The sequence below is a fragment of the Manacus vitellinus genome, unplaced genomic scaffold (genome assembly GCF_001715985.3).
Source record: "Manacus vitellinus isolate BGI_N305 unplaced genomic scaffold, ASM171598v3 scaffold_45_pilon, whole genome shotgun sequence".
Taxonomy (NCBI): Eukaryota; Metazoa; Chordata; class Aves; order Passeriformes; family Pipridae; genus Manacus; species Manacus vitellinus.
The window spans coordinates 4,363,389-4,489,776 of NW_021940571.1; the positions used below are offsets into that span (position 1 = coordinate 4,363,389).

General features: G+C 41.7%; 6 protein-coding genes across 10 annotated transcripts in view; 4 read left to right on the forward strand and 2 right to left on the reverse strand.

The window, feature by feature from the left end:
* LRRC31 (leucine rich repeat containing 31) overlaps positions 1 to 445 on the reverse strand; it is an 11,603-nt gene extending 11,158 nt beyond the window's left edge. The window contains exon 1 of the mRNA XM_008930005.3: positions 74 to 445. Coding sequence (XP_008928253.2) covers positions 74 to 353 — 280 coding nt within the window. The 5' untranslated portion in view covers positions 354 to 445. The remainder of the gene's footprint in view (positions 1 to 73) is intronic.
* Positions 446 to 17,259: 16,814 nt separating this feature from the next.
* SAMD7 (sterile alpha motif domain containing 7) lies at positions 17,260 to 24,800 on the forward strand. Its single transcript, XM_008930041.1, has 8 exons — positions 17,260 to 17,362; positions 18,093 to 18,219; positions 18,357 to 18,493; positions 19,592 to 19,670; positions 22,014 to 22,693; positions 23,354 to 23,475; positions 23,741 to 23,851; positions 24,528 to 24,800. The coding sequence occupies exons 1-8, from the start codon at positions 17,260 to 17,262 to the stop codon at positions 24,798 to 24,800; spliced, it is 1,632 nt and encodes a 543-aa protein (XP_008928289.1).
* Positions 24,801 to 33,520: 8,720 nt separating this feature from the next.
* On the forward strand, positions 33,521 to 50,171 carry SEC62 (SEC62 homolog, preprotein translocation factor). The gene is made up of 8 exons (XM_029962329.1): positions 33,521 to 33,616; positions 41,290 to 41,398; positions 41,781 to 41,886; positions 42,794 to 43,004; positions 44,645 to 44,737; positions 46,786 to 46,846; positions 47,464 to 47,583; positions 48,131 to 50,171. The coding sequence occupies exons 2-8, from the start codon at positions 41,368 to 41,370 to the stop codon at positions 48,595 to 48,597; spliced, it is 1,089 nt and encodes a 362-aa protein (XP_029818189.1). The 5' UTR covers positions 33,521 to 33,616; positions 41,290 to 41,367; the 3' UTR covers positions 48,598 to 50,171.
* A 7,626-nt stretch (positions 50,172 to 57,797) lies between these two features.
* GPR160 (G protein-coupled receptor 160) lies at positions 57,798 to 59,211 on the forward strand. The gene is made up of 2 exons (XM_008930006.2): positions 57,798 to 57,921; positions 58,063 to 59,211. The coding sequence occupies exon 2, from the start codon at positions 58,114 to 58,116 to the stop codon at positions 59,128 to 59,130; it is 1,017 nt and encodes a 338-aa protein (XP_008928254.1). The 5' UTR covers positions 57,798 to 57,921; positions 58,063 to 58,113; the 3' UTR covers positions 59,131 to 59,211.
* Positions 59,212 to 61,510: 2,299 nt separating this feature from the next.
* Positions 61,511 to 90,285, reverse strand: PHC3 (polyhomeotic homolog 3). Of its 5 annotated transcripts, XR_003916055.1 has the most exons (16): positions 90,231 to 90,285; positions 87,273 to 87,420; positions 86,385 to 86,543; positions 84,890 to 84,967; positions 83,199 to 83,357; positions 82,646 to 82,744; positions 81,282 to 81,522; positions 78,879 to 79,756; positions 77,363 to 77,513; positions 76,810 to 77,063; positions 75,968 to 76,124; positions 73,170 to 73,284; positions 72,284 to 72,434; positions 71,961 to 72,192; positions 66,312 to 68,187; positions 61,511 to 65,483 (listed from the first exon to the last, which is right to left on the reverse strand). XR_003916055.1 is itself a non-coding variant. In XM_029962333.1 (15 exons), exons 2-15 carry the CDS (start codon positions 87,396 to 87,398, stop codon positions 68,033 to 68,035), a joined length of 2,922 nt encoding a protein of 973 aa, XP_029818193.1. In that variant the 5' UTR covers positions 87,399 to 87,420; positions 90,231 to 90,285; the 3' UTR covers positions 61,511 to 68,032. The 5 variants fall into 5 exon arrangements, 4 of the variants coding, with proteins under 4 accessions (XP_029818193.1, XP_029818192.1, XP_029818195.1 ...); XM_029962333.1 differs by having other exon boundaries at positions 61,511 to 68,187; positions 83,199 to 83,324; XM_029962332.1 differs by having other exon boundaries at positions 61,511 to 68,187.
* Positions 90,286 to 95,501: 5,216 nt separating this feature from the next.
* On the forward strand, positions 95,502 to 121,507 carry PRKCI (protein kinase C iota). Its single transcript, XM_018079235.3, is given in 19 exon segments — positions 95,502 to 95,588; positions 95,590 to 95,633; positions 101,247 to 101,368; positions 105,730 to 105,819; positions 107,170 to 107,220; positions 108,387 to 108,472; positions 109,518 to 109,658; positions 110,476 to 110,530; positions 111,004 to 111,062; positions 111,522 to 111,698; positions 112,661 to 112,758; positions 113,721 to 113,807; positions 114,380 to 114,515; positions 115,032 to 115,119; positions 116,034 to 116,159; positions 116,269 to 116,348; positions 117,351 to 117,440; positions 117,734 to 117,849; positions 118,960 to 121,507. Coding segments are annotated over 19 exon segments (1,806 nt in total). The 5' UTR covers positions 95,502 to 95,516; the 3' UTR covers positions 119,048 to 121,507.
* Positions 121,508 to 126,388: the final 4,881 nt, after the last annotated feature.

The following is a 126,388-nucleotide window of genomic DNA, read 5'->3' on the forward strand; positions in this document are numbered from 1 at the left end:
AAAAGCAAGTGATTTTCTGTGAAATTAAAATATATACACATGCACATATATTTCATTATTGTACCAGCATTACCTTCTACAGAGAGATCTTCCTTCTCACTCTGATCATCAGCTCCAGAGTTGTTTATTTCTTTTTCTTCAATTTCCCTTCTGTCCTTGCCTTCAGATTTCCCAAAGTCAAAGCCCCTGAAGAATTTTTTGATGGCTGAAGGCTGCTCTTTCCTTTTTTCAGGAGCACAGCTCTTTCCTTGGAACTGTTTTATAACAAAGTCAAACGGGGAACTGTTTGGGGTGTCCTCTTCCTGCTTATCCTGGCAGTTCAACATGTCATCTTTCAGGGGATCAGCAGACATAGAATTAGCTTTTGTAAAGTTCACTCTTGCTTACCTTCTTTCAAAATGGCACTGAGAATTCACCACCATTGCCTTCATGCTGATAACAGAACACATATACTTTGTGTGTGTGTATTTAAAAATGTGAGTATATATATACAGATGTGTATATATGTATGTACATTTTCTCATTGTTTTGGAAGTTTTCTGCCATAATACAAGTTTTCAAGGGCAGAGCACTTACAGTTACAAAAAGCTGGTGCACTGTTTAAAGTCTGACTCTTAATATGTTGACACAGTTGTATTTTTTATAAATACAGAGCTGATACAAACCAATATACCAAGATGTACATGCACAGCTCCTGAGCTGCAGAGCAATCCTGCTTACCCTGGCTGTGATTTCATGCTGTAGAGTGGTATTATTTTAGACAAAGAACATACCTGTCTTCTCCATTGGTTCTCCTGAGGATCCCTTTCACGTTTCACAGCACTTTCAGGGCTTGCAGGAGAGGTGAGCCATGACATGCAAACAAAACCCCACTCCTCTCCTTAAGAGGAACTTTCCACGTAGTTTTCTCTCACAAGTTTCTGCCTTCATCAGTTTGACAGCAGCAGCTCTGCATAAGCCGTGTGTGGGCTCTTCCCCAATGCCTCTATTCCTTTGCACTGTATCCCAAAGTCAGCCTGCTGTCCCTGGCCTCTCTTTTCTGGGGAGGGTTGAGAAGTCCATGCAAATTCTCTGATCATGTCCCAGCTGAGATCACTCTCAAGGCAGAAATCAGGAAGTGGCAGCACAGCCCTCGATGCTGCACCCAAAGCACTGTACCTCCCTGAGACAGCTGTTGTTCGAAGAGGCTGAGTCACCCTATAGATCAGGTTACAAGACTACCTGAAGAAAAGCTCTTTGTTTTCCCACCCCTTTTGTCCATACTGGTCAGGAATAGTGCTGGAGGCTGAGCAGACCCCTGCCATCAGCAGGATGTTGCACAGTTCAGTAAGGAAAAGGGATACAGAGGACCAGGCACTCCTGTTCATTTTGGGGCAACAGGAGACACGGGAGGAGGTCACACTGCATCATCCACTGCAATCTGCTTGTGGGCAACATGATGACACAACATTACAATGCAATCATTGGACACACCCTATATTGCCTTAAATTTCATTATATCTTTTTTTTGTCTGTCTGCCCTGAAGTCTAATTTCCACAATGGAGAACCTTACAATTCCTGTCTTAACCATATAATGGTCATTTATGCTGAATCTCTTTAGCCTTGATAATCCTTTTCAATCTGTGAGGTCTTCCCTTTTGTGGGCTAAACCAGCCAAACTCTTCTTGTCTCCCCTCATGTGGCAAACTCTCAACTTCCCTTATCATTTCCTGCTCACCTTTGTCTGCACCTGTTGCAATATAATTTATACTTCCTTAAACACAAGAGGTCATCCATGGATATGTGCACACTAAAGACATATGGGAACTGGAGTGGTTTTGGTGGGGAATGATAAAGCTGGTAAACAAAACTAATGATTCCATTGCAGGCAGCTGAGCAGACACCAGCCCTGAGGACAGGCCTGACTCAGTGTGTCAATGCACTAATGATTCCCACAGGGTGGAATAAGGCACGAGGACCCAAAGGATAAGATTAAGAACAGAAAAACTTAAGAGGGAACATCATACCCATGAGAAGTGTCACACCAGGGAACATTTACACCAGGGAAAAATGCACAAACCCACTGTGATCAACCATCTTTCCCTGCAGGACTGGAGGGCACATTTCTATTCCTGAACAGAAAGGATCTCCAAGCTGGTTTTAGGGTTTTCTGACACCAGCAGTGGCTGTCCTGTCCCAGTTTCTGAAACTAGCATCTCATTACAGACCTGTATCCACTGGGAAGGATCACTCTCTGTGTGCTATTTAACTTCACAAGTTCAGGTGTCTTAGCTACAAAAACTATGGAAAATCCCAATCACTTGTGTCAGTAAAGGACTTGTTGGATTTGGCAGCTCTTTACTTGTGCTTAACAACAGAGTGACCAGGGATGAAGCAGGGACAAAGCAACCTGTATTTTTGAACACGTGCCAGGTTCTTCTGGCCCAAGACATTCAGTGCCCACTGCAATTCAATGAGAATGTGGAATGGGAATATTTCATAACCTCTATCCCCTGAAACTGGGGAAATCCTTAAGCAAGTTAAGCACCAATTACAGTGGTTGGGCTGGGCTAACTTGCACAGTCTGACATCAGTGTTTCAGGTGATGTGCTGCCCATGCACAAACTCTTTCATCACTGGAGGCTGTTGAGTGACAGTGACAATACCTCACAGACTGCCTGTAATTCAGTGAGAAGGGAAATGCAGTTTCACAGGGTCTCCTCTTCGTAGAAAGCAAATCTTTACCTTTTTTACATCAGCTGTGAGGGAAGAGGGGACAACAGGGTTATCCCAAAACAAAGCAGTTAATGAGAGTGAGGTGGCTGCACTGGGCTGCAAACACGAGCAGTGCTTTGCCACAGGCTGTGCTGTAACACAGGATCTATCATGACAGCCAGGCCCTGTTATCTGCTGTGTCTGTCTCCTCTGTGACACACTCCTGAGCAGGTGTCCTGCTCCTGCCTCCCAGACCTGTGTCTGCTTCCTGCAGCACGTCACGGGCAGCGTGGGGCAGGCTGAGCTTTTGGAGTTTAAAAATAATAAATGCCTTCCCCTCTCTATCCAGTTAAATGTCTGTGACCATCTGCCGGGTGCTCAGTGTCACACTTGTTTATGTCCACTCTGCCCTCTGTCTAGGCCTAGGGCAAGGTTAGGAACAGAACCAATTTTGGAACAAAATAGTTAAAGTTGCATCCCACACAGCATCCATCAGTGAGAGATTAATGTGGATTTTTGTACTTTGCCTCATTGTGACTCCTTAATCCGGCATATATTCCAAAGAAATAATGCCATTAGAGGATTAGTGCCACAAGTTCATTTGAAAAAAAGGATTTGCAAACACTGAAATCCTATATTCTATGTGCTTAATCACCAAGTATCATTTTGGGGATTTCCTCTCCCTTTAGTAGTGTCTCTTTCAATGAAACCCAAACAAAGTAACAACTCTGTTTGGGATGACCCTTATTATCCATTAAGGAAAACAAAACCCCAAGCATCTGGTATAAATAATGAAGAATCTAAACACACTGGACTAAACCCATCCTTGCTGCCTTACAAATGCTGCACTTATACCAGGGAGGCACTTGGCCCAGTATATATACAGAAATTAATGATTTTGGGTATTTATCTGCTAGGGATTTTTGATATTTTGAGTCCTTTAGCACATAGTAACACTGTGACCTTTGTTTGCTTCCATGCCAATTCCCTTCCCCAGCTTTGCCTCCATGGGCTTCTCTTGTGTGGCCCAGTTTGCTGCCCCAGTGAAGTGGGGGCAGTTTCATGGACCAGGAAATTGGTGGGGATGGAAAAATGTTTATTGCTCCATGGTTGACTTGGCCAGTGCCAGGGGATTCACCCTTGGGCTGTGGTGACTCAGAACACACATGCCAGGAGCTGCTGCCAAATGGAGGTAGGGGAAGAGTGGCCTGATCCAGCACCACATTCACTGCCCTCATCTTTCCCAGCCATGTACATCAAACCACGCTCTCCACAGCTGTCTCCATCCTTTTTTTTTTAATTGGTTTAATTGTTTTTAATTGTTTTTATTGTTTTATTGTTTTTATTGTTTTATTGGTTTTAGGGTTTTTATTGGTTTTTTATTGTTTTTCTTGTTTTTTTTTCTTGTTTTTATTTTTTTTAGCTCTGACTTTGACCCCTCATAAGTTCAGCCTTGCCTACACAGCTGGGAATCCTTCAGCTGGCAGCGATGCTGTGCCACAACATCTGTGTCATCCACTAATTTGATGCTGACTTTCTTCACACCCAGGCAATCCCCAGAGCAGCAGGGATCAGCTTTAGGGCCAGATAAAATCCTTCAGAAGAGACTGCAAACAGGATGGGGTGGAAAGACCATTCCCCAAGGAAGAACGGACACAGCTGCACTCACTGGGAAGTGCTCTGCAGAACCAAGGTTAGGAAACACAGCTCAGGCTTCCAGGTACAGATCAGCACTGTGCTACCCTCTGGATAAACACTTTATTTTCATCTATTCCTGCACTCTCAGAAATATTTTACAACATTGACACTTCCCTGGAGCAAACTCATTCCAGACTTCCCAGATCAGTGTGCATGCCTGAGGATTCAATTTGATCCAAAGTGTTTGAGTATCCTCATCTTTTCCCTTAAAATAAATATTCAACCTTCTGATTTTAATGGCCCAGAAGCCTCAGTAGTTCCTCAGGTAGCCATTTAAAATACATTTCACTGAGTGAAATGAAATGAAAACCAAATCCAACCACCTCATTCCATATTTATGGATAACCATAGTGCTCACAGGAGGAGTTTGAGGAGGCACTGAGAAAATACAAAGCCAGATAAAACCTTGGGTTCACAAATGTGCATTGAGTAACCTTAAACAGCCCCCTAAACTCTGTTAGACTTCGTGGGTGGAAAGGTTGAGGAAGATTTTGATATTTCGCTGTACTTTAATACTTTAAAACATAACAAAAAGTAAAGTTATGCAACTCTGGTGCCAGCACGCAAAAGTGAGCTCTGCCTGACCTGAGGGGGCTGCACACTTGGCAGGACAGGGCCAGGTTCAAGGCCAGGTTGGACCAGGCTTGGAGCTACCTGGTCTAGTGGAAGGATGGAATGAGGTGGTCTTTAGGGTCCTGTCCAACCCCAACCTTTCTGGGATTCTATGGCAGTGACATGTGCTGGATGGACTCGCTGTGAGCAGAGGTGTGTGACAGCCCCTGTTGCCACTGATTTATTACAGCTGTAAGAATTTCAACCTTGCATATACCAACACAGCTGCTAAATATGAACTGTAGAATTCTAAAACATATTCTTTTTTTCAAAGCCAGAATTTACCCTATGAACTATTTAATATTAGCAATGATAATTAGATTTTTCCAACTACTCATTCGTATTGAATATGCATTTTGAATTCCATAAAATTAAAGACTAAAAGATCTATAGCAGTAAATGTATATTTATATCCCCAATGCAGACATTTTTTACACTCTGATATCAAGTTACTCCTTTTTAAATGGAACTACACAAGTAGAAACTTAATGTTTCATTCTCTCTTACAATATACGAGACTAATGGAGAAGATTTTCAGTCTGGAAAATTCTTTTTAGTCGAACTTATGCCAGGATTAATCCCCTTTCAGTTAATCATTTACATGAATGGGCAATCTGCAGAGTTCACACAAGGCCTGCAAACTATATTAATTACTAGAAACCTAATTACAAATCAACAGAGTCAAAGGATCAGTGGTACTTCCATACGGTACCATCTGGTACAATGGGGCTGGAGAGTTCACCAAAACTCCCCATTGCATTGTGTGCAGCTTCAGCCTGAATGTGTGTTGACAGAGAGAGCAAGTTTAGGCAGATACAGGAGCTGGTTGTAAAGCATTTTTAGGGTAATCCTAAAAGATGGTACCTGATCCCTGTATTCTGGCTGTTAGTTCAAAATAAACCCTAAATCCATACTCGAGGTAATGGAAAAAAAATGGCTAAATAGGCAAACAGGAAAATGTCTGCCATGAAATGGTTTGATTAGAGTTATAAAGTATGTGTATTGTCAGGTTTTGCTTTGTTAGTTATTATTCCAAAATAAAAAGGCATGTACAGGGTGAAATTCTGTAAATGACATGAATATGGCACAGTGCAGTTTCCATTACGTCTGGTGTGCATGTATGGAAATGGTAATGTAATTTTATCAACTGATTTGCTCTTTCAACATGTGGCAAGTTTAAAAGTTTTGACCAAAACACATTAGTCTTGTCTTACATCATGTTAGCCAAACAAAAAATCAGGTCTTTGAAACCTCAGCTTGTATGGTTTCCAACCATTTTGATTGAGGGACACATAAAATCCAGTCTTCTTTCCACATAGAACATTTGGTCAATTTAATTTCCAAAGGATCTTAATGGTTTGCCATATTTCATCACTGAGATTCACTCACTGGCTTTTGGAATTGAGATCAGCCACGCTAAACAAAATTTAGTGGCTTCATTTTTTGTCTAAAGTTTGGCTCCAGTTCTCTCTGATTAATTCCTGAATTTCCATTGGGAATGAGGCAGCTGTGTAATCCAACTGGCTTCTCCAAATTTCTCTCAAGAGCTGTGGTAAATGTAATGCTCTTCCACTGAACAAGCAATCGTGTTGCAACCTGTTGCCTTTGCAGTGAGTATCTGCTGGCCCTGTCAGTATGAATTTAGTACAGGGCACGCCAAAGCTGGGCAGTTATTGAGTGTCTGCAACTCAATAAGGAGCTACCCCACAACCAAGTGAAGGGCTGAGAATTGGGGAAAAGATTAACTACCAAGGAATGCTCTAGCTTGAAGGACATTATGCACAGCCAGGACATCAGATGATTACAGTGACTCTGGCACACAGCTTTGCCTGTTCCCTTCCCTAGTTATTTTTCAATTTCTTGTGAAGCAAGATCCCACCTCTTTCTAAGTCTCTGTGTCACTGTAAAGTCTGGTGTTTGTTCCTAATCCCAGGATTCTAGGACACAGCTTCTTGTTCAAACTTATTCTTGCAATTCCCAGCCTACAGGTCCTAAACTTCCCAGACCTTCCTCCTTTCTTTACTTATGCTTGTGGAAACTGTGCTCTTCTAGATTAGACCTTTTGGGGAAAACATGGAAGATAAAGATATAGATAAAAAACGTGATGTGTCTGAACACCAACTTCATTTTGGGAAAAGACAGGTTGATCTGTGATAAATAAGCCATTTACCAGGTTCTGTATCAGTCCAGTTAATTTCATTATACAGAAATATGTCTCCACTGAAGTGGAGATAAGTAGATTTTTATCTTGCTTCAGTAGATTTGATAAGGAGAAGAAAGAGGGATTATCACTCTTTCACAGATTCCTCACTTATGTCAGGCAGTGTTTAGAAACAGTGGATTAAAACCTGCTTAGATTCTAGTTTAGCAGGTTCTCTGCTTAGACAAATCCATTCCAGCACTGCATTTTGACAACCAGCATAATTCTTGAACTAGTAATAAAATTATCTAATACAATTGCCTTCCATTTTTGAAGACTGATACATTCCATCAGCTGACCCAGGTCTGTCACTGACTTTGTCAAAAGGGAACAAAGAAAAGTTCTGGCCCAAATCAGTGCTGATAAAATGTCAAGTGACAATGATAAGACTATATCTACTTTAGTGCAAGGAGCTCATTCCACACTGATAGCCCACTCTGGTACTCCAGGAATTGTGAAAGATGTGAAATAGTTGACATTTCTTTTGAAATTAATGGAGAGTCTCCTTGTTCTTAATTCAGCTTTGGAATAGTACCTAAACTGCCCAGAACTCCACATTACTTTGTCCCATTCACAACTCATCTCCTACATCCCTTTCTCTCCCTCCTTTGCTGCTTTGCCATTTTTCGTGCTGGTGAAGACCACCAGCAGGAACAGGAATGCTGAGAGACACACAGACCACTGCATACTCAGAAACACATCTCTGCCTGATGCCTGCAAAATCTCATCAAGAACAACTTGGTCTTCTCTGGACAGGGACCACTGAAGCATCTTTGTGCACTGTGTTTGTCACAGGTCACTGCAGCCCACAGCAATCCTGCCTCTGTGCCAGAAACCAAGGGCTCAATGCCAGGGATCTTGTGAAGCAGTTTGTTCTCTCTCCAAACTTCCCTCATTAGGTAAAACAGGAAAAAATAAATATATATCCTTATTATATTCCTGGTTTGTTTCTACCTCAGGAAGTAATTTTTCCTGGTATTAAAATTTTTGTGGTTTTTCTGTAATGCCATTCACATGGATTAAAATATCTGATGAAAAATGGATGCTGATGCAAGACTTTGTTTTTAATTTTTTTGGGCAACCCCACATCTTACACAGCATTTGCTTCAACTTCACCCAGAAAATCTCAAAAAATTCCAGCAGAGGAACTTATTTCAAGACTGCATCTACTCATTACATATCAAGTCACAGGTTTCTGTAGGTAGCTACAGACCGAGTGGAGTGGACTGAACACAAGCTGAAAATTATCTTTAAGCCTGGAATGCTCCTTTGCTTCCTTGCCTGCCTTTACATGCAAAGATCTTGACAACAACATGAAAATTATTCTCAGGTTATTTTAGCTGGTCTCTGATTTTTTTTGTAAAGGAAGTCCTAAAATAATATTTAAAATCTACTATTGGATTTTTTTAAGCAATGTTTCTGATTTTCTTCTTTGTAAACAAGGTCCAGAGAGCAACAAAAGAGCCACGATGGCATTTGCAACAAAAATATTTAGAGAACCACAGTCACTTGAAAAAAATCCCATATTAGATACTGCATATGTATTTTGTGTTATGTTATAAACAATTAGTTTGTTTTCTGTGAGGATTTGCTGAACTATAGCAGAATCACATCACTTTGCTAACAATAAAACTTCCCTGAGAGTGATTTTCAGTAGGAATGAGCCCATTTTCTACAGATTTAGGCATTGGTTTAGTGTTTGAGAGAGGATAAGGGACAATTTTTAGTTGTTGCAGTGAGCACCTGATGAACTTGAGGCAGATGTCCAAGGATTAACAAACATCAACACTGCTGTACCATCAGCTGACATGGATATTGGAAGAAACTAAGCACTCCCTGGCATTTCAAAACCTGCCATTTCTAGGAATTGGTTCTGGGAGCCAACTCCTGGCCAGTGAGAATTAAAGAGTAACTTGCCGGCTTGAGCAGTATAACCATCTGATCCCTGTGTTAGCCTCACAATATGCTTAACAGGATTTCCACCTTGCAGTTCCCCCCAATCCAATCGGATACGCAGTTCTGGGATATCACAGTTCTGGGATAACTGCTTGACAATGGTCAGAACTGCACCCTTTCTAAAAATCACGAGGAATAGGTGACACAACAGTGAGAGCCGGGCAACTGCAAACCTTCTCTTGTATTTCTTGTTGGAACAGGAAGATTTTAAGTGAATGCATCAAGCATCTTAAAAGCTAACAACGGCTTAGCAGGTTAAATGTGAAATAGGTTTATCAGCTCAGTGTAGTGCTCTTCATGTAATTATGTTTTTACAGCCTGGTTAGGGGATGGTATTGGAGAAGAGCTTGTGATGTCAGAGTGGGGAGGGCTTAGGAGCAGGGATGAGGGCTAATCAAGACAAGTTCAGTTTGTATTTAAAGTCAAGTCAGCGTTAGTTAAGGCAGTTTTTGACATGTTAATCTTGATGTGTTTTAAAAGCTGCCAAACACATTACTGAGGCAGCCTCAAAGGAAGACTTATAGCAGAGTCACACACTGTTGGATGTTCATGGTGTCTTCATTTTACCCAAAACTAAGGTCTGCACAATAGATGTAAGTATACATAAAACAAAAAGTGCTGGTTTTTAGTGTAAATGGTGATGCAACACCTGTTAAGCAATACCAAGAGGTGTATGATTTTTCAGATTTTGTTAGGAAAGTCTTGTCTAGTGACAGAAACGGAGCAGATCAAAGCAAACTTGTTCATGGTGATTTTACGTAAGAGCAGCACTGGAGTGCAGAGACTAAAGTTATGAATAGGCAGAGGTGACGCAGAAAAAGTAAAGTATGTGATTAGCTATGTTCTGATTTCTCAGCAATCTGCTATACGTATGAGTAAATAATTCTGCATATTTGGGTGCAAACACCGTATTTTTTATTATATAAACTTGATCATTTTAGAAGTACTTAAAGATCTATTTTGCAAATGGAGGATTTTACTTTGGGAAGGATTGTCATTGCATGTTAAGTATTTTATTAGAAAATTTTGCATACAGATTGTGTTGCTTAATATATATGCACCAATGTTTCCCTGTCTTGTCTAACTGTAACACAATATTCTTAAAAGGTAGCTGGTTGTTAACATATATATATATCTTAATCTTTATGATAATTTATATTTTTTAAGTACAGTAGAAAAACCTCAGCATTTTACAGATACTTCCTGGAGCAGTGGATTTTCTAAATCAGTGTGCTATCAGAATTAATCAAGGCCATCATCACACAGATATATTTGGCTCATTTAGTCTGATAAACCCACATTAGATTTACCCAATGAAAATTTTACCTGTGTGTAGCCATTGTAACAAACCCCAGTGCTGGCAGCTTGTGGAACACCAGCGTATGTAGTAGGATATATTTTTGAAAAATAATATCATAATGTAATAAGGGTTCTTTACAGTTTGTTATTATCTGATTCTGTGCATGGAATTAGCTGTAGGCTGAGAAAGGTTTGGGCACTAATATATTGCCTTCAGAGCTAAAAATTCAAGTTCCTTAGTTACACAACACGCGAATTTCCAGATCTCCGCAGTGCCCCAGAGATATGGAAGGAGTGGGAGAGGGAGGCAATCCTAACTCAAGGAATTTCATCATGGTCTGATCCTTCAAACTGGAGCTGAAAATGTTCAGTCTGTTTGAGTTGCTGATTTCACTGTCTGTTTACAGGATCAGGTGTGCAATTCCACATGTTAATCTCATAGGGGGGAAAATTTTGTATTAAACTTGTGACTTTATACATGAATTCATAAAACAATAGTGGTTTTAGTATCTGACACATGTGACTTACATATATTTTAATATACCTGCAAGTATTTTTTTTCATATGAATATACACTGTCTTGCTTTGTAATAAAGCAAGCTGACCTGGAATTATTAATGATGAAAACTCACACCATCTTGATTTACCTTAGTGGTCTAAGACACATCAAATGCAGTTCTCTGTTTTATTGGAGGATTTGGGGAAATCCAAGGGATCCTGCTGAAGTATTTAATATCCTGACTAAAGGGTCAGATACTGAGGATTCAGTATAAGTTTTCTAGATTCAAATTCTTAGATAGCCAGTGAATTTGAAGAGTTGCCAAATGGAAAGAGTTTTTAATAGCCTTCCTAAAACTCTTTCCTCTTTCCACTATCTGGTTTCTTTTGGCACTGGAAGAGTTGTCATTTGCACCAGTATTTCATGTTAAAGCAAGACATAAATCCCACTGAAATTCAACTGCATTTCACTTGGAAGTACCAACCTTGCCCTCCAATAATTAGAAAGCTTTCTACCCCAAGACTTACATTTCCAGTATTAGTAAATAAATAAATAAATAGATAGATAAAACCCTACTTATTTTTTTATGCTTTAAAATTAAAATTATTAAAAAGGGTTTAGTTTCCTTTTAACTGACCCCACTTAAGCCATATTTTGCAATCTTTGGGCTTCTAAAAAAGTCAAAGACAAGAGGATAATGTTTCAAATGCCATCCCTAATTATGAAATAAACCCACTGGGAAAACAAATGACATCATGATTTTATCTCTGTGTATATAACTGATGTAATAGAAAGACTCATGCCTTGTAAACACCTTCTCCCTGTGCCAGTTTGCCAGGATACAGGGTGGGTGTGCAATGTCATATCCATGTGCACACACACACTTTCTCCTCTACAACCACTATTTTTACTAGTTCTTGCTTGGTTATTGTACTTAGATTTTTAAAAGGCATAATTCAAGCCCTCAGTGTGACCCCAGCTGGAGCCTTTGGGTGCTGCTACGAGCACAAATAAATAACATCAGCCCTGTGGTTCTGCAGAGCCCAGTCCTGTGGTTACAGTGCTGAGCTGAGAGGGAGAAGAGCTGAGCACAATTCCCACCTCAGCTGCTGACTGTCCTGGATCCATATGCCTCCAGTGCCATATCAAACAACAGGACTGCTCCTTTTTCCTCCACCATCTGTCTCTCTCACCTCATAGGCTTTGTGGGATCTCAGTGTGTGTTTGTGCTCAGCACAAGCCACCTCCACCTCTGGTTTTAGTCAATGCATCACTTGCCTTAGTAGCATGCAGGAATAAGTTTCCCTTTGCCTCCAGCCATTCCAGGGGGAACAAGATGAACTTCTATTATGAACCCAGCTTAGTTCCTGAAGGATTGAGTTTGCCAGTACTAAGCCTTGACTACTTCCTGAGACCAGTGTGTTTAAAAACCAGAAAGAGTGACTTGCTGCTTGCAATCTTACCAAATAGCTGGGTCAGAAATGGGGAAACATTTGTGTCTCCAAATCCGTGTGAATGCAATGCAAACTCTTCTGGCTGTTACATACAGTATAAATATAGTTATTTTCCTTTCTTTAGGGAATGTATCGTTCTCAATCCAGTTTTAGGATTACACTCTAATCTCAGTCTCTGAGCAGTCTGTGCCCACGTATCTAGGATTAGAATTTAGCCCCACAGCCTCTCCAATGGCACCTTACCCCAATTAAGAAGACATATTTTGTGTTCCTCTATGATATAATGTTAATATAATTGCTTTTTTGCTTTCCAAAAGTCATTTAATTTGTTGGCTGCAGACTCCAGAATAATTACAGTCTCTAGTTTTGTGACTTTTAGCCTGAGTTTAGAGCAAGAACCCTTGATCCTACAGTTAATGACATTAGGAGTATTAGTAATATTGGAATATTTATCTATTTCTTTAAACAGCACTTGATTTCTCAGGTAATCAGGAGAGGTTTTTCTAAAAAGGAAGCCAGTGGAAACACAAATGAGACCATGTATGATTTCAGTCATAAGCAGGGATACAAGTTTATATGTTTGACTGATGTCTCTGACACAGATTAACTGAGCATTTTAAATAATACTCAGCTTCTTCCAGACAGTCTGTGGAGCCACTACTGAGGTACACCAAACATTGACTTTAAAAAATGCTGATTCCATGTGCTTGATATAAATAAATGCAATATTGGTTAATGAAACCTTAATGCATTTAACCATAAAAACAAGTCTTCCACCAGGCCTATATTATACATAAGACTAAACTGTATCTTGCCAGTGTAACTAATAACATGGACACACAGCCTGGTACAGACATTTTGAAACTGCATGGGAGCATGATTAGATTTGCAAATGCTTCTGGTTCATGAAGTTCGTGTCTTGCCACTTCTCATCTAATAAATTGAGACAGAATTAGTCCTGGGTGAGTGGTTCTGCCTGCTGCCAAGAAGGGTTTGCTAAGGGTAAAACTCTAAAAGTAGAGATTAACTTGTCTTCATCCCCGTAATGTGCTGTACAGCCAGGATTTGTGCAATAGGATCAGAGCAGAGCCATATATGAATCTAACGCTGGACAGCTGGTGTGTATGAATTTATATGAACCCCGATGCCAGATTTTGAGCTACCCTCAAATCCCAGCTAATAAATGTATCAGAACTATACTTTCCCTGTTCCCTCACAGAGGCTTTGCTGATGTGGTTTCTAATATGCCCATTCTTATGAAAATAGTCTGAACCGTGAGTACCCTAAATTTGACCTGCCAGGCAGAACCACAGCTAAGTAACCAAAAGAGGTGCTTTTCCAAATGGAATAACATAGATTAGTCAAGTTCAGTGCCACCTCCAGACACAGAGTTACATACAAGTCTTTACAGGATGTTAGTAAGCTATTTATCTTACTTGATCAATTTAATACTTCCCTGAGCAGGAAATTCAGGGATATTAAGTTAATATAGATAACATATACATACAAAACATGTTCTTTGTGTTAAATTTGAACCAAACTGATACTCTGCCATTCAACTTGGAGAAGTAGATTATAATTTTGGTAGAAATAACATCTCATTTTTTATCACAAATGCCGGAGTTATTTTTATGTATCTGAGACAAAAATCCAAGTTAAGTTAAAAAGAATTGATTATCACACCAATGATGTCATGAAGCAACTCCAGTGAAAACCTCATTAAGGAATCAAACCCTCCTTTTGGCTCATGATGATTCAAAAACTGGGTCAATGGAAGCAGTATGCTAGAGCTTGAGTGGAAGAAGGTATCAATGAATTTTCAATACTATTTTTCAGTAGTATATCTTTTCCCTGTCAAACCAACACACCACACAGTCTACCTTTGCAGGGCTGGGTTGTTTATGTGATGCACATTGCCTGAAGCAATGGATGCTGCCTGAAGTGATGTTCTGTGAATCTTGGTCCTCTAATCTATCAGTAAACATGGATCAACTCCACTGTGGGTGCTGCTGCATTCAATACCCCTCATTCAGGGAAAACCTCACTTTTGAAAAAAAAAAGTTTTAAAGCAAATTCTTTAATAGTTTCTGCTTCAGCTCTGAAAGGAGGTGCTGTGAGAGACTGCCTGTCAACAGACACTGTATCACATCCAACACAAAATCCAGATTTGTTTTAGGGACTGCACAGACAGCACAGAGAACACCACAGCTATACTGGTGCTACTGGTTTCTAACCACAGTTACTGCTGTGGATAGATATCTGTCACAACAGACAGGGTATATGGGATCCCACGTGGGGGATCTGGGTCAGAAAAGATGGGTCTTTTCCCACTAGGTTTTCCATGATTCTACACTTTAGAGCTGAACAACCTAATTTTAGTCACAGGTGGGATTTTAGGGGCAAGTGTAGAAGTTCTAGGTAGGCCTGATGAAGGAAGTGTCTTTTATCTGTGTGTCTTTTTCCCACACAGGGACATATTCCCCAGAATACAGCACATTCACAGCTGTGACTAAAACAGGGGATTGATGCATTCCAGCAGTTCCTAAAAAGCAAAAGTGGTACAACTTGTCAGTCATCTGACAGATGAAACTTTGTCAGTGGTAATACTAATTTTTAAGGGGTTTTTTTCTGATTTACTAGAATAAAAAGTTTAAAACCTGGATTTTTTTCCTATAATGTCTATCCGGAACTCTGCTGGTTTCTTTGCATCTTCATATCACAAAATCATAGAACAGTTTGGGTTATAATGGGCCTTTAAGTCCATCTATTTCAATCCCCCTGCAATAAGCACTGACATCTTTAGGTGGATCAGGTTGCTCTGGTCAGATGCACCAGGCAAAGGCCAAAGATCAGGCTGTAAGGAGGTCAGCATGAAGTTTAAAATTGAAATTTGTTTTGCAGAACATTTAATGCAGTCATTTACCCATGACAAGAAACCACCTAAATGGCTCACTGGACAATATGGTGTGGCAAATACCATCATCCCAGTTGCCACCTATTTTTTGAGCCGCTGAAAAGTTTAGTTCAGCACTAAATCGCTTTAGTACTGAGCTTTAAAATGCTTTAGCAGCTCAGAGGCACTTTGGCAGCTCAAATGCTCTTCATGAAGCACCAGCATCCTAAATCGCTTTAAGTCTAAAGTATCCTAAAAAAAAAAGGCAAATGGAAATATATCCAGCAGCACATGTTTGGGTAATACATATGTCAAGAACAAAGAACATGGTGCTAGTCTTGGATTTGACAGGATGTCTGCTGCCAGGAAGACCTGAATCTTGGCCAACACAGAATCCAGCATCTACATTTACAAATGTAAAGAATTTTTTATTTTGAGGGAGCACCAGTGGGGTAGTCCAAGTGTAGCCTCTACTCTCAGTCTGAGTGGCTGAAATTACTCACTTGTCCACTTTTTGGAAAACTCATTTTGAGGTTCAGACCAAGTATCTTCACCATACCAAGGAAATGGTAAATTCCTGAGAAATGTGAATTAGATTGAGAGCTTTCCCGTAATTCTTTTTCAACTCATCAACAGGGCAAAGGCAACAAAAGAACTTATAATGATTAAGTTATAAATGGCTTGGGTGACAAAATACAGGATTTGGGTTCCAGTTGATTTTTGGATAATGAACAGTGCCCCTGTCTTTGCATTTCCCTCACTGTTTCCTCTACCAAATGCTGGCTGAACTCATGGAGCTATGACTCTCCATCTACAGGATGAGAACACTTAGGCATTACATCTTCCTTCTTTCAGAAGACAGAAAGAGTCCATTTAATCAGAGCTAAATGGAGATAGAAATTCAAGCCCCTACTTTCAACATACTTTAAAAAAAAGAAATTAAAAACCAATCATTTGCTGTGCAACTCTGGTTTGAAATGAGTGTTCAGATGCCCCTGCTGCTGCTTTTGGAGCTGGCCTGCTCCCTCTGCCAACTCCTCAGCTTAAAGCATTCCACACAGGATAACTTTTTAACATCCAGGCTCTGGGTTACAGGACTTGCTTTCTTTATGACCTGTCTGCACAAATAATCCTGCTATAGATTATTCACCCAAAATCCTGAGCAGGGCATATTGTGTTTATTCATTCCACTGGTATCAGGATCATTTTTAATCTGGTCACCTTCCTCTTTGGACAGACTTGGAAATGCTCTCACAACCCACCTCAGTGACAGTGCAGCTAGTCAGCCATGCATTCGCAGTGTATTAGGTTTTAGTCTGGATTTCTACTCTTCGCCTGGTTTTATTCACCTGTACATATATGGGTAATTAATCTGAGTCTCACTTGTTCTATCAGTGTTTTCATCACTACAAAGCATGTTATTTTACCTTTTCTACTGCATTTGGCAGCCTTAAGGGGTTGATGTCTTTTAGAACAGCTCATTTCTACCCTTTCTCTCCATCTGTTTCACTTAGTTTGCAGTAAAGAGGGCTCCAAACTATTACAATTCCCAAAGGAACCCAAAGATACCTGCCTTCCTAAATATGAGCACGTGACTAATCTCAGGGCTGTTGTGAAACTGCAGGCAAAGGCTTTGGCTTAATTACATCCTTTTGAGCTGCTGTTTCCCAGCATCCTGGCTTTCCTTGCATTGTAAGATCCAAGGACACTGATCAACGTGGTGTAAACACAGGCAACATTTGCATTGTCCTGAAACCTGAAAGTTTCTGTATGGAAAACAGTACAACCCACAAACACTAAAGGGTCCAGCTGTGACTGGCAGGACTAGCTGCTTCTCTGAGAAATAACTGGCATAACCTGCTCTGTTCCCCACATTGTTGAATGTCTTTCTTCTCTTTGGCCCTGCTGATTCAGATCCTTACCCCAGCAAAGCTGGTGCTGTCTCCCTGCAGCATGACTCCTCGGGAGCACATGAGGAAGATGTCTATCCTGGGGGAACAAGGAGCACTGGAAGAGAAGCACCTGTACCGATTAGCAAGTGGAATGGCAGCAGGAGGTGAGCAGGGAGAACCCCAAACTACATCTGTTAATAGGATTGCTAATTCCTCTACAATATACAAAAACCAGCCAGCAACAGGTTGGATGTCTTAAAAAGGCATTTCAAATTTATCTTAGGAGTAACTGCAGAAATCTTTCTCTAAGATGATTTAAAGTTAACACAGGGGGCTCTTGGAATTCTGAATTTGATTAAGAGATGCTGAGCATCTGAAAGACAAGTCAAGGTCACAAAAGAACTTAGCAACAAAAGCCATAGCTGGACATTATGATGTTCTGGCTCACCATTGTAGGCTCTTCTTTCTGGGGTTGATGTTTCATGACAAGGTAGGTTCTAGGTAGTATGATTTTTCTAAAAATGAAACTATATTAGAAATAAAAGCTGTCTCAAGCAGAGAACTTAACATCCATGGCTATCTTCTTCTATTTCATAATGTCATGTGAATTACTATTCATTGTAAATTGTCCTTTTGTACACTTGACTGTGCACATCCTTGTTTAGTTTTAATGCAGTTTGATTGTATAAATTTGCATTATTTAAACAAAGCAGTTATGGTGGCAGCAGAAACATATTTTTTAGTTGCTGCTATTAAAAAAAAAAAAAAAGTGTGACTTACTAACTCGTACTTGAGAGGAAAAAACAATCATTTTTTCTGGTGAAGTTGTATTGCAGACAGAATGACTTTCTAAGCTAGTACACTGACCCCAGAGCTGTGTCTGCTTTGTGCCAGAGCTGCGGCAGCGGCAGGAGATGCTCATGAGGAATCAGCTGATGGCAGTGAACCCCCAGCTGATGGCGCCGGGCCAGCAGAGGGTGCAGGCGATCCCCGCCCAGTTTGAGCCGCGCCTGGTCGACAGGTACGGGCACCATTTCCCTGTCACAGCACTGCAGTTAATAACAACTGTGCTGTCCCTGAGCATGTACGGACCTTTGATTATTCTCAACTAAGCAGTGTCCTCTGCATATCTGAATGTTGGGGTTTTTTCCCTCTCAGAGACCTGTTACCTTCCACTGAAATGATGGCCTCGGCTGATCCCAGACAAATCCACATATCCTCCCACCTTGGACCCACAGTCCCGCAGCACCCAAACGTGCCAAACATATTGGCCAACCGAGTTTACCCAGGCCCAGGTAACGAAGCAGCGTCTGCATCCTGAAAAGTGAGAGTGTGTAAATGAGAGAGCAAACTGCACCTACTGGTTTGCCGTTGGTTTGTTGGTAGTGTCAGCAACAGTTTCTTTTCTTTAGAAAAACAGTCTCACTGAATGGAAACAGCCTGTCCACCAGAGAATCTAAACTGCACCAGTTTAGGTCTAAATGCATCCATTTTAGCTCTTGTTAAATACACTGTTTTCAAAGTCATTTGCATGTTTTTCTACTCTTTTTCTTTTTGTATTTTCCAAGCATTTTCACATCTGAAAAGAAGGCTGTAGCTAAACAAATGAGCCAAATCAACAGCACTTTCACGCTACATTTAACTCTTGCTCTTGTATGAGTATTGGCTGCTTTATACTGATCATATTCTATAATGATAATATCACATGCCACCTTATTCATGTAGAGCAACTGCAAGTCCTTTTAATAAATGTTTAAAATTACAGGACATAGCTCCCAGGGGAAGGCTGGATATCACAGCTGTGGCACTCGTGTCATGCTGCACATAAATTTACATATCACTTCATACAAAGTGATCTCATGGTTCCTTTCTTGAGATGAGTGAATGAATTCTCAATGTCACATTGATTTATAAAGAAGTATTTCTGGCTTCAGCTTTTTTTCCCACCTAATGCAGATCTCAAATAAGACATTGCCTCAAGAGGAAATGTAATTTAAAATTACATGGGCTCCAGGCTGAAAACAGTCTGGAAGGATCAGGTTTGCTTTGCTCAGTTGATGGTTATTATTTTCTGAGCAGTTATATGTGCTTCAAAGACTCCAGCTAAAACTACCCTGCTGTCTCCTTTCTTTATCGATAACAGCAGATATTCCTAACTACAGATCTGATCCTGCAGACACCTAATGCTGGACTTCATGTTTCTTCTACTCATTCCCACCAAAGCAATGACCACAAATAGGATTTGACTTAAAGTCATATCTGCTTCCTGGTGGACTCCATAGTCAAAGCCTTAAAAAGCTTTTTAAAGTGTCTCTGCATTGCTTTGGGGTTTGTGCACTTGCTTGAGGAAACAAGTGAATTTTAAAGACTTATTTTTTCTCCTTTCCTTTAAGGATACAGCTTTCTACAACCAGAATCCATGGAAGCTGTGGCCAGAAGACAGGAACTGGCTCAAAAGCAAAACATTGCCAGGTAATCCATAGCAAGCTTTGCTCTGAGGTGCCTGCCAGGATTAGGGCAGTTGGCAATTACTAAAGCACACATTTACTGTTTACAGTGGTTGAGATATTTTTTCAAGTCATCCAGAGAAGCAGAGGGCCCTTGATTATCTATTAAGATCTGAAGATACAGAACATTCTGCTTGCCTCTATTCTGCTTTTAGTCTTAAAATTATGTAAGTAAAGAAACAAACCCTTTAGCTTGGTTAAGGAAACAAAGAAACTCCAGCCTCAGCCCTTGAACTCTCGATTCAAACACCTTGAAGTTACAAAAATTCAGAAACGAATTCAAACCTTCCAGCTGTGTGCTGTCACACACAACATTTTAAGCCTCTACAGCTGGGCCCCTGGGATAATTAGCTATGTATCCACCCTACCAGGGTGGGCAGCTTTCTTAAGCTATCAAATAGTTGGAATATCAGGGTGATTATAGAGAAGTCCACTAATTTGTTCCAGTGTGAGTGTAATCAGTAGCTGGTTAAGTAACCAGCAGTGCCCTCTCTCACAGCTACACCATTTCCATAGCAGAACTCTAAACTCAACCACTCCTGCCCTGGGCTGCAGCACAGCACTCAGTGGTAGCATCCCTCACACAGTGAGACTAAGAGCAAAGAACAGATAAATTGTGAGTAGGCATCTGAAGAGAATTATGACAGAAGTGTTTCAGGCTCTTCAGTCAACAAAGCTTGATTATTAGCTTGATTATTGCTCAAGATGTGCATCAGCAATGCACTTCACTTAGCTGTTACCACATGGAAAAGCCCTGAGAAAAACAAGTAAAATAACCAGCAGCAAGCATGACCATCACATCCAGTCTCAGCCACATCAGAGCTGGCCCTACCTGTTCAGGCTCTTCCCTCAGCCCACAAAACCCAGAAAAACCCCAACATAAAAAAACCCAGCCTAAATCCATGAGATAATCTTTTACCTCAATTTTTTTCCACTCTGGCAATTTCCACTTTTTTCACACTGCTTTGTGCAGCACACATCACCTATAGAGCTGCCTGCAGTTGTGCTACTGAGCACCTGGGCCCAAATCCTTGTTCTCCAAGGGACTCTGCCTCATGTCAAAGCTCAGTGATTCCCCATCTGCTGGTCCTCAGAGGAACAAACCATCTTATCTGGAGGAGTAGCAGGAATGTAATTCTTTCTGTTGCTTATCTCCGCTTCAAGAGCTGTGTGGAGGTAATGGCAGTGGGGCAAGACATACAAGGACATGGTACACAGACAAAACACTTCCCTTGGATCTCTGAAAGCAGAAAATCAATAATTCAGAGGCTGTTGCAAAGATGAAAAGAGGGCAGAGAAAAATCCCTGAATGGAGTGATCAACTAATTCCTGCTCAAACCAAAAATCTGAATAGATAGCTTTTGCCCAGACTGTTTCTCTGACAATTTTCCACTCTTCTAGAAGTCAGACTCTCTCTGACCTGTTATCCTCATTGCAGTGTTAAGAAAGCTATCTTGGTGAACTTCACAGGTCCTTTTCCAAAGAAAGATGCAGAAATACCACTGAAAGCTCCTCAAAGCTCCTCTAGGAGCTCTAGTTTTCTGTTTGGTCACTGGCTTGGCTCCAGAGAAAGCTGATGCCAGCAAAGGTTGGTACAGCAGAGACAAATACTACTCCGTGTAGTCTCCGTATCCCACTAGTAAGCCCTCCTACCCACTATTCCAGGGGCAGGAAGCTGGCACAGACTCTGGAGCATTGGCTTTATCCACAAGGAAGGAGATCAGCTGAACACTTACCACCCGGATCTAATCTTTTCACACTCTCAGAGCCGTGCTCCAGTGCCAGGCACTATGGAGAGTTACCCAAGGGACTTTGCATTAGCTCTGAATGTCACGTTCCAGAGATAATACAATTCTAGTTCTTTATCATTTGCAATATCAGTGGAATTTTGCAGTTTTCAGTACAGTTTTCTGATTAGTAATGTAATTCACTTATTTTCTTTAGTCTCCAACCCTTAGGACCCTGGAGACAATTTTTCAAACCCCAAGTGAGCATAATCACCTCATAATGCCTGGATTGCCAATACACAAATGACACTTTTTTGTCTGAAATATTATCTAGGGGCATCCCAAGGAAGATATATTTTCCCTTCCTTTTAGCTTACTCTATGTGTGTGACAGCACATTAAATACAGCCAGTTTGCCATTCCATCTGCAGTTTGTGCCCTCTCACACACAGCACTGTAGGGGAGAGACAAGACAAGCAGTTCTCTTGCCTATTCAATTATCTGAGTTTTCATTTGTGCTGAAAAAAAAGGTGATGAAGGAACTGAGCTGCCCTAACTGCCCCTGCTCTGTGTGTCTCTTAGAATGGAGATGGAGATGAGTGCTATTTTTCAGCAAAAGGAAATGGAGAAAGCCCATCGGAAAGGACTGCTGGGCCTGGAAGCACCTTTCCTTTACCATGGGATGCCAGCAAGTCCCATTGCTTTCCGTGGCAGGCACAGGCTGCCTGAGGGCCACCTTCCCAGTGACTTGTACGTTCATCGCCCCACCCTGGATGAAATCCATGGGAACACCATGCTCATGGCAACCAGCCCGTACCCGCCAGTGGCCACGCTCCAAAGGGAGAGGGGACGTCGGCCAGGGAGAAGAGCTGGAAACCACAAAACTGCCGATTGCAGTGCCAATGGCACGAAGAGCCAGGCTGAGGACAAACCCACGGACTCTGCCTCAGCTGCAGTGGATGATGAGAAAGAAGACAAGAAAGAAATAGAGGTGGAGGCACCAAACAAACATGAGCAAAGCAAAAACCAGACTGAGCCATCTGCAGTTGCCAAAAACTGTAAAGAGTTTGAGCAAGGCTTGAGAAAGAACTGTGCTACTCATGAAATTTCTACTGAAACCAACAGCTGCAGCAACACAAATGAGAAGGAAGCCAATAGCTCCTGTGCTGCTTTTGATGACAAATACATGTACCCTTCTGCAATCCCATTCTCAGCATTACCATATGGATTTCCAGTACCCAACAACCCATTGCTACCTTCAGGTTTGTCAGATCTCCAGATTACAGTTATATGTTGATATCATTTGTCTTTATTGATATGGTTTCTTATTTCTTCTCCCTGATTTAAGTAGTTTTTTGTTAAGGTAGAGTCATTGCAACCAAATGTAGAATTCACATGCTGCAAACAGTAATAACTGAATTCAATTCCTGCTTTAAAAATGAATATCAATTAAAATAAACAAAATTGCTGACTGAAATTGTGAGTTCGTCTCTCCCTTCTGCCCATAACTTTTTTATGTGTCCTAACTCTCAGTAGGCACTATGGGTTAGCAAAGGCTTGGATCTGTTCTACTGACATATTAGTAAAATTAAAGTAACACTAACATCTAAGGAATCAAAAATATTGGATAATGTACTCATTAGAGGAAATACTGCAGCATCATTTGTATGTGTAGTGACTGGTAGGTACAGTGCCAGCAGTAAACAAGAAAAAACCCACCAAAAAATCCCCTCCAGATCCAGGTGTTACTGACTATGTGGAGATTTTTTGTCCAAGACTCCTGTAATATCTGTCTGTGACTACACACTGCTATTAATTTATTGGGTTCTGGAGAAGTGTAAAAATTTTCATGTTAACAACCACTTCCTCCTGATTTGCCAGCAAAATTCTAGGACCATAACTTCTGTGTTTCCTCCTCCAAGGAGCACATGGCCTGATCCTGAATGGAGAAGACATTTCCTCCATCGAAGACATTCGCAAGTGGACTGTTGATGACGTGCACAACTTCATCGTCAGCCTCCCAGGCTGCTCAGATTATGCCCAGGTGATTATAAACATTCATCACGTTCTCAGGTCTTTAGGACCATCTAGATTTAAAGGTCACCAAATAAATGTCAATGTGAGAGGGTAGCTGGTTGTCACAAAGTCACAAATATAATAGTAGTTTTCATTGTGCCATTAGGAGATGAATACGAAGATAAATCAATAAAATTATTATTTCCTCCTTTTATTCTTTGTGTCTTGGGATTAAGCATAAAAAACAATCAGTCTGTTTTAGCACACTATGATGTGTTTTATCATTTCATCAGATATTTAAAGACCATGCTATTGATGGAGAAACCCTCCCACTGCTAACAGAGGAACATCTCCTGGATACAATGGGATTAAAACTCGGACCAGCATTAAAAATCCGCTCTCAGGTATGATCATTAAATGTATGCCCAAGTCACAGGCACATGAATGAGCCAGAAGCTCACAGGATGAAATTTTTCCAAACTAAACCACTTTTTTTTTTTTCACTGATAAGGTAACTACCATAATATTGGGAGAAAAGAAATTACTCCAGCATAGTTTGCTTTTGCTTCTCTGCATGTTACCACAGCACACAGAGACCCTAAGGAATGTGATCAAACATTTTTCAGGGACAGTTAGTCTCTCTGTGTTTACAGTTTTCTGCCCTTAATTTCATCCACTAATACCAACTCTCTGTGTGTTTCTGTTGTTGTCTGGTTCTTTTCTTTTCTCTCACTCTTCTGCCCTTAAAACCACCTTCCCCACTCCTGGCTGGCAGTTTGCCTTCCCTCTCTCCCGGGGGTGTTGCTGCTCTCAGGGAGCAGGAGGATCCTGCAGTCAGGCCCCACAGTCCCAAACTGAGTATTGACAAGCTCCTTCCACAACCCGGGCTTAGAAAAATATGAGAGAGGGAAAATGCAAGAGATTTTTTTTTTCGCTTTTGCTAACCACTGATAACCCTTGGAGATGGCTGGGATCCTCTGGATGTCCCTGGCGTTGCTACACGAGAGTCAACCCTGATGTCTAATGGCGTTAACAGTGTCTCGAGAAGCGATTGCTGCGATTGTGCCTTTGTCTTTAAAGGTGTCCCGACGCCTGGGAAACGTGTTCTACATGATGAATCTCCCTCTGCCGGTGCCCCTGCCCCCTGCTGCCGGGAAACCCTCGGAGCAGCCCTCTGACATGGCCTCCCCTCTGCACTGCAACAGCAGCGGGGACACGCTGGACAGTCCCTGCTCTCAGGACCCAGAAACTTCCCAAGCAGTGGAGCAGATCGTTTCAGAAAGCAGGGAAAATCCCTGTGACACAGCTGGGTCTCAGGCTGACTTCCAGATGATCGCTTTCCAGAAAAGTTGAGCTAAGTCCAGGACACAACATGTTTTAATAATACAGGAACCTCTAGTTACAAAGCGTTTGAGAAGAAGCTACAGCCTGAAACCTCTGTGTGGCTGAAGGAAATAAGCTGCCAGTGCAGCATGAGGAAGTGTAGTATCTCAGAGGTGTTAAAAATGCAACTACATGTTAGTGCAATTACTTTCAAGTGCAATTCATTGAAAAGAATACCACTATAGTTAGCAGGGAAATTTATTTTTTCATTAAGGTCCAGTGGCATCACTGAAAGCTGTCAGAGACTCAGAGTGCACTGTCTGTCTTACATCTGTCTTACACTGTGTTGCTGTGGGCTGCTGAGAAACTACTTGGGAAAGTCACAGCTTCCACACACAGCTGACTCCTCCTTCTACTGAACAAAATTTATATTTATATGGAATTCATTGGGAGAGTATGGAATTACCTTCAGAATATGGAGAAATTTGAGTTAATCCCATTGCTATTCCAGAACTAAACCTTTCTAAGTGCCTGGGAAGGGTATACAGGGTATAAAGAAGATACACGGATTAAACGCTGGACATGAAAATACCATGTGTGACAGTAATTTTAATTTTATTAATTTTAATTATTCCAAGGCATTCTTATCACCAGGGCTGGAATCTGCTTCGTGTGACTGCACAGCTTAGATGAGTTTAGGGGGAAGCACCAGCAGACTCTGCCATGAAGACCAGTCGCTAGAGGACAGTAATGTTCCTGCAGGCACCAGGCTCAAACCCACCTGGTTCCTGCCAACCTCTGCCAGAACAACCTTCCCCTTGGCTTGCCTGGGAAAGCCATGGAAAGCTGTTCACTCAGCAGCATGCTCAGTGTTCTTCTTTTTGGAAAAAGACATCCATTTTAGCCTGAAAACTCCCTTTTCTCTGCAAAACTATGGTTTCCCCTCACTTGTGCTACTGATGAGTCATTATCTCACAACAAACAAGAACAAGAGAACAAGAAATAGAGCTTTTGGCTAAGGATAAACCCTCAGCATTTATTGTGATTTCTGTGTGACTTATCTTTGTTCCCTCTGGAGGGGCTTGTTCATACACTGGTTTTCCACTGAGACTTTGGAAGTCAGTATATTTCCACTCCTCTCCTTGCAAGAACACTTCTTTACTCCAAAGGACACACAAATATTTTTGATAATTGAAGTTCTGTGAATTGAAGTTTGACAAACTGTGGATCTGCTGTATGTTGCTACTTTAGATTCGCTCCCCTTAGTTTAGTTTGTGTGGCCTCAAGTACTTAAAGCCCAAGAGGTATAAAGCTGTTTAGACGGTGAGAGGCTAAACACATGAGGAGGGAGAGTATTTTCATATTCTGTTCTTTTACTTTAGCTTAAGATAACTTATTTTATGTCTTTGCTATATTTGTGCACTCAATAATGTGTAATTAGATGTTTGCAACAGTGACTTCAGATGTTCATTTTATTATACTGTCCAAACTTTGCACCCTTTGGAAGAAGGGCAAATACCTATGTTCTTTTTAGCATGTGCAACAATTTCTAACTTATTTTTGTACGACTGACAATCATGTTGACAGTGTCACTTACCTAATTAAACACACTTAATGACGTGGTTTTCAAACGGCATCCTACCTCCTCACTGTACGAAATATTCGACTCAATCCACACGAGGCTTTCTCCACCCTGGAGGAGGAATCCCTGACACGGCTCCAGGTGAGTCAGGCCACGAGATGTCGCTGCAAAGCCGCGCGAGGTCACCTGCTGCCCTCCCGAGGGAAACGCAGCACACCTGAGGGACAGGTAAAAGGGCGAGGATGTGAAGAAACTGAACCTGTTTTTCTAAAGTAGCAGCAGAGAAGCTTGACTTGCAATCCCATGTGCCAGGGAGGAAAGATTGAAATGTGGTTCTGAAGAGTGTGATTATTTCTGTAAACGGTTCAGACATGAACGATGCCAAAAGCTGAGAAAGTTGGGATGAAAACTCTGTGGTCTCGTACTACTTCTGCAAGTGAAAAACACCCCAAACACCTGATCCTTTACACACACTGGGCACTTCTTCCCAAAATGACAAAAAAAATGACTTCATGGCTTCCTGTACTCAGGGGAGATGTGCTGGAGCAGCCAAAATGCAATAAGGCTTGGACTGCAAACAGCTGTGGAGTGAAATAGGAAGGAAAGGGATTTAGCTAAACAGACATAGTTGATTCTATTTCTAATGAAGGAAATACCACTGGTAATGAATGTTTCCTCTGCTACAAACACTTCAAAGAAAATGAAGGAAAAAAAAGTTAAAAATAAATTAAAAAAAACCATAGAATCAGTAGACAGACCAATATTTCCAGGCTTTGATGTGCTTTCATGAATTATGTTCATATGTAAACGTTGAGGCCTTACTGATTCTTATGTTTTTTGACTTTTTGTGCTTATTCCAGCTGCAAAGGGGTTCAGGTAGCAATCACAAGTAACTAAAAAAGCTGGCAGAACTCTGCCACTTAATGACTTCCTGGTGTCTGTGCCACCACTGCATTCATTTTTTCTGCTATGGCACTAAAATCCCAAGGGGATGCAGACGACTTATTTTGAGTGGCATCATTAGAAATGTTTCACTTAACATCTGTTGCTGTGTTAGTTCATAGCAGTGATGCAGTTAATGAAGAAGAGAATGTTTTTTGCAAGAGGTAGATGTATCTGATTTTGTATCTACACTAAATGTGTGGGCTACCAGGGACAGAGACTTCCCTTTTTTTTTTTTAATAGGGCTGAGGTTAAAGACAAGATTAATAAAAAGGTCCAATAAACGTATAACAAAATGGTTCTGTACTATAAATAACACATCTAGGAAAGTCCTGAAAAAGAAGAAATGGCTTATCCTTCCTATGACAACCTGGGTTTCTGACCTTATGATTGCTGCATATGGTGATGATGTGGAATATATACTCACACAGAGCCAAACAGATAATTCTCTGCTCAATTCCACAGGTGAAAAATCTCTAAAAAATGCTATGAATATACAAGTGAGGAGAATTCCCACCTGGTCCAAGTCAGGTATTCATTCTAATCCAGCACACCAACACAAGAGCAGGCAGCCATATCCACAGGGCAGTGGTATTTCAAACTGACCCATACCCATGCCACCAGCTATTTTATAAAAATTTAAATTTTAAAACTTCATATTATTGTGAATCTGCCACAAAATAATTTTCAGAATGTTAAATTATCCTTAAGTGTGAACCACAAAAAAAAAAAATCACCTCTAGTTTTTAAAATTGCCTCTATTTTTTAAACTAAGAAGAAACTTGTCATATTTTTGACTTTACCCTCACAGAATGTTGATTGGTTGTGCAGTGTTTTGAGTCACCTTCAGCATCAGAAATTTTACAGGAAAGCACCCCAAACTAGACACAGCTCATTTTGGTACCTTGCTCTGGTAATGTTCTATCTAAGCCCTCTATCATTCACTGGAAAATAACAAGTCTACTCTATCACAGAATGGTTTGGGCTGGAAGTGACCTCACAGATCATCCAGTTCCAGCCCACTGTGTTCATCAGGGTTCTGTTACCTGCAGTGGTTGGTTTTGATTAGCCCCTCATGCTATAATAAAGAGCTGTAGCTATATTGCTATGGCAATTGCAGTATAAAAGTACTTGTTGTAGTAAGAGAAAACCTGACCTCTCCTTTCTCACTTGTTTAGGGTTTGGGGTTCTTTTGCAGTTGCAAGGCTCCTTTCCTTTCTTTGGGAAGGCTTTGCTCCTACTCTCACCTATACTGAGGTCACAAGAATTACTCTGTTAGCTTGGACTTTATGCAGTCCCTTCCTTTGACTCATTGCCAAGTTTGCCCAAGCCTGTTTTCTCCCAGACAGACATTAATTCTGTACTACCCACATGTTCTTCTTGAACCACCAATTTCCCTGTTAGTGAGGCTGCAAAGCCCTTAACCCAGCCCACAGAAAACCTATCAAGACCTATTGTCTGTGTTGTATAGAGAATGATGCAGTATTTTTTCCTACAGTACAGCAAAGACATGAATAGATGTTCTGATTTATCAAAATTTAAAAGCACATGTGGCATCTGTGTGTGTGAATTGCTGACATAAATATCAATCAAACAAAACAGCAAAGCAGAAAAAGCACTGCTGACCATGGGGGAAAAAAAGAAAGCATCAAGCCAACCTGGTTCTCCTCTTTGCTGATTAGCTTCCAGTCCCAGGGTTCAAACAGCTCTGCACAGCTGGGATTCTTGGGACTCCAGCAGTTCCTAAATGGTTTGCATTGAAGGATGGTCTGTAAAGCTCTCACTGGCTTCTGGCTCAGTCTGTTAAATGGAGGGAAGTAAACTCAAGACTCACATTTTTATATAACAAATATTTTTAACTCAACCACTTGTAGTCATAACAACAAATCTATGATTTTTATAAAACAATAACAAATACTTTCTCCTAATGCTATATCCTTAAATATTACCATTCTTATCCTCCCCTCCTGCCACTGCCAAAAATACAGAGATACTAGCGAGCCCATTTCATGTATTTTTTTTCTCTGAATCTCAGCTGGTTCTTAAAAAAATGTATTGATGTGTTTTCCATTTATGTGTGCAGGTACATCCCCACTGACTCCAGCACAGTCTGACTGACAGTGGTCTTTAGGAAGATCTGATGTGCCACCCCACACCAGGAGAGATATGCCCTTAATGTCCTTATTAGGGTTCAGCAGTTATTACTAAAATGAGAATATACTCTTGCAGTGAACAAAGCTGGTATTTGAAATAGATGCAATTAATTGCAGAAGGAACAGAATCAGGAGAAATGATTTCTTAGCTCACCTGTGACTTTTGTCGATTATATGTATCAAATAATTCTGAGTTGTATAGAAATGAAAAGGAACTTCAATGAGAGGAATTATTTAAGAAGCTTCTTAGTGAAAGATAATTCTGGAGATTTGTCTGATGAATCTTTGTTGTTCTGCTAAATTAAAAGCTAAGTGGCTAACTAAATATTTATAAGTTCCAGAGATGAAAGTGACTCAGGATATGTCTACAGTGGAACGTGTTTCTTAGTTATGACTCATGTATTTGTGGGTGGATTTTAGCTGAACCTGCCTTGACAGTATGTGATGCTGTACAGCACAAGGCCCCTATTCCTTATGTTTTGAACCCATAATCGGTGCTGAAGCTGACTGGATGAAAAGGGAGGTCAGTCCAGAGCCTGCATCCAGATATCACCTGCAGATGATCTAGGAGATGTCTCCTAACATATTGCCAGAGAATTTGTCTTCCTCCCTCCCTCCCTCCCTCTCCTCCTTCCCTTCCTGCCCCTCAACAGAATAGGTGAGGTAATTGTGATTTGTGTTTTCCCCTCTCTTCCCCCAAAGCCAGAAGGATTATCCATGGATCCAGTGGATAAGCTTCTTGCAAGTGAATGGTTTGTTCAGCAAACACTTGCTCTCACTTCTAGTGTGACTTCAGCTTCTGTTTTGCAGAAGGCTGCATGACTCCAGAGAGGATTAGAGACATGGTTGTAATTCAATTGCCAACATGCAGCCTTGTCCTTCTGATGTGTATGCTACAGTGGTAAGTCCACTGATCTTATGGATCCAGGATGACTGAGCCCAAAGCAATCAGACAACAGAGAGCACGAATGCCAATAAATTGACAGGAACAAGTGAATTTAAGGGTATAAGAAAATATGTACCAGAAAGAGTAGAACACCACCTATCTTAGTGTCCTGCCTCAGGGGCCAAGAGAGGACACCTAAAGGAGAGCAGAAGAAGAAAGCAAACCTTTCAGAATAATTTCTTTATCTCCAGGGACCTATTTCACAAACAGAGGTGATTTCTGTATTTAACAGTAGCTCATGATGCATTTTCGTTCCATTGATGTATCCAGCTGGTTTTTTGACTAAGTTTCCAGCATCCTTACTGCTGTGTTAGATCACACAGCTGGGGTGAAGAAGAGGGAAAGTAAGCTAATGAAATGCTGTTGGTTTGGCTTCAGTTGAAAGAGGAAACCACCCCTCTTGTATGCAATATCCTTCCCAACAGCAATTCTGAATCTACCCTAATCACAAGGGCAGTTGGCCCTTTAGGGGCTGTGACTTCACTGGAAGGTTCTGAAATGCTGCTTTTTGCAGCCTTCCCCTCAGCTGACAGACACTGACCTTAAACACAAGCAGTTTGAACCTTCACTTCCACTCCCTGGTTGTTTTTGGGATTCAGCCATTTGCTTCTCTCCTGTTTGCATCATACTGATGACTGCAAATAAACTTGCTCCAGGTACACTTCAGTCTTGCTCTGCTCTGTGCTCCATAGTGGTAGGTCCATCCAGTGCATTACACAGGAGGACACATTCCCTGGCCCAGTTTCCATCCCTCAGTCCTTTCTTAGAGATCTGCTTGAAGTGATGGGTTTGCTCCCTGTGCTGCTCCATGCCCAGCTGTCCTAGGAAGAGCTCCTGCAACTCAGTGTTTCTCAAAGTTCAGATGAATTAAAATTTCTGGAGGGGAGGGAGGGAAAGCAAAATAGAGATTAACCAGATAGTCAAGGTGCTTTTCTGGCAGCAAACAGCTTGATGTTCTGCAGATAACATACCATGCCAAAAAAAAACCCTGCAAAATGAAGAGCTAAGTATTAAAAATGGGTTTATGAATCAGCAGTAGATTCAAAGACACAGGGGACATAGGGAAGTAAGATCTTAAAAGAGCCCAAAAGTAGAGGTATGAGGGATGATGACCCATCCCAAGGTGATTGCATCCTTCAAGAGGAGGGCAGTGTGACTAGGCAGGAGTGTGGTTCCAAACTGCGTCTTCCATGGAGCAGGGAGAGCTTCACAGCTGAAATTCAGCTTGTGCCTGTGCAGGTAGAGCAGAGGGTCTGAGCTATGCAGTGCTAAAATCCTTACTGCAGGCATCATGTATTATTAGCAATCTGTAAGTTACAAGTGGCTGAAACAACTTCTGCAAGAAAGCCTCCATGTCAGATGGGCTTTTATGTTACTGTAAGTCAAGCAGATGAAATAACTGCTTGAATTATTGCCAGCTTAAAACATACATTTTTTAATAAATGCAGTTTGCCTACTTTTTACAAGGCATTGTTTTATTGTAACCATAAAAACTTCAATTCCCTTTCCCTAGTTTATCTTTTGAATTACACTTTTCTGGTTGACTCGCTCTGCAGTCAGTCAGCTTAATTTGTAACTCGTATAGATTTTCTGCCCAGCAACAGCAAAAGGAAAACATTCAACAGAAAAAGATGTCGTACCAGCAAGAGCACAAAACCTGGCACAGTGACTGAGGGGCAAATACGCTGCTGGAAATGTTTTTAGGTTCTTAATTGCCCGGTTTTCAACCTGAGAGGTTCCAAAATTGTAGGCACAAGAAGGGGCAACAAGATCTGAGAGGACTGAACAAGACGACACAGCACTGCACATACTTTTCCATCCCAAAGTGCCAGGGTGTGGTTTGGAAACATGGAGCCAGGATAAACGATTATACGCTTTGCTAACTTCAGTGACCTCACAGCGCAAGTATGTGGGACAACCTCAGGCAAAGGGCCCTTCTGCTTTATATAGGTTGCTTTCTGACTCTAATTCTATAAGTAAATGAGGAGGTCTGAGCAGTGAATCTGTTTAAATAGGTATCAGCTAACAAAGGCCTGCTGCATAGAGCATCTTTACGGCCTAACATATTATGGAGGAGTATCAGAACTAAATGTATAGATTTTTACAGCCAAAGAGCTGGAGAACTGCTGGGTTACTGGTCTGAGGGGAGACAATGAGAGGCTGAGTGGGGACGGTGAGGGACTGATGAGGGACAATGAGGGGCAGAGGCACTGAGGGGCTCTTTTCAGTGGTGCTCAGCCACAGGACAAGGAGCAATGGCCATAAACTAAAACACAAGAAGTTCCGCCTCAACATGAGGATGAATTTCTTCACATTGAGGGTGGCAGAGCACTGCAACAGCTGTCCAGGGAGGTCATGGAGTTTCCCTCTCTTGGAGACATTGCAAACCCACCTGGACGCGTTCCTCTGTCACCTGCTTCAGGTGACCCTGCCTGGGCAGGGGGGATGAACTGGATGATTGCCAGAGGTCTCTTCCAACCCTAACAGCTCTGGGGTTCTGTAGCGGGACTGTGAAGGGAAGGCGGTGAGAGGCTGCGGGGCAGAGGTGTGGTGGTGAGGAGCTGAGGGGGAGCAGTGAGGGACCGAGACCGCTGAGACGGGACGGCGACGGGAGGGCGCTGAGGGCTTGAGGCGGGATGAGGGGCTGAGGCGGGATGAGGGGCTGAGAGGAGGCGGTGAGGGGCTGAGGCAGAATGAACTGAGGGACCGAGACGCGGTGCTGAGGCGGGGCGTGGCCGGAGGGCACTTAGGGTCGGCGAAAGATCCGCGAAGGGACTGAGGGACTGAGGCGCTGAAGGGCTGATAGGGAGGCACTGGAGGACCGAGGCGGACTGAGGGGTTCAGGGGCTGAGTCGGGATGAGGGACGGTGAGGGGCTAAGGCAGAATGACCCGCCGAGGGACTGAGGTAAACTCATGGACCGAGGTCGGGCACTGAGGGACCGAGGCTGGTCGATGAGGCGCTGAGGGACCGATGCGGGGCACCGAGGGACCGCAGCCGGCCGCTGAGGCGCCGGGGCACCGATGGACCGAGGCGGGTCGATGCGGCGCTGAGGGCCGCGCGGGGGACGCGCTGGGCGGAGGCGCTGAGGGCGCGGCCCCTCCCCCCCCTCGCCCGCTCCCGCCGCCTCTCGCGAGGCCGCCCCCCCTCCTGCCCGCGCGTCACCGGCGGAGCGGACGGGGACAACATGGCGGAGCGGCGGCGGCACAGGAAGCGCCGTCCAGGTACCCGGGGCTCCCCCTTCTCTCCATCCCTCCACCCCCGCCGGGCCCCGCGCGGCGCCTCTCGCTCCCCGTCCTCAGGGCGGCCTCCCCCGCTCCTCCGCGGCCTCCCCGTTTGCCAGACGGCGGCTGCAGGCGGCCCGCGGTGAGGGAGGGGAGCGCCCCGGTCTCGGGGCACCGGGGGCGCCTCAGGCCGCGGGGAGAGTCCGGGATGGCACAGAACGAGCGGGTTTTCCTCAGAATTTTCTGGCAGATCGGTAAACTGTGCAAATAGAGCGCAGGTCGGAGCGTGTCGAGGGGCTGATGGGCGGCCGGCGGGCCCCCCCGGCACATCCGAGGCGCCTCCGCTTCATCCCCGTGGGGTCTGAGCCCTCAGAAGTTCTTCGTCTCTCGATGACCAAAGAGAGAGATTTCAGGCTGTTCCCTGTTTATAATCGCCGTGGTACTCTCAGGATCGCACCCGTTACCGGTGTGAACAATAGCTTAGTGCGGGTTACACCAAAACACCCGGGAGCTGCACCTTCACCCGGCGTGTCCGGCCCGGGGATCGTAAGCAAAAGTCGTGGGACAGATGGTAAAAGCATCTTAAAAGCAAACGTGCCCCAGCCAGGAAATGATGCGGTAAGGAAAGGAAATTAGCGTCTGGAAAACATAAACAAACAGCCGCATCTAAAAATAGACCTAATCAGCTTTGAGATCGTGTTAAAATGTAGTGATAATTGTGCGGTGGCACTGAGAGGCGAAGTGAAGGCTGCCGTGGTGCTTTCGCTTACCTGGAAGTCTGGTGTGTCAGCAGGGAGTTTTACAGAGTTTTTAATGCATGTGTTGGGCACAGTTGCAGTATCAGTGACTATAATGCTTATTACTGTTGTGTATTATCAACACTAAGCCTAAACAGTGTTTGTTTGGGATTTATTGCTCTGCTGTAAGAGCAGATAATATCGACAGAGATCAGAGAGCCATTCAACACTGTGCACTTCATATGTCACCCTTCTGCTTGGTTGCCCTCTCTCCTTTCTCATCTTTCCCCTTCCCAGCCCACTTTGCCTTCCCCCAAGAGGATGGACATCTGCCCGTACTTGCAGTGGTTCCTTTTTTCCTTTTAATTCCAATTATGGGGACAGGGGGAGAATTACAAGGAGTAATTAATCAAAATCTTGTTAAACAAGCCTTATCCATCACAGCATTCAATGAATTATTGTAAAACATTACAGAATTATTCTCTTTTCATGATTGTTATAGACCGTCCCTTGACGGCTCAATAAAGCATCCATCCAACCCAATTTAAATGCAGTTTAATGTTTTGTGTAGCACCCAGGGCTGTGGTCTTGCAGGCAGTTAAGCACATACTTAATTTCCAGCCTGTTAGCAGTAAAAGTATTTCCCAGATTGTTAGTAATTAAATCGATGCCTGGGTGTTAACGCTTAAGGTCGTGGCCTAAATTTGTGATATAATTATGGACATAAATGTGGATTTTGGTAGGTTCCCAGTGTATGTCAGCAACAATGGGAAGACAAGACCCTGAACAAAGAATACTGGTGAATGCCCAAGGGGTGTTCTTAATTGGTCAGTGAGTAAAACAACACATGTTTTTCTTGGTAGTTGGGTTTGGGTTTGGGGTTTTTTAAGCTTTTTGAACTTTATTGGTATACTTGCAGCATAAGTATCATGTTTTCTGGCTAATGCTGGAAGTTTCTTCTTTTAAAATGAAGCATGGGATTTGTAGGTGCTTCAGTTGTTTTAGCAGGGTGTACTTAATTTAGTGTGATGTGTGCTCCTTAATGAAGAGATTATTTATCACACTGCAAGCATGTCTGACACCTGAACACCCCACTGTCACTAAGCAGAGCTGTATTTCTCGACAGGAGTGAGGCTTTTGGGGGCAGGTGGTGTATTTAGCTGTGCTAGAGGCTGATGTAATGGAGCTCAATTACAATACCATGTGCACAGAACCTGTGTTTGGAATAATTTTCATAGGATTTTATGCCTACCATCAAGATTGGAATCATGGCAATTGGGTCAGAGAGCTAGACCTGAAAACAGTCTGAAAAGATAATTCTGTCCAGTCCACTCTGTGTGCTTCCCATCGGAAGTGGTCACAGGAAGGATGTGTTGTATTTTCATCGAAAGACAACGTTGCCCAATCTGTGTTGCACAGTTTAGACTCTTCCTCTGAAAGTTGCGAAACTTGCAAAAATTTTAACTTCAAGTATTTGAACAAAGATATTTTAGAGGTAAAATTTTCCAAGTGTCATTCCTGGTGGTAATTTAACTGTAATTAACACAGAGATGAATTCGGATGCAGTAGTGAAAGGAGGCTGGTCTGTAAGATGCAGATCACTCCCCCAGTGGCTCCCACAGGATTCAAAAGTCTGAAATCAAGAATGTTTGCTGTGTTTAAAGGACCGACTGAAAGAACAACAGCATATGTTGTCTAATGGCTGGTTTAATATTTTTATTTTAGCCACATACATGTCAAAAAGATGGGAGGTGGCTTTGAATGCCTGTTACTCCAGCAACCTGAACAAAGCTGTTTCATGTCTTGGAAAAAAACCCAGTTCCATCCATGTCCTGAAATATTCCCTTCAGCACAAAACCTTCGGCGCTGGTTCCTGTGCCCGGCGCTGGGCCGGGTAACACGTGGCACTGTGTTGGCAGCTCTGCAGTGTGACTGTTAAGCAGGCATTAAGTTTTCATTTCCTTGGCTGGGTTCCACCGTGCACAGTTTTAGTCTCCCCGCGTCCAGTTTGGGTTTGATCTTTGCGCTGTGATCGACAGCGTTTGCCTCGCACCTTGTGCCGTGTCCTGCGCTCCGGAAATGTTCGTGCGCACAAACACCACCCCTGGGGACACAGCAAACAGCCCTTGGGCAGCTCTTGGGGCAGTGTCTCACTGCAGATTGGTGGCTGAGGTGGCATCAGTGACAGGTACTTTCCTTGTTGACTTTTTTCCCTTGACTGAAGCTGTGAGATTCTCCTGATGAAGGACATCTACTAATCATTAACTGTTGTGTCCTGTCAGGATTTGGGCTCTGCTGGAAGGAAAATGCAACAGCTGCATTGCTGCTCCTTTGCTACACCTTTGTGTGAATGACTCTGGAAAGGATTTGCAGAAAGGACAATGCAATGGCTTTCTAGTAATGCAGATTTTCATCCAGCTTGCCTGTTTGTCCTTATTTTCTCATAAATTCTGGTAAAGTTGAATGGGACGATAGCAAAGGAGAAAGGCTAAATAACTTCTTTGAAAGCTAAGTGGCATCAGGTGATAGAGGAGGAAAAAACAAAGATCAAGGGGGCAAAAAAAGTAGAAAAATAGGAATTAAAAGTAGCAGCCTGACTTGTCATTAAAACCAGAATCAGTTTTTTGGAAATTTTGAGTTACATTTTTGGAGGTGGGAAGGGAAAAAGTCGAAACAGCTGGCCTGGGGCTAGAAGGGGACTGAAGCTGGTGTGTTTTGGCTTCAGAGTACCTTACATTACTCCTTGGATGTGTTTGACAACTCTGGACGTTTACAGCTTTTGCTAAAAAAATTAGCAATGGTTGAAAAGAAAGAATGAAGAAAACCAGTACTTCTATTTTTATAGGATATGAACCAGACTGAAAAACATCTGCTAATCTTTTTCTGTAAAGCAAAGTTAATGTTTTGTGGCCAGCACACAGCCATGGTAATCCAGAAGAACTGGTTTCTCTGCATGGCTCTGCCACAGTGTCTTTTAAGAGACCTGGGGCAGTCCTTGTACTGGTCATCAGTGCAGGAGTCCAGCAGTTTTAGGTTTACTAGTCACTGAAGAAAACACAGATGGAGTCCTTAGAGCAAGTCCTAAGATCCTGATGTGTTTGTTTCCCCCCTACCCACTCCCACCCAGCAATCCAGTCATGCCAGTTCTGTGCTGCTTCTCTGTCCTGCTGCACCTTGGTTTATTTTACACAAAGTATGAATGTCTCAGCAGAATGGATGAGCAGAACCCACTCCCCTGCCCAGAACATCCAGTCTAAGGTCCTGACAGTCAACAGGGAAGGGGAAAAGATAATCCTGCAGTTCAGCCCAAGCTGTGATGTGCTCAGCCCATCTCCAGAGAAGAGCACCCTGTTGCAGCTGCAGTGTCCCTGCAGTATGAGGAGGGAGAGGTGTGTGGAATGGAACCTGGGTTGGCACACTGTCGTTTTTGATGTTGCCTTTCATCTTGAAAAACAGGCTGCACTTGATAAATGTGCTTCAGATTTCTTCTTTTCCTTATCTGAAAACTGTATAAACTATTAGGCTTGAGCACTCTGCTGTGAGGGATGGTGTTCTGAAAATCTAAGAGCAAAGAAATAAGCTAGATATTCATTTTATTGAAATAAAAGAATTTTGATGACCCCTTTAAAACAGAGGAGCATAAATCCTTGTAGTGCATTTGTCTGCACATGAAATAACTTATCTTGTTAGTGACACTCATTATTTACTCTCTTCTGATTTTCCAGAAACCTTGTTTACATTACAGACCTGTGGAAGGAAATTATCTTGTCTTTGGTCATAGCTGTCTTCTCACAACTGTGATGCAAAAGGGGAATGAGTGAAATTTCCAAACCAGAAATGTCCTCTGGCCTTTTGTATTCCGTTGAGTGTTCCAGGAGTAAGAAAGCCTGAACAACTCCTGCTTAGGTAGAGTTGAAGGGGAGAAGGAAGCTCGTGGGCACACCAGTTTCAGTAGCTCAGTTCAGATGTTATTTGTGATGTGTACAGGCTGCAGTCCCAGCTGGGGGTTGAATTAACTGGGAACTACATCAGTGTATTGAAGGCAGTTCAGAATGCACTGTGCTGTACTTTGATGTGGGAGATAGTGGTAAATAGTTCCATTAGGGTTTTCCCTTTGGTGGGTCTGGAACATCCCTGGGCTTGAAAATCTCAACGTTTTATGAATTCATATAGAGCAGAATTGTGATTGAGAATTATTCTTTAAAATGTCAGTGCATTTCTAGTAAGTCACTAGGCTGAGCACTCACTGCTTTTCCTCTCTGTAGGTGGAGTTCTTCTGTCTAGACAAATAAGAAGTTTGGGTTGATTTTATTTTTAATGGCATTCTCCCAGAGTTTGTAAGTTATCAGTAAATCTTTAAATTTCACATGCTGTCTAGTGACAACATGCATTTTTCAATATGTAAAACTAGAGTAGATCCAATAGTTTAAACAAAATCTAAGAGTAGAAGTATTCGAAAGTTTGACATTATTTTTTATTACTTTAAAACAGTTTAATCATAGAATTTTAATTAAGACATCTTCAACATTCTAGAAATAGATTGAGATGTTTCCTGAATCTTTGTCTTTCCTACGGAAGCAAATTTTAAATAGCAGGAAGTTTTCATATTCCTTTTTAAGACTGTGTTACCTGGTTTAAAGCTTTATAATTTTTTCAGAACTACCCCTTGATTAATTTGTTTAATCTTTTCCTAAATGCCTAAAGAGGCTTAAAGTGCCTGGATCTGGGCGGTTTTTACAACTGAACACAAAGTTTGATTGAACTGCAACTTTGAAAAGTTGTGGCCAGGATTCTGAACTGTGGTTGATTTCACTTTATGAGGAAATATAATATTATTTTCTGTCAATCATATGTTTTAATATTTTAGCAGAAACCTGGCTCTGCAAACAAAGAGATGAAAATAGGATGAAAAATGGGGATTAAATTGCAGGAGATACTTTCTCAGTTAAACTGTGGCAGTGTCTCTCACTGGGAAGCTTTTCTTGTTATGAAACCATCCCAGAGAAAGGACAAAGCAATAGATAGAAAGGAGGAAGAAAATCTCCTGGTGCCAGCCCCGGCCTGTGTAGTGCATCACATGACCCAGCAGAATCATAAATATTTTAGGAAGAAGGAGAAAAACCACCTTATCAGGGGAATTAACACTGAGGTGAATATCTGCAGCTTCTCTGACTGTTTTACTCTCTGTGCCATGAAGAACAGTTGCCCTGTGAATTGTTTCAAATTTAATTGATACCAAACTTGGTGCCATCATCGGTGATCTACAGTTACTGGGACAACTGTACCGTGTAAGAGGACATCAAACCACACAATATAAATTATGTGCAAACATGCATGGTCAGGGATTAGTTTTTTATGAGTTATCTGATGTCTGATACACATTTTAAAAATGTAAAATTAAAAAAAAGGATTGAACACAGAGAAGGAGATAATATAATCCCTTTGAGGACTGTTAGGATCATCTGGCTTAATTTGGGCACATGTTTGTTAAACTAACTGTGGAATGTGAGAGCATGTTTCTGCTTACATATAGAGGATTTAGACTTTTAAAAATCTCAGCTGACAAACCACAGTGTCTTTTGGTCATTTGGATACCTTATGTCTGGATTATTCTCTCTAAAAATTGTCCTCAGACAGGAAAGGCAACAATCTCCTCTAGGAGGATATTCATTAACCAGTTGATTTTGAAAGTTAGCTGTGCAAACTGTTGAAAATTAACAACTCTTACCATCTGAAGCTTTTATTCTGGTGTAACAACATCTATTTGACCTTGCATTTCCACTTCACATGCTGGTTGTGATATTATGATTATACATCTTAAAAGCGGTAATGGAGGTTTGTATGTGTTTATTGGCCTTTAGGAACATTATGTCTTTAAATAAACTGATTTTTTTTTTAAAAATTCCTGTAAATGACCAATCTGGTTTGTGGCTTATATAATCTATTTCCTTGGGCAGCAGGAGAAGAACAGGTACAGAAGAGGTGCTGCAGTCTGGAAAGATGTCCCTGTTACTGATCCACAACTAGCAGAAGGGGCTGGAGCATTAAACCGTACAGATTAAAAGAACTCTTATGGGAAGGAATTTTGAGGAAGTTTGCCTGAGTCACTTTAATATCGCAATTTATTTTTTTTCAGATGTGTTTTTGTGAAGCAGGAACATTAGAAAGTTCTTCCATTCCTACTTGCAAATATTAGATCTTAATTTTACATAATTGAACGTGCCCATCTCCGTCCTTCTGCCCTACGCATCTCTAAGTTCTGCTACCTCTGCAAGGTGGTAACAGCACAGAATTCATGAATGTGTGCAGACTGAGGGCTCCTTTTTCATATGGCATCTGTTCAGATGTTCCTGTGCTTCATCCTGCTGTGCCTCCTACTCTGTAGGTTGGAAGAATCTCCTCAAGCGTGCTCTGAAGTTTAAGTCATTTTGTACTCGTGCAGTCGCACATACATTTTCTATCAGATCTTTCAGCTTCTTTTCAACATGGTTTTCTCCTTTCTCATGTGAAATTCAGGCTGCTCTGTGTTCTGTCAGTCTGCCTACATTGCTGTCATTTCATACATGCTCATTCCTCCCTGTTTCCTTTGTTCCCAGCTTCACAACTGTTTCCATCCCAGTTGTGTGCCTTAAGCAGCTTCCCATGTGCCCGCTGCTTTCCTCTTAGGTCCTCCTTTAGTTTGCTCTTCTTACAGAGCTGTTAAAGAGTTCTTACTTTTACCTTCAGATCCTCTAACTTAAAAATTCCTGCTTTATGTAGACAGAAAGTTCTCAGGAAAAAATGCCTTGACCTATTTTCACATCCTTTATATTTTATTTATTATTTATATATCACCATGAAATAATGAGGACTTTGCAACATCAGATTTTTGAGCCCAAATGAATGATAATCCCATGTGTTTAAAACTGTACTAATTTCTGACTGTTCCCACTGTAGGAAGTTGGGGAGCCATTCAAGGAGGAGAAGGCTGTTGCTAAATACTTGCGCTTCAACTGTCCAACAAAATCCACCAACATGATGGGTCACCGAGTTGATTATTTTATTGGTAGGCTCACTTTTAACCAGATAATTAACATTTCTTCTAAGGCTGCACTTGGAGGGCGGGAGAGGCTGCTTTGATTTTATTATTGGTGCTTTATCTAATAATTACTGATCTTACGGTTTGGGTTTGAAAACTTATCAAGGCATTAGGAAGCCATAAAATTAATCTCATCAGCCTGGAGTAAACACAATAACCTTTTCACTCTGTGATTTAAAGGTGTGTAGTTGTCAAGAGTGATGCATTTCAGAGTAGGGACCAGTCTTACTTTAAAGATTTGAAAGGATGTGGAACATCACCACAACTGAGTGGTCAGTGTGGTTCAAGGCACGTAGACTAAATGTTAAAATAAATGTTAATGCATTTTTAATTCCATTTTTTCCTCTAGCCTCAAAAGCTGTGGATTGCCTCCTGGATTCTAAATGGGCAAAGGCAAAGAAAGGAGAAGAGGCTCTATTTACAACCCGAGAGTCTGTAGTTGATTACTGCAACAGGTATGACCCAGACTAACTCCTCAGTGTCATTAATTACTGTAGTTGAGAAGATATTGTAGTTATTTGGGAACTAATGTAAGCTGGACTTTGTGCATCCTAAAACTTGTGTGGTTATGTGCAAAAATAATGCTATATTTTTATTGCAGTGTTTGAGGGTGGAAATGATGTAGTTTCATCATCTTTTCTCTCAAAGCTCTCAGGCTTTCATTACACTGCTTGGGGCAGCAAGGTAAACTGAAGGATTTTCCTGAATATTGTCAATATTGGAAGTTAGTGGGGTCAGAGCTCTCAAATCTCTCTGTCCTTGCTGCCTGAGGAGCTGGATTCTGTACTGCTCTTCCTGTTTGGAATGTGGCTGTGATCCTTTCAAGGATGTTACTGGTTGGTGACGACCTTGAGACATCCTGGTGCCCCACTGGCCATACACAGACACACACACAGATATATATATATATATACACTTGCAATAAGGTCTGTCTGTAGCTGACATGGGTGGAATACTTGCACATGTACCACAGGTTCCACAGAGCAGTTCTGTTTATTGTACATCACTTACCAAGGAACTCAGTAAGCCCTGAGAGATAATTAAATGGACCTGGTGGCTTTCTGTCTCCTACATCTTATGTATTCATCTATAACTGCAAAATGCTGCCACGGAAAAGTACATTTCTTACCCAGTTTTGAACAGATGAACCAAAAAAAGCAAAGCAACAGGCAAGACATGGGATAATTAGGTCTGGTGTGTGTAGTAAATAGAGCAGATGATGGTGACCTCTGCCTTCCAGTCATGCTATTCGTGATTATGTTAGAGAAAGAATCTAGGTTGGTGTCTAATAACATAATTGAGTGTAAATGTTGTTATCACAGCTGCACTTAAATGTATCATTTAACTCTTTTTCATTTTAAGACTCCTGAAAAAACAGTTCTTTCATCGAGCATTGAAGGTGATGAAAATGAAGCCTGACAAGGATACAAAGAAAGAAAAGGAAAAAGGAAAGGCTGAGAGCGGGAAGGAAGAGGAGAAAAAGAGCAAGAAGGAAAGTGGCAAAGATGAAAAAACCAAGAAGGAGAAAGAAAAGGAAAAGAAAAAGGATGGGGAAAAAGAGGAGTGCAAAAAGGTAAGAACTGTCTGTAAGAGAAGAGTCAAACCTGTAACAAATACATTAACCAATTGTTAAGATCACATTGGCTGAAAAATGCAGTTGGTTATTCTAAAATATGACTTATCTTTTTTTCCTGTTTTCATCTCTAAAATATACTGCTTTTTTTTGTTACCTTTTGAATTGTTCTTATTTAGATCTAGATCAAAAAAGAGACTTCAGTTGACCTTTGTGCACCTCGTCATCTTCTAGTGTGGGCTGAGTTAATCCAAACCTGCTCCTCTCCAGGGAGGCTTTGTGCCTCAGTTAGCATGGAATGACACATGTGCATGTGACCAAACATCTAAAACCAGCACAGCTGCACAAGTGAAACACAAACAATTTTGCAGTGTTTGGTAACAAGAATGTTTGGAACGTAATATTTGGTATGTGGTGCCTGTAACTGGCTGTGTAGTAGCTGCCCTGTTGTGTGACAGCTCCTTACTGAACTGCATCCTGCCTCATCTTACTTGATGTTTCAGGTTCAAACTATTGTTACTGAACAAGTTTTCATGTGTGTTTTTTCATGTTTTCATTCCTGATTTATTTTGTTACTTATTTTATTATAAGCAGAACAGAATTCCTAAATTAAACTGTTAGGGACCTGCAGGAGAAACTGGATGATTGAGGTGGTTTTTCTTCTATGTACAGTGGTCTGAATCAGTGAGAGTTAGTACGACAGTGCTCCAAAGTTATTCCCATTGAGACACTCCTCTCACATTTAGTGAGAGTATAGTCTGTCTACAAAGGTTTGGATTTCAGAAAGAACCTACATGGCTAAGAAAGAATTAGAACAGTCTGGCTGCAGTGTCAGCATAGAAGGCAGTGTAAGATAACCCAGCTGCTGAGGTGCTGCAAAATGCTGATTATGAAAGTTATGAGCTCGTCCAATCTGCTGTCATGAGGGGAGGTACATTATTAAATGTAATGTTAATTTTTAAACTAGTCATTATTTATTGAGCAGATATGTAGTGGATTATATAAGGTAGAGAGTAGGAACTTCAACAACAACTCAAGACCAAAATCAGAAAATTAATTTAGCACAATGAAATAAGCAAAGAGAAGGAAATGGGAGACAAGGGAGCAGGAAGCACAAGGTCCAGAAAGAGATTGAAGAGGACAGAGAATAAACAGGCAGAAACTGATTTTGCCAGGATGCTCTTGTGGTAAATATGGCACCAAAGTACCAAATAACTTTAATGAGGTCAGTGATGGTGAAGTGTTGTTCTCTGCTCTTGATCTCTGTGCAGACTTCCTGGTAATGCCAGCCCAGCTTTGCTATGCATTTGAAAAGACAATGTAATCCTGAAGTCATAGTCTGCTCTTTAGATACTAATTAAAAATAAAATTTCTCTTTCCTTACAATTTTCCTTTATTTTTGAGGTACCCAGATAGTAATAAATAAGAACAGGAGGAAATGAAGCATCTTTACTTTTAAAAAAAATTGTGAATGTGATCTTAAATTTGTGAAAAGTTATCAGACTACATTAACATAGTAGCAATTAAAACCTCTTAATTTTTGTAATTTTTATATATATAATGATTCATATATAATGTATATATCATAATTTATACACATGATTTTATAGATGTAAGTAAAAATATTTGTTTGTCCTCAGGATGAGACTCCAGGAACACCCAAGAAAAAGGAAACTAAGAGGAAATTTAAACTTGAGCCACACGAAGACCAAGTTTTCTTGGATGGAAATGAGGTAAAATTTGTGGGTACTTTCCAACTTTGAATGTCACTGTGCTATTGTCAGAAAATAGCTTCATTTACTGGATTTCTGCAAACTCCTTCTTGACATGCTGAAAGAAAAATTGATGGCAATGCAATGGCTGATCTTGAAACCAGATTTTTAGATATTTGCCAGGAGGGTAGAGACATATACATGTAGGACAGTAGCTTGAAGAAATCTAAAAGAAAATTTAATTTACCAGTAATTCAGTGTTGGTGGCCATGAGGTGAGACGTTTGTCCCAGGGGTGTTGGAGCTGCCCTGGGTGGTGTCTCAGCCTCTGTGCCCGGAGCTGACCCTGCCTGGGGCAGGAGGGTGGGCCAGAGACTCCCGAGGCCCCTCCAACCCAAGTTATCCCCCAGCCACTGCCATGCCAGGATAGTTCCAACCCAAACACGAGCCTTTCAGAGCATAAAGTTCAATTGCAGGAGGGGAAATAAAAAATACCTGCCTGATCTTGTGATCTGAGCAGGCAGGTATTGGGCATTCCCGAATTCTCATCCTGGCTTTACAACTGAAATGGTGGCCTTAAATACTTCTCTGTGCTTTGCTTTTCTGGAAGACAAAAGAACTTAATTGTTTACCAGCTCTGTAATGTACAGAGTCACATTTCTCCTTCTATAGTTTTGGATGAGTGGTAAGTTTTACTGTGCTGTGTGTGGCTGTACTGGAATTTCCCCTTGGATTCTTGTATTCCTTTGGTTATAAAACACAGCAGCAAATTCCATAAGTAAATCACTTGTGTGAAAAAATGTACTTCCCTTATGTATCTTGTTTTTACTCTTCTCAGTCAGTTCTTTTACACTGCCTTGCTGTTTCATCCTGTCTCCTGTGGAATCACACCTAACTCTGATCCTCTCTGTTGTCTTTACATGGAGTGCCTGGGATAGTTTGGCATTCCAAATGGGGCTGCACCACAGCATTTGCAGTATCACAGTATTTACTGCTTAACATCAGTTCCTATTTTGTTTTATTAACGAGCTATATTTTTTTAAGAACTGCAACTCCCAAGAGGTTTTTTTTAAGTAATTTTTTTTTAGCTAATTTAGAGCCAGTTCTTGTGTATTTGCATTAGAGCTGTTTTTTCCCTTTTCTTCATTATTTTGCACTTACAAACACAGGATATCACACACTCTCTTACTGCCCAGTCACAATCCTCAGCTTGTTTGGGCTCACAGAACAGCTGACTGGCAGCAGCTACACCGAGTGCAGTCAACTTTGGCCCCCTGTGAGAAGCACAATGTCAGATACTTGTTGATCACACTGAATCCTCACTGCCTCCCATGTGTCCTTCTGGGAGTTCTTACTGACACATCTGCAACGAGGGATGCTGGTTTCTAGTAATCAGCAGCTTCTTTTCAGAGTTATAAGCTCAGATTCAAGTGTTTAGCTTGCTAAGAAAAAAACCTCGATTTTTCTAGTTCAGAAAATCCCACACTTTACCAAGAAGATTTTTATTTAATATGATTGAGCAGCTCTGATTCAAATGACCCACGGTCCTCACACAGACATTTGGCACTGAGTGTTGCAGCTGCAGACACTGAGGTAACACTGGCTGTGGGACAGAGGGGGCAGTGACACTGATCTGAGCCCAGCACATGGGCTGGGGTTTTGGCCTCCTCCTTTGTTCCAGGTGTTCAGTCTGGGCTTTTTTCTCTTCAAAGCTCACAGGCCTTTTTGTTTCCCCTTGGTGGACCTGAGAAACTTTTCACTTTTTTGCAGAACTGTTTTTGGCTTCATGCTCAACAACATTATTGAATAAAGATAAAACCAAAACTTGATTTCAGGTATTTTTCTGAATATTTCATTTTCCCATCAGTTCTACTGTCTGATTGTTTTGCCCAGGATTACATCACCTGTCAGTTACCCTTCCTGGGAATCATGACCCCTTGCCTGGCTCCAGGGCTGACTGCAGGGCACCAAGCACTGCAGCCTGGCAGTGAGTGTTTGGGTGAGGGGATAAATGAGATGTTTATCAGAGATCTTGTTTTCTGACTGTAAACCAGGTCATTTCTGTTGTAGGTGTATGTGTGGATCTATGACCCTGTTCACTTTAAAACTTTTGCCATGGGACTTGTACTTGGTAAGTCAGATCAGACACGAGTTGTTGATTTGTGTTGCCTTAAGCTAACCAGGGGGGTGTTGTCTAGTGGGCAAATATGGGTTATATGGAAATATGAACTATGTTATTAATTTCTAGAACTGTATTTGTGTAGGATAAACCCAATCAGCCAATTTTTTTAATCTAAATTAGTGTAGATGTTAACTGAACCAGTGAGCTGACAGACCATCCACGGTACTGATGGTTCAACACATTCCAGCTTCCTCACCTTGAGAGAGCCACCTTTCCTGAGAATCCATGTCATCCCTTGGGGCCACTGTTGGGCCTCTGACCGGTCCTTGGGTCACTGTGATCTCTCCCCAGCAGTTCCTCCTGCACTGGTCCCAGCAGCTCCCTGCTCACCCTTTGGCTCGAGCCCTCTCCCAGAGCTGCTCTCTTGGCTCCCTTGGCCAAGTGCAGCCACTTGGAGCTGCTGAATGAGGTGTCTCTACCCAGTACAAAACCAGACAGAAATACTGTCAGTAGCTCATCCTGTGCTAAGCCAATACCTTGAATGAACAGTAAGCCTGGAACCTCTGTACACGTGCCAGGGAAAACTAACGATGCTTCTCCTGCTTGTGTTCTGCCCTCCTGCCCAGTGATTGCTGTGATAGCCGCCACGCTGTTCCCGCTCTGGCCCGCCGAGATGCGCGTCGGTGTTTATTACCTCAGCGTGGGCGCGGGCTGCTTTGTCGCCAGTATTCTGCTCCTTGCCGTCGGTGAGTGTCGGGCGGGCGGAGCCTGCAAGGGCAGAGGCACAGCCCGGCTCTTCCCCGGGCTCGGAGCTGGGCGGTCCCACGGCCCAGGACGTTGTTTGCCGGATCCCGTGTGCGTTTCCCTCCCTGCCACCGGGTGTCACAGTTGTGCCACGGGAAGAAGGAGATCTCGGGCTCGTGTCACCTGTTGGTGTTTCCCGTGTAGTGCAGATTCGTTTGCTGCCTGTTTAAACAAAAGGACCCCAGAACTGCACACAAGAACAGATTCTGTAGTGAGAATGGTGTGACCAGGATTTTAAAGGTTTCTTTGGTTGTATTTCTGTAGCAGAGGGATTAAGGGCCAAATCAGAGATAAGATCCATGGTTAGTGGGATGGGGGAGATGTGGTAAGAACAAACTATTCCAGTGCTACTGCGGAATGAGGGATTTTCCCCCGATGTCACCCAGTCCCTGGCTTGGGGTGGGCATTAGTAGTGGGCATCTCCTACACAGTGGTTGTACACTCTGTGTGTTCATAACAAAACCCAGCATCTCCCTTGTTCTCACACAGCTCGCTGCATCCTTTTCCTGATCATCTGGCTCATCACTGGAGGAAGGCATCACTTCTGGTTCCTGCCAAACCTGACAGCAGACGTGGGATTCATTGACTCCTTCAGGCCCCTGTACACACACGAATACAAAGGACCAAAAGCAGACTCAAAGAAAGAGGAAAAATCAGAATCCAAAAAGCAGCAAAAATACGACAGCGAAGAGAAATCAGATAGTGAGAAGAAGGAAGAGGAGGATGGGAAAACAGAAGGCACGAGGAACTCGGGAACAGAGGGCTCAGGAGGGGAGCGACACTCAGACACTGACAGTGACAGGCGCGAAGACGACAGGTCCCAGCACAGTAGTGGCAATGGAAACGACTTTGAAATGATCACAAAAGAGGAACTGGAACAGCAAACAGATGAAGGGGATTGTGAGGAGGAAGAGGAGGAAGATACTGAAAGTAGGCCTTCACATGGAAAATCATAACTCACTGCGGTTTGGGACTAAGTATGTGCAAATGGTTGGATTTTCTTTGTTGGCTGATCACCAAAACATAGACCATACAGTAGCATCTTCGTTTGCTGAAATATACGTGTTACCAAACAGTTTTATATCTAGTTCCTTCATTTTTTTTTTTAACCATTAACTTGATTACTTGGTACTATGTTAATCATTAATATCCATTTACAGAAGTTTTATCAATCTGACAAGTTTTTTATTGATTGATAGATTGCCCAGATTGTCCTCAAACATACTGAAAAACATCGTTTTCTGGTACTTGCATAACTGGTCAATTAGTTTAGCTTCTCAAACTTGCTTTTGTAAACCAGGTAAAAGTTGAATGACCAAATCTCAGATTATTCCTAGTTATACTCATTTGATAGTTAGGTAAAGCCCTTCTTAGCCCACAGCTTTCTTGATATTTTTCTTGATTTTGTTTTCGAAAGATTGTGAGAACTTTCCTAAGAAAACTAGTTTTAGCAGAAGTATTTTGCTGACAATAGAGGAGCTGGTAGTGCTGAATTTGGCTGCAGTGTCTCTGTTTCTCCAGCCCATGTGCCAGCAACCGAGGAAATCCAAACTGGTTTTGTACATCCGGTGCAGAGAGAGATGTCATCTCCTGCAGGGGAAGGAAGCAGCACAGTTTGGAAATAATGGCTGTTTTCTTTCTCCTGCTCCATCATAATTAAGAAAAAAAAAATGTATTCTGTACATAATTTACAAATAAAGCAAACCATTTACTTTAACTGCTACTTATTATTTAGAGATTTGATCCAGCATTCAGTTTGTATTCTTGAAGCCATTTTGTGGTGTATCTATGGGAGAAATGCAAGTCAAGAGGACCTCACAGAATATTTGTGTGATTGGTAGCTGTTCCACAAGAGCTTTAGTTTTGTGCCAACATTCCATGTATTTGAGTAAATTGATCTTTATTAAATGAAAGCAAACACCAGAGCTGTATGGATGCCTTAATGTTAAACCTCTCTGTACTCTGGAACTGGAGTAGTTTTAAGCTGAAGAGGCAGGAGAGTGTTGTTCTGCTCCAAAAGCTGGGTGACTCAGAGCTGATATGAAGTGACCATTAATGATTTGTTTATAAATCCCTTTGGAGCAGCTGGTGGGGTTTCTCCTGTGCATCCCTCCCTGCTGCCTGTGTGGAGGATGGACTGCAGGATCTGCCTAAAGCATGGAAGAAGTTAAGACTCGGCGTCTTTCCTCTCGATGACTTGAACTGTAGACTGATTGTCTCCCCAGCCCACTCAGAGAAGATGAGGGTAAGCTTGACGTTTTCATATCAGACTTAAAGAACTTTTTTCCCTTATCCTAAATTGCTTCCCATCCTTCCAGCGTCGGCATTCTGGATGAAGATACTAATTTTTCAGGTTGTGCAAATATCTACATCATCATGAGTGCATTGATAAACAATTCATGGATATGGTGTATTTGCTTCTTAAATCTCCTGAATAATTACTCCATAAGGAAGCAGATAAATTGGATCACTTTTTTATTAATATAGCAAAAAATTAAAGGACCCATTAACTAAACAGATTGACTCCTGGCCACTTGTGTGTTGTCACTGATTAAAGTAGCAAACGAAATGCTGTTATACTGACTGGGGGGTGTGTGTGGTGGGGAGAGCAGAACCTGCTCTGGGGGCTCACAGGGGCCAGCCCTGGCCAGTTTTTAAAGAAAATGTAGTGGCTTTAAGTTGTTTCAAGTACTTCTCCTCCTCTAAGTGAAATAATGTCTTCAGGGCCTCGCTGAGAAAATGGTCAAATAATAAATACTCCGTAATGGTGCCATCTGCTCCCTGTTCACTGCACAGGTGCCACGTGCCAGCACTGCCCACCTGGGGACAAGTGTTTGGGGCTCAGAATTAACCACCAAACATTTGTGCTGTCACCTTAGAGTTCCAGGCTCCCATGGCTTAGAAATTGAATTGGCCTCAAACTCCTCCACTTGATCTGCTGTGAACAGCTCTGAACCTGGTGTGAAGACAGAGCTCTGGGCAGTGGTTAAGGAAAGGACTTGTGACTCATTACTGTAATCTAGTTTTCCTAGAAATATCCCCCCAGTGCTTCTGAATTATTTTGGAACAAGGTAATGAGAGAAGTGATTACAACATGCTAGTAATAGTAAAATTATGAGTGGACTTAAGGTATCCTGACAAACATTTCCAGTCCAAAGAGAAAATCACAAAGGGACTTGGGCACCTTTAGTTAATTATCAAGACATTTTCATATCAAGCATTTCAAAGTTCTTAATGATTTGGACTTTTAACAATTACTGGTAAAACACAAATGTATTTAATGTAGACAGCATTTGGCAGAGATATTGCACCCAAGTGTGCTCTGCTCTGGTACACATACAATAACACCTGCTCACTTGTGGTGTTCCAGGGTCCTTAAACAGAGGCAGATCTTTCTCTAGCAATTAAGAAACAAAAATATTATTTGATGAACTCACTTATTTCTTGTTATCTGTAGAAAAGTTACAGCAGTGGGGTGGGATGCTTGTGATGATAAACAATTTTCAAATAGTGAAGTACCTTTGTAGCAGCAGATCAGGGAAAGCATTTGCTTTCACCTGCTGTGTATCATGCAGCAGATTTTCCTGGGTTTATATATATATATAAAATAGGAGATTATATATATAAAACCTGTGCTTACATATATAAAACGCTCTGTGTGTGTTTCTATATATGTTGCTCATTTGGGCCTGTTTCAGTTTCTGTTCGAAATAACACCGGCTGGAGTTCACTGAGCATCGTAGAGCAGAAAAAGGGACAGGTAAAATTGGACAATGTCTCAGTTCTTCACTCCTAAATTACACCTTCCCCAGGACTCAAGAGAGCAGTGGCAGAAGCATCTGCCCCCTGTAAACACTAAATGTAGACAGTGCAAACATGAACTGTAGAAATGGAAAACACCTGCTGGGTTTGGTCCCTTATTTCCCTTCCTGAGGCCCCCTGCAGTCCTCGCGGTGGCACTGAGCCCTCAGAGCCCTGCAGGGCTCTCTCCAGCTCCTCTGAGGGTGGAATTCTGTCCTAACAGAGTCACAGTGACAGCAGAGCAATATTCCAACCTCACAGCTGGCACTGAAAGCACTGGGCAACAGGGAAATAAATACCCTCTTCCAGCTGCAGGAGATTTGCTGGCAGCAGGTGGAAGTCCTGTCAGAACCCCCTGATCTGTTGGTAGAATCAGCTCAAGTGAGCTCAGTTGACAGAGCAAACCCATTTCCTCTCCTTGCTGTGCCCTGCCCTGAGCCTCCCTCAGGGTGCTGAGCTGAGCACGCCCTGTGACACCCTCACCTCACTTTATGTACTCCAGCCACAAACAGAAACAATTCACAAAATGAAATACACCCAAAAACACCCGGGAAAAAGACCACTGTGGAAAAGTTAAGTCTCAGTACCTACATTACCTGCTGTTTTCTTCCCTGGAGAGACCCCAGTGAGGACAAAGAGAGCAGCTTCCCCTTCACTTGCTCCAGAGCCTAAACGAGCTCTTGGTTCCCATAGCCTTGACTGTAGATGACACAGCCCAACTGTTTGTAACAGAGACGTCCTTCTCCTCTCCCCATCCCCCCTGCCTTGTTCTGACCAGATCAAATTTTCCAATAGGGAAGTTCTATATGAATTATTTCTCTGCATTCTAGAAAGCTTTTGTTTGTCTTACATGTATCTGAGTCTAAACTCCCCGGGGAGTTGCACTGGGATGAACTCAGAGTAGATCCACAAGTTTGTAACACCAAAAAAGCAGGGCAAGAGCCACTCTGGAGGGAATATCCTGCTCACTCTCAGTGTCACAAAGGACTCCAGCAGGAGATGCTGAGGGCCTCTGTGTCCTCCCACTGCTCCTGCTGCCCCTGGTGCAGCGATTCCTTCCCTGGCTGGGAGGGGAGGGTGCATCACTTACTCCTTGGCTGACATTTCATCCACCTACTTCTCATACATTTTTAAAACCAAACCTTAAACCATCCAAGTTTGAACACCATTCTTTGTTATGCTTTTTGTACCAGAAATTGTGTATTAAACTTTTCCCAAGCTCCAAAGCAGTTGAGATGCAACTTCTTAGTGGTTTTTATGCAAGATTTAGCACGGACATTAGTGCTGGGATTACCTTTTCTTTAAAATTAGAGAGTTTTTGTTAGGAACTACAGCTGTCCTGGGGAAGAGTCACCACCCACTTGCCAGCACAGCTGTGACAGATGGGTTGACTTTTAAATACAGCAGAGACAGAGGGATCAGTTCTGTCAGAGACTTTCAGTGAAGGAGTGGTGACATTTAACTGTTGAACAAGGCTGATCCCCAGCTCACTCCAGGCTGCTGAGGTATTTTGTATAAGGAGAAGGGCTCACTGATTCGATTCTCAGCCTCTCTGATCAACTCCCCTCTATAGAATCAGAATAAACCAGTAGATTTTTACCTGCTTTACTGCTGTCAGGGTACATGACCTGATGTTTGCAAAACACTCAGATGCAGGACCTGGGACACCAGCTTCTAACAAACTTGTACAACTCAGAGGTGCTGTTGAGCATCATTTATTACTGATTCGGACCAAATCCTTCCCAGGGAGCGAGAGGAGAGTGGTGTGAGATGGTCCAAGGCACTGTGCCCTCCTCATTTAGAGCACAAGGACATGGGCAAAACAGTCCTATCAGTGTAAGGGAACTGGGACAGAAGCAGCTGCTGAATGTTTTCAATAGACTTCCTGGTAATGGCTGGTACAATTCATTAGGGCTTCTCATTTTATTTAATAAAGCACTGGATTATTTTATCTGTAATTCAGCAACAGGTGCAGGAAAACAAAAGGCACATTTCCTGATAGTGTCCACAAAGAGTCCATTCCTGCCTGGCTGGCACAGAGGCATTTGCTCTGCCATGTGTATTTTTCTGCATGTGAAAATAATGGTCACTCAGAAAAAAAAATTGTTCTATGATAAAAGACATTAGAGAGAGTTAGAGTTAGTAATGGCAGTGTGCAAAGGGTTTCAGTGCAAGTCGAAGTAAGGAGAGCTAACAGTACTGAGTAAACACTGATCCTGCTTTAGATAAAGAGCAAAGCCTTCTCTGCAGGTGGTAACAACCATTAATCCTCATCATGTGCAACAGAAGCCAAACACTGAAAAGGCTCAGCTTGTGATCCCCAAAAGTACTCAGGAGCCTGGATCCAGTGAAGGATGTAGGTGCTTAGGAAAGAGACACTGGCATTTTACCTTTGCTAGTCAATAAATGGAACATGGAGCAGAGTCCTGGGTGACTCTCACTGGCCCTCAGTAAATTCTTATTTTCTCTTTCTGGCACATGAATCTTCAACCAGTAATTAGGTTGTTGGTTGGGAGTCAGAAGATGGAGTTTTGAATTCTTCACACTGAGGGTGGGATTGAAATTACATTTCCACCCTTTTAAGCTTCCTTTTAAGTGAAAGTGCCACTACAGAATTTGTTTAAAATTAAAGTCTACCAGGAGGTAGTGATATACTAAAAGGTTACAGAAGATTTCTGGCTCAGCTTCGCTATTTATGGGCAGCACAAGGGAGTCAGCTCACACCCTGCACTCCATGTTGGCTTTAGTCTCAATTTTAGTTCCTTATCCAAGTGACCAGCAAGCCACCAAGCGGGTTTTATAAATTACTGGTTCATGTGATGTAGTTTCCAGAGCCTTGCTCGTACTTTCTTTCTTCTAGTTCCCTGAAAAATTACTCGTGTCGAAGACAAGCCAAGAAACACCAACACTGCAGGGCCACCATGGGCACTGGGAAAGCACATGGTGGGCACACAAACCAAGGAAGCACCACTCCTGAAAAATCCATGGATTCAACTCTGCACTGTGTTCACTGGATTTTCACTGAATAATCAGAGTTGAGATTCTATAACAAGATTGTCTTCAATTTAAAATTACTATGAAAATGTGTTTCTCCTCAAGAAGACCTTCCCAAGAACAAACCTGTTACTTTTAAGATGAGCACCTCAAATGAAGATCTAAAGCCACATTGTCTGTGCTCTTATAAGATTCCTGAAAAGTAAATGAAGACATCTTGCAAATGGGACACACTGGTCAAGCATTTTCTTCCTTAAAAATAAAGTTAGATAAAAATAAAGTTGGTTAAATAGTTTATTAGTTACATACTCTATTAGTTAAATATTTTATTAAAAAATTTAAATCTTCATAACCACCATCCTGTCCTTCCTGAGCCATGCAGCCTTTCAGGAACAGCAGCTCCACAACCGCTTGCCATTGCAAAACTCCAGCTGCTGATCCTGTGCTGACAAGGCACAAAATCTAATATAGGGCATTAAACATGCTCAGCTGGGCAACACCCAGTTAAAGGCACATCGAGGGGAGGATGCAGGCAAGGCTGTACCAGCCTGGAGCTCATCCCTACAGACAAATGTGTTCCAGAGAACATTCCACAATGACCACGGTCTGCTGCCCGCTCTGCCCACAGCTGTAGTGACCATCCCTCTCCAAACCAAGTCTCCCCCAGCCCCTCACTGCTCAGGAGAGGGAGTTTTCACAATCATTTTTGCAGGAGTTCACAGTGTGTTTTGCAGGAGATCACAGTGAACAGCTTTCCCCACACGTGGCATCAAAATACATACATATGCACTTGATCTCCTTGTCTTCTCCCACATGGCTTGAGGTGGCCGAGATGCCAACATCAGATTTCTTGAAATACACAAAAGTGAGGTTTAAATTGTTTTCTTTTGCTCAACATCATAAAGGGTCAGGTGGCAACGAGCTTCTGAAGCACAGCACCTCCCAGACAGGAAGAGCAGGGGAAAAGCAAAGATTCAGTTCTGACTGCACAGGAAGGACACCCCACACTTCTCCATGGAAAGGAGTTGTATTCATTATCTGCACCTGCCCCTGCCTGAAGGAAACCTCCTGGCCCAAGTCAGGCAGAAGCAACATGCAGGAACTGTAATGGTCCACACTGCTCTTCTTAAGTGACTTCTGAGGCCACAGGGAGGAGAGGGTAGAGCCCAACCCCTGCTCAGTGAGGACACTTCGCTCAGTCACTGTTTCTTTCACAAAGTTATCAAGTTAGATTTGAAATCAGAGAGGTTTTTTTCTCTTGTTGCTTTCCCCTTTGTTCTAAAATCCTATTCTTACAGTTAAGTTCAACAACAGAACTGAAAGTATAAGCAACCAGCAGCAGGAAACAGCCTTGAAGAAGGAAGGAAGCCTCATGCAAATATCTTGTTACAACAGAGGACACAGAACCATCACACGAGCTTGTAGTACACAAGCAGCTTTTGCAAGAGGTTTGCTGCATTATTTCACGTGCCTCATCCTGGAGGAGGACTCTCCTCTCTGTTTTTACACACAGCTGCCTGCAAGCAAATATAAACTGATTTCTTAAACCCTTCTATTGCTGCCCATGGATATAAATGCAGCCTCTTTAATCGGGCAGGATGGGCTCAAGCCATTATTTTCAGAACATGATGTTTGTCAAGTACCTGCAAGTTTTCCTGCAAAGGAAGATCCAGCCCTTATCCAGTTCTGAGTGTGAGCAGCTTTTCTGGCACGGCGAGAAGAACCTGCAAATGCCAAGCTCTGCATTTGGTTTCCAGGGCATCCCATCTTGCACCATCATTTCTCTGGGATGGAAGATGAGACACAGTATCCAGGAGCAGAAAACAGGGGTGACCTGTGCATAATAAGCAAACTTTCAAAACAGCTGAAAAAGGTGGAAGAGGGAAAGGGAAGCTGAGAAGTAGCCACGACATGAAACTGGAATGTAACATGGGCCACGTTGAGGACCCTGCTCAACAGGGTCGCTAGGCATGGATCTGACATAGTCTGGACATCACACACCCACTGGGATTTTTATCAGCAGAAAAATATATCTAAACTGTCCCTGTCCCCTCCTGGTTGCTCATTTCCACCACCCAGGCATCTCCCCATACAGGCCAGTAGAGTATTTTCTGCTGTCATAACGACAGACATGAACACAGACAAACCAAAACATCCAACAGAAGCATCCAAACGGTTTGTTAGCTCCCACGGGGAAAATCACTTTCACTGCTTTGCCCTGGGTTAGAACTAAGAAGAAAACTACTCTTGAAGGCATTAGCCTTCAGATACTTGTGGGTGGACTGAGTATTCAGAAGGTGCAATACCCTCTCAGGTGTAAATTATTATACTCCAATTTGTGCAACAATCCTGGGAAAAATGGTTTGGACAAGTAACTATTGCAGGTGTGAATGCTGCTGGAGATTACTTGAAGCTCTCACGTTTTTCACAGTACCGATCACTTTTTTTTCTCCCTGTGAAGTTATTTAATCCTTCAGATAAACCATGGAAGGAGAAAGGGAAAAAAAAAGGGGGGGGGGGAAATCTCTACTTATATCTGAATTTAATTCCAGAGAGTTAGTTGCTTTCAGAGAAAGTTCTCCCAGCCACTTGACATTTTGTACACTTGGATACATCAAACAACACCCACCATGTGGACTCACGGCTTCCCAAAGGGAAGCATCCTGTGCTCCCTGCCGTGCAGCCAAGTCACGGGGGTTCGGAAGGCTCCCGCTGAAGCGCCCTCACCCCTCGCCAAAGCCTTTCCCCCCCGCTCCCCCACATAACACGTTTAGAACTCAAAGCGTTTCCCTGCCACATCCATAAGGATTTGGGAGCCCCATGGCGCTGAGGTACCACGGGGCGCTTTGTCTCCCTCGGCCGGGGGATCAGACACAACGCACGAAAGCTGTTCCTCGGGGCGGCTGTGTTGTGCTATATGTGCTACATGTTATCTGTTGGATGTGTGATGTGTGTTAAGTTACGTTTCCCTGGACACGATCCCGCCCCGTCCCGCCCCCGCCCGCCCGTCCCCGTCGGGAGGAGGCGATGGCGCGGGCAGGAGCGGCGGCCGCAGGTGGGTGCCGGGCCGGGCGTGGGAGCAGAAGCAGCCCTTGGAGCCACCCTCGGCTCGCCTCCCTTCCCCCCTGTCCCCCGGGGAAAGCAGCAGGATCCCGCCGGGTAGGGGGGGGGCAGCGGCCGGGAAAGCGCCCGGGAGGAGGCGCGGGCAGCGCCGGTCCCTCCGTGCGCAGGGTGCGGGTTGTGAGGGCAGCCGGGTCCGCACAGCCTGGATGGTGATTCCGCGGTACAGTATATAAGTTATTGTTATTGTTATTAGACACTTACCGAGCGGGACCCTGTTCTCGTGCAGGTTTCCTTTTCCGCGGACAGGAGCGCAGCCTCCGGTACGTGAAGACGAAACATGGACGGAATTAAGTCGTTCTGTGAGACGTATCAGGTGTCAGAGGATGCACTTGAGCCGATAGAGGGTGAAGCGCTGAGCCCAGGTAGGCTTGTAAACGCGTATCTGTGTATCTGTTGATACTTCTCAAGCTGTACTGCCAAGGACTTGTAGTTGCTCCAACTCTGTCTTTCAGGACACACCAACTCAAACGTGCACTAACTCCAGTTAACTTTTTCCTTTTCAGAGATGAAGCACTGTGCCCTGTGACACTTTCTGCTGTTTTTACCACTGGAGGATGGCTGCCAGACTCTGTGAAAATGGTTCTGGTCAGTACCGCTGCACCCACGGCAACCAAACTCTTGAAACCAGCTGCGTGTTGCTCCTGATCATGCTCGGAAAAGTCTTCCTTGATTTCTTCATGTTGCAAGTTAAGCCAAAAAACGTGAAAGCCAGTTTTATGGGATACTTTTGCATTTCAGTGGCACTTCTCGATCTCACGCTGCTGCTGATCTTCTGTTTCATTTTCTGTTTTGAGGACTTTGCGCTCTGGGGGATGCGGTTCACCAAGTACCACATCTGCCTCTTCACCCAGATCACCTCTCTCACCTGCGGGATTCTGCACTACCCCGTGTACCTCGTGGCTGCTCTGGACTATTACACCACTGTCTCCCAGACATCCCCGTTCTCTAAAAGAGGCCAGAAATCACTGTACGTGTTCGCTGTGGTGATTATATGGATTTCAGGGTTTTTCTGTATTCTGAAAGTTCCCGCTGTCTATGAAGAGCTGGAAATTCAGAAGAGTGTCTCTCCTTACCAGTGCCCTGTCTCTGCCAGCCTGCAGAGCTACTCAGTCTCGTGTGCCATGGTGCTGCTCCTGGGCACTGCTCTCCTGGCTCGCTGGAAGGACATGGTGAGCACCCTGCTGTCTGCCAGGCTCGTCTCCATCTCCAGTCAGCCTGCTTTGATGTTCCCCTACACGTCCAACACCACCACCTGCTTCAAGTGGCAGCTCCTGAGCAGACTCCTCATCTGCTTTCTTGGCACTTGGGCACCTTTAGTTGTTCTCCAGGTCCTGGTTGTGTTCCTGGGAGCGCAGATTCCGGCCTACGTGGACATGAACGTGCCCTGGCTGTACTTCATCAACAGCTTCCTCCTGGCAGCCGTGTACTGGTGCCGGTGCCACGAGGTGGAGCTGGCAGAGGGGACATGGAGCTCAGACCCATTTGTCAGCTGGAAATTCTGCTTTGTGCCCTTTGACAATGAAAACACAGAGCCAGCTGATGAGCCGGGTGTGGTGATTGTCATCTGTTAATGAGCTGCTGGCTGGAAAGGCTGCAATAAGTGTGGGCGCTGAGGTTCTGTGGCTGGGTCCTTACAGACAACACAAGGAAACAGCTCCAGAGCTACACTCCATGGGAAGAAGGCCAATATTGTAGTGAATGTTGCACTGGAGTGCAGGACACTGGTCCCAGTGCACTGCAAGCGCTGTCAGTTCACGGGATTCAACCTCAGATTACATGTTTAAAAGACCACTGCTTATATAAGCCAAGTTTTCTGTTAAATCTCATGTTTATGACAGAATTTTACATTTCCTTCACATGGAATGATCTCAGGTTTTACAGTACAAAATGCAATAAAGTCTTCAAGGCTGGAGCTACATACAGGTGCTGATCCAAAGTTCAAACAACTTCTGTGATTTTTTTGAAGTGTATTTAAAGTCTGGCTTTGTGTCATCTTGACTGAAGTTAAGGGTTGTTGTCTAACAAGAAATAAATTTTTTTAGTTAATGTAAAGCTACAGCTCCTACAGAAATAGAAACTTTACATGGTACAAAAACAGTGCAAGATGTGCAACTTCCACAGCCACAGCAGAGGTGCTGAAGCTTCGCTGTTTCTTTGCTGCTGCTCCTGTAATGTATAAGTACATATTAAAAATTAAATTACTACAGTCAGAGACCTAAGCAACAAGGTTAATTGCTATATATAAATACATGCCCAAGGCTAAAGAATGGCTTAAATTAAAATACAGTTTATTTTGAAGTCAAAACTACTTTAAAATAGTTAAATATGAAGGGTGACTATGGTAGGGAAAGAATTAGTCAGGCTTCGAGCAAAAATACCCTTAATTTCCAAATTCTTACTGTTTTATAAAGGACTTGGTTTAATTTTGTAGAAGAGAAATAAATGATACGCAACCCAAGCAGACAAATGAAAGTAGCATTTATTTCTGAAGCACTGAACTCACAATACAATGTTGTATTGGAAGAGAAACTAAATGATGCTGTAGGTTGGTTAATCATTCCCCCAGACCCACAGGGAACAATGATTTCACACAAGAATACTCATTAAGAAAACTCTGCAGATAACAAAAGGTGCAATTACAAGCAAGTTTAAGCAGCATAGTATAAGGTGCTTTGTTTCAGCATTTGTAGGATGGATTTACCCATTAACAGACAGATTAAAGAAGTTTCACTTCTACAGATCATAACAAATGAGAAAATCTAAAATTCATTCACATGCTAGTTGGTAATAGGAAAGTGCTTCTTAAAAATGACTCACAAAGTGAAGATCATACTTTTACATAATTCACTGTGTGCTCTTCCACTGTAAAATTTAAATTTTTGGGTTATAATTTACATTATTATATATCAATTATAGAGATAGATTTAATTGCAGAATTTAACGCTATGTGGGCTAAAATTTCTTATAAAAGAATATTCCAGTATTTCACTCCATAAGAATACACAATCACATCTGAATCATAAATTAATCTTACATTTCTGAAACCTATTAAAGTCTGATTATTTTCTTTTATTACTTCACCCCACATAGTGCTTCTTTCACCCACAGTCTGGGGTAAATTCCTTTGAGGCTTCCATGATGTAATCAAAAGGACACAAGCATTTTTCAGGAGTAGAAAGTGGTTTGGGGGGAAAATCTGTTAAAAAGGCCATCAAAAGGACAGTAAGTGATCAAAAACTGAATTTTAAAACTAGTGCAATAAGAGGAGGCAACACTTAGCAACATATTTTGAAGTGTTTGGCACCACAAATTATTTCATTTTTTTCTGCTGGAAAACGTACTTGGAGGAAATTCTACTTCCATGTTAAAAGTGGGAAAGCACATACAATGTTAACTGGAAAAACAACCTTAAGCAATCATTCCCCACTCTCTCAAACTGCAATTGCTGTCAGTGCAGGAGATGCTATAGGATAACCATGGCTAAACACAAGGTTTTGACACAGCATTTCTTCAGGTTTTATATAAACTGGACACCCACTGAAACGGGGCTGACAAAATATTTACAAAACCTAATTCCATTTAAAAACCAGCAAATACCTCAAATACAGTAATGCACCAGGCATTTCAGAAGATAATGAAATAACTAATTCCTACAGACTAGGCAGGCAGGGAGAAATTCCTCATTTAAAATTAATTTAACACCAGATGAAGGCAAAGTTATTTTCCAGTCCATTTCAGGTGTGTTTTGCATGGTCTCATGGTCTCTGATTCACAAACATACACAAAACTGGAACTACAACAAGCTGGGTGAGGCTGTTGGGGTGTTTTATTTATCAGTGTGGTTCAGCTGCCCAACCCCTAATTAAAGTTCACACAACACGGCAGAATTGCCAGAGTTGCTGCAATGCTCCTAAAGCCATTTGAAGTTTTTAAAACTCTATTTTTTTTCCCCCACAGGGAATCCACAACATGCAGCCAAAACAAACATTAATGGATTGATGTTACTGTTAAATTTATTCTTCCATACTTTTAGGGGAAAGTGCCAAAGAGCATCAGCCTTCAGGCTGTTGTGGCAGCAGTGGCACTGCAGCTCTCCACGTAGCATCCACTGGGGCGTCTGAGCCCGAGTGAGTATTTTAAAACATATTCATGGTACCTCCCTTTGTAAGCCCACTTCCATCCTTGTTATTCATGGAGGGAGATACCAGTTGTGCAGTGATCTCCATCCTATTTATTGCCTTCCTAGCAATTATGGCTTTTCCTCTGTGAATTTTCTTTTACACCTGGTGCCTCTGGGCTGTCCCAACACTGATCCCTGGATCCAGCCATGCAGCCCTGGACCATGTTCCTCTCTAGAACAGGTGACAGTTTCACTGCCAGGAAGGACAGAAACTATGCCAGGATGGTGGTAATACCTGAAATAAAAGAACTGCAGACAACCACTGCTGCATCTCCTCTGTACATCAGCCTTACACATTTCAAATATTTTACAGCCTTTAATTCTTGTAGGATTATTTGATATTAATGGTAAGAGCAGCCAAAGTGTTAACCCTTAATGAGAAACTTCTGTACTTTCCTCATATAGAGAATGTCTTACAAATCAACACTGATTTTAATGAGATATTCTATGTCTTTTCAACTCTGAGTGTTTGGCACTAAATGATAAAACCCTTCATTTTTACACCTTTCCTGATCAGTACTGGTTTGCTCACTCCGTGACACAAAGACTACTTAAAAATGAAGCTGAGTGTGCAGAATCTCTTACTGTTCTTTCCAAAAATGACTTTGCAAAAGGCTGCCAGAGGATGGGAATATCCTGGCAAGGTAATGGAGGACAACACAATCCTTCCCAGAGGCTGCCTGGGCTTCATCCACAGGGCAGATACACCTCAGGAATTGATTACATCTCTGCTTGGAGCCTAATCCCATAATCAGCACACATACCCTCATTTAGGACTAGGAACAACACTACAAGCCTCTCAACAACCCTATGAACCAACACAGTGCTTTTAAAACACAATTAGAATGCTCCTTAAGTGTTATGTATTGCACTTAAACATTATTTATGATCACTATTCTATGAATGTACAATTGTGCCCAAGTTATAATTACTTGAAGAGGAAAAATCTTTTTAAGTCTCTTTTTTGTAGCTCCTTGCTGTACAGAGTTATTTTGGATAATTTAGAAGGAATACATGCTGGAAGTTTAACATTTTTTAACTTAAAATCTGTTCACAACACTGACTCCCAGAACCACGCTCTGGAAAAGTTAGATCCATGGCTACAAAAGCTGGAATATGAGCTTCCTATATACCTCCAACGAAAAACATATTCACGACTTTGAACTTTTGCTTTTTTCCTTCCACATCACTGTGAGGGATCAGTAAATACTGCACACAACCTTCAAGGGAATGAGCAGGTGTGTGGGGATTTTAATGCTGAGGTTACACAAACCTACACAGCTTAAGGTGGGGCCTTGAGCACATGTGAAAGTGCTGACCACGAGACCCAGGGGATAAAGCAGGACACAGCTGGCACTTGTCTGGCCCATAATCACCACCTCTTGTTTAAATGTCAGTATTTGCAAAGCCATTCAGGGGATGTAACTACATAGAACCGATCAGGTCTAAATAAATTCTCAAGACTAAAGGCAAATTCTTTTAAAATTAACCTAATTTAGGGTTATCTTAAATGAGCTAAGCATTAAATGAGTTTAAATTTCTTTCTCCTCACAATATTTCCTGTCTCAAACTGCAGCCCACTGAGCAAGAATGACTTGAAAATTAACTCACTACGAGCAACTAACAGCTTACATTGAAATTACTCATTTATAGCTCTGCTCATACCTGTTCCACTCAGCATTGAACAGAAACAACGTATTGAAAACAAAATACTCTGAAATGTTAGTTTGTCTCCATCTCTAATAAACTAATTAAGTTGAACATTTTAAAAAAAGTACCCTAGATTGATTCTTTTGCAGAGTCATTATCTGCAGCCTGGAACAATCCATGAGTAGAAGTTTGGTCAATGATAACAACTATATTTCTAAATATATGCTAACAGGACATCTCTATGCAATACTGGTGAGAAAATAACCCTGCAAGCTTTTTTATACATGCTTACTTTGAATGAACTTGAATAGTCTCAATAGAATCAGAACTACTCATGTTATAAATTATGTGAATGCCTAATTATTTGCAAAATGGGGACTCCTAAAAAAGGTGTCACCGAATTCTCTGATCACTCAGAGCTCTGCACTTGTCAGTGTGTAAGAAATCGGTTAAGCTGTTGAGCTGGAAGTTCCTGCAATGATACTGTGATATTAAAATGAGAACAGTCACCTGGAATAGGCATAAGTTTTAGCTGGCATGCCAGGCAGTGACACACTACACCCAGTCCAGCCTCATAAGAAACTTCCACTCAACCCACACCTTTCCTAATGTTTCCCCTTACAGCTGTCACAGACCTGCTCAAAATACTTGGGTTTATCCTATTCCTTTCCTCTTGCTGCCACATCTGCACTTAGGGTAGACTCCATCTTTCTATTTGAAAGGCTGGATTACTAACTGTGATTTGTCCAAAAAGAAGTCAGGGGGTAAAAAAAAATATTTTCACAGGAAAGAAATGAGGAAATGGATGTTTGCAGGACATAAACCTTCCATTTAAGATATCTCAGGGATAAAAACCTAGCAAAGGTTTTACCTGCCATCCAGAACTTCCTTTCTGGAAAAAATACGATGGATTAATGGGTAAAGAAGGGATTTACAAAACTGTCTGTCTAAAAACCCTTCAAACACTCTCTGGTGATCGGGGACAAGGTGGCCAAGTTTCCTCACCAGAGTTCCCTGCTCCTGCTGCAAAGCTCAGTGATGTGAGCCAGATGAAGCAGGGGAGGCTGAGCACCCATTTTGATCATTCCTCTGTATTTCCTTAAAACCCCAAATAAACCCTGAAGCTGAGACAAGTGTAATAATTCTAATTCTACTGGATGAAATCTTGACAGCCACATTCAGCCCAGTGCTCTGTAAAAGGGTTTGCCCTGAGCTAATGCTGCAGTTTGCATTCAGGAGTAGGGTAGGATGGGGACTACTCAAGAAAAAGGAAGGGAAAAAGCCATGCAAAATACCTCCCTTCTGAGCAAATATCCCATAACATCCTGCATTTCTTCCCATAGGAACTGAAATACTGCAGGGATTACTGTGAGATGTAGCCCACAACAGCAGAAGTCTGAATACAGAAAGCAAAACCCCAGGAAATAAAGTTAATTAAAAGGATTTCTTGTAGATACATCCAGTGGGAGCAAGTGCTAAAAACCAGTCAATTAAAACCTGCAATACTTCCTCGTTTGCAAGGGGGTCCAGCCTCATGTGTGGGAAAGCCATGGGAAATGGTAGTATAAGCCTGGGAAAACCTCACCTATTTGAACAGCAAAAAGTGGTTGGTAAGTAAAATGGTTCTGGAGGACTATTAGTCTAAGTATTATATTGCTTTTTTGAGTAAATTCAAAAGCTTCTGAAGTAGTCTTCAGTTGCACTTGGAAATTTTCCAGCCTATTTTCACATACAAGTGTGCCTTTTTTTTTTAAATCTGATTTTATTGACACAGCTATGCTGGCAAACACTCCCACAGGAGTGCATTCTACCAGCACAGGTTGGTACAGCTGTGTCTGCTTTTAAGTTCCAGTTTAATACCAAAATAAGTGAGGGAGAAAAAACTTCCAATCTGCAGAAGGCCCACATTCTTAGCTGCTGCATTCAGAAATATTTAAAGCACAACTCACTATCTGTGGCTCTCCCAAACCCACAGGGAATGTCACGCACCAGAAGAACAGGAACAGATGTGCCTTTCTGGGGTCTGCTCTGAGCTCCTGGCACCTGGCAGTGAGTTGGACAAACACAAGCTGGAGGAGCTCTCCTGAAAGCTGCCTAATAAAGCAAAATTAAAACAGCCATGAAATTCTCATGCATGTAACACTGATTAACTGCAGGTCTAAATAAGACTCCTAAGTCCACATTTTCTAATATGCCTTAAGCCATTATCAAACCACACTTGTGCAGCCCTACTTTTTACATTGCCTAAGAACAGTACAATCAGAAGACAGATTAAAAATTAGCCAGTGAACTTTCCGTATAAAAATAATAAAACTTTTAGACAAAAGCCAAAGGATAAATATCTAAGATATCTTTAGTCTTCAATTAGCTCATCAAAACAGAACATATCCTTTAGAACATATGTTACAGATATGCTACACTGTGTATCTTACAGAAATGCTACAAATGGGAACACACTGTCTCCATCATTTGAACATCTTTCAGATGAACATTGCCAAATGCTGGACCTTCAACTAAGAAGTTTATTTTACAACAGTAATCGAAGACAGAAAAAACAAATTAGAAAGTGCTTAGCAACTTCCCTCCGAAATAAACCCAGGCATCAATTCCTTCTCTAAAGCCTTTGGTGACATTTGGACAAGGGCTCTCACCACATACCAATGTGTAACAGCAATGGGTTGTCCTAACTTGGAGCTTCAGTGGTTAATAAAAATATTGATAATATCTGCTATTAATAAGCTCAAACAGTTGTAATTAAAAACAATTATTCTAATGTTGATCTCCAGAAGATAAGGATAGAAAGTCTGTTAGTGGAAACAAAGTAATGGTCTAATTAAAGGAAAATGAAGCACAGATTTTTCTGTAATCCCAATTTACTCTTTAAAGTCATCAGTTAAATATTATACATAATAATACACAAACCTGCCTTTCAGCCAGTGTATGTGCATTGACTCCTTTTGATCTAGGGCAGCAGTTCTCAAACTTCAGGTCAGTTCCTCTTTTTGCAGGAATACTTTACAGTCCTCCCGAATACCTCCTTACACAATCACATATAATGCATTAATTTGCATAAAATACAAAATACATTATTTGCAGACAAGTACACATATTTAATTCAAATATACACAACAACTACCAGCACACGTACCCTTCTTTCCCTACACAAGAGTTTAGGGATCCAGGTCTGTACACAAGGGGAGTGGAGCTGCAAAAGGGAGGGCACAGAAGGTACAAAATACATCCATGAACATCCGTGCACAGGTGATGGAGAAGCAAAGGCCAAGAAGGTGCTGCTGCCTCAGAGCTCAGGCAGCTCCCAAGAGCATCAGAAACTGGGGAAACACGTGTTTGTTCCACAAAGAGTGTGAGAAGGAAAATGGTGGGAGACACTAAAATCCCACTGCCTAAATCTGCAGCATCCAAGACAAAATCTCCTGCCAGAGGGACAAAGCAGGGCCCCTGGAGATTTCTCCTAGAGCTGCCAAGTGTTGGTATTCCTTCTGCTGACCCACAGCTCTGGGCTCCCTCATGCCAGCAGCAGCTGCTCCTACAGCGAGCTCTGAAGGGGCCTCATGGAGCAATGCCCTGTGCTCCTTCCTCAGAGTCCTGCAAGCCCAGCTCACACCGGCCAGGGGACAAACAAAGGTGCTTGGGAGCTTCCAGTGGGCCAATGGGAATGCACTACAGGGAAAGACATGTCAGAAGAGGTATCAGTTAAAAGAACATCTGAGCTGTGCTGTCCCTTCTCTACCTCCAGCCTCTCCAGTAACTTGTCTCAACACTGTTTCTGGCTGCAGCGTTCAGCCCCTCACACCCAGGCGTTTGGGAACCTGAACTCTGAGGGCTCACACACCTCCTCAGGGCCCACTCTGATCTCCCATTTGAGAACTGCTGGTCTAGCTTAACTAGCAGCATGTGAAACTACAAACCTAACACTTAATGCCCCCTTAGTGCATAGCAGCATTCACAGAGTAAAGTAACATGTGCTTCAGTTACCTCTGGCAGGAGTGTCAGTAGCCTGATCATGAGGATTTTGATGAGACATCTATAAGGTTTATAGTATTTTACAGACTTCAAGAAAATACTATAGTGGCAGAGATGAGGGTAAGTCAGCTGCCAACCTACCCCTTACAAACAATTAGCTCAAGACTAAAAGAAACTCAGAGAGCACAACTAAATGCATAGCATTTTACTGGTACTAGTGCTTCCACAGGGCCTGTGGACACTTCTGTCAGTTCAGTCCAAACACTGCTGTATGTGGGAAGAAAATCTTTCAGATTACAGCAACACAATCTAAAAGGTGTTTAGATTGGGGTAGGGGCTGGGGTGTTAACCTTAAACTCATAAGATGAAGTACATGATGGGGAATATTTAACCTATCACAGCATATTTCACTCCATGTTTTTACATGAAAAACTTCAACTCAAAATATTACTCAGGCTTTACCATGAACCTATTAGTTGTTGAAAACTACAGAGGACTACTTGGTATAATCAAAGGAACGTTTTTAAGTCTTTATGTGGGGAAAACCCCATCAATTTAACAAAACATCACAGTAACACTCATGCCACAGTGAATATGTTGGCATATTACTGTCAGTTCTGTCACTGAGAAACTGTTGTTTAAACCTTCGTGTTCACCTCCTAGGATTCCTTCAAGGAATTGATACGTGCACAGATTTTCAATGCAGGTCCAAGCTTAATATTCATTGCACTCATGAGGTGATCCTCCTTCAACAAAAGGAGAGCTTGTCCATCAATTTCTTGTGCTCTAAATTCATCTGCAATATCTTGACAACCTAAAAGGCGACAAAAAATAGATTTATTTGGTTAGAAATATGCATTCTTAGATGCAATGATTCTGTCCACACTAGAGCTTTTCAGCTACACCTTTTCCAGTGCTCATCCCTTTAGCCTGCAGAACCTGAAGTATATGCAAGAGTTCAATATTATGATGGGGACTTCTGAGATAATCTGAAAGTAATTTCTAATACAGCCTCTAATTACACTGTAACTCACTGGGAAATTCAATTAAGAATTGAAATTTCATTATGAGGAACAACCTCCCACAATTGGAAGAAATTGAGAAAACAGCACTGACATAGTAATCAAGAGCATAATTCAAGTAGGTTCTTTCCAGAAATAAAAAGATACTACTATTTACTGTTATGAAACATATTATATTCTACTGCTATGTGCAACTCAAGGAGAACATCCACATAGCTACCATTTCCAAAAGGTGTTAAGTCCATTTGTGTTACACCACTGGGTTGAGGAAACAAAGTTTTGATTTATGGGCTTTAGCACAACCATCTCATGAAGATATCTGTCATCTATACAGGGCAGTAACTCATTTCACAAGTACAACTTTAAACTAGCTGGATCTTTTTTCCATGTTAAACTCTGAACATGAAATAACGTGGTCTCAGGTTACTGAGGTTTGCAACATGAGACAAAAGACTCTTCCATGGATTGGACTGCCCCAAGTAATTGAGGGCCCTTTTCCACTGAAGAACACTGTGGACACAGAGGTTTCTCCAAAGATGTTCTGGACATCTGTTAAGCAGAAACAGCCAATTATGTGTCTGAGTCCATGGTAGCTCTGTTAGATGGACGATGTGAAGAGAGCATCCATTGTCAGCTGTTTATTTGAAGCTTCTTTCCCCTTAGCCATGTTTTTCATGGTTTTAAAGATATTTGTGTTCTCAGTCCAGTGGTCTCTCCATCTGTCTCAGAGCCTTTCAGACACACTTTAGTTTGTGCTCCACCTTCCATTTCTGCATTCAATTATTCCTCAGTTAAGCCTATTTTTTTGCATTTCTACATTTTCCCATTTTAAATGTATACTATTACAGAGATATGAAATTACTCTGAAGAACTCCTCTTCTACCTAGATGAGAGCAATTAATGTCATGTCCTCTTGTGTGTTCAGATTTAAACTCTATCAAGAACAGACAGTCTAATTTCCTGATGGATTTACAAATGTGTACAAGATAAATGGAAAGGAAACATGGAAGGAAGTATTGACATCCAAACTTGAATTAATTTGGACTGTTACTGTGTAAAGGTCATAACATTCAAGGTTGGGAAAGGTTGGCTTTAAACAAAGAACAAAGCACGACTTTTCTTCTTAATAATTTGTTAAACAGACCTCATGCAACAATTAACTACATCATCATCATAAAGGTTTTCCTGTTGAAGTGCTGACAACAGATAAAACACCTGTAAGTCAAATATTGAGTATTCCCGTGAAAGGTACCATGGCATGTCTGACTTAATGACATTGTGATTGTCAGACCACAGCATTTATGAAGCATCTGAGAGATCAAGAGAAATTCCTGCATTTCAGAACAAAACTGGTCCTATTCAAACAGATAACTGGATGTTGTTGCAGGCTTTTTCCTTTAAGCAGGACACAAAGAATTTCCATGCAGCTTCTGAAATACTTTTTATCAAAGTCATTCTGGAAAAGCAGAGGATGGAAGCTGAATGTATTTCAGTTCCCTAATCCAAGCACATCTGGGTACTCTTAAGCACTTTTGCAACTGTTTGTTGTGCAATAACTCGACCAAATAAAAAAAGGATGGGAAGCAAGTGAAGGGCCATTTATCTTGCAACTGAAGAAAGAAAGGAGAAAATTGTGCTTAAACTGTGGCTGTCTCTTCTCCCAGAAGAAAGAGGTAACAGCAGAAGTGTCCTACAATCTTCATTTCTCCAAAAGGCTCCAGAAGAGCTCAGTTAGATCTTCAGCTACAGACTACACAGAAAGCTGTAACCCAGAACAGATGTCCCTGATGTTTGTGGAAAGGTGACAAATCACCATCTCCTACAACATGGCAGATGGTCTGCAGGGACTGCACCAAAGAGATACATAATATAAACCAGCATAATGAAAATCAATTCTATTATTTTTCATATTATTCAACTCTGACAGCATATGAAAAACTATTTTTTCAAGAGAGTAAATTGAGAATATATTGAACAGAATAAACTCCAAAACTGTCAATAAACGTGAATGTAGCTGTAGATGTAACAATAATAATTCTGGCCAGTTGTGAATATAATACAGTTTAAAGAACTTTTTAAAAAAGTATTAGAGAAACTAAGCCTTCACATAGATGAGAACGAGTAAATACAATAAATTTTCATTAAGTATAGAGAAGTGTAAAGTTAATTTAAAATCAAAGATTATCTTGTTTATATAATACAAAGCCACCCTAATTCCAGCTGCTGGTGAAATATTCTAAAAGTAATGTTTCAAAACAGAAACTGCATTTTAAGAATAACATTTTTTGTTTCATACTTGCAAGTGAATTGTGCTCATGTGCCACTTCAATTACTCTAGGACAGGAGCTGCCCTTCATTCAGAGCCTGGGATCAGTTACTGGATTACCTGGAGCCTCAAATCCATAAAAACAGTAGCTCAAAACAAGACTGATATAACTGTATTCCACCAACACAGCTCAACTACAGAAACACGAATGACCATGTCCAACCTAAGGAGCTTTGACTGTTTTTACAGACAACCCTGCAGGTTCCCAGAAGCAGATAATGTAACTCAACTGCAATAAACTATCAGAAGAAAAGTACCTCAAGGATGACTTTTGCTGATTTAAGACAACTCCTTACTCCATTCTTTGCCTGACCTGTAAAAGATTATCCTTGATAACCCATGTGTATGACTTAGCAATGAAGATATATTCCTTACAGGTTATTAGCATAATGGGATACACAGAAAAATTGTTTAGCATCCCAGAAAAAGCAGAAAATTAGGAACAAAGTTAACCTATGTTTTAATGGGTAAGGAATAAAAATTCTGGTATGACTGCTACTGTGGAGACCTGCTGTTACCTGGAGGGATTACAGCATCTGATCAGACAGAATGGCATCCTTGGGAAAAGGTGGGGAGTGAAGCTTTAAAGCTCATGATAGTTAGGAAATGATAAATAAATGTCAAATAACCCAAAGATGACATAAAGGTAACTGTGAATATCTAGCTAAAAGAAAAGGTTTGTAAATAAGGAGAAAACAGATTGTTTTTTCTGAGAACAAACTGTGCCTACCAGTAAGCAGAATCTCTAGGCAGGAGTTCTCTGAGCAAAGCTATGCAAAATAAACTTTAACCTTATAGAAGCAACTTGCTTATTCTTTTTTAATGACTTGTATCAGGATAGGTCTTTCAAACTTGTATCAAGTTCTATCAGTTGTATCAAGGGAAATAACACTGCTCTTCCTTTTTCTACTGAATAACCAGCAAGTGAGGAGGGAAGAGAAAACAAAGAGCAAGTGTGTCTGACCTCTCTACTGACCTCTTGAGAGAAGTCAGACTGAAGGAAGGAACAGCTCTAAACTTCATCAGCTGGGATGCAACAGCAGAAGTGGGACTAGTTCTATCAACATGTGATTTGTGCTGAAGGAACAAGCAAGAGGAAACAAATCATATTCCAGTCTCTATGAGCAACTATGGAGTACACCAGTGCTGTAACCACATCACCTCCTCATCACAGGGATGCTGTAACGCAAGGAACTTCACTGTTAAAGAACAAGAGAGCGATTACTGCACATAACATACCAGGCAAAGAATGGATAAAGGCCCAGACTTCATCCACAGTCCACACTGAGGGGTCAGTTTGCACCACTGGCAACAGGTCGATGCTCTCTGGCATTTTGCGGATCCTCAGCTCCCTCAGCTCCCGTTCCCTCTCCCTCTCACTCTGCCTCCGCAGCCGCGTGGTCATGGCCGTCGGAACAGCGTCTTCGTGAGGAGCCAGCTCCTCTTCTGCAGATGGATAAGTAATTGGAAGCTGGAAAACGCAGTACAAATACACTACGGTATTAGGCTTTATTTGCAATTCCCAAAGCAATGCCATAGTTTTAAGCAAATATTCCACAGACCTGTCTAAGAAAATGCTCTCGTGACGCCCCCTCAGGGCCGCTCGGCCGACGCCCGCGTCGCCCAAGACTTTGGCTATCTGACTTCCGATTCCAACGACTGGTCTTGTCTGATGTAAACAGCCCAAATTTCTTAGTGCAACTAAGGCTGTGCCTAAAGAAGTAAGATATATTCAATAATGCACTAATGGTTTTTTTGGACTGAATTCAATCAAGTAACCATAAAATCACAGTGTTGCAGAAATGCTGCTTAATTAAAACAACAGCTGTCACAGCAATAAAAGAGAAAGGTACCTCAAAGGCCACTTAATCAAGCCCCTCATCTTGATGCAGGATCAAGTACACCTAGATCATCCCTGGAAGATGTCTGTCCTTCCCATTTTTAAAATGTTTCCATGATAGAAATACCTTTGCATTTTATCACATAATATGGTTTTCCTTCTCCGAAATATCCACTAAAAACCTAAAATCACACTGCATATTTTGGTTCCATTTTCTCTACCTGGCTGATACCCAGTCAAAAGAGGATGGTGGTAAAAATCCCATGTTAAGATTAAGGGACCAAACCCTTTCTTAAATTTATTTCACTAGTGGTGTCCCAACAAGTACCAAATGAAAAATATAAACTCCCACTACTTAAAATGGGAATGTAGCAGACACAAAGAGAAAGGTCATCTCCAGGCACATGAATGCAAAAAAAGAGCTAAGCAGTGACTAGAAATGGGAAACTATTCCCCATTTCTAAAACATCTGGGATTAAATGTCAACTTTCCAGCTGTAATGATGGAAGACTTTATATTCAGATGTTGACTGGGAATTCCTCCTCTCTTAACCAAGAGAGGTTAATCCATTAACCACTTAACAATAAGCAATAACTAGACAGAGTTACCTTTTGGCACAGGATGTGGAGCAGAATCTTTTTGATCGTAGAAACTTATTGGGATACCCCATTTTTCCACAAAATTCACACTTCAGAAGTTCATTTTCAATTTCATCCAGTCCCTCTAAAGAAAGGAGTGAGGTACAAAGAAGTGAGTTTCAATGACATGAATTATGTTCACATTTCTCACCTCAAGCAGGGAGGTAAAAGATTTTCAAATATCTAACACATTTAATTAAATCCTTTGATTAGCAGACGATTATGCAAAGCTGAGCAAGCTGTAGATTTCATTCTCTGTGGAAAAGATCTTGAGCAAACTGAACCTTACTGAACCTTCAATTAACTTATGCAATGAATTTAATCAGTTTTTTGCTGTATTTCAAGCCATCCATGAGCAAGTATGTCCTCAAACTTAGCAAACAGTTAAACAGAGTTACAGTCTTCATAAATTACTTTATAAAGAGTTCATTAAGAGAATCAGGTCTTCCACAGTCTAAATTCAAGCTCTCCTGTAATGACATAAGGCAGCAACTTTTTAAATACCCTCTTTGAATAAGCAACTGCTACAACCAAAGGGACACATGAAAGCAAAGAAAACACTGAATCTTGAATCTACGGAATACTGAATCTATGAAAAAGATAAGCTGCATGTAAGAAAAAAGAGGATTATGGCATCTGCTGATTTGTAGCCTCCTGGTACAGAATATTTTTCTGTTACTGGTGAGATGAGGTGGCTCTTTTCCTGCTCCACAAAAAGCACGAGGGCAGCAAAGAGCTGGAAACACCAAAAAGCGTATTTGAAGGGTGTTTCTACCACAAACACAATCATATCCTCGTTTACTACAAGAAAATCTTTGCTCAACTTCTGCATATGTGGATGCATCTTGATGTTGGATGTTTCCTACTAGTTCATCTCATGAGTAGTTAAAACTTTTGTACATAAACTTAACACCAGCTGTCAGGAACAATAACTAAAAGCAAATCCATGAATGTTTGAGGAATTCCATAAAACAGACAAGCTGTTTGAAATCTCAGAAACAGCATAATGTTCATACTGAAAAGAAAACTGAATTAACATCTAGTGTAACAAATTAAGGGCAAAATAACTATTGCAAACAGAGCTTCAAACATTCTAGAAGATAAACCAGAGGGCAAAAAGTTTATTTTGTTTGAAATATATTGGGTGAAATAAGATATTAAAAAAAAGCGATACTTTTGATCAAGAAAGTTTATTTAACATCAATTTACTAAGCACAATCAGTAGACAAGAGATTTACAGGTCTCATTTTTATGTAGAAAATCAGTATAACTCCACTGAGCTGCAAAAGAACCAAAGAATGCCAAACAAGTCAAACAATCCAGATGACCTTTTTTGATGTGCTTGATGGTTTCATGTCACCAGACTTCCCTCTCAAAGAACTGGTTAAATGTAAGCCCCTCACTGGGAGATGATACAAAAATCAACAGCAATTTTAAACTCAATTAAAGATATAGAAAATTTCCAGTCCCACTGCAACTCTTCACTATTAATGTGCCAGATGTTTGCCTTCTAAAATTTAGTTTGACATGCCTATGTGAAGGTTTGTGAAAGATAAGGTATGGGCCTCAGATTATCTTGTAGTAGAATATAGTGTAATATACTTTAAAAAAGGACTCTAAAAATTGTTTCTTCATTTTTCTGTGTAGAATTACAACTATTACAACATAATCAAAAGAAAGTCACAAAGTAAAGCACTTCAAATATCTGCCATAGCCTAAATTAGGTTGTTACTGCAAAATGAAGAAGGGCCCTGGACTATCCAGAGACATCCTAGTAAATGCAATCATATCATCAGCCACAACCTAGGAAACCCTGGTTTATGGATTTTCAGGCACTGTTTTCACAGTTTCTGACTTTGCACTGCTGTTGTATCAACAAGTAGGAGGGCTACAATCTATCAATATTTCCTTTCAGAGCTGTGCTTCCAAGCTAAACCAGCTCCTACTAAAATTCAGTGCTATAAGTAAAAATATATTCTTAATTTTAAGTGGAGATACATATTGCCTGAGTAGCAAAGTAAATCATCCTTAATCAAAAATTCCAGCCATGTTTACTTGTCTTCACTACCAACAAACACCCTGCTTCAATTCAGAGTGCTTTCTAAACCAAGCTTCCCTGATGCAGACCTGGGGCAGCAGCAGGCACTGGATTTGTCCCTTCTTACTCTGCTCACTGCAGTTTTTATATTAAAGTGGGAAAAGAACTATTTTAAGAGAATGAAAGAAAGAGATGCATTAAGACAAATTTAAACAGATCACCAAAACCAGCTCTGGTGCAACAAAGACTCAAGTTGTGGAAGAGACAATCCAGAGGTGGCTAAAAAATTCTGAACGTTCAAATCTTGGATGAATTTATCCAAAAATGTATGTTTACAGAATAACTTGGCTTTTCTGGGGCAGGCCACAGTTTGATTTCCATTTCACAGCACACACACAGGGCTATCTACATGTGGGTTTGAACAATAACAGTGGTGTTACACATCCAAAATAGTTGACTGCTGAGTTCTAAAAAGTCCATGATGATGATTGTGTTGGACACTGCATGGGGAACTCAATTTAGCTCATGAGGTGTGCTGGAGACCACGGTATTCTAAGCAGGACAAGTGCATAATGCCTTGACATTTGTGTTGGTGTGTAGTGAGCAAAAAACATTTGAAAATAGTTTATATTAAAGACAGTGTAAAGACTGGAGGAAGATTCCAGAAGTACAGACAGGATGGGATTCTGTACTACACACAAAGCTGAAGGGGAAAACAAAACCCACAAACCTTCTGCAATCATATCCTCGATCTCTGTGTCCGATGAGTTGTCTGCGTGTTTCGTGTTCTGCAGGTCTGACTCCACACACACAACACTCATGATCTGACCCTCCACCAGCAACCTTTTTTCTGCAGGCTGTTCCACCAGCAAAGATGAACGACTGACCTGTTGCAATAAAAGCAAAGCAACAGGGAATAACTAAAAACGGTATTTGTGACTTAGCAGTTGTACCCGAGCAGATGACCAGTTTCTACTCCCTATCCATGAATCATTATGTGGTGCCAAAGCTCTAAATACCCTTTCTCTAACAAATAAAAGACTCAGCTCTGCACACTTTGCAATTACATTTAACAAAGGAAGAAACACATTATATCTACACAAATGAAGGAATGGTGAAATGAGATACACATTAAATTAGTTAATAAGGCAGGTTTTAAATTGCCCATTTGTGGATTTAAAATTTTCAACAGTAATTCTTAACCAGGCACAGCACTAATCACACCTAGCCCCCCAAGGAGTTTGCCAGTGCTTTAAATAACAATTTTTAACATTTTGGAATTTTAACACAGACTCAGCTCTGAGGTTTAAATTAAGGTATCACTAAAATTGAGGGATCTTGGAGACAGACAAATGTAAAAATGTTACTGCAAATGGCAGCCTAAAATCACTCTCTGTATTTATCTCCAGATATAACCTACTACTCAACTCACCAATCAGTAGACAAAAGATCAAAACCAACGTCTGAAAAATAATTCAGGATCTAAATACCTATTAGCCACAAATATCATCCTTACAAACAGTTTGTTTGAAAGATCAGTAGTAAAAAATTCTTAGCAACTTCTACACTTACAGGGAATGGCTCCAACCCCTCCTGAATCACAAAGCCTTCGATGACATGGGTCAGGATCTGGGGTTTAACAATAGCCTGTGGAGGTTTATTTTCTAGGCTAGGAATGCTGTTGGGCATTGAGGTGCTGTTGCTCCTTGTTGTTGCTGCTGGAAGCAAAAGAGGTGGTGGTGGAATAGAGGCATGTGAAGGATCAGATGGAGATTTAATTACTGAGGCACTGACTGATGATGTCACTGAAGGCAGTCCCCCGTGTTCTGAAAAAGATAACAAGTATGTTATGTTTTTATCACTGATGTCCAACCACTGGCTCAGAATTCTAGAAATAAGAGGTGATAGACCCATTTCTGCACCACCTAACAGGCTCTTCCCTACAATTTATAGATTTTCCCCCTAAAACAAGATTGTTTCTCTAGACAGACTATATATTCCACAAACACACACTCCTCACACAAACATTTTCCTTTACTCAATATCTACTGACCATAAGCATAGTTGGCCATTAATTACTTACACAAATCACAAATCCATATGTTAGTTGGACATCAGTCCTCACCTGACAAAGGATCATCTGAATTAAGGGCCTCTCCATTCCCCAAGGTTATGGCTGGTGGAGACAAGGTGGGTGGTGTAGGTGTCCTTGCCATGTGCACACAATCCGAGTCCTCGGGCATCTCTTCTTCACACACATTCTCCACTTGGTAAATCTGCATCCAACAAACTATTGCTTTAGAGAGATTTCCATTCTATCCTAATACCTTAAAAGAGCTGCATAAATACAGTTTTTAAAATAAATTACCAGTTCAAGTATGCTAATCTAATAAAATACTAGTTTCCAAACTGCACACCAAACAGTGAACTTTGAGGACATCACAATGTCTATGAGAGCAATATTAAAGTATTTTGTTACAAATAGCAAAATATAAAGAGACCAGAGAATTTGACTTTTTTGATCCGTATAGTTAACTGTATTTTTATTTACACACATATTTGATGCTACTTAAACACATCTACAAAACACAGGTTTAATGACAAGACTGCAAATTGTTGTCTAACTTGTTCAGCAGCATAATCAAACTCAGTATTTCAGAAGAGTACACCAAGACTATCAAGCATTAGTGTTTAAGAGATTCTAAAGTAGTTTCCTCAAAACTATTAAATTTACATGAATTACTGAGTCAGTTGAGCAGATTAAAATGTAAAACACCGCCTTGTCAAAAGCAAACCTGGTTTATACTCTTTTGCCTGATTTCTACATGAAATATCACAGTTGAGATTATTAACTCTTAATATAAGTTAAAAATGAACACCATACCTCCTTCCTTAACGTGTTGATAGCCCAAAAAAAGCCAACAGGACCTGTTGATTCTTTTGCTCAAATTAATCTCGATGCCATCTTAAATGAATTATTTGCACATCATTTTATTTCACTGTACATGATTTTAGGTCAGTGACTGAAGCCAAAACCTGCAGTTATAAACTGCAGACATCTGAGACTAACACTGAACCAAATTAAATGGCAGTGCTGGGGGTTACCAAAACAGCATCAAAATTGCCCTGTTCTTTTATGATGAGGATATTTGCTATGTTAGTATAAAAATAATTATTCAGAACCCTATTATCTTAATAATCTGCTACACACCTCCACATTTAGTACAGAGATGCTTCTCTTACTCAAAATTTGGAATGCCTATATTTGTATTAAGATAGAGGTAAGAGCTTACAGTCCATATGGTACATTTATAAAAGTTCATTTTAACATAATCGTTAACATATATTTACTTTTTTAACTTTAAACATACTGCAATTTCACTAAAAGATAAGATTCCAAGTTCCATATTTGCACTTCTATGATTCCTGGTTGATATTCTTGACTGATGATCCATTACAAAAAGCCAACAAAAAATAAATCAGAGGAAAAATGTCTATTGTTTCCTTAAAACTCATTTCTGTAGTCAATAGCTTTCTTCTTGTCCTCTGTCTAGCACCTGGCTTAGCTCCCTCTGAAGTCAATGGTCCAGAGTCACAGCTCTGGAGAAGCCCAGGATAAAGGATGTAATGTTACCACTTACCACTGGAGTTTCAATGGGAACCGATGGCTGCACCTGCAGATTTACTGCGACAGTCTGTGGTGGTGGAAGAGTTTGAAATGGCAGCTGGACCAGAGCTTCTGCAGCAGGAAGTTCTTCCTCAGAAACCAAAGTGTTTTGAACCAGAACCTGCCCCTGGGACAGAATTTCAGGCTGCACTTGTAAAGACTGCACAGACTGCAAGGGCAGCGGCTGAATCTGGGTGGAGGATGCCGAGAGCTGGGGAGGAGCAGCCAGAGGGATGGGAGCGGACTGCAGGGCGGGATATTGCTGGTGTGGCGTGGAGGGCACGAGCTGCTGTCCCGGGGACACCAGGCCGGGCTGCTCCACCGCCCCGATGTGCACGGCGGGCGAGGGCGGCAGCGGGAGGTGCGGCGGGAGGTTGAGCGGCTGCGCCACCGGGCGCACCGGGGTGCTGGGAGCGGGCGGAGGAGCCGCCGGCTCCGGCTGCAGCGCCGCCGGCACCAGGGAGTTCGCCTGGGACTGGATAAGGGCTTGGGGGTGAATAATTATGGTGGGGGACTGACTCGGGGAGTGCGACGGCGGAGGGGACACCACCACGGACTGCTGCGCTGACTGGGATGGGCTGGGAGAGAGCGTCAGAGGCGGAGGATGGATGTGGATCGGCGAGCAGTGGGACGGGACACTGCTGGGAGCCGGAGGAAGCCCGTGGCTCGGGAGGGGCAGACAGTGCTGGGATGGAGGCGGCTCCTGGCCCGAAGGAGTCTGGAGTGCGATCGGCTGGACTTGCTGCTGCTGCTGCAATATCAGCTGATGATGGGAAATCTTTGGAGGTGGTGAATGAAGTGGGATCTGCTGATGCTTTACTAGAGAATGAGGTTGCAATGGAGAATATGAAGCTGTGAGAGGAAAAAAAAAACCACACCTGACAATTAGTATTTATTTCTTCAAATCCTGAAAACATTATAAAATACTTTAAAAAGTTTTCGCTTTAAAGATCAGCACAATTTTTCAAACACTTAAGATACATGTTTAGAAATATCTTCTTTGATAGCACATAGTACACAAGAACAATTTATTAGGAGAATATATCCATCCCCAAAGGAAAATGCAGCAATGAATAAAGAAACGTAGCCATGCTTTTTACATATATGTACTCTCTAGATAAAAGTACATAAACTTATCTTTTTGGAGCTAGTTCTAAGATTACTATTGATCCAGCCTATTTAAGCTTATGTTTATTATGTTTATCTATTTAAGTTGATCCAGCTTATTCAAGAATTTCATGCAACTTTAAAGGATTTAAACCTTTGCTTTGAAACAGACTGGAATAGAAATTATAAGCATGTCACAATCATCAGGATTTGCTGATAACTGCTAAGTTAAAAGTTTATTTAGTCTCTAAGAATAGTATTATCTAAAATTCCAAGAATTCAGTATAAATTTAAACCACTGAAAGTATTTGCCTGAACTTGAATACACAAACTGAGAGGTACAATCTAAAAATAGTGCAGCTTCCAGAGATACCACCTTAAAGGGAACCAGTAACTCACTAGTAATTCCTTACAGCACACACACATATTGTCCTCCACATCCAAACCTCTTCTTGCTTTGTCTTGTCCACTTGAGAAAAAACTCATTTATGTAGGATTTTTATGATTTATTCTGCTACTAAGGATGGATTTTTTCCTTACCAAACTGAGCTCTGAGAGCATTAGGGCTCAGTACCTCCAGAATGTCTGCCTCCAAATCCCACTCTTTCTCTAAAAGCTGCCATCAGCCAAGCTGAATTCCACAGAATTCAGAACAATTGTCTAAACTACCCTCACTCTTTCAAAATAAGGATGCCAAGATGCAAATAAGCTGCATGCAATGGAAGTGCTTATCTAACCAAGTGCAGGTTATTTTCATTTATCTCTTAATACAAAATACTAAGATTCTGAGCATTATTACCTATGGATTTATGAAGGTACTTGATAGAGGAATATTCTGATGACACAGACAAGACAGAAAAAACCAAACCAACCACAAACAAATAGATTTTGATGAGAGCAAGAGGCTTGACAGGGTTTCAGCCCACATAACGCTTCCCAGAGATTTGGGATGACATGGCCTGACAATAAGTATACAGGGAGACCAGGAATGAGAGCCTTGGTTTGTGCTGTGATTCAACTGTGTATTGCAATTGCCATATTGTGCTTGTAGTGTGATTTAAGAACATTCCTGCATCACTGCATCTGCTCAGTCAACATCCTGTGCAACATCCAATACCAACAAATAAATAAATTTACTATTAAAATTTAAACTCTATTCATGTGGAATATCTAAAAGAACTCTGTCAGAGAGCGCTGAACTCCGACAGAATCGTAACATAGCAATTATTTTAATGAAAATAAGTTTCCTGTAGCTGTGTTTTCACCCTACCTGGTGTTATTAAGTGATGTATGCTGGATGTCCGTGTGACCGGCGCGCTCCGGCACTCCGGACTTGGGCTCTCGCCTTTCCTATTGCTTTCTGAGGGATCTGGTTGGCTGCCCTTGGAAATGGTGACGGGTTTATTCGGGCACAGGGACAATGACTGGGTTTGACTGCTGCTCTTTGGTGGGCCATTCTGGGAACTTGACAGCACACCCAGCTTCTGACTGCGCAACGTCAAGTTCTGAACCTGGGAAAGGAGCAAAACACGAAGAAACCCAAACCATATAAACATCCACGACAAACATCAGGCAAAAATAGCAAAAAAAAAAAAAAAATCACATTAAGTAATATTTCTCATCCCATGTGATTAAAAGAATCTAAAAATCTGCATAAGCTATAAAATTTAGAGAAGGATAGGGATCTTTATTACTTTGGCAATAAAGAAAACACAGAAAAGTCTTTTGCTCCTTATTGAACTTCCAAAAGAAATGGAAATTGTTCATTAATTTGAATTAAAACTTTTTTCTTTTATTGTGCCTTCAAAGTGAATGACACAAAGCATCTTAAGCAAAAGTAATTTTATTTTCATACAGACACTGCACAAGTGCAGTTGCCTGTGAGTGAGCTCCAGACACCAACATAAAGCAGACCTTGGGTGGTCGGTGGGATCAGAATCTGCTCTGTGTTATCCATTAACAAAACTGAGACCTTTGTTTCTACAGTGATATTAATCTATCTTTTCCTGACACCTCCAGCGTCACATGAAACAACAGGTTTGCCTTCTGGAAGTAAATCAGGCAGAGATTATTTTCATTGAAGTTTGTTATATCACAGCCAGGTTCTGTACAGAATGATCCCAGATCTCCAATCCTATTGCTGAGCTAGAATTTTATTTTCAAGGATAACAACTTCTACACTAATTTACATCATATTTACATGAAAAAGAGGACTAATTATTACCACCATCCACTATTTTGATTACATGATCCCCTCCTTACTCAGCATTTAGCACTCCTGTAATGAACAGCTAGTTTATACTTCTCACATGCTCAGCATGTCACCACAGGAAGTGTTCAAACCCTGTTCTGAAGACAGGAGTAGCAGTTTCCTCACTGCTATGCAGATGGCATTTACTGCAACCCTACCCCTGTGAGTACAACTCAACCTTCAGCACACCCTCACAGATCAGGTGACCCACCTGAGATATCCATGAGAGGAGAGAGGAACAGCTGAGTTTGGCAGGAGCCCTCCAGCAGCTCAGCTGCTCTAAGGTCTGGGGTGAGTTGTTTTTATAAGCACACAATGTTTCCTTCCTTTAAGTGTTGGCCCACTCTACTGCACAGACCTTCCATAAGTTGACACAAGCTCACCTGAGTAGCTGCAGACTGACAGGAAGATGAGGAGGATGATGAGACAACAGGAATGTCAGACTGGACAGCAGCCACAGTGGTCGCAGGAGTAAAAATAAGCTGTTAAGCAAGAAAAAAATATATGCCAACAGACTGAAATTTTTAAAATCTGTAAAAGAAATGCAGCACCTTAAGGAGATACATAACTTACATGTACTGATGCACAGATTCTAAGATTCACCACTTTACTGTTAGATTAACTTACTTAAAGAACAACCTATCATGGTAGTTTTAAGTAAATAAAACTAAAGGAAAATAATTTAAAATATTTGTTCTACATGTTGAGAAAAACCTTTGAAATTTATAAATACACCTATGATCTGTTACACAAGAGGACTTCCCCTGCAATATTACAAATGAGTGAAACAAAGACAAGAGAGTAGCCCAATATCTACTACAATAAAGAAAGAGAACTTCAATCTTCCAGTGTGTCAAAACGTTATTTAACAAGCAGAGCTGTGGAGACAACAGGGTTGGACCTAAGCCAGTCTTAAGGACTGTAATCCAAACTTACCATCTGAGCTCGTAGGTACATTTGAGCCTGGCTTGCACTCAGGGTGGGAGAGGTGCTGCCCAGCAACATCGTCTGCTGGGTGATGCTGCTGCTGGTGGTGTTGGAGGTCTGAGAACGGCTTATTATCTGTGCAGGTGTGGGAGAGGTGGAGAGGTTAATCTAAGGAAACAAAAATATTGCCTCTGTCATGGAAATTCAGTCATCCTATGGTCTAAAGCCAGAAAGCCTTTGACAAAAATGGCAGGGGCAGTTGAGATCTCTGAACTGTAAAGGGATCACAAATATATTGACCCAATCGTCACAAAACTGAATTCTGGCAAGCTTGTACATTTTGGTTCTTAAACTGCAAGCAACCACTTTGCAGTAAATAATAATGAGCAGTTACGAGTATAAACAATGATATTATGAAGTCTGAAAAATATACCTCATAGAAACACACATTTACAGAAGAAGTAGCATGACCCCACATATTTTAACAAAAACACATGAATTTTAATATTGAAGCATTTTTAAATGTTTATATTATCTGCCTGGATTGGTATCTTCTGTTATGCTTGTTATGCAACCTTATCAGGATACTTCTTTGTGTCACCACATATGGACTTTAAATCCTCATTTTCCATATGCATATTGAAAAATGACTGAAGACTACAACTTTCTCTAATTTCATATTAAATGTTCCTCAACAACTGCTCTGTAGCATCTTCTCAAAATAATAAAAAAAAAAAAGCTGTTGTGGTTTGGTTTTCTTTTTTCTTTTTCTTTTCTAACCAGTCTAACAGAGTTAAGTGCCCAGCTCTTTTACTTAAAAGATTTCCTTGAAAAACCCCAGCCCAATTATTCTGTTAGTTTAACATCAGACATCTTTAAAGACTTTCCCTCCTAAATTTAATGAATGAATGATTTTACTTCTAACAACTGTAAGCCAAGCCAAGCTATGAGAGCTTAAAAAAATATACAGCTAAATCACTGAAGCTATGCACTGGAGTCATGAACAGCTCGAGGGTGTGATTAATAAGCAGGATGTCTGCAGGACTAACAAATCCAACGCCAGACAACTGTAAAACTGTAAAGACTGTGCAAATTATATGTCTGAAGATGCCACTTAAAGAAATACAACATGAACTGAACACAGAGCTGCTCAAAACTGAAACCTGAGCACATGCCTAGATTATGGGAAGTGAAAGTGCGAAAGAGATGCATGATAAAAGATGATAATCAATAAAAGAATGAATGCTATAAACATTTCATCAGTTTCATAAATACACGTTAGCATTGACTTGGATTCTTTAGATTCGGTGCTCTTTAATCACTGATACACAGTAAATGATTTTAATCTACTGTAGTGCCCTCAATAAAGAAACTAACGTGGAAAATCCAATAAGAAATTGAGTAAGAGTATGAGAGCTCAGGGAGTGACTCCTGCAGGAGCTTGAACAATCACTGGTGCTTCTGGGGTGAGGAGCTGCCCCTCAGAGCACCAGGAGGGGTCTGGGACTGGGGAAGCCAACACTGGCCAGCAACAATAGCAGACAGCACCCAACGCTTACTATGGAGCCTTGCAATTTACTCTGCAATACCGATTTTAACCGCACAGTTTTAAATCCTGACGTATTTTCTGGTTTTCCCAGTAGCCATGTAACAACCAAGCAGGGTTGGGAATGGATGGAGGGCTGTGTTCAGTTACGTACCGAGGTCTGCGACATGCTTGACTGCTGAGTGACACTCCCAGGGGGGGAAGTACATTGCCTCCCACCTGACAGGCTTGCCTAAATAGCAAGAATAGGTGTCAAATATTGAAATCAGAAAGGGTTTAAGTGTTGTTCATATTATTGCATAAACCACGAGAAATATCCCTCTCTACCTTTACCTTTTGTCTGAGTTAACAGTAAAAATAGTTTTCTCAGTGGAAATAGTTTTCAGCAAAGTGCACTCTGCACTGTGGAATCCTATCTGCAAGGTGCTAAATTCCTTGAGTTCCTACCCAATTTCAGGCATGAAGGTTCTATCAGATCAAGACTTGAACAAAACCTATCAGAGGTAAAGTCTATCAAGCTGTTAATGACGGAGCTTACAGGTCAGCTCACTACCTATGACACTCAGAACTTAAAATGTGACATCATTGAAAACTGTCATTGTTAAAACTCACATATTTTTACTACAATTAGACTCCTCAAAAAAATAAAACAAGCCTTACAAATGCTGTAAAGAACGCCCTCATATTCTAGAATGGTAAATTATGTATGCACATCTAGAGTCTTTCACAGCAGGCTATTCCAGCCCTTCTGATGATACAGGGACAGGGATTTAGGTTTCTGTATGAACAGTCTGATAACAAAACCTCTCAGCCTCCCCCAGCTTGCTTTCCTTTGCTCTGTCTCAGTAACTGTATATCCACACACAAATCCATCACAACAAAAAAAGACAAATCAATATATTACCACACTCTAATGAAAAAGGTATAGAAGGAAAAGCCAGGAGCCAAAAAGAGCCAGTCCAGTTCTGACACCAAGCAGCCATTCCCCTGAGGTCTTTAACTCCATTTTAGCATTTCCATGTGTAAAATCGTTAACAACCACCTCTCTCTGCAAAATCATATTCTCAATCTAAGGTCAACTGAGGTCAAAGGAAATCCTGCCACTGCTTGAGTTCAAAATGGGTCTCCTCCAGTGCTCACTAATGTTAAAAGCTGTGTTTCAGAAATGAAATGTCATTTACCTCCTACATTTTCACACTCAGAGTTACAATTGAATTTTACTATTACTTATAATGCAGCCAGATGTGAGGCAAAACACACTAAGATGTTCATTATTTTTATTTGATTTTACTAGGATACAATGCTATTTATTGCTTTCCCCATCAACATTTAGAGAAAATCATGGGATGAAGATTGAAGTAGTCTATTTTTAATATTTATTTTATTACTGCTTGATGATTTACATGATGCATTATAATGCATGCAATAAAGCATGGAATGGTTGCCTACTGGAGCATCTATACCACTAGACAAAACCCTCCAAACTGTTTGGAGGAAGATACAATTTAAAATAACAATGTCATTAGAACATAACAGTGAATTATGGTGAGGCTTTAAGCTCAGGCACTTAAGCTGTTATTACGTTTGACAACGACTGTAGCCCTGCTCTAGATAACACACCGTTCTTTGTCAGCAATCTTCACTCTCACCTGTGGAACAGTTGCCAGACTCTGAAATTGGGTACTGCTTAAGTGCTGCTGCTGCAGAGCAGCAGTCTGCAGCATTAGATGCTGCTGTTGGGCTGCATACATCTGCTGGAGGTACTGAGCAGCTGAGCTAGGAGGACGATGCAAGGCCTGCTGAATAACCTGTGATGAATCAGTAGGTAATTAATTACAATTACAAAGCACACACCATGCTGACATGATGTTGAAGTTTACCTTTACAAGGAGACACAACCAAATAAATTCTTTTCACACCAGTTTTGTAATACTGAACTTGCTCCATCACTGTTCTTGCTAAAGTCACAGAGCATTGTCAGCATCAATATATTCATGCTCTCAAGGACAGCCTGACAATACAGCATCATTCCCAACACAACATCCCAGCCTCTCAGCTGCTTGTCAACACATCCTACATCATGTTCTGCTTTTTGAGAGACCAGGGTAGTGTGTGAGAGACCCAATTACGAAACCCAACAAAATAGATTGTACAGAGTTCAAGGAGACCTAATTTCGAGAGAAGCAAGAAGGGGCTGGATCCCATACAGATACCTCTGGGTAGTCAATGTTGCTCAAACAGTTTTATTTTGTAAAGGTTTATGTTAATAATCCACACCCTTAGCACATGATGAACCAACCAAACTTTCTAGTGTAGCATTTCCCCCCTCCCTTATTTGGGAGTCAGGTCTGTACCCTGCACTGTCCTTAAGTGGTCTGACATCCTTCAGTAGACAACACCTCCTGAAAATGGTAAGTCAGCTATGCAGACAGACAACAGCAATTAAGACTGGAAAGTTAATCCTGTGTAAAGTATTGTGCAATGCCTGTACTGAGAGCTCTGTACAGGCCAGGGGAGAACATCCCACAGCCCAGTACCTGGACAGCATGTCTGTCGGAGCCGCTGTAGACGGAGATCTGTGGGAGCGCAGTCCGGGAGGTGGAGGTGGTGGCGACAGTCGTTGTAGGTGCAGAACATGTTGTTGTGTTTGGTTCATTCTCCATCGCTGTGCAGCGCCCGTCCAGCCTGGCGGGACGGAGATAACAGTGATCACAAACAAGGCCAGCACGCGTTGACGTTAAACACAAAAAAATCAAAGCTTTGCTGAGATAAAATAACAGACAGTTTTCAAATGGATAAGATTTACAGAATCACAGAATGATTTGGGTTGGAAGAAACCTTTAAGATCATCTCGCCCCAACTCCCTGCCACGGGCAGGGACACCTTCCACTAGCCCAGGTTGCTCCAAGCCCCGTCCAACCTGGCCTTGGACACTTCCAGGGATGGGGCAGCCACAGCTTCTCTGGCCAACCTGTGCCAGTCACCACCCTCAGAGGGCACAATTTCTTCCTAATACCTAATCTAAATTTGTAGTATTTGCTATTGCTTGATGAAATTTACTGAGAAATGTGGTTATAATCTAAGATCCATCAAAAGTTGCTCAGGAATACATGCAAGATTTCCAGCCAGCTACAAAGGCGTACTGTACTGCCATATCCCTCTCCCTCACAGCCCAGCACTGAAGTGCTGGTTGATCCTGGACAAGAAGCAAAACCTGTTCTTGGTAAAAATCACTGGTGGCATGTTTTGTTTGGAAAGAAAGGGAAAGGATATATTGAAAAATGCTTTTTACAGCAATACCTCACACAATGCAGCAAGAAACAAGGAAGAAACTACCTATCTAATCACCTCAGATGATCCTCCCCAGCCTGATAATTCCCTCTGCTGCAGAGTACAATCTCTCTCCCAAAATGTCATCTTTAAAACTGAAATGAATCACAAACCTCAATATATGAGGGGTGTTTACTTTGGTTTCTTTTTCAGTCTTAGTACTATAATTAACAGGAAACAGCATAGTAGCTGTTTATTGCTTTTAGAAGGATGTTAATAAAAGGGAGGAGGGGAAGATGTGTTTCCTTCTTATCATAAAGAAGGGCTCAGAGAAATCATCAGAGAGAGCTGCAACGTACTGGGAAAAAAAGCAGCTTTGCCAAGTGCTTAACAAACCACCCATTGGATGCTGCATCAAACGGGAACATAATTAGGAGTTTCAGCTCACACAGCTGGAAGCAGAACACTACAGTGCCAGGCTCCACCTTCACCTCCCAAAACACAACTACTCTGCAAGCAGAGCTGCACACGATGCTCCAGCTCCTGGGTACCTGCAAGAACTAAACTTTAACAGATATATGGTCACCTAAGGACCTCTTGCCCATCATCATATTGGATCCTTGCATATACTTTGCCATCAAAAAAAATTCATGGCAATGAAGGATGCTTTAAAAGTAGAGATTCCCTGCTATTAGAACTAAAGAAGAAGTATGATCTGCTGTTAAAAATTCAGGTGTGCTGTGCATTATCGATGACATTTGTCTGCCTACATCAGTGCACAAATTAACACACACACAGGTTACTACTCCAACTGCAATAAAACCAGCATCACTTCTAAAACCACTTTACATTAATTTCACATAATGAAAAGTACCTCAAAAAAACAGTCCTGTCTCCTCCAGAGGACATTAAAAGCACTTCAAAATATTTACACCTACAACTTGTCTAGCTAGTTTTTGCAAAGTTATGCAACCAGTTAAATGAGCCTAAGAAAACAACACTGGATGTATCATTTCCTTCATTCTCAGCCACATTTTGGATGTGTTATAAGCAAGATGTGCAACATATCCCACTTGCTAACTATTCCATCACGAGTTCACCCCATGAGAGCTGTTAATCCTTTAGCTCAGAGTGTCTCATTTTCAAAAATAACGCTGTCACTGCCCAAGTTGTTCCCATAATGGATGTACAATGAAAACAGGAAAGAGCTCCTAAAATTTTGCCCAGCATCTCCTCTGACACCACACTTCAAGCAGGTATGAGATGCTAATTTGGAGTAAAATTAATCCTTTTTAATGATGAAGACCTTGCAATGATGCTCTCGAGCAACTTTTAAGTTAAAGAACCTCCGTAATACAGAGTAAGTTTTAAAAAACGCACTACAGTGACTTTAAACGACCACTATGGATTTAAGCAAGCCCAAAATACAAAGAACAACAGAAAACTATATTGAAAATAAGTGTTTATTCAAGCAGTAACAGTACAAGACGCCACATAACTTCAAACTACTGTGTATTCAGTAGTTTTGTTGCTTTTTGGTGAAAGCAGACATTGTAAGTAAAAAAAATACCTGCTAGTCTATGCCAGTAAGGTTAAACTACCTTCGCAGTGCACACGAATATCACTGCTCATGTTTTATAAAGTTTTGGTAAACACCATGGTAATAACAAACATTGCTGACAATCCACAACCATAACTGTTATCTAAAAATAGTCGGGGCTTTTTTTTTTAATATATACAGTTTAGTCTTATTCTTTCCATTCACAACCTCCTGCTACAACTCCAAGGGTACAAACCACAAAAAAAACCCCAAAAACCCGGAAAATTTCCTCCAAGCCTAACCACCCACAGGCATTTTGGTATGTGGCAGAAGGCACTGAAAGAAATAATTAAATAATGGGAAAAAAAGGTAATAAAATGACAATAAAACAAATAACGAAGGTATGCTCTGTGGGAATACACCCCACGCCACGCCGTGAACCGTCCCCACGCTGAGCAACCCCGCGGCCCCCTCGCCGGACGCCCCCCGCCCGGACCCACCCTCAGCCCCCGCCTCGCCCAGCCCGGCCCCGCCGCCGCCCCCTCAGGGGAGGGAAAGGTGGGCGGGAGGGGCCGGCCCGCCGCCGGGGCGCGGTCAGGGCGCGCGTTCCCCGCCCCCGCGGCCCGGACGGGGCCCCGCGGCTGCCGCTCGCCCGCGCCCCCGCGCGTCCCGCCGGGACACTCGCCTGGGACGCGCCGCTCAAGGCGCCGCCCGCCGCCGCCGCCATTTTCTCGCCTCCCTCACGGGGGAGGCGCCGCGCGCGCGCGGGGCGCGGCCGCCGGCGGGCACGTGACGGGGCCCACCGCCATGTTGGCGCTGCCCGTGAGGGGTCGGCGGTTTGGAAAAGGCGGTGTTCTCAATCAAAATAACCTGCTCATTTCCATGTATAACAAAACAGAGACTCTTTCAAGTGCATCTTACATTTAGCAGCTGTTGCTTCGATGCTGTCTGCAGCTTCTCGCTCTTAATCGCAGCACAAGCCATCCAACTTTCCTTTTTGAGGCTCTGCTTGCTTCATTCCACCCTTCCTGCCACCCATCAGTTCGAAGCACTGTGAGTTAAAACAGTATCTCTGGTCTCTCCTGCATCACTGATATATATGCACTTTGACAATACTTATGGGGTTTGGATGTATTTGGATGCCTGTGAGAGGTGCCTTCAGGATAAATCCCATGTAACCTCCCTTGCCCATCACCATAGGTACTGTGGCAGCTGCACTGGGGGGTCTCGGAATGGACTTTTGGAATTCCATTTGGAATGGAAGTCCATTAGGTATGGACTGTGTAGGGAGATGGTGGAGTCACTGTCCCTGGAGGTGTTTAAGGAAAGACCGGACATAGCACTTGGTGCTCTGATCAAGTTGACATGGTGGCTTTCGGTCATCGGTTGGACTCGATGATTGCAGAGGTCCTTTCCAACCTAACTGATCCTGTGATCCTCCTGAAGGGGATGGGGATGTGAGAGCCAGGCTGGGGGATGCCCCAGCAGCTGTGGGATCACCGTGAGACAGTGACCAGCTTCATACCAGTGCAGCAAGGTTGTGGTGAGGGGCCCAGTCTCCATCACACCCACAGCTCTGCATGTGGTGCTGTGTGGTCATTCAGGTTACTGTCTGGGGAACAAAATCAGGCTCATTCCCCAGTGTGCAACAAGCCAATAATGACACACTTGAGAGCAACATGGATTATTTATTTCAGAGCTGCCCAAGCCCAGATGCTTGGTGGTATCCCACAAATCCAGCACACCCCACCGGACTTTCCACACTGTCATTTATACACAGAAGTTTGGAGTTAGTCACTTCCCAAGCACAGCCCCTCTATTAGGATCAAAGAATCCCAGAATGGCCTGGGTTGGAGGTACCTTAAACCTCACCTCATTCCACCCCACTGCCATGGGCAGGGACACCTTCCACTAGATCAGGTTGCTCCAAGCCCCGTCCAATCTGGCCTTGGACACTTCCAGGGATGGGACAACCTGTGCTAGTGCTTCCCCACCCTCACAGGGAAGAACTTCCTCCTAATACCCAATCTAAACCTCCTCTTTGTCAGTTTGAAGCAATTCCCCCTTGTCCTGTCACTCCAGGCCCTTGTAAATAGTCCGTGTCTTCCTTGTAGGATCCCTCAGGCACTGGGAAGCCGCAGTTAGGTCACCCTGGAGCCATCTCTTTCCCAGGCTAAACAATCCCAATTCTCTCAGCCTTTCCTTTTAGAAGAGATGCTCCATCCCTCTGATCATCTTGGTGGCCTCCTCTGGACATTAGGATTCATTATTAATTTCTATACAAAGTACGTAATCCCAGCTAACTTCTACACATGCTCCAGGGAAGGGTCTGCACCTGGCCAGGGTCTTTTTGACCTGTAGGCATGATTTTTGGTATTACAGTGAAGATAGTTCAGCTATAGTATACAGGGACCTTGAGTATTTTGCCAAGTTAGCACTGTATGCATAGACATCAACAACTTGATTTACTGCTTCCTTAAAGCTTGTTGCTTCCAGGATGTCCTTGACTAAGGGATGCATCTGCTGCCTGTCCCACTGATGAGTTCTCCTTTCTTGCTGATTAGGCTTGAAAGTATACAAAGATCTTACATCACAGAACATCCTGACTTCAGATAATTCTAACATATTCCGCATTTTGCAACAAAGTGAGCACGGCTGCAGGGACAGGTACTGCAAGGTTCCTGTGGGAGTGGTAGAATTCAGGTATGTGTTGCTTGGGCCTGTGACAAATGAGCTTTATTTTTTTCATGCTTTAGCTACAGTAGGAAAATGGAGGATGTGGTAGATGCTGCTTGGAGAGTGCTGTTGGGAGGTGAGTCACAAAATAGTTTGGGTTGGAAGGGATCTTTAAGATCATCCAGTTCCAGCCCCCTGCCATGGACAGGGACACCTTCCTCATTCCCATGGTTAAGGTCAGGGAATTACCTGCTTGTAGTGCTTCTCCATATATGGAATACCTGCTGCTCAAGGACCTCAGCAGCTCCAGCCAGGGCACTGCTGGTGAACTATTAACTTCTCTGAGGAATGTGAAACAGCCTTTTATCCCTGTTAAGCGAGTTTTTACTTCCTTCCTATATAACACTGCCTCAGAGCTTTCCCTGCTATGGGGAAGACTAACCCTCCCCCTAAATTAACCATGATTCATCAGAATTGAATTATGTCAATAATTCCAGTCTGAAATTAGCAGCTCCTGCATATTACCAGGCATAGATGAGCAAAGCCCAAACTCCGTGAAGACAAGTAGTCGCTCCACCTCACAGACCCAATTCAAATTTTACGTGGGACATCTTGATAAACTCATCCCTCTTCATGAAATATATTTCTGTGATGAAGCAACGTCTTCTGTATCTTAGAATTACGCAACATTATTACACAGCCTTAGGTATACCAGTGTTTCCAAAGCTGTTGTATTCCCAAGGATACAGAAAGAGTGGCTCCATGCAGTGAGAGGCAGAGAACTGCTACCTCAGACAGGAGTGCTGGTTCATGGCAGTTTAAATATTTTATACAGAACCAGCTGCATGAATGAGAATGAAATGCTTGACCAACTGCTGATTGGACATTTAGCCTCAAGCTGCACCAGGGGAGGTTCAGGTTGGATATCAGGAAGAATTTCTTCATAGGAAGGGTTGTTAGACATTAGAAGAGGCTGCCCAGGGAGGTGGAAACCCAGCAGGAGGCAGAAAACATGTTGGAAGTCTTGGTGCAAGACACGGGTGAGTTCAGGTAGACCAAGGTACTTCCTGTTGTACAAATAAGACTCTGTGGATGCTGGGTGGAGCAAATAACTTGCTTCTGGGGAACAAAGAACTGAACAAATCCCTGCAGGAAGGTCAGGTAGCAAAAAAAAAGCTGTACTTTGCAACCACAAAGTAAAGAAAATAAAGCTCTAAGTTGTTTTATCACAAACATGAGGAAGAACCAAGTGTGTTGCTTTGGAAGTGCAGCAGCCTGTTACAAAAAGCTGAACTCCAGGGTGCTCCAATACTGATTGGAGAGGGCAGTGGGAAAAAGGAATTGTTTTACTATTACAGAAGAAAAAAAAATGTTCTCATTTTCTTAGGACTGCCGGAAGCATCCCTCAGTTCAGGAAGTGTTGGGCAATAAATGTGTGTTGTCAAAGTTATTGATGTTAAATAGGCAAAGCTGAGAAGAAATACTGCTTGCAGTGATAAGGTGGCTTATGATTAACAGCTTTAATCAAAATACCTTTTGTTAACCACCCTCTTTACCCTCTCAGTTAAAACAAATCCTTCATGTTACTTTTCTAAAAAAAGTATGTATGGGAATTAAAGCTTCGCCTGAACTGACCATATTGTCTTGTGGGGAGTCCACACTGCATGGAGTCTTGAGAATTCCCACAGAAAACACTTTGGTCAGTGGTAATTGTAAGAAATGCATTGCCATCATTTCTGAACAGCTCCTGCTGCCCATCAGCTCTGCACTGGCTGCTTTTGCCACGGATTTGTGTTAACATCTCGAATTTTCTGTCACCTCTCAAATCAGATTGGGATTAGCCACAACAGTGGAGGAGTCATGGTGTGAACTGATTGCGAAGGAGCTTAGTTAGATGTGTCCAATGCTTTTATTCCTGGCACTGGGATGGTAGTGATGGGTTTGGTTTCATGGAACAGCTCAGCTGGAGCCTGGCCCACAGATGGAGAGCTACTTCCAGCCAGTACCTCTATAGGCATTTCTGGCTCTTTCAGCCTTAAAAGAAGAACAACTGCAGAATGGTTTGGGTTGGAACACTAAAGATCATCTCGTTCCAACCCCCTGCCATGGGCAGGGACACTTTCCATTAGACCAGGATACTCAGAGCTCCATCCAACCTGGCCTTGAACGCTTCCAGGGATGGGGCAGCCACAGCTTCTCTGGGCAACCTGTGCCAGGGGCCTCACGTCCCTCGCAGGGTAGAATTTTTTCCTAATATCTAATCTTAACTCTTTTTCAGTTTAAAGCCACTACTGTGTGTCCTGTCCCTTCATCCCTTGTCCCAAGTCCCTCTCCAGCTCTTTCGGAGCTCCTTTAGGCACTTAAAAGGGCTTTCAGGTCTCCCTGGAGCCTTCTCTTCTCCAGGCTGAACATCCCCAGCTCTCCCAACCTGTCTCCAAAGCAGAGGGGCTCCAGCTCTCGAAGCATCTTCACGATCCTCCTCTGGACTCACTCCAGCAGCTCCACGACCTTCTCGTGTCCAGGATCCCGGAGCTGGAAGTAGCACTGCAGGTGGGATCTCCCCAGAGCAGAGGGGGAGAATCCCTCCCTCGCCTGCTGCCCGCGCTGTGGGGATGAGCCCCGTCGGTACCTGGGTAAAACGAGTTTTCCTCCTTAGCTCCCTGTCCCGGCGCTGAATATCCAACACCCCACATCCTGCTGCGCTCCCGCCGCGCCGGCGCCGCGGCCCCGCCATGCCCCGCGCTGGGCCGTACCAAGTGCCGAGGAGTTGTGTGTGGATCGCGGTGCCGGCCCCACTCCGGGGGCGGCGAAGGGAGCAGAGGGACCGTCCGACGGGTTCGGACCTGCCAGACTTGGAGCGGCGGCTGCGACGGCTCCGCCACTGCGGGCCCCTGTTACCTGCGTGCCGCCGCCCCCTCTCCCCCCCTCCGCTCCGGCGTGGAACATCCGCCCCAGAGGTGTGGAGTCCCGCCGGGGAGAGCCCACGCAGCTCGCGGGGGGGGCACACACAGGGCGCTGTCACCCGCGTCTCTGCGCAGCAGAGCTGCCGCCCGGCTCCTCTCAGAACGACTCCTCCGAAAAAATCCCACGCTCCCCTCCGTGCCGCCCCGCGCGGTTCGGGTTCCCCCCGCCCCGCTTCTCCTGCGCGCTGCCCTCCGCCCCCCTCCCGGCACGTAGTGCCGCCCGGCGCGGGCGGGGCGCGCTGAGCGCGCGGGGGTCGCGCAGCCGCCGCCGCCCCGGCCCCGCTCCCGGCCCTGGTCCCCTCCCTGAGGATCCCCCGGCCCGGCCCGGGGCGATGCCGACACAGCGGGACGGCACCGCCGGCAGCACCATGTCGGCTCCGGGCGGCCTCGGCGGCAGCCTCGCGGGGGGACGGCGCCCACCAGGTCCGGGTGAAAGCCTACTACAAGGGGTGAGTGCGGCGTCGAGCCCCGCGGGCGGGGAGCGGGGTCCGGGGTGCCCGGCACGGGATGCCCCGGGCACCCCTGGCTCCAGCCCTGGGTATCTCCCGACTGCAGGGGAGGAGGGAGAGGAGGTAGGATGAACCCTCTACGACGGTCCAGCCGTGTTTACATGGATTTCAAGTGCAGCGCTTGTGTCCGGAGGAGCCTCCCCTCCGAATGTTGGGGTCTGGGGGGAGCTGGATCCTCCCTCTTGCTGGGATGGCCTTCCCGATGAACAAGGATGTACCTGAGCAGCCTCTCTGCCCTGCTCACCCTGCTTCCCTTCATCCCCAGGCCCTGCTGGCAGAAACAACTGCATATTCCTTCATAATACACGCCAAAATTCATACTTCGTGTGTTCAGGGTCCAGCTTTGGTCCTGGTTGCTCTGTATTAGGTGATGTCCAGATCTAGAAAAAGAGGATGTTTGTATGAAAATCTGTTTCATAGGTTTTTAGGCTGTTTCCCAGGGACTGAGTGACTTCCAAGGGAGCCTATGAGTGGTAACTAAGATTATTATTATTATGTACCATCAATTATGCTTCTACTGTTAAAAACAAACAAAGCAAAATACTATAGGTCTGCAGAATGGAAATTTGAATTTTGTTGGCCTAATTCAGTGTCTCTCCAAGCAATAACATATAAGGCAGAAGAAATGTTCTGTCTTGGGCTCATGACCCCCTATTAAATAGTAACAGTTACAGGACTTAAAAAGTTTGAGTGCAAGGGTTGCCAGTGGTTCACTGAGCCATTAAGTCTGAGTGGAGGTGATCTAAGCAGCAAAAAATGTAGATTGCATTTTTGGATTAAGAGTGAACACATGACACTTGACAGCTTCCTTGCAGTTATCTGTGTTCAGCACAAGAAGGGGTGCATTACTTCTTCAGTATTTACTCTCTGCTATCTCTGGCCCTATAATTTTAAGGAGAGGTATAGAAACCACACTGAGCATTTGGCATTTGCTGCTGTGTTTAGTTTCTGGCTTGTGTCTGATTTGGGGCTTTTCTTGCCTGAAGTCTGTAGAAGTTACTCTAGAGACTGGCACAGTCTGTGACCTTATAGGATGTGTGAGACTCTGTCAAAGTAATAGTATGTGAAATTCTCAGCTCTTTGTTTCACAGTCTCTTTAATCTACCTTTTCTTAAGGAAGTGGAGATGCCCCTGGCTGTCAGCTGGCAGAAGCATTCATTTGGTCAGACAGTGAACTAAAAGGGGAATTGTTCTGCGTTAAAACCATTTCTTTTTCTTCTGCTGGGTCAGTTCTAATCTTGATCATTTTCACGTGCAATCACATGAATTCTTGCTTTAGCAGAGGGAGGCTGTGGAACAGGAAGGGAGAAAGCAGCTCCAGGTTGTGGGAGTGAGGAAAAAATCTGCTACACTGGGCAGAAATGCTGGCTCATGACCCTGGTAATTTCAGAGATATTGGAATGTTTCTTTTGAGTCTTATCCACTGACTTTTTCTCTGTTAGTGCAGTTATCAGTTTAATAACATCACTGAGTCATGGAGGGTGTTGGTTAACCACTGTGAATACCTACAGACTAACAGGCTGAATGCCTTAGTCATGATTTATTTTGAGATATAAGCAAATCATTCTCTCCACTTTCTTACAACAGAAAGTCTCAAGCCCCTTTTCAGACTTGCATTATCAAGTGGGTATCAAAGCCAAACACTTTATTTGCACTTACCCTGGAATGACTTGGAGACTGAGGATCTGAATGCTGATATCAAAGGCACCTTTTTTCCCCTTTCCTCAAATAAACCATCTCGAGATTAGAGCTGGATCGAGGATTTAATGGGAAATAGTGTTAATCAAGAAATGTTAATCTCTCTTAATTTCATTTTAATAGAAGCATTTAAGTGGGTTGTAGAAGTTATTCGGAAAGTCTTGCTGGGAAGGTCTTTTCATCTTCCAGGAGGAGTTTCTGGTTAAAGAAAAAACCAAAAACCAACAGCCACTTCGAAGCACAGAGTTGTTCTTGAAAGGTTTGTGAATCTGATAGTTGGGATACTTGCCTGGGGAAAAGAGCAAACCTGAATTCCTAAAACATGGGTCTGGCCAGGAGCCCAATTGCTTTTCTCAGCCAAGACAAAGACTTCACACAGGACCCTTTGAAGAGTCTTTGTTTCATTGAACTGTGCAGTGCTAATTCTTTATCTTAAATTCATGAAAGATGTTAAAACAGGAAGGAAAATTTTCCTGAAAATGAACAGAGATCATGAGAATAAGGGGGTGGGGAATTCCCGGAGACTTGGGAACTAGGGCAGTGGGTTGAGTTTGTCCACGTATTTCCTTCTCTCGGGTGAACTTTACTTATCTTTCTCATAGGGCTGGTTGTTTAAAACGCTTAAAATAGTGTTACCAGTTGTAAAGAGTTAGTGTGATTTGTGCAGTGTGTGTAAAAGAGGGTCCTCACAGAGTTTTTAGGAATTTATTACTCTAAAAGTTTACATAGTTTTTTGTTGATGCAGTAACAAAAGTATAGCAGCTCCATGCTTATGGCACTGATCAGCATCTGTAATTACACCCATTTCAGCTCTCTGATGATATTCAAAGTTTGCCTTTTGTCTTATCTCATTTGTTGTAGATGCTTTTTGTCAGGTCAGCACAAGTTGTTATATCATTAATACCTGTTGTAGCAGCAGAGAACAGGTGGGAATAACACACTGCTTGTGCTCAAGGAACCCTGTAGAATTCATGTTGTTGATTTAAAAAAAGAAGCAAAACCAATCAAGTATAAGAACCATTTTTCTGTCGTGATTAGAAATCCTAGCTTGTATTCTTTCAGTGCCTGACATGGGTTTTATGCTGGTTTTAGCTGTGTAGGCTGTAATGTAGGTTAGATTTTTAATAAAAAAGCAGTTACCAGTGCTCTGCCTGCCTTCAGTTTGACTTGGTTCGAATGAAAAATACTCCTGACAGTCCTCTCATGATACATGTTAAACTTGCTTCTTTTCTTAATTTTAATGTAGTTGCATGAGTGGGAAAAGAGGGGTGAAAAAAATTGAATTTTAATTGTAAAATCAAAATGTACCTCCATAAGGATTTCCATAAAATTAATTTTTAAAGGATTCTTGAGTTCTTGCATACTTTCTTTTTATTGTTCTTTGTCTTGAATGCTTTCTGACCAGTTCTTAAGCACAATGTCTTGGGTTGTCTGTTGATGATCAAGGAGAGTGTTCAGTGTAAGAAAGCTTTGGTCTAAGCCTATGGAGACACTTTCATCCCTTCTTGCTGTTTCAACACTGGTTTACTTTTGCAAAAGTACATTTTTTCCTGAAAAACTGATTGTGGGATCAGGTAGTTTGATACCTCAGACCTCCACAGGGGAAAGAAATGCTTTAAATGGTTGTGAGTGTCAGTGCCTGTCCCTTAAGGTACAGAAATGACCCTGACACAGCAGAATTCCCCAGGAGTCCTGTGTGGCTTCATTTCAGTGGTCTGTAATTAGACATTATCAAAAACCTTAATGACTGACCCAGGTGTGTGATAAATATATGGGTATGTAGATAATATGTGTAATGTATCTGTATTTCCACATACATAATATGGGATACATTAGGCTGTTTTGTAGATGTTGCTTGTGGAACCTTTTTTATACTTAATATAATCTTTTTCCTTTAATATTGCTCTGAGCTAGGGTTCTCTGAAACAGTGATCAGTGTTTGGTATAGCAGAGGAGATCTTCCAAATTATCTGATAACTGTCTGATACATGTCCTGTTGGAGCTATTAAGATAGTAATCTAGAGGATTTGCTTAAATTCTAAAATAATTAAACTATCCTTTATTTGAAGGACTAAAATGTGGATAAACAAAGGAATGGTAAACTTTAGCACCAAATCAGTGGAGCTGCCAAGTAAGCAGTGCCTTATTTCCTTCCCGGAAAAACAGGAAATACAGGTTAAGGCTTTGCCTCCCAACACGGAGCTGCTCTGTGGGGGGTGCCCGTGTGTCTGTGACAGTAACACGCTGTCAGATCCACCTCCGTCAGGGACACAAACCTTGGAATTGGCTTCCCAGTTATTGCTGGTTTTAGGGAGGATGCAAAGGGAGACCTTTGTGTTGCACAGAAGTTTGCTGTGTGGAGTGAGCACAGCTGGGGCTTTCAAATGAAGCCTCATTTGTCCCAAATTACTGTATTGTGCCTAAATACTGGGCTCCAAATGTTTTGTTTTGCATCTTGTCTCTTGTGGAAAGATGAGGAGCAATTCCTCAACCAAACCACGTAGCAACTTTTTGACTGCTTTATTCAGATTATTGAAGAGGTATGGTGTCTATCCTGGACACCTCTATCCTATTTACTGGAGTCTTTCCTGTACCCAAACCAGCTGACCATGCTTATAAATCCAGAAGCAGACTCGCTGTTCTTCTGGAGTGCTTAGAAACTGCTGCTTGATTTTATTCCTGCTGCTGAACGTGGAGGAGCCTCAGGCCAGCAGTTTGTTTATCGTGTGCTCTGCGCTCTGGAGCGTCGTTCCGGTTCCCTGACCATAACTGTTACATTAAGTCACCTCCTTGATCCCACTCTGCCCATGCACAAGGTGATTTAAAGACATTTAACTTGCTGCATATGTACACTTCATTCTGGTAGAAAGCCTGATGTGAATTTTGACCAGATAAAAACTTTCTCTGTTGCTTTGGTTATTTTTTTCCCCCCACCAAACAGTCCTGGGAGCTGGCACCCACTGATGCAAATCCAGCTAGCTGAGGTTTTTATGGGAAAATTAGTCTTGTAGCTCAGACACTGGGTTTAAATGAGGTGTTTGAGGAGGAGTGTGTTGTAAACAGCCTTCCACCTTCCTCTGAACTGTATCTCCTGACTCCTTTGTTTAAGGGACTGAACCCTGAGTCACCTGTTCCCCTTTAAGGCCAGACAATACCAACACAATTGGTCAGCATTTTATGCTAACATATTAAAAACAGGTTAACTCACTTTTAATCTCAGTTATCACAGAAATACCCATTCTGCTTAACAGATAAATTTGAATTCTAAGTATATGGCTCTCTGTCAGCCTTCCCTTCATAGACTGAAACACCATTCTTGTTTTAAAGGCGCTTTCAATATTTGGAACATCCCCCCACATCTCCTAGAAAACCTGTTTAATATTTGTCATTAATTTTTTATAACATCTACACAATCAGAAATTAGTCAGAGAAGATGTATATGTTTTTACATTTTGATATCTAATAACAAAATAACTGTTACAGAGCAAGTAAAACCAAAAATATGTTATTAACATTATTCAAAACATTTGCAGCATTTCATTCTTGAGTTTCCGTTGGTGTAATATATCTGATTTCTCTGTGTGGCTAATATCTGCTGCAACTCACTTCATAGTTATTTGAGCATTAAATCTTAGTTTTTCTGAAGCAGATACCTGGAGGATTAAATGTCAAGTAATAAAAATCACTTGGAGCCTGACTTTTCTATAGGAAGGGAACCTCTGTACTTTAACATTTTGGAGGGAGGCTGCATCAGGGGTGGGTTTTATATTGGTGGCATATGAACAGTGTTAGAGGTGATGGTCAAGTGCTACATTTTGCAGTGTAATTTCTCAAATCTGTTTTTCTCTTGCTCAGGGACATCATGATAACCTATTTTGAACCTTCCATCTCGTTCGAGGGGCTGTGCAGTGAAGTTCGGGACATGTGCTCCTTCGACAACGAGCAGCTGTTCACCATGAAGTGGATTGATGAGGAAGGTAAATCAGTGCTCATCAATATGCTGCTCAACTTTCCAGCTTTTCTTTCCATCTTTTCCTTTCCCTCTGCCTTCTTATAAAGCACAGAAGTAGTAAATCTGACTCCAAAGATAATGGTTATCCAGTGCCTTTAAGTAAATGTAGCTTAATGAAAAGGTGGTTGTTTCACACTGCTGAGTAACTTTCTCTCTTTTTAAACCAAGTAAGATCTCACTGAATATCAAAATGTTAATTTAATATTGGGATTTCTTATGAAGGGAACAGAAAGTACTCCCTTATACTGCTGAAGAAGACCATGATTCCCTTTACATCTTACATTTTTGAAAAACAGTTCGACCGACATTGAATTATACAAATAGCAGTATTTATCTAAAATATTGGTGCAACTTAATATATAGTTGAGTTCTATGTGTAACCAAAAACATTATATCTCGAGCGTTATCAGCTGTTACTTTAACAACCTGAAGTCTATTAACACATAACTTCTAATAAAACCTTTTCTAAATATTAAAAGGGAAATTACTTGTCTGAATGATGTATAGTTGCTTTTCATCAAAGTGCAATAACAACTTTAGCTGAGAACCTGTCATCTTTAGCACTTACAGTATCCATCTTAAAGTTTACCTTGGATGAAAAAAGTCTGGAGGCTGTTCTCCCTGTTCCTTAGCAGATGTCATCCAGTCAAGCTGTATGTGTACAGTATTTTTTTTTTAAAGGTTATTTGTAGGTCCTATTTTCTCTGTGCCCCAGCAAAGACACATCTGGGTTATGGGATGGCTGTGGAGTTGTTTTAGCTGATGCAGTACATAAAGGGCTGCAGTGTGCAGTGATTTGTTGGCCGTGGTTGGTGTTTGCAGGCAGCCATCAGCATAAAAGGTGCTTATAGAACTGTTTCCTCCCTTTCAAAATTGGATGACTGCCAGTTTATTTGGAGCTGAAAGCTAAACATGGACCAGAGCTGATTTTTGGAAGAGCCCTGTAGGCAGGTGTGTTGAAGATTGTGTGGGTTTGGGAGTCTGAGCGGGGTGGGGGTTTTTATTTCCTCTCATTATGCCACAGTTATTTACACCAGGCAGATGCAGTACAGTGAAATGAAGTGTTTATGACTGATCATACAGGAGAGCTATTGGAGTTGAACATTTACTTCACAGTAAGCTGGCTGTGTTGTTTTATCATGAGGAGGACAATGGATTCCTCACTGCAGAGGAAGAGTCTGCAGTGTCTGTCATAGTAAGAAATATATATTTTAATAAAAATTTTGTGCTGATTCAATAATTTATTTGAAGTCACAGTTTGTTCTGTCTCAATTTCTGCTCTTTAATTAGACATAAGTTAAGAAAAAAGGAATACTGCAGTTTGACTGAATTATATTCATATGTTCACAAAGGAATTAATTTTCATGAGCAAGCCATGTTTGCTTTAATCATTGACTTACAGTTTAATGTCAGTGGATAAAAAGTTAATTTGGTGATGAGGAGTGTATTTAAAAAAATCCTTCTGTCTTTTTTGTGAGTAATTCTTGCATGAAAAATGCATGGCCTCTTGCCCAGACCCCTGCCTCCTCTCTCTCCAGCACTCTGAAGTGTTTTCAGTAGATATTCTTTCTAGAAACCTGCTTTGCTTTCTTAGAAAATTCCTGTATCACATCCTCTTCACTAAAACTGAAGTTTGCTCTTTAATAGTAACGTGAGGAAATGTGTGTTGTGGGCTGGTTCGTGTTACACTCTTGCTCATGCTTTTTATAGTATAAGACAAGATAAGGGATCTAAGGCATCACTGCTTCCTGACTGAACTGTTCATGTGTGTGACTGAACTGGATTTACCTGGTCAGTAAGGCTTTTATTTGATGTATACTAAGTGTGGTTTTAGCCTTTACAAGCTGAAAGCATCATGTGTAACTACTCCTGTGTCACAGAGGTAATGGCACACAAAGACAGATCTAATTTAGTTGAGTGGAATCACTTCCAAAACTCTCAGATGCTACTGGAAAATAGAAATAACTTGATTTGGTTTTAGACAAATTTCTGTTTTATTTGTATATGGCTGATTCATCTTCCCTCTGTCCTGAAACATCCTGTGGGATGGGCACTGGCCTTGTGTGTGTTCTCAGTCTGTTGTTTCTTGCTGTATAACTCAAAAGTAAATATTTTCCTGTGTGTCCCAGCTGTCTTTGACTGCAATATTTGTACTGCTTGAACTTGTTGAAAGAGATGTCCATCAACTTCTGTTCCTGGTTTGCTTATTCTTGAGACCCTCTTTTGCTTCTGCCAAAAGGAAACACAAAGCTGTTTGTACAGATGTCAAAAACAAATGAAGAAAAACTGGTTTGTTGATTCCAATAGTGAGTCTGAGTAAATAAGTTGTTCCTTCTCTTCCCTGTGCTCTGCATGATGTAAGTTTGTGGAGTGGGTAGGCAGTGGGATGTTCAGGTTGGCCAATTGTAGGGAAATGGATGGGAAATGATGGCAGGTGGCTTCAGAGTCTCATCTGAGGGATTATGATGTGCAGAAAACAATAAAGGCAGAACACTGCAAATGGACCATTTACATTTATTACTATTTTAGTAATAGAAAAGAATGGACAGAATCACAGAATGGCCTGGGTTGGAAGGGACCCTAAAGTTCATCCAGTTCCACCCCCTGCCATGGGCAGGGACACCTTCCACTAGCCCGGGTTGCTCCAAGCCCTGTCCAACCTGGCCTTGGACACTTCCAGGGATGGGACATCCACAGCTTCTCTGGGCAACCTGTGCCAGGGCCTCACCACCCTCACAGGGAAGAACTTCCTCCTAATCCCCAATTTAAACATATTCTCTGTCAGTTTGAAGCCGTTTCCCCTTGTCCTGTCATTCCAGGCCCTTGTAAATAGTCTCTCTCCATCTTTCTTATGAGCTCCTTCAGGTACTGGGAGGCCACAATAAGGTCACCCCAAAGCTTCTCTTTTCCAGACTGAACAATCCAAACTCTCTCAGCCTTTTCTCACAGCAGAGCTGCTCCAGCCCTCTGATCATCTTGGTGGCCTCCTTGGACTTGCTCCAACAGGTCCATGTCCTTCCTGTGCTGGGGGAAGAGACATTAGAAACAAATACATTATGATACATTAGAAATAAAACAAATTAACTGGAAAAACTTCTGTGGGGTGAGTTTAATAGTGAGCTTAAATAGTTAATAGACTGTTGCTCATTAACTTTCAAACCATGGTCTTGACCAAAGACTCAGAGCAGTAAAACCTCCAGAGTGGATCCAGTTCAGCTGAGATGGGAATTGTCCTGCCTTCTTCCAATTTACCACTTAAGGACATGAAAAGTAGCGTTTCTTTTAAAAATTGGAAGTGTTATATGGCAGCAGACTTGCTCTGTGGGGTTTTGGCTAGAAAGAATCTTGTTCTGCTCATGTTGGAGTACAAGCAGGCAGAGATAAATCCCTTGTTCTTGCACAGAACATCTTGTGTAGGTGGAGAGAGGGGAAAAAATTGAACTAATAACTAGAAATATTTTCTTTCTTTGGGGCAGATGATTGAGATTCAACATTGTTTTAAAAATGTTTCAGTTGTAATTGTAGTATTTATTTTGAAAAAGGCTTACTGTTTTAGGGGGACAGTTTTTTTATAATGTTACTAATCTGCATCAGACACCAAAGAAAACACAGTCTTGGCAGAGAAACTCTATCATCAAGTATTTGGCATGTAATTTAACCTGCACCATCTCAAATGGTTGACAAAACTGCAATTGTTTTATAAAAAAGAAACAAAACCAGCCAACCCACACTTTTTTTCCTGCCTTGGTGCCCTTTCTTTAAGGGATTTTATTTCAAAAAAGTGAGAATGTGAAAGTATTAGTTAAAAATCAGAGAAATGGGATGTTGTGCTTAGATTATGTTATTTGTCAGAAGTTTTCATTGAGGTTTGAGGAGAGACTAGAGGTGTAACTGGTTTTGCACCTCTGGTTAAATTCTTGGCAGTGTTGAAGCAACTGTGAAAATAGAATTGACTCCTTTCTAATTAAAAATCTGCTAAATAAAATGTAATCTCAGAAGGTTTTTAGGTGCTGGACCATAACCTGCACCCCCTGTACTGAGATGATCTATGACCATGCTTGTAGCAGACCAAACCAGTGATGTTTTGGGATGATGATCTGCTTGCCTCTTGGGAATATCCCATATTTTTATTTCCCCTGAAAGCATTCAATATGAATGTATTTTCAGATGTACTCTCTGAAGAGCGTTAAAAATAAATACTACCACAATTGAGAATGTTGTTCTGCTTTGTTACAATAATTATCTCAGAACCAACTGTGAGGGAGCTGTGGAATGGCACAGAACAAATTGGGATGAGTGCTGTGTTGTTCTGTTATCTTTCCACAGGAGATCCATGTACAGTTTCTTCTCAGCTGGAGTTAGAAGAGGCCTTTCGGTTGTATGAACTAAACAAGGATTCAGAGCTTCTGATTCATGGTAAGGGGAAATTTGCTGTATTGCTGCTCATGTTTGTACCTGTGAAGAGTGGAATTCTGACCTTGCATTATCTGTGCCTTTTGCACGTCCTCCTTGGTTAAAGCCTGTGGTGGAATTGTGTCAGGGGGATGCTGATGACCTTGCACTGTGATTTTAGCTGTTCTTTATTAAATTAAGGGGGGGAAAATAATCTGCTGGTAGTTTATTGATGAAGGACAATCTTCCTGACAGACTTCAAGTGTCATCATTCATTCAGCCTAAGTGCCTGCATACACTTGCTGGCAGTGAATGGGAAAAGGGATGCAGTGCAGTTTATTTGTTTGTTTTATTTATTAAATTTATTTACTATCCTGCACTTTGTTATTGATGAGTGGTTTAGAGCAGCATCTATATTAGGAAAAAAGTTAATAAGCTCCACTTGTGATGCCAGATGAGTCAAAAGTTTGGCTTTTCTAAAACTAAGTACTTCAGTTTTAAACCCAATACCAGTTTTAAACCCAATAATATCGTGCCCCTGTTTGATGTGGAATTGTTCAATTTTTATTTTTCAGGGTTGTGTGCCTATTTTGGCAGCTTCTGCAAAGTATTTTTCTTGTTGTTTGTAAGTTTTTGCAAGTAGAATGTTGATCTTGGTTTACCAGATTAGAGCAGAAGAGCAGGGGATCATTGTGAAGTATTGTTGTGTTACATTACAGTGTCTTAACATGCTCCTGCTCTTAAAAGGGTGCAAAAAATCTAGTTCACCATCACCCCATTTGAAAGGAAGAGGAAGCTTTTCAGCTTCCCACAGGGAGTTTTAAAATGTGGAAGAATGTAATCTGTTCGTAGGTGTATTTCACTGGGTTTCTGTATATTACTTCACTTTTTGATCTGCCCTTTCTCCACTTATTTTGGTATTTGATAAGCTTCTGATTAAACTGGCACCAGGGCTGTCTCTCTGCAGTTATACTTCTCTTTGACAGTTCTGAAACTGAATAAACTGTAAAAAATGGGTAGTGTTACTAAAGCTAAATAAACTGGAGAAAAAAAGACTTATATTGTCAACATCATATGTAGCTGTTGGGACACTGTCATATAATACATTTATAGCATTTGGAAATCTTGACCAACTGTGAAGATGGGTCACATGAGAAACCAGAATCATTATTTTTTTCTGGTTACTTTCTTTAGGAAATAACTTCATTTATTCTACTTTTTGCTCATATTTCTCATGTATGTAGGTTTTGTTGAAATGCAGTCAGTGTTGTCCTCCCATATGGCTGAATGCCTTTCAGGAGTGTTGTATTTAACCCAAAGATTTATTTTCTGTCTGAAATAAAAATTCCTCAGAAGTTACTGTCTTTGTTGCAGTGTTTCCTTGTGTACCAGAGCGGCCTGGCATGCCTTGTCCAGGAGAAGACAGTAAGTGGGCATTTTATTTGAGAAGTACAGAAAACCAGTTCAGATTTCCTGTTTTAGCAGATTCTGATATTCTATGATTTGGCATCCCACACTTATGAATATTAATAATGCAAATCTGTATAAATTAAATATTGAAAAGGAATAGAAAGTCTTGCTAAACTTAATGTTGTTTGTCACTTCTGACTCATTGTTAATAAGCATTTCACATTCCTGTTAACTATCCATGTCACTCTGCTTTCCTTGCTTTTGCCTTTTCTATCGTGACAGTTTTTTATCCTATTCCTGTCTTTTTGGGAGTTGACAGATTGCTGGGTGACAAATGTAAGGCTTGTAACCAGTGGTAACCAGTGGTAATGACTTGTGTCACCATTTACAGATCTGTGGTTAATTGATTTAAAATGGATCTTTAGGTACTGTCAGGAGGATTCTCTGAAAACCCCTAAGTTATGTTAGCTGATGTTCTAGGCATTAGAGGGGTAATTTCCCCTCAGTCTTAAAGTTTTATAAAAGAGTGTGTATATGTTATGCACACTCACATCTGTCAGCTTGGTGTCCAAGTCTCTGACAAATGCAAATGTGCAGTTAACTTGGGCAGAATGTCTGAAAAAAATGAGGTTGCAGGCTGAATCAGGAAGAGATTTGCAGCTCAGTGTGGTTTTGTATATCTTAGTTTTTACTTTTGTTTCCTGATATGCCTTAAATAAGAAAAAATAAAAGTAATAATTAAAAAAAATAAACCAAGCAAACAGTGTCAGCTTTGGATCTAAAACACTGGAGTATTTGTCAAGCCATCATACAAATCAGGACATGCTCCCAAAATTCACATCCCTTCCTCCTTCCCCTTCTCCCACAGCTCCTCCCTAAGTTTAGGTAAGGCAGGTACATACTTTGCACACCAGTGTTTGTTTTGTTTGGACAGCTTTCCTTCTCTTGACTCACTGTTCCTTTTAATTCTGGAAAATCAAAATCAACTGCATTGATTGGGATATTCTATTTCAAATTTTTCCAAAACTTCAAAAGATACTTGGAACGTTCCTCTGTCTTCCTGTAAGGTGCAGGAGTGAAACTTTACTCTGCAAATCCCTCTACACAGAAAGGTCCATGAGCAGCTGTTGTAGTTCTGTGTTTGTATTTGTATGGAGATAATCCTGTGTTTTTCCTCTTAGAATCCATTTATCGCCGAGGCGCCCGCCGGTGGCGAAAGCTCTATTGTGCAAATGGTCACACTTTCCAAGCCAAACGATTTAACAGGGTGAGACTCTTGTTGGGTACTTAAAGCCATGATACAGGGATGTCTTACTTTCCTAACGATGATGTCACTGCCTTGAAAAGTTGTAAGGTAGTTTTATTCTCATTTTTGTTGTTTGTCTGTAGGCTTGTGGTAACCCTGTACTTTCAGGAAACTTAATATTAAATTATCAGGACCTTTAAAATAGAAAGACATAAATTGGTTGCAATTTTCTTTACATATACTTTGAAACCATGATATCAATCATATAAAAGCTCCTGTGTTCCCTTAAAATCTTCCCAGAGGGCAAACTGAGATGCTGGCATTAGATGTCTGTGAGCTGGAAGTGCATTTTCAGTTCTCTAAGTTCTGGGGGTAAAAAGGTCTGAAGTTGCTTATGATGCATAGACTTTTCTTTTGTTACTTTGGAGAAACATCTCAGTTTTCTCCTTTAAAACTGCCTGCTTCTGGTGCCATGTAATCGACTGAAAATAACAAACCATTTGGAATATTTTCAAGAAGCAGTGGTCAAATATAATTAGTGAAGGACCCAGAAGGCTGTCTGCTGTATTCAGAAAAAGACACAGCAGAAAACAAACCCAAAATATTTGAAAAAGTCAGGTCCCTTGACAGCTTCAATGATCTTTCCTTCTTCTCTAAGCTTAGTGTATTGTGTGCTTAATGCTTGAGATTGTCTCCACTAAACTTCATCTTGAGCATCCTCATATCTAACTTTGGCTTTTTTTTTGTTTTGTTTTTTGACCTCATGCAGGTCAGAGGCTGTCAAGGCACCATAGTTTAATCGCTTCCCACTCTTGCCTCTGTAGGCACCCTGTTTTCGTGGATCTTTAGAGTTGTGTTGTGACTGTCAGTGAGTTGTGATCTTCCCATTCCCGTTGTCTGGTGGTTTAATGTGTTGAAGCTTTTGCTCTCCTGCCTTCCTCTGTTAAGGACTCCTATGCACAGAGAGATGAGATACACAGCAAATGAGCTTGGTTACTGAAAATGTGGCTGGGTGGTTTTTATGGTTTAGTTTTGCTCTTTAATCAGGGTTGGTTTATGATTGCAGAGAGCTCACTGTGCCATCTGCACTGACCGGATATGGGGCCTGGGGCGCCAGGGCTACAAGTGCATCAACTGCAAACTCCTGGTTCACAAGAAGTGTCACAAGCTTGTCAGCAGTGATTGTGGCCGTCACACACTACAGCCAGTAAGTAAAAGTTACCCAAGAGGTTGTCTTGAAAAAGCAACAACCAACTAACCAACCAAACAAAAGATTTTATGCTATTGGTTTTCCGACTGCAGCCTGCAAATGATCACAGTAGATGAAACATCATTTTTTATGGTTAATGTGACTTTTGCAAGAAAATTTGGCATTCACTGAGCAGAATTAGTAGCAAGACAGGAGTCTGGTTTTCACATCTGTGTCAAGTATAAGCATACAAGTGACATTTATCTCATCCTTCACGATATCATTACATAGCACATTATTTTACATCTTCAAAGTGAAGTACAGGTAAAATAAATTCTCTAACTGTCAGTTAGATGGTTGGATTATTTCCAATTTACAGAAAAGGAAGATGAAGTGTAGAAGACTTAACTTTTCTCCCAAGGAGTTTCAATCATCCTTAATTCTTAAGTCACCAGAAAATTTTATTACTGCTTCTGGTTTAATAGAGCAGACAGCTACAAGTCTACATTTTGTGAATTCTTTTGACAAATATATGTACTGCTGAAGTACTTAAGTTTTTCTCACTTCTCATCTGCTATCCTTCTGTCCTGTGTTACACTGAGTTGTCACTTCAACAGCTTCTGGAAATGTCGTAACTTCCAGAAAATAGGGAAAATAAGGACTGCAGTTGGGTTTTTTTGTTGTTTAAGGGTTAGAGCTGTAATTATATTGACTAGTCAAGTTAAAAAGTAGCTAGATTGTATTCCTTAGGGATCATTAATTTCATTTATTGACTCTAAAATAATGCTTCTCACACTTGGACAGTTTATTACAAGAATTCTGTGCATATTTGCAGGAGCCAATAATGCCTATGGATCCATCATCAGTGCATTCAGATAATGTAGAATCAGGTAACATCAATAATTTTATTTCTTTAAATTATTGCAACCTGCTGAAACATGAACTTTGAAGTAAAATTATTTTAAAAACCCTTCTTTATTTTTTCGTAGAATAAGAAAAGTAAGACAGCTTCTTAATAATCAGGGGGATGTAAATATAAAAATTCCAGTTTTTCATATCAGTTTAAGAAACTTGACTAAAACCAGAGAATTTAGGCTGGCAGTTACATTTTTCCATCAGTAAGCTTTAAATGCCCTGATCAAGCAAAAAAAACCAACCTTTACCAGCATTAGCAGAGTTTCTACTGGAGTGGTAACCAAACAGTTTATTCTTCTGGCAGTCAGAGTGATGGTTCTAACTCAAACCCATCAGTTGAATACTTGCCATAGATGCATTTAAATTGTGTATCTGAGTGTGGAAGTCTTAGGGCAAAAGAAAATACTTTTGTGCTGCATTGGTCTAATAATTCTTCTTTCACCTCTAGTGATTCCGTACAATCCCTCGAGTCATGAGAGCTTGGACCATGTTGGTGAAGAAAAAGAGGTAAAATAGCTTAACCAGGCTAACTCTGTGCATAGAATATCTCAAGCTGGAAGGGATCCATGAGGATCCTCAGAGATCTTAAAGCCTGTATGTCCCTCAGTTTGTAGATTTTGGTAATCTGATTTGTCACAAACTGAAAATGAGCACATAAGGCACATTTGGGTTGCTCACTCAGGTGTGTGCACGTATGGCTTGCTCACTGTTTTGTTTTGAACCTTCACTTGATTTAGAAAGTATTCCAAATTCCTCCAGTCTGGTTTGTTTCTTAGCTACTTCCTCTTCTCTGCCCCCTTTTTTTCCCCTCACATTCCTTTTTCAGGACAGTGCAGTTTTAAGAATAACAACTGTTAATTGAATTACTTGTTTATATTAATTTTGCTCTTCTGTTCGAAATGCCGATTTCTGCAGTTGCTCACATTGGCAAGCTGCTTCCCCATTCCCAAGTGTCTTTATCCACAGGCAATGAGCATCAGGGAAAGCGGCAAAGCTTCCTCCAGCCTGGGCCTTCAGGATTTTGACTTGCTCCGAGTCATTGGAAGAGGCAGCTACGCCAAAGTGCTGCTGGTCCGACTGAAGAAAACCGAGCGCATTTACGCCATGAAAGTGGTGAAGAAAGAGCTCGTCAACGATGATGAGGTGGGCAGGGGGGTTGTCAGTGAATTGGGCAGCTCTTCCCAAGAGCTCCAGTATCCCCCACGAGGTGGGAGCCAGGCTGTGGGCTGCAGCACTCATGGAAAATTAAACATGTACTATTATACTGCACTATAGAAGGTAAACAAGGCAGGTAACAGATTTTGGGATCTTCACTGCCAGGCTGGTGGCTCCCAGCCACCCTCCTGTGCCTGTGGTTCTGTCATGGGCCTCATGATTTCTGCTCTCAGTGTCTCCTTCCATACTCAGCACTGTCTGCAGCAGCACTCCTGCAGAATTGAAGTGAATAAGCCAGGATTGATTCCTTATTTTGGAGCAGTATTCTATATCACTCCTCTTATGTTGGTTTGCTGGGCTGAAATGAAGTGGGTGGAGTCTGATTTTCTTATGTTAAAGTCTGGGGGTTTTTTGTCACGAAGGAATCTCCCAATGTTATTTGAATTGCTGTTTAAATCAGACCTCTGTCTTAACAATTTTTGTACCATGCACAGTGATGAGTGAAAACTTGTCAGCAACTGCAGTGTTAAACTGCTGAAAACCTCCTGTTAGTGAGGATTTCCTTGGGTTTCTTTAGGCTACTCTGAAAAGATTTGAGTGACTGTGACTTGCTGTCCAAGAGGTTTTACATTTATTTCTCAGTCTACCATTAATTTCTGCTCCACCTCTTGGTGCTACTTTACATTTGTCTGCACCAGTTTATCTTTGATAGATGTTTTCATTCACAAGTGTGGTTACACAATGAGGTTAAAAGTACAGGATGTTCAGGAAAAAAATGGAATATACTGTATTGTATTGCTTCACATTGCAGAACTATGTAATATTTAATTTCTTGCAAGTAAAATAAGGGCAGCAAAGCACTTGGAAGTCTTTCTGCTAATTGTCATTAATACTTGATGTAAGAAGTGCAACAGTCCTTTTTCTGAATGTCACTTTTCTTCAATAAACAGGATATTGATTGGGTTCAGACAGAGAAACACGTCTTTGAACAGGCTTCAAACCATCCCTTTCTGGTTGGACTGCACTCTTGCTTTCAGACAGAAAGCAGGTAAAGGTCATAAGATAATAAGAAGATAGTCTTATAAAAAAAAAAAATCATCCTGTTAGGCACCTCAAAGGCCTATTTAAAGCATAAGGTGGTAGGTAGGTAGCAAAAGTCAATGTTTTGTAAATCATTGTAGCATTTTATGAGCCAAATCCCGTGTTCATCTAAGGTTTTCAGATGGAAAAGATGCAAAAGAATATAAAGTTCTGTTTGGTGTGATGCGAAGATTTCTGGACAGAAAGAGAAGTGCAGCTAGTGGGAAAAAAGGCTTGAGAGTATGAGATATAAGGGACCTTGAAATGGGAGGGGAAGAGCAAGAGGAAAATCATAAGTTTAAACAATAAGGAAATTGGTCTCAAACTTGCCTGGATTCTCTGAAGATGAATCGCCGGGCAAGACTCAGAAAATAGAATCTGAATTTTTAAAAGGAAAGCACAAGTAATAGAGATGAAAATGATTGTTTTCCTACTTTATACAGTTATAACTTTAAGTACCTATAAAATACAGTTATTGTATATTTAAATAATACTCTTGTTGTTTTGTAAAGGTGACAAGCTAGGGGAGGGAAGTGAGAAGAAAGTATTAACCACAAACAAAGGAGATTAAAGGGATCAGGAATGAAAATCAGTTTGGGTTTTTTTCCTGGTTTGTGCATAGAAACTGATGTACATCTATTTATGTAGTCACAGATATAATAATGACAAGCACTAGCTCTAATCTAGGAGTATGGAAAGGTTTACCTACTTTCTTTTAGCAATAAAGGAATTATCTAGAGAAACTTAGTATACTTTTATATTATATTTAACACTGGAAATTTATTCAAAAGGAGGGGAAGTGGTGAAACCAGCCATATTAGCAGAGAGGTGGGAGGAATGGAATTGGCATTCACTGATACCAGACCTGTAGCATCTCAAACCCCTTTCAGCCATGTGCACAATCATTTGTAACAATCCTGTGTGTTCCAGGTTATTCTTTGTTATAGAATATGTGAATGGAGGAGACCTGATGTTCCATATGCAGAGGCAGAGGAAACTGCCAGAGGAGCATGCCAGGTGTGTCTCATTCCAGATTTCTTGCATCAAAACAGTGCAGAGATTATGAGGATGAGCCAGCAAATCCTCTCCAGATGTTAAGGATTTAAGCAGTGTGGAACTGCATCCTCATTTTGGTGCTGCAAGCCTCCATACTTTCATTTCAAGGAGGAACTGTAGTAGGAATCCCTTAGGTGTTGTTTGCGTTGGCATTACCCTGTATGACTTGAGTGTGATTTTTTTTTTTTTTCTAGAAAAACAGTTCTGTGGTATTTTTTTACATGTCTAAATCAATGTGTTTCTCTTACAACAACCACTACCAGCTGTCCAGGCAAATGCTGAGTTCTTGGTGCATATGTTTAATCTCAGATGGTGAGATGAAAGGGATGATTGCAGTAGTCATTAATATTAATTAAAAACAAATTTTGAAGTGGATAGAAACATTTGGATGATTATAAACAACTTGCCACTTCTCTGTGGAAAAATAATAGAATACATGGGATTATGCTTCAAAACTATTATACTACCAAGACTTGTGTTATTGTGGGTTGGGTTTTGATCACTTGAGCAATCAATATCTCTTTCTACATCAGGTTTTATTCTGCTGAAATCAGTCTGGCATTGAACTATTTACATGAACGAGGGATAATCTACAGGGATTTAAAACTGGATAATGTGCTGCTAGATTCTGAAGGGCATATCAAACTCACAGATTATGGCATGTGCAAGGTAAGCTTTATTTTCTTGCTAACCAGGAAAATCAACAATTAAGAAGTTGTCATAAATTAAAAGGTGCAGAGACTTAAAAATGTGAAATGTCAAGGTATAGATTTGGACACAGGGAGCTGTTTACTCATTTCACTTCCACGCATGGAGAAAAGACAAATGCCAAAGTGCACAGACTACAAGTGTAGGTACTCTTTGTGTTTTTATAAAGCTGCTGGATCAACTTGCCTGGGAGGGATTGACTGAACAGTCAGGGCAGCTGGATTTCAAACAGAGCAAGAGGCCAAAATGTGTCAGTCCCGCTTGGTTCTGTTTGGATCCTGTGACTCTGCCCATTTCCCCTGGAAAAACTTCTGTCACTACAAAGACTCTGGAGCACAAGTTTGACTTTGCCCTGGAGTTGCTGTTATGCTGGTTATTAAGGACACTTAAATGAACTCAAAATTAACTTCTTAACAGAATGAGAGTGTGGGATCTTTGGTTAACTGTAAAGTATTTTCTTCCTGTCTCTTCTCAAAGGAGGGTCTGAGGCCTGGTGACACAACCAGCACATTCTGTGGGACTCCAAACTATATTGCACCTGAAATTCTCCGGGGAGAGGATTATGGTAAATGGAATTCTTTTGGTGCTACTTCATAACTTCCACCTTGTCTCTTACTTCTTATGTGAGTTGCTTAGCAGTAGAAAGTCTAAATCTCCATTAGAAGTCTTAATTCATCATCCTGTCTGAAAAAGTAAATAAAGCCTTCAAAGGAAGAGCAGAAAACATCACACAAAGCAAATGAGAGACTCTGCCTTCCCTGTTTTAAATTCTTTTTGCCAGTCTTGAAGAATAGCTTGAGTCTTTCAAATTTATTATTGTTTATAACTATTTTAGATACTACTAATGATATACTTGCAGTCTGGAATTGTGTTTGGCTTTGGAGCTTTGGCAGCAGTGATAGATTAGATACAAATGCATTGCAAAGGGCCTAGATAGTAGATGTTTATGTATTTTTTTTTAATCTACTATTTTATTTCAGTCAAATGTCTCTTTCAGACTGGCTTTAGATCTTCCTTCCTTATCACAAACATTCTAGGCCAGACAGACTGTATCAGTCCCAGCCTGGCTACTGGGATTTTCCTTTAGCAGAGTAGGTGTGCTTTGCTCCATGAATGACTGACTTGCTACTGTTAGGAATCACATACTTCCTCCTTGTCCTTATCTCCCTCCCTGGATAACACACTGTTGGTTAGTAATGAGTAGCTTAAATATTATCTAAACCTTTGTTAAGGTCTTAACACCAACCTTTAAACTCTCCATTTCCTTGTCTCTGTACAGCATCCCCTCCTGTTGTGCACTTAATGATCCAAGTAACGTCTGGTACAACCATTATCTCTCCTTTATTCAGCTGATTGGAAAGACTGGCAATACTTACATTTTTTAATTTATTCTTTCTTCTCTGACTGTTTTTAGCCTCAAAAGTGTTGGTATTTTTGTTGTGAAATGTCTCCAGTGGTGTTTTCTCTCTTGAATTCTAGGCTTCAGCGTAGACTGGTGGGCTCTTGGCGTGCTCATGTTTGAGATGATGGCGGGTCGGTCACCGTTCGACATCGTGGGGAGTTCTGACAATCCTGATCAGAACACAGAAGATTATCTCTTCCAAGGTAAGGACCATAGGTGCTTCTACACTCTACACTTCAGTGCTGTGCTTCTGCTTACCTTTAATCTGACTTCAAAGATGTCAAGGCTGATAGGAACCTTGTTTTCTTGCAGTAATTTTGGAAAAACAGATCCGAATTCCCCGATCCCTCTCTGTTAAAGCAGCAGGTGTTCTAAAGAGTTTCCTTAACAAGGTAAGAGCTAAAGGGGTTTATTGAAGGCTTCTCAAAAGCAGCTGGTTTTTTGAATACCTGTTGACTGATGTGCAGCTGATGTACTTTGTCTGCCATATAGAGAAACAGAGTAGAAAAGGCGTGAGCCTAAAACAGAATTTTAGTGGGGCTGAACACTTGTCTGAAAACGTGAAGCTGCAGGATCTCAGGCTGGGATTGTAAGGAAATTTCAAAGTGAAAGGCATAGACGTGCTCCAAGTGATTTCTTTAACCTGGGGAACTGAACAAACTTATCAGATTTATTTTGGTTCTTACAGAAGCAGCTTAACAAGTCACTTTAATGTGATGACTCCAGGGAGGGAACGCAGAGGCAGGATGTGCTCACTGCTTGCTGGGAGCTCTCCAGCCTGAGGGTCAGAAGGTGCTCATTTAGTAGTGGATGAGTCCAAGCACGTGCTGTCCTTCAGTGAGAGTTGCATGAGTAGGAAGAAAGGAACAGGAGAAACCAGATTTGGTTAAATTACTTTAAGAAAATAACACTGCTCACTGCACACTGTTACAGCTCCCTGGTAGGAGACCTGTACATGGAGGTGGAATTGTCTTGTTAAAAGAACCTTCTTTCCACAGTATTTCCCAGTGCTGCAGTTACTGCCCCAGTGTGACTGCCTGGCATAATCTGCTCAGGGAGGAGCAGGGGAGGGTATGGGTTAGAAATCAAATTAATTAGTAATCTAACCACACCTGCTCTGAAACATGTGGTGTGTTTAAAAAGGTCTGAATACAAATGAAGAAAGATGGCATGGTCGTTCATATAACATTCAGTTAGGGGCTTCCATATATTTGTGCCTATTTCAGACAGTAAATTGGGGCAGTTTCCAAAGTAAATAATGTGAATTTAGTTCTTCAGCGTCCCGTGTGACTCTGGTGTTTCATTTCTTGTGGGATTTGTAGCATTTGCATTTCATTCGTGGCACCATGAATAGGCCAGGGCACTTATTTAGAAATACTTTCTTGCTTGCACAGGATCCAAAGGAGCGTTTGGGCTGCCATCCTCAAACAGGGTTTGCAGATATCCAGGGACATCCCTTCTTCCGCAATGTGGATTGGGATCTGGTATGTGAGAGCCCACTGGCTTGGCTGATTTTCTTTGCTACAGTAATTGGCTTGAAAACTCATATTGAGCACAAGAGATGACTAAGCTCAAAACCCTTGAGCTCTTAATTTATGTTATACCATGATTGCAATGCAGAATCTTTTAACCCTTTTACACACAGTAAGTGCCAGGAGATTAATAGAATGATTGTAGAAAGTATAAAACGTAGTAGTAACTTCCAGCCTTGTTTAAAAGCAATTCAATAGGTTGTAACTCGTCCTTGGTGTCACTTATTAAGTGCATTTATTCTTAGATGGAGCAAAAACAAGTGGTGCCTCCATTTAAGCCAAATATATCTGGAGAGTTTGGTCTGGATAACTTTGATTCCCAGTTCACCAATGAACCTGTGCAGCTCACTCCAGACGATGAGTAAGTAATGGAGAATTTACAAAGTTCTGATTAAATCAGTGAAGAGGTTGTCAAAATTCATTTACTAGCTGTAGTTGTAGTACATGAAAGGATATTTAAAGCAGTAAATAGCATTTTCTTGTGTTAGTTCAAAGAAAATTCTGTTGTGTCCCCTCATGATAGACATAGTATTTCTGGATTAAGCAATTTACTCTGGCACAATGTAAAAATCAACTAACAGTGGAAAAGTTGCTATAAAGAATCTTAGTTCAGGAAAAGACAAACAAGTGCTATTTCACAAGTTTTAGTGGTATCATCTGCAAGAAATGAATGTGTGAAGGAAAAGACCTGTTTTGTCAAGTAGTTTCTTTTTGCATTGCTTCAAGCAATGTTATTTCTAGAATGTTGGGTTTAAATTGAATTTATCTGAACAAGAGAAGATGCTTGGTTTGGCTTGTTTGGGTATTTTAAATTGTTGGTAGTCAGGTGAGGTTATCCTGGCTGAAAAGCCTTGGTAAAATGCATGATAATGTGGTTGATTTTGGTAGTGGATTTGTGGTTCCTTACTCTGGAGGGGCCCTGATTTGGGATGAGGAGGGAAGGGCCTTTCTAGTTTGATTGAGTCACTGCTGTTCACATTTCAGGAATTTTTCTAGGGTTTTATGTAACATTCATGTAGCACATTAACACAGTGAGCATTAAATGTTACCTGTGCACCTTAATCAGGTCTGAGATCCAGCTTCCTTCTTCATCCCTTTCTAAATGTGGAATGTGCAAATAAAGTGTAGAAAAGTTCCTGATGCAGGTGCAGTATCTGTCCCATCTAATGTTTTCAGGTTTTTACAAAACTGACTGTTTAGGGAAAGTTTTAAAACTGCAGACCTTGTAGATTGCTTTGTGTGAGAACATGCAGCCCAGTCACTGCTCCTGAGGGGTTTTGTGTTTCAGTACCATTATAAGGGTTAGAAAAAAAACAGTGGTAACTATAAAGGTAGAGAAGAACAAAAGAGAGAAGGGAAATGTTCTCAATTGCAATCCACTGTGCAAGTTTAAATTTTAAGTCGAACTATTAGTTAATATTGTTATCTTTTAAATTTTGCTGAACTAATGACTGTTTCTTGATCTTAATAGTGATATTGTGAAGAAGATTGACCAGTCTGAATTTGAAGGCTTTGAATACATAAATCCTCTTTTGATGTCAGCTGAGGAATGTGTCTGAATTCTCCATTTCTGGACTGTGCCAATTGTTACTCTGTTTGTTTCTGCATGGATAAACATCTCTCCATTTGGATGCACTTGCATAGAATGAGTAACTGAACATCCTGCCCTTGCCACCAGTGAATTACTCACTAATTTTCTTTTTGTATTAATGTTGTCCAGGACAGTTGTTACACTGAACCTTCAGCTGCCAGATTTAAAATGTTAAACTTTCCAGCAGTTTTGCCAAACTTGAATTTTAACACGGGAGTTGATCTATGGGGCTCCTGTGCCTGAACAAAGGTGTCTGGCTGTATAGGTTGCCAGTACAGCTTTCTGAGCAAGGAGAGGTTTTTAGTGCTTAATAAACACAAATTGCATCAGGTGATGTAATTAATTATCATTCAAGGATTTCAGGTTTTTCAGCAAGATGAGTAAGAACTTATCACTTCTGTAGTTCTGAATCTCTTCTCTCTAAACATCTGATTTCCCTGTTTTATGCTTAGAGCTATGTTAGTGCCCTTCAGATTGAAATGACAGCAAGGAGAGCAGACACTGCACAGGTCAAGAATGGCTGCTTTCACAGGGTTTATTGATCCTGTCCTGAAGGAGATGATTAACTCAATATTAGAATTGGTAGACTTTGCTCCAGAATTCACACTAGGAATTACATGCTGATGCAGAGAGTGCCTTTCTAGCCTGGCCCTGTCAGCAAGGGTTGGACACGGCATCAAGTGTCAGTTTAAATAAAGAATTCAGTTAACACTTTGAGAAGTTAAAATCTCTACAGCATAATTTAGCAGTAATGGGCAGCTAATACTGACAGATGTAGAGCCTCACACTATTTATTGTTTTTACACTTTCTGTCTTAACTGCATCAGAACTGCACACGGTACAGCTGGGGCCTGGGTCAGGGCGTTGGTTCCTTTTTGATCTTACTGCCACATTGTTGGGAATGTGTTCCACTTTGCCAGTGGAAAAAGCACATCTAGAATAAAAATAGGTGCTGTCCACAATAACTCCCTTAACTCCTCCCCTTAGAGATGGTGATCTGTAATCACAGTCAAACCTGAAATGTTGGGAGCAGGCTCAAGGAAAGCAATTGAAAGAATGGTTCAAACTAGGACTTAGGTGTGTTTCTTACATTTCATGTTAGTAAGCAGTGTAATATACAGCACAGGTAATTCTTATTTGTAATGTTTAAGCAATAGTTACGAATGTTTTGGGCTGAAGAAATGCCAAATGTACCACTTTTTTTTTTTTATTGCTTTGGGGAAAAGGGATTAAGAGACATTGAAGAAAGGAATCTGTATTATGTAAAGCTGCAAGACAAGCTAAGTGTCACTGAAAGCAGGTCTGAGTATCTGCAAGCACAAGTTAGCAAACATTACCTGGAGCTTTTACAAAGACTTTCTGCTTGGCCAGTGTCTCTCCTTGAAAATCCTTGTATTGCAACACTGTAAATTCATAGTACAAATCTTCCTGTGTATGTTTGTTCACTTCCATGTGAGCTGCAAGGAGAGAGATTGCACAAATACATGCTGGTGTCATGGTATCATAGTCAGCTCATATTTTTCTTTGCAACATGAGTAGGAAACTCTTTATACTGGGCTGAGTTTTCAAAACTGGGAAGTGATTTGAGGGGCTTCGGTTTCAGGGAAGTGTTGAACCTCCACACTGTTAAAAATCATGTTCCCTTAAACTCAAGTTGTGTCTTTTCAAATGTAAAATATCAGAGTAAACCTTCTAAAGAGCAGCTAATACCTTCAGCACGCTTATGTCAAGTGAACTGCTTACGTGCAGTTTTAAAATGGTGATTGTTCAGCCTCTGACTCCTGCACCCACATGGCTGGTTTAGACATCAGGGCAGAACTGATATTAAATGCAGAAGCTATTTAAACAAGAAAAGCCTTGTCTCTACAGTGGCTTAGTTTCCTATGGCGTATTAAGGAAAATGGCTTTATGTAAGGAAGGACATTTCTGCCATTTATCACAGAAGAGTAAAGCAAAACTTAATTTTTTTTTTTAACATAGATAATGCCACAGGAAAGATACTTTTTCTATTTACATATCTAACCATTAAGAATGTTGCAAAAGTGACAAATATCTTAAATTACTGTAAATCCAGTTTTAAACTTTAATTTTTTCCAAAGTGCCATGATATTAACTGTTATTTTTCACTGTTAAGCATATAGCAACTGTCATAAATATTCAGAAGGGACATTGGGTGTAAACAGTCCAGTGCAGTAGGCTTTGTTTTTTGGAGAACGTGTCTGCATCAGAAGCATGAGGTATTTATGTGGAGTAACCTCCTTTTTTGTATGTGAGTTGGATTCCTATGGGTGCTCTGCTAGTTAATGTTGTCACTATTATTTTCCTGTTTCATATGGAATATGGTCTTGAATGTTGTTGTGTAATCATTTCCTTTGTTTGTGCACACTTTTTACTTTAAATAAAACATTTATATTAGGCCGCTGTGTGTTAAAATCTCAAACAAACGCTGTGAAATGCTGAGCTTTGCTTGGGATTGACCCTTTTAACTATCCACAACTCATAAGAGCCTTGTTCTAATCTTGTCATTTCTCGTAGAACGTTGCTCTGGGATAGACCCCAGCAACCCAAGAAATGCCTTCCTCAGCCTGCATTTCCCAAATGTGTCTGAGAATGCAGGTCCCTCTCCAGCATCATTCCTCAGCCTCATGTTCCTCATGCCCTTTTGGAGAAAAAGCATCCTTGTAGGTTCTGTCTTTCATTCCAACACCAGTGCTGAGACAAAAGCTGTGAGGCTTCAGTGTGCTGTGCAGAGACTGAAACCTTCAAGGGAAATACAAAATGCGACTCCAGCTTGCTCGTCCGAGGGCCTCTTTCAGCTGGAACTTGTACGACGTCACCTCAGCTGCCAGAGCTGGGATTTGGAGTTCTGAGCAAAGCTCTCGTCTGCTGCACTTATTTCTGCATGATTTCTTTCTTTGTTTCTTCAACTCCTCCCCTGCATTCTCTGAGATTTCTGACACGGGAGGGGGCGAGGGCACTTACCTCATACCCTGCTCTGGATGCAGTATTTTAATATATCTGTGTTCCAGTCTCTGTGTATGTTTTAGCAAGAGGAAATCTCTTCAGTCTGGCTGGTTCTGCAGAGTGTTACCAGCAGTCCCCGGCGAGTGCTGCAGATGGCTGCATATCTTACATGCTTAACCTCCCCCCACGCACGCTCCTTGTTTCTGTTCAGTTGGGTGCCCAGCTGCTCTCGCCTCAGTCTGAGCAATTGTTTATGCTAAGACACTCTGTAAAAGAAATTAATAGCTTGTATGATCTATATATACACTTGATAACTGCTAAGCATGCATCCTCTCTTTGTGCTGGACGGTGTAAGACGTTTAAGCAAGAGACATTTAATCTGAAATTGGCCACAGAATAATGGTGTTTTCCTGGGAAGAGGGAGGTGGGGATTGAAGCCTCTTTGAGCAAAAGGGGATTTTACCATATCTTGCATTTTCTTTTGAAGAGTTCCCCCAGGAACTTATTTTATTTTAATTATCTTATTTTAAGATAATTTTTTTTCTGCTTGTGATAAAGGCATCTGAACTGCCTACTTGAAGTGTGGGCTCTTACCATTTAATCACCAATAATTGAAAGCAGAGAAGCATCTACCTCCCCTGTCTGTTTGGCTTTTGCAGATGGATGGCATAAATAGAACCAGGAGTCTCTTGTATCCACATTTGACTTCTAAACCTGAACAAAGTGCCTGGGTTTACACCTCTTCTGCACTGGGATAGCACTAAGGTGTAGTTCAAGTTCTTCAGGAGCTTCAGTGTTCTGTACGGGTCTGTTCCCACAACAACTTATCCTGCAGGATGTGGTGCCTGCCAAAATCTATCAACTTTCTGTGCTTAGGGTAAAATAATAGGGTATCTGATACAGTATCTTGTCTGACTTAATGTGGCATAGGAGGTTTCACAACAGTGATCTGAAGTGTTACAGTTTACTATTAAACATTACTACTGAAGTGATTTAAAAGTGCAGTATAATACCTTAAGAGAAGGCACAGTCTTTAGTTTAGGGTTAAACTGTGCTCTTTAGCATCTTCAGGGAGTGTGTATATGAAAAGTTTGTAACCTTCCCCACAGCCCCAGCACTTCTTGAAAATTCAGAGACTTTAATAGTCAAGATTCCTCCTGTGCACTGTTAGTGCACTTTATTACCTCTTGCAAAGGTCTGTAACTCAGGTTTTAGTTGCACAGTGTCTTCAGAACTGCTTTTCACAGTCCACAGTAGAAGTTGTAGGCAGAGTTAACATCTTTTTTTAGACAATCCTCTACCTACAAACTTTGTCTTCCATTGCCTGATTATTGTAGCTCTATAGCAACACTATCATTACAGCACAATAGTTACCAGAATTTGCAACCTGAAATGGAAAATGTGCAGCAGAACTTGAAAAAAAACCCAAATTAAACAATGCCACTGACTTTCTAAGCTTCCATTACATCAGTAGGTCTAATAAAAGATGGAATATCTGCCTACGTACATTGCCTTCCTTACAGCCATCGATCAGTCCAGCTCTGGTGTTATACATCTTGCATTTTGTGCAGTAAATTTAAAATGGATTATGATAAAGTGCATTTAGCAGATTGGTATTTGAAAAGAATTTTTTTTTATCAGGTCCTAAATTCCTAGAGGGTGGAGCAGACAGGAATGTCTAGAAGGTTTGGACAATTCTATCACAGGTCTGGGTCTTTCAGGATCAGCTCCAAAAGCTGGTATATTTAGAAATCTTGTTTTATTCTGCTATTATATATATGTGTATATATTTAAAAATATATAAATATGTTCTGCTATTCATGGCTTTGTATCCCAATAAATAAGTACATGGTGTTAGTCTTCTTCACAAATGTGTTTGCTTTTCTATAAAGCTATTTGTTGTCTTACCTGCAAACATCTTATTGCAGAACAGTAGAGAATTGAACAGAATTTAAACAGACAATTGAGATCAAACATAAGTGCACTTTTGCATGTTCCCTATCCCTTTCCTTGCAGTTCACATTTTTCTGTAAGGCTGGTGCTTGTACTCCTGCAACTGCTTTGCCTCCTGGTGTTTGCTTAACTGTAAATGGAGAGGAAATGCCAATATTTATAAATCCTTCTGCAGAATCACTGGGTGAGGCAATCCTGGAAATGCTGCAGAGGCATTTGTTGTCGCAGCCACAGCGAGATGATGCCTGCACAGCCCTGTGCAATTGTGTTGCTGCAGGCTAGAGGATGGAATTCATGGAAAGCACCAGGATACAACTGCCCATTGCTGCACCGTGCTGGATTCAGGTTTATGGTCCAGCATCCATGAAATTCTCTTAAAATACACACTATTTGTGGTGACTTTCAAGTGGCTGGAAAGCACAGAGGTGTCAGTCCTGATCATCCTCCAGTTCATGAAACTCGTGCATAGAGCCTGATGTTTTCATACCTACCCTTTTTGGCGATGATTCTGCTGCTGTGGGGGAGTTGCACAGGCAAAGTCTGGCAAAAGGAGCTAGAAAGTACTAGGGTACATGTAAGCAAGGAAATGTGCTCTCCTCATAATGGTAGTAGTCATGAAAATAACTAAATAAGTACTATTATGGGGAAAGACTGACTCAATCTTTAGTGATTTACAGAAACAAAAAAAAGGATAAGTAATAAAGTATTAAAGGAGGTTGGGGGGGGATTTATTTCTCCAATGCTTGTGTTCTTCCCCAGTATTAAATCTCAGTTCCAGTTTTTGGGAAGCTTTCCTCTCTGCTTTGGCCTACATGGAATGAAAGGAATTTATGCCTTCTCTTCCTTCTCTGTTTTCACAGGTAATTCAGAGGTTTACATCCCTCAACAACACTAAGGTTTGGTTTTGGTACCCCTTTGTTTCTAGGAAAGCTGCCCGAGTGCTGCAATGTGGCAACAGTAAAACAGTGATCCTTGTTACGAGATTTTCTACTGAATGTAAAAATTGAGGTCGTGCTCTATTTCAGTTTTACGATTCCTTCATCTGTACCTGTGTTCTTTAATAATAGAAAGGTGAAGTGGTTTTCTGTAGGTTTTAAAAAATGAATATAATCATTATTGTCTTTGTCATCGCAGTTATCATTAAAAGCTCAGGCATTGTTATTTTATACAGTTATTCTAAACCCTATTCTACTACTTAAACTGTCAAAAATAAATTATTTTTGCAATATAATGCACCACAGGGCCCAAAGATTGCACCAGCTGCTGTGCAAACATGGAATGAGGGATTGCTCCTCCCTACAGATGTGACAATCTAAGATCAGCAAGGGGCAAAACCCACACACAACATCAGTAATCCCAGGTCACTCCTTGCCCAGTCATCATCAGGAGGAAATGTAGATCATAGAATCATGGAATGATTTGGGTTGGAAGGGACCTTAAAGATCACCCAGTACCAAAGATACTGTAGATATTGTTGTAGATATCACAATGGATGTGGTGGTTTACAAGCAAGTTAAGAGGTGACTCATGAAGCAGCTTCAGTGATGCTCAAGGACCCACCGGTGGGCCCTGCCAGCCCAGAGGGAAGCTGAGCATACCAAAGGTGCAAAGTCAAGGATTAAAACCCCCCTCTCAGCTGATCAACAGTGAGGCAGGTTTTGCTGCTCTCTAATAATCCTTCTGGGACAGCATTAGGAAACAGCTCAGGAGGGAGCCCTGGCCGTGGGCAGCGCTGGCCGGTGCTAGGCAGTGCCTGGCAGTTGTACAACTGCCCCATTTTCATGTGCTGTGCTTTTGTACTCGCATCAAAATATGTAACTGTGTGGGATGAAAGGCAACGGCAAATTGGATTGTGCCGTAATCCCAGCTGAAGCGCTGTCTTCTCAAAGATGTAAAACAGAAAAGCTTTGGGTTTCTTGCAGGCAGCAGGAATTTGTAATATGTGAACTAGTTGTACAGCGACTAAGTAGTCCCTGAAGAGCATCTTCCCCACCTCTCTGCAGAATTTGATCGTTCCGCTTCCCTAAATGTCTCTTGCACTTCAGCATCTCCTGTGAGCCTGTGACTGGGGGGAGCCGTCTTGTGAGACCGCTCTGGGGACAGACACCATCGCACCCACCCGCCTTCACCACATCTCCGTGTCCCCAGCAGTGCGGGGGCAGAGCAGAGCCCACCCTGCGTGGGGACCCTCGCTGGGGGACAGTCACTGAGGGACCCTCACTGAGGGACAGTCACTGAGGGACAGTCACTGAGACAGTCACTGAGGGACCCTCTGTCGGGACAGTCACTGAAGGAGCTTTGGGGGACAGTCGCTGAGGAACCTTCGCTGAGGGACCCTCTATGAGGGATCCTCGCCGAGGGACAGTCCCTGAGGGACTCTCATTGAGGGACA

What these genes read in the sequence shown, in the direction of transcription:
- SAMD7 (XM_008930041.1), top strand. Translation starts at nt 17,260, where the DNA reads ATGACTCCTCGGGAGCACATGAGGAAGATGTCTATCCTGGGGGAACAA. An exon ending in AAGTGGAATGGCAGCAGGAG is followed by an intron (nt 17,363 to 18,092) that starts GTGAGCAGGGAG and finishes GCTTTGTGCCAG; the next exon opens with AGCTGCGGCAGCGGCAGGAG. An exon ending in GAGCCGCGCCTGGTCGACAG is followed by an intron (nt 18,220 to 18,356) that starts GTACGGGCACCA and finishes TTTCCCTCTCAG; the next exon opens with AGACCTGTTACCTTCCACTG.
- SEC62 (XM_029962329.1), top strand. Translation starts at nt 41,368, where the DNA reads ATGATGGGTCACCGAGTTGATTATTTTATTG. An exon ending in CCGAGTTGATTATTTTATTG is followed by an intron (nt 41,399 to 41,780) that starts GTAGGCTCACTT and finishes TTTTTCCTCTAG; the next exon opens with CCTCAAAAGCTGTGGATTGC. An exon ending in TGCCATGGGACTTGTACTTG is followed by an intron (nt 46,847 to 47,463) that starts GTAAGTCAGATC and finishes CCTCCTGCCCAG; the next exon opens with TGATTGCTGTGATAGCCGCC.
- GPR160 (XM_008930006.2), top strand. Translation starts at nt 58,114, where the DNA reads ATGGCTGCCAGACTCTGTGAAAATGGTTCTGGTCAGTACCGCTGCACC.
- PHC3 (XM_029962332.1), bottom strand. Translation starts at nt 87,398, where the DNA reads ATGGAGAATGAACCAAACACAACAACATGTTCTGCACCTACAACGACT. An exon ending in GTCTGGCAACTGTTCCACAG is followed by an intron (nt 84,968 to 86,384) that starts GTGAGAGTGAAG and finishes CTTGCTATTTAG; the next exon opens with GCAAGCCTGTCAGGTGGGAG. An exon ending in CGAGGATATGATTGCAGAAG is followed by an intron (nt 73,285 to 75,967) that starts GTTTGTGGGTTT and finishes TCCTTTCTTTAG; the next exon opens with AGGGACTGGATGAAATTGAA.